This window comes from Cucumis melo, chromosome 1 (genome assembly GCF_025177605.1).
Source record: "Cucumis melo cultivar AY chromosome 1, USDA_Cmelo_AY_1.0, whole genome shotgun sequence".
NCBI lineage: Eukaryota > Viridiplantae > Streptophyta > Magnoliopsida > Cucurbitales > Cucurbitaceae > Cucumis > Cucumis melo.
This window is the reverse complement of record NC_066857.1, coordinates 33,274,742-33,389,677: the sequence shown is the minus strand read 5'-3', so window position 1 is coordinate 33,389,677 and position 114,936 is coordinate 33,274,742. Positions and strand designations below refer to the sequence as shown.

Here is a 114,936-nt window from a genome sequence, read left to right as displayed (position 1 = left end):
CTCTGCCCAACTCATCAACAGCCCCTTTATCTTTCTTTTTTTTTTTTTTTTTCCCATGTGCCCTTCACTCATCATCATCGTCTTTGGAAGAGCTTCCATGTGCATCCCATTACTTATATTTCAAAAACAAACATCATATTTATTATCAACTCTTTGTTTGTGTATGTATGTTTTTCTCTTTACCATTTTTGTTCTTTATATGGATGTGATCAATGTGGATGTGGCTCTAATTCTTTAACGGTTCGATATTTTTGATACTCGTTATACTTTTGTGCTTGTGTGGATGAAACGTAAGCTCGTTCAGTTTAAGATGAAAATGAAAAGTATGGAAAAATGGAGGCAAAATAGGTCTAGTACTACCAACCAGAGACCTAAAAACAATTCTCATGTGAAGTATAAAATCTATAATGATCTCCTAGATCCAAATTGTGAGCCTGAGGATGAAGAAAAGTGTGACAAAGGCTCAAAAGCCCATCAAGTAGAGTCAGGGTAGTTGAGGTTGAGGTTGAGGTGTGACTTTCATCTAAAGAGGCGTTTGTCGTATAATCTCACATGTCTCTAACTCAAAAAGCTCTTAGTTTAGCTTGATTCAACCTCTTCGAACTTTATACAAGAAGAGAAAAAATCCGGGGTTTAGAATAAATATGTTATTTTGACATATTGATTGAATGTCACTTCATCTAGGTTAAGAAACCAACTATAAAAAAATAAACAAAAAACGTAATCACCCAAAAATTCATGCGATTAACTAACAATGTATTGGATCCATATTTATTAGTAGAGGTAGAATAGATTCAAACGTGTTGGAAGAGTTAGAAAAGTCAAGGCAAAGCCATCTAAAATCCTTTGAGAACTAAAATCATAAATAACTTAAACTCGAACACAAAACTCATATTTGGTCTTTTCGACGAAGCACTAAATACAATAATTTAAAGCATTCCAACGTGCATTATCAAAAACCCTAAACCTTCCTGCAATATTAATCATCGGAAACAATGAGTCGACAAACACCACATAAATATATAAATCTTCTCTTTTAACCTCCTAACTCTTTTATTTCTTAACCAAGAAATTCACCTCATTAAACCACATATATATAATAAGCAAAATGCAATCTCCCTCGTCCAATTTATAGATCAAACAAAGAGGTGTACGATGAAAACAATTTTCTCTCTTTCCTTTTTATCACTTATAATTAATTACATTCATCATTAAATTCAAAACAACAATAATCTAAATACATATTTTACGTTTTAATTAAACTTTCCCCCCACGTTGAAAAGAGCTCTAAAACAACCAAATATATATATATGTATATATATTTCTTTAATGGCATGAAAGGCCACGTTGCATGCGGGTATTGGTGGAGAAAACTTTGCTTGGAAGCAAAGGAGTTGACGAAAAAGCAATTAACAGTTACCCATACCTTTCGGGGGCTTAAAATTAATATTAAACAATTTAATTAATTAAGAATTACATTTTAATTCTCCAAAATAATAATTTATTTTTAATTTTAGAAAATGCATGCCTTTCTTTCGCAATAAGGCTGACTTAGAGGGGTGGGCTCGAAAAAAATTCTCAACAAATTCAAAATTAAAAATAAAAATACAAATTAAGGAAATAAAATAAACAACAAATATGATCCCATCAGAGCAAGCAGCCATATATAATCACACGTTTTTCTTTTTTTCTTTTTTTTTTTTTTTTTTAATTCTATTTTCCCTCCCTCCTTCCCCTTAACTTTTTAGCTAATTACGTTTGGGGTGGAATTCTCTACTCTCCAGTTTTATTGTACCCAACAGTCTGAAATGGGATCGGAAGGTCCAAAACAGCGGTTTAGATCTTAAAATTTCGAGTTTTGACTTTCCAGTAATGATTGGATGTGGTCAAAGATTGAGTTCTTTCTTTGCTGGAGTAGGCCGTATAAATTTAATACCATTTTCTACCAAAAAATAAAATAAAATTTATATTTTGCTAAAGAAATAATAACCAAGTACAGTTGAAAAAAAATGGAAATTAGATTTTAATTCTAAGAAGGAAAAATAAGTATTTGAATAAAATAAACTCGATGTGTGAGTTTAATTGAACTAGCATATGTATATATCCGTGAAGAATAGGTTTTAATTCAAATATTAGACCTTACGAGAAAAGGTGGATAAAAAAAAAGAAAATACATCTCCCCAAATAAAATTAATATATATCTATAAGTTTATTTTTTTTTCAAAATATTAATTAATACTAATGATTCCATGGTGGGCAGACATGAGACACAGGTAGTAATAGTACATGAATCCTTAACCAATTTTCTTAATTTAGACTTATTAATATTAGTTTTTTTTTTTTTCCATTCAAATGCTTAAATCTTAATTAATCTTATAACTTATTACTGATGAAGCAGCATTTTCAAGAGGATTACAGGTTACTAAATTTATTAAAAGTAAAATCTTGAAGGAGATTAGGTTTCAAGAAGTTGTTATCTTTTCCCCATCATTAAATACACAAAATAAGTTTAGAACTTTATATAATTAATCATGATTAATTAATTAAGTTAATTAAGACATTGGATTAAGCTACATTAAGGTGTGTGATTTCTCTCTCATCAACCATGTTTTGGCCGAGAGACAGAAATTTAATATTTTATCTCTCTTATTTTTTTTAATACACAATTTGGACATTTTAACTATATGATTCATGAATCACACCATTTCTTTAAATTTTATATTTATTGTAGATTAATAATCGAACTAACGGTATTAATTTGTTAACGTGTGTTATACATCAAATCATTATTTATCATATGTGTCATTTCGTTACGGACAATTTTTTAATACATATGTAGACTCAACCTAACATTCTAGTGTAGTTTTTTTAAAAAAAAAATTAATGAAAGTATCAAAATAACCATGAAAATATAATATGAAAATAAAGGGAATGCAATTCAACAATTTCAACTTCTTTATTTATTGATTGATTTATTTTTCTAATGTCCATTTCGATCTTTTCAATGTATATTATATGTGTATACTATATGATCATAGAATGGGTATCTTAATGTTTTATTTATTCATTGGCAAGAACCACACCTTTCATTTTGGTAGAGTGCTATTTTCATATCTTTCGAGGTGACAATTAAATTTGGCCACTTCCTTTAAATGAATGGTTAGTTTTCTTTCTTTCTTTTTTTGGGTGAATAAATGGTTCATTATTTACAATATAGTTTTTTTTTTTTTTTTTTTTAAAATAACCTCAATTAGTTGGGGTGCATTTTTATATACTTTTTTCTCTCTCTCTCTCTCATTCTTAGGTCATTTTTACATCAAACTCTTTTTTCCCGCTCTAAATTTCCTCAAATAATTAACTAACATATTAGCATTAATTGCACAATCATATGGGTAGCATTTTTAACCCCCAATTGCCCCAATTTAATGAATATAATAATTATCTTAATATAGGAAAAATAGAGTGTAAGTTGGACATACAAATTCGCTATCATATTCTAGGATCACATTTTTGTTTTGCCTACGATCTTTACGTAGTATTTCAATACCTGTCTAGTTTTCAATAAATGGATTACACTCTGAAGAATATATAATTATAGTAAAGTGAGGAGAAAGGGTGGAAGGAAAAGCAAAGGAGGGGAGGGGAAAAGAGGGAAGAGGGAAAGCAATAAGCACATGGGAAATGGAAAAGGAAAAAAAATGACATAGGGGCACGTGAAGGGGGCATCGGAGAGCACGTGGGAAAGGAGCAGAAAATCCTCACAGATCAGAGTTATTTGAATATATCCACAGTGCAATACAATGAAAAAGGAAGAACAGCCATTGGAGGCCAATGAAAGGTTTTTAGTTATGAGAGCTTCGTGATCATTATATAATTTGGATTATTAGTGACGTAGAAATGAAATTAGGATGAAAAGAGAATGAGAGAGAAAAAGAGAGAGAGAGGTTTTGGGGGTTTAGGGTATAATTTAGGGCATCGTGCAGAGTGAAGGATAGAGAGAGGGGTTATTTATATTATAAATGTGGAATTGGTAAGGCCAATAAACACCTTATCCAAAATAAGGGGAATCTTTAGGACTTGTTGATATGCCTTCCTTATTGCCCCCTTCCTTACAAACATATCTAGTTTTCAAGTTTTGAGAGAGAGAGAGAGAGAGACTGTAATATTTTCTCTTGTTTATACAAACTTTTGTTACATTTTCAACAATAATAGTAATAACTTAGTTTATATCTATATAATGTTGAATTATTGACACTACTATATTCTTGCTAAATTGGCATATCTTCAATTCAACTCATCAAGTTCTTCTTTGCATGGTTAATTAATCTTACTTCACACTAGTGTAACTCTTGATAAAGACAATATAATCGAAGCAACCTATCTTTACTAAAGCATGAGACATATTGGCCGGATGAAATAATCAAAGGTAAAAACATGAAGGTTTATGCGCAAACTTTTATCGAAAGTTCTATTGAAGATAAATTCTAAATTTACAAGATATTTTTTTATGTATTATAATATTAGTATGGTTATGTAATACTCAATAATGATTTCATTTTAAATTTGACATGTAATGTAAATTTTTTAACATGTCAAATTTTTTACTATGACTGTGATAATTAGGAGTATGTTCTATAGAACATCTAGCACTGTAAGAAAATGTGCATCTTTTGTCGAGAGATACTCTTTTCTCTTAACCATATTTTTTTCTAACGGTCATTTTGTGTATCGGAAAATAATTTTTTTTTTCCTGTAGCATAGAAATTAATTCTTCTGTACCTTCAAATAATAGTCATAATAATAATAATTGGAAAGTTCATTTGTTTAGGGAAATTTTGGATATGTCCAGTCATGTGCTTACAACCAATTAAAAATGCTTTTTAAAACTTGTTAAAAGTAGTTTTTAAAATTTTCTAATTACAAATTAAAAAAATGAAATGTATAATGATTTTAGATAAAGCAGATCTGTCCTTTAAACCTATAGTAAATGTTTAACTTAAATAAAGCACTTCGTTAAACTCACTCAATTATGTATATGATGAACAAAATTGTGAATTTTAAGCTATCATTTGTTTAATGCTGTTTTCTTTTAACATATTCTTTGTCAGAATAATAAGCAGAAAATCAAATTATAAAAGCAAAAAACTTGATAAGTTGAGATAAAGTAACAAAATGAACTTATACATAAAAGACAAGAACAAAAGATATAATTATTAATTAAACTAAATTTTGTGTTTAAAAAAGACTCTAAAATAGAAACATTAAAAAAAAATTAAAAGTGAAAAAATGCAAACATGAATTTCATAAACCATTTATCTGTTTTCTTTTTTTCAATTATTTGTGTTTTAAAACAATTTAATTCTTTTTAGTTCAAATCATTGAGCCAATAATTTGTCTATAATCTCTCAAGTCCTCAATATCCAATTGTAGAATTTCCTTACAATCTTCTAACATAAGCTTGACTCATGTGGGGTTTTTTTGCATTACAAACTTTGAAGAAGTTTTCCACTAAAAAGTCAAACCATAAAATAAATAAATTTTAAAATATTAAATCTTGAAAAGAAAAGAAAAAAAAAAAAAGAACACATATATCAATTCAACATGACACATGTTTTGGCCACCAATAATTTCTAGCAAAAATAGTTGTCTCAAATGGCTTCCCTTCATTATTATACCATCTACTCCTTCAATGCATGAATATGGAGTAAAAAGATAGAGAGAGAGAAGGATCAAGAAACTCACATCACAAACAAAAAAATGGAAATGACAAGAGGGGAAAAAAATGAGTTATATGAAAACAATTTAATTGAAAAGCAAATGCCAATGTCCCCATTTATGAAAATATACTCATATGTTTATTTTTCTCCTCATTGAGACAACACCATGTGTGTTTATAAATATATGTATTAAAGAAGGTTTATAATTAGATAAGGTTTATATATAACACACACAAATATTGAGAAAACCATAATCACATAGGTCAATAAATTAAGCTAGAAAATTGCAAAATAGGAAAAAAAAAAAAAAAAAGTTTTCCATCTTCATCAACACTAGGATATATGAGCAACCCTATTGCAAAATTACAAAAAAGAAAGTCTTAGAACATTCAATAACTAGGAAAAGAGGATAAGAATTTCCTCCCCAAAGTTCGTCGAGGAGTTTAATGATTTCTAGAGAATTGGATTCTACTTCTATAGGTGGTAGAGAGCTATCAAATTTATCTTTTATTCATTAATTTCTTTTCAACAAATTCAAAATTAGGGCAAGGGGGTTTTTCCTTTTTCCTACTTCTTTTGATTAAAATTAGGCTTCTTGTCTTAAAGTCTAATAATAGTACTATATAGGGCCAATTTCATATGCAAAACAAAGACTTACTTTCTAAGAAGGACAATTTCTTCTATATAGTACAAAAATGAGTGTGTGTGTGTGTGTGTATATATATATATACACACTTTGAGGGGGGAAAAAGTCTCTTTACATATATATAATTTATCAAATGGGGTTGATTGATTTATTTATTTATTTATTTATGTATGTATTGTCTTTGGGCTATATATCTATATTATATATAGATTGAAGGAGAAGATTCATTGACATATTGTTTAATAGAGATAGAGAGATACCAAAGGGGGAAAATGGAGGACCCTATAAGTTTGAAATTGAGCCAAAATGAGTGGCCCCTAAAGCCAACATAAGAGGAAATTATTTGAGGCAATAACCAACAAGGCTCATGTCGTAATTAGATGCCGCATGTCGCGCGTGTATATTCCATAATTGTTCGTTTTTCCGTTTTCCCTCTCATCCAATTTCTTACACACACTTTGGTCCCAACCCTAACACTACTTTACCACTTCATATTTAGGGTTACCATGAAAAACCCATAAATTTTTGTTCTAAGACCCTACCAAAAAAAAAAAAAAAAGAAAGAAAGAAAAGAAAAGAGAGAGATAAGATAATGTCGTTTGTTCTAAATTTTAAAATAAAATGAAAAACGACTCTATGATATTACAAGAACATATTTACAGTGTGTTAAATTGTTTATATAGTTCCTCACAATTTTATGTTCTTAGTGTATTAACAATAATAGGAGGTTCAAAATAAGGTAAATGTTATCGATTTGAAGTTTAGTAGATCCTTATTTAAAAAAAAAAAAAAAACTATATATTAAAGTATTAAGTTTTAGGCCAAACTCGACAATAATTATTTTATACCTATAATTTATAGTTTTAATATAGATCGAGATGAATTTATAACAAACTTTGAAGTATATAATTACGAAGATTTAAGGTATATTTAACTTTTTTTTCTTTAAATCTTCCTATTAATCCAAAAACCTAAACTTAAGTAACAAAACAATAAACTATCTATCTACATAAAATCTTCTTGTACATATTCCTAACATGTATAGATCTAAACAAATCATGATTATGAACAACAATACCAAGGACTCAAAAGTTCCAAATATGAACATAAGAATTGACCTAGAAGGATAAAACCATATATATAATAATAATGCATAAAATAATGCGATGGGTACGTATAATAAATTAATAACAATAATAATAAGTAATGATGTGTATATGTGCATTGGGGATCAAAAGATCAAAAAATAATAAGAATAATAATAAGAGAGAGAGTGCGATGTATACGTGGATGACAGCAAGGATGAGATGAGCTGTGACAGAGAAGCCATGTCTGTGAAAGGGAGTTTTTATTGGAGGGTTAGTGACCTTAGCCAATTTCTTTGACCCAATATGTGGAGTTTTGGTCCTTAATATTAAGCCCCACTGGTCCCTAAATGCCTTACCCCTCTTTTCAAGGACATAACCCCAATGGAATCCCCTTTTGTAGGGTCCTCTGTCTTATATCATCATCATCATTCCCATACCCATTTCTCTACTCATATACACAAACACAAACACACACACACCAATCATTTCATTTTGTATAAGTTTGGATAATTACTTCCCACTTCATTATTGTCTTCTTTAATATAATAGTATATGTGTGTGTATGTATTTTTTTTTTCATATATTGATTATTGTAAAATGATTTGTAATTGTGTTATTATATGTGTATGAGTCATGTATGTATCGAGAGAAAAGTACAGTTTTTATCATTATGCGAAAATAATTACCCTTTTGTGGCAAAAATATACAAAATCTTGATGAGTTATCGAGATGTCAAAGAAAATATAAAATGACTCGATTGATATCTTTTATGTTAATTATTATTTTCATGGTTTTTAAAGTTGAAGTATATTTTTTGTCATGGAACTTACATAAAAATATTTAAGGATAAAATAATATTTTAGTTCGTAAACTTTGAAATTTGTTTAATGCTAGCTTGATGGTGTTGGTTTTTTAAAAATACGTTTATTGTTTAATTAATAACATTTTTACTTCATAATTTGAAAACATATTCACATTGTATGAAAATTATAACAACTATTTAATCAACTTTAACGGAAATTTATTTTGAGGGACTAAAACTAAGACTTGTTATAAATATAGAGGCAAAATTTGAACAATTGAAGATTCGGAGTCTAAAATTAAACAAACTCTAAAGTATATATATCAATATCTTATTTTAATCAAATAATAATTTAGTTTGTAATAATCTTTAATAACCAACCATTTAATTCATGCCCTTTACAATTTGTAACGATGTAGTATATTTAGCTATAAATTCATGATTTTTTTTTTTTTATCAAAATACATGTGTTAGAAATTTCATTAAATCATAGCGATATTTTTATAATAGAAAAGTAAACTATTACAAGTCGTAAAATACGGAGACTAAATTGTGATGAATTTAAATGAGTTGTAACAATATTGTTAGTTTTATTATTTATTTTCTTAATATTCATAATTTGTGTAAAAGAAAAATAATACGTCATAATTAAGTTGACTAACTTCCATTAATTTGATAATTTAAGATCATTGATTGGAAGTACTTAACGCCTTTCAATTAATTGCATTAATCTACATTTGAAAAAAAAGGAAAAAACAGCTATTAAATAATTAATTATAAAAGAAAACTGATTAGTTTTCTTTTCCCCTCCTACTAATATTTTCCCTAACTTCCATCACAAAGAATGAATTGGTAGAACCCAAAACGTTGTCGTTTTATTTCCATAGTTGTGTATTTCAAATCATTGTTCCTATAATAGCCAACAATGCAATAATGAAAACCAAGACAAAAACTATATATATATATATATATATATATATATATATGTAAGTAAAATAAAATTGATGCTGAGCTGGCATTACACAGTCGTCCGTTTAATGATTCCAAATCATGATTCGACACGTGGAGGCATTATGTTGAAGTTATTGTTGGAACCGATTTTAGGTATTGCCATTATTTATGCCTCACGTTAAGCGCTATTTTAATTTATTTTCCCAACAAATAAAAAAAGAAATTAAAGCAATATTTCATATAATTTGTTTTATTATATGAGTTTTATATGTATTATCTATAAAATATTAACAATTATTATTTACAAATTATTTATATGAATTATATGATCTAAATCATTCCAATCAAAAAAGAAAAAAAAAAAAACTCTACATTATTGTTTTTTTTTTTTTCAAGTTACAGTTTGTTGATATATAAATATTTAGAAAAAAAAAACATATTAATTTATCCTGAGTTAAAAAAAGAGATTGATTTCTTCGGGAGCAAGTTTTTTTTTTTTTTTTTGAAATAATTAATCAAGAATGTGACATTAATTTTGAAACTCAAAGGTTTGATTGTTGGTATTAAATCAAAGGTTTGATTGTTGGTATTATGTAAAAAAAAATTCTAAAAACCAAACAAATAAATCACTTGAAATTCAATAAATAAAATGCCCAAAATCAAAAATTTAAAAAAAAAAAATTGATAGTACCACTCGTATGTTCACATAACAAAGATGGTAATATAAACCAAATGGTTTCATTCGATCATAAAAACAATGATCAAATAAAAAATTTGAAAGAAATATATTAGGTCAATTGAGCAAAAAGTCCAGAACTAAACTTAAAGTTTTAGAAAGAATAATGTTTTACAGAATAAAAGTTTTAGAAAGAAGAAGAAGGAGAAGAAGAAAGAAGAATCTCATCCATCTATTGTTTCTTTTTTTTTTTTTTTCAATTACTAGAAATTCATAATCCACTGTATTCTTTACTATTGAAGTAGAAAAGAAATCAATTATTTGTGATACAAATTAAAATGTAAAATAAACCCAAGTAGACAATTATAGATGACATGGCAAAGGTGAGGTGAGGTGGCAGAAGAAGAAAGAGGCCAGAGAGATGGCATAACAGAAAACAGCAGAAAGCAAAGCCAAAAATGAAAAGAAATAGAAGAAATGGGTAATGCAGGGTTTGGGGGGAACGAGGACAAAATGGGAATTTTTGGAAATTATTATATTATTGTGTTTTGAAGACAAAGGCCATATGGGATAGGTAGATATGGCTATCTAAATACATGTGCATTCATTAAAATGAAAGAAAATGAAATCAAAAGCAAACTCCCAAAAGGAAAAGCTAGCCATGATTCTTGTGCTCTTCCTTTTTCCATATGCTGCTATATTTCTCTCCTTCTCATTTTATATATCTCTTTTCTCAATTCTATCATCTTTTAACTTAATCTCTCAACATATTATCTAATTATGATCATATATTTGTTTTCTTTCACTTAATATATATATCTTTCTTAATTAAACTCAAGCTAAGTGCCCTAAAACAATACCCTTTTCAGTGGCTACCTAGCCATATCACATCTTCCTTTTATGTATCTCCGTCTTTATTTGAAAGAGGAAAAACATAGTTAAATGGTTAAATCTAACTTTTAACGACAAAAGATATGCAACGAATAACATGTACTGTCTGATTTTACGAGAGGTATATGAATAAACTGAGACCAATATGAATGAGAAGATTACGAGGATATTAAAGTATATATGATTTAAAAAAAAAAACTTAAAAGAATTGTTCGTTACTACCAAGTAGGAGGTGAATCTTCCTTTTTTCAATAGCTCTTAGTTTTGAGTAATTTTATTTTAGATAACTTAAAAAAAAATCTAATAAACAATATAAATGAGGATAAAACACGTCGAAATAACTCAAGTTTGTTTGTGGGATAGTTTTTCATGATAAGAAGTAACTCAAAATAAGTAAATAACGTGACCAAGACCCATAAATCTTGAAGTCGTTAGGTCTCATGTGCTAATCCAAACCCTAAGTCTAAGATGGTACGATTACAACATCAATCACAAGTAAAATTTAAGTAGTAGATGTGTCAAACATCCAATAAAAAAAATGTTTGTATGTAGCTATACAAAACAGGTTTGGTAGAAGTGCATCCCTTTGATGGATTGTGAGTTAATATAATATTTCAAAATAAAGAAGAAAAAGAGGGTTAGTTGGTTATCAAAAAAATTAAGCAGTAAACTTTGTCATATAATCTAGGCCAAAACAATACCAATAATCTAACAAAAATAAATATCTATATATATCTAACTACATAATTAACATTTAATCCTAAGTACATGATTAGATAGTCCAAAAAAAATGTCTAATCCAATATAAAATGTACTGATAATCAATCAACATAAACATAATCCAAGAGAGGTACAAAACTACTATTTTTCTAGATTTAGTGTTGTTGTTGTACCCAAAAAAAAAAAGTCAATTTTACAAATCTCCTTGAAAAAATGAGATAGAACAACTTATAATAAAATTTGATTTGACTTAACTTAGTTGTAAAGGTAAATTTGACTTTAGAGTAAAAAGGCTCTTGTTGATAATTTTTTTAACAAAAAAATTAATCAAAAAAGTTTGATTTATTTGTGAATAATAATCCAATTTGTAATAATTGTAACATGGGCATCAACCCTTTTGGCAACATAGTCCCTATTGCAATAAAAGAGTTGTTCAGATTAATGATGTAGGGAAAGATTATTATTGGTTAAAGAAAGGAAAATCATTGAGAGTTCTTTTATTTTAGTGTTTTCTTTTTAATAAAGAAAAAAAAATACATCAAAATGATGAATTTAATAATTATTAGGTTATTCATTTATTTTATTTTTTCATATAATTTTTATTTTAATATTTGGTTATATTTTAATTTTAAAAAAAAGTACATCTTGAAAATAAACACAAAGTCAAAAACACATGATAGTGATTAGGTTAAAACATAATTTTTATATTTTTGGATGAAGAATTAAAAGTCTAAATAGATAAAAAGAAAATGAAAATAAGAGAAGGATATTAACGTAATTATGATTAAATATGAAAGTGATGATTAAAAGGGGTAAATTAAGGTGGTAATAAGAAGATAATAAGGGGGAGATATTTGCCACATGTCCTTTGCTTACTTTTAAGGCAATTTGATGGCGTTGTTTTTATATCTTTTTGAAACCGGTAGTTGAAACCATAGAACCCGTGATTAGGCAATTACCTCCAGTATCCGGTCACTTCCCATCCCTTCACTGCCTATACCCGGTCACTTCTCAAATCTTCTCGTTTTTTTAGGATCGACCTTTCCTTCCTTCCCACGAAAGATTATTCTTTTCTTTTTTTTTTTCTTTTTACTTTTTTAAATACATTTTAACTAATAAGTTTTACAAACATAAAATTTCATGATTGATCGCGAACAAATTTCAAATAACACTTTGAAAAAAAAAAACAATATAAGATTTATGGTTGATTGATAACAAATTTCATGATTTCAATAAATATAAAAACAATTGCAGAAGAAAAATAAATAAAATATTGAAAGGAAAAGAAAATTTGCATAAGAAGAGAAGAAGAAAAAAAATGGAAAGTGAGAGCAAACCTGAAATATTTTAAAAAAATGGTCGGTTTCGTGGGATTTTCTATTTTGTTAAATATTTTTGTGTTTTATTATATTTATGAAAATTAACCTTAAGTTTATTATATTTTTAACCTATAAAAATTTAAATAATTTTGTATGTACTTGTTTTATCAAAGTTTTTAATAACGGTCAATTTTATCATTTCAAATTTGAAATTAGATTATGAAGAAGATGTAAAAACGTAGCTTTTGGAAGTTTTCTTATTTAGAATCATAAAAAATCCGAAAACAATTATGTCAACTAAATATTCAATGAACCGGTTTGAACACTTTAGAAATATCTCATTTAGATTACATACCAAACTGGCTTAAAGAGACTTTATGAAAAATTCTCGTTCACGTCATTAATTTTTCTTCGTTAATCAATGTGACAATATCGTCGTTAAACCTCACATCAATTCTAAATAATACTAAAATGACTTATACTTAATGAAAGTAGCATTCGTAGTACCTATTACATTAACTTGTTCAAGTTTGTTTGAAAAAGCTTCATATTCACGATGATTTGAGAAGTTGATATACTTTATTGCAAAGTTTTAAAAAATTGTAGAGGTAGAAGGTGAGACATATCGACTTTCAAACTAGTTAATGATTTATTAACTAAACCTCACTTTGGTAATTATTTATAAATTTATTTTGTTGTTTAAAGAAAAAATCTAAAAACACCATTTTCATAATTGATTTCTATCTTTTCTGATATACATTTTATGAACATTTTCAAAACGAAGTCGAGTTTTGAAAGCTAAAATACTTTTTTTCATAAACTTATTTTTATTTTTTAAGATTGATCCAAAAAAATCAAATAAACCAAAACCAAATAATCATACGAGACATAAACTTTCAAAATTTTAAAAACATAGTGCAATTATCCGATACAAACTCTACCATGCACAAGTTCCACATTTATATTTAACACATCAATCACTTTTCAAAATTAGTTTAAATTTATCAATCAACAATTAAACACTTGTTTTGAATATTTGAAAAAATGAAATAAATAGATAAATGTAATTTGAAAGTAATAAGTAATAAACAAAAATAATTGTCTAAAACATACTTACTTTAATCCTTTGAAGACCAAATTGAATGAAATGAAAAAATAGGATGGAAAGCATAAAATGATAAAATAAAGAAAAAAGAAAGGGGTATATAGTTAAAATGTGACATGGAAGGTGTGGGGATGTGGAGCCCAGTTAAGGGGTATAGAGTTATAGGACACCTAGCCCTTTCCCCTGCCATTAGAGAGAAAGAGAGAATCTATTGTGTGTTGCCAGCTCATTCAATCCTTTCTCTTTCCCCCCCCTTCCCCTTCAGGTCAAAGCTGGCATTTTTTTCTTTCTTTTCTCTCTCTCTCTCTCTCTCTCTCTCACTCCTCCTCCTCCTCCTCCTCTTCCTCTTTCTTCTTCTTCTTCTTCTTCTTCCCCTTATTTACTCTCTCTCTCTCCCCCATTTCTTCTTCACATTTCAAATCTCTCTCTCTCTCTCTCTCTCTCTCTCTCTCTCTCTCTCTCTCTCTCACCATTTCTTTCTTTCTTCCTCCATTTATAAACAGACCACATTTTCTGAGAGAGAGAGAGGGAAAAACAGACTCCCCCCCCCCCCCCCCACCCCACCCTCAAAGGCTTTCTTTTTATGTTGGCTTGGCTCACTGATTCCTTCAATGGCTGTTTCTTCCCAATCTTCCATTGACAAGAAAAACTGGTGGCTCACCAACCGTAAGGTAAATTATATTTTCTTAACCCGCCACTCTCTTTTTTTGTTTGGTGTTTTTTCTCATCTTCAATCCTCCTCATTTCATTTCAGATTGTTGACAAATACGTTAAAGATGCAAGAACCCTCATTGCTACTCAAGAACACAGAGAAGTTTCCGCTGCTCTTAATCTTATTGATGCAGCTTTAGCTCTTTCTCCTCGTCTTGAGCAAGCCCTTGAGCTTAAAGCTCGGGCTCTTCTCTGTCTTCGTCGATTTAAAGATGTTGCTGATATGCTTCAGGATTATATTCCTAGTTTTAAGATCGCTGGTGAGGATTCCACTGGCTCCGATGGGTCCTCGCAGCAACTCTCTAAAGATAGAGTTAAGCTTCTTGGTTCGTCTGAATCGCCGGGTTGTGACTCGTCGTTTAAATGTTTCTCTGTTTCTGATTTGAAGAAGAAGGTTATGGCTGGACTTTGTAAAAACTGCAACAAGGAAGGGCAATGGAGGTAAAAAGAAAGAAAATGGCAAATGCTCTGTTTCATTGATTTTCCTTTTCTTTCTTTCTTTTTTTCTTTTGTTTTTTGGGTAATGGTTTGTTTTTGAGTTGGGTGTATTAAATGTTTCATGGGTTCGACTTTTTATGTGGTGTTATTATTGTTATTTATTGTTATGATTCAGTCGACATGGTTTCTGTTGGTTTTTGAGTAAATGCTCAGCAAATTTTAAACCTCATTATTCAATATCTTTTTTTCTCCTTTTAACCTTTTTGTATTTTGAGTTTCTATTTGATTTTCTTTTTGTGCAAGGCTCCTCTGTTTCTCTATGATTTCTTTTTACCTGTTTCTTGTGGTAACTTTCTCATTTTGATTTTGTATTTGTCTTTCACTTTTGTGTTTGTGTTTTACAGTTTCTCAATGAATATGATGAATCTTTTCTGATCTCTTTTGCGAACACTCTGTTTTTCTCTGCTGTAGATATTTGATCTTGGGTCAAGCTTGTTGTCATTTGGGGTTGATGGAAGATGCCATGGTTCTTCTTCAGACCGGAAAACGTCTCGCAACGGCGGCATTTCGTCGTGAGAGTATATGCAGGTCTGAAGATAGCTTCTCGCTGTCTGATTTCCCTTTCTCCAGTGAGATTTCAACGACAAATCCTCCTAATACACCACCTCGAGCCTTGTCCGATTCCGAAACAATTACCAATCTCCTTAGCCACATTAAGCTTCTGATTCGCCGTAGGACGGCTGCTCTTGCTGCCCTTGATGCCGGCCTCTATGCTGAGGCTATTCGTCATTTCAGCAAAATTGTTGATGGTCGCCGAGGAGCACCTCAAGGCTTCCTTGCTGAATGTTATATGTACCGAGCCTCAGCTTATCGATCGGCTGGTCGAATTGCCGAGTCGATTGCTGATTGCAATCGAACATTAGCACTTAATCCAAGCTGCATTCAAGCTTTAGAAACCCGAGCATTACTGTTCGAGTCGATTAGATGCTTACCAGATTGTTTGCACGATCTAGAGCATTTAAAGCTTCTGTATAATACCATATTGAGGGACCGAAAGCTTCCTGGTCCAGCTTGGAAGAGACAGAACATGAGATATAGAGAGATTCCTGGGAAGCTATGTGCATTAACAGTGAAAATTCAAGAACTAAAACAAAGGGTAGCTTCAGGAGAAACTGGGAATGTGGATTACTATTCATTAATTGGGCTGCGACGTGGTTGTTCGAGGTCCGAATTGGAGAGAGCTCATTTGCTACTATGTTTACGACACAAACCCGATAAAGCTACAAACTTTATCGAGCGGTGTGAGCTTGCAGATGACCGTGATCTCGATTCAGTTCGAGACAAGGCGAAAATGTCAGCATTGTTACTGTATAGAATGCTACAGAAGGGCTATTCGAGCATAATGGCGACAATCGCGGACGAGGAAGCTGCGGAGAAACAAAGGAAGAAAGCTGCAGCCGCATTACAAGCAGCACAAGCTGCTGCTATTCAAGTACAGCAGCAGCAGCAGCAGCAACAGCAACAAGCTCAAGAATGCCTATTAGAAATGGAACTCATCAAAGCAGCCACAAAAACACAATCCAAACCATTGAAAACCGAACGAATCACCGCATCAGACACCAAATCTTCAAACGACAAATCAACCTACCAAGGAGTATTCTGCCGTGATCTCGCCGCAGTTGGAAATTTGCTATCACAAGTCGGATTAAACCGTCCCCTACCTGTTAAGTACGAAGCATTGAGCTGCTGAAAAATCACTTGTAAAACATGGGATTTGAAAATCATGAGGTTTTTTGTTGATACGGCAGGGAAATCTCAAGTTCAACTTCTCTCATATTCTTGTACAAAAACCAAACAATGTCTGAAAAAAAAAACAACTTTGAAAATTACTGCCGGAAAAAATTTTGGTCACTGTTGTTCATTTTGTTCTTTCTCATTACTACTGTTCTTTTTTATTTTTAAGAAGTTCATGTACAGAATTCCATTATGATCATCATCAGTTCAGCTTCTCAATTATCTAAATTTTTGGAATTGGAATTTGTCACTGAAGTCTCTTTCAATATTGTAAATTGTAAAAAGGAGTTTAGTGGCATTAAATTGTTGGCAATGTACAATAGTAAATCTTCAACAAAACTGGCATCATGACAGCAGAACCCATGTTTGGACCGTTTCATTCGTCTGATATTTCTTCTTGGGGTTGCCTTTTATCAACATGACAACTTAGATAGGTCCTTTAAATTTCATATATTTGAGAAATTCACCAGGGTCATGGGTCGGGTGAAAAATGCAATTTTTTTTGTTGAGTCAGCCTTGAAGTAAAAGGGTGGGGGAGGTGGCAGAAGAAAGCTGGTGAGTTCAAGAGTTTGGTAGGGTCTAATCCAAACACTCAATACGAGAAAACCCAATGAGGGATTTTTAAAAATAATTACTTTTTGTTTTGTTTTTGTAAAAAGGAATTGTCATTTCATTCGGCTTTTTTTTTTTTTTTCTTTTTCTCTTTAGGAGTTTGTTTGTATCTTTCTTTATAATCCATTCATTTACTGTTGTTTGCTTTTGTTATGTTATGTCAATTTTTCATCTTCTACTTCTTTTAGATCTAAAATTATTGCAACCAACCTTAACTTTTTAACATGGGAATTTGATTCCTTTCTCTCATTGTTTTTTCACACACATTCTTTCTTTCTTAACAATCTTACTTCTTAGATTCTACTTTCCAAAGGCACGACCTAAATCAACTAATATATAATGTCTTAACGACTAAAAGTTTCTATTGAGAATCCTCTAATTTCTTACTATAAACTCAAAAAAAAAAAAAAATGCTTCCAACGAGCGGTATTTATAAAAATAATAATTAAGTGTACAGCAACAATTTTAAAAAAATTACAAATATAATAAATTCTACTAACGATAAAATGATAGCCTTTATCGATTATAGACTCTTATAAGCAATACAGTATTATATCACTAGTAAATGATATAAGTCTTCGAAAGTTGAAACTAAAAATTGTTATTCAATAAAATTCATTTGCATTATGTGATATCTGCTAATACGTTGAGTCTTATTTAAAGAGAAAAAAACATAAAACGAAACGTAATTTTCTTATTTTGAATTTTATATTTTTGGTAAGTTCAATATATATATATATATATATATATTTGTCTTTCAAAAGGGCAGATTAGGAAGGTAATTAAGAAGAGTGATTTAAAGGTATAACTCACATGAGAAAGCACTAATAATGTTTGACCACTTAATTATGCTAATTATATAGTTTTGAAATTTCTTATACTCAACTACAAATTAAATTAAAATTACTAAATATATATATATATATATGTATTCTTCTAATCCTTTTATAACCTAAAACAGAGAGATAAGGGTAAATAAAGTGGTTTTGCATTTTTGGAATAAAAGAATCATCCAAATGCAATTAAAGAGGGTTGTTGGGCAATCAATTACTTTTTCACCTTTTTAACCTCAAAATGCTCAGTAATTTCAATGATTTTAAGTAGTGGGTATGGTTATAATTTTACTATATATATATATATATGAAAAAAAAAAAAGAAAAAGAAAAAAAGGTAGAGCATCATTATATGGAATTGATTCTAAGGTTTAGTCACCTTTAACACAAGCATTGGATCAATTGATTGCCTTCACCCCAAGGACATCTTTAATTTCTTTTTCTTTACCTTTTTTGTTGTTGTTATTATTATTATTTTTAAATGTGTGTGAATTCTCTTGAGATTCTTTATGAAAACCTACACAAGTTCTTTTAAATGCAACATTTATTGCTAATGCTCTTCCTCTTAATTTGAAAATAAATAAATAAAAAAAAAAAGAAAGAAAAGAAACTCATCGACACAATGAGCTTTGGCCCTTTTTTCATGATGTAAAACAACCACCCTTTGTGTAGGGTTTGAAATATTAATTTGATTCACGAAATTCAAACCAATGAACCATTAATGATATCAATGGCAAATGATTCGAAGCGTGTGTTTTAATGTTCAACGGTTGAAATAGATCGAAAACAAATGAGTCAAAGAAGTTTTAATTGTTGATGTTAAACTCGAAAGAAAAAGGATAACAAAACCGTATAGATATTATTTTGGATTGTATTTAAGTGAAATCTTTTTTATCTTTACTTGGAAGAGATGTAAAGAGCTTTTTAAGATTGGTTTTTGAATTTGATTTGATAATCCTTTAAATTGACTCCAAATGCACATGTCTCCTTATCCATCTCTCTTCACTTTAAGCAAAGTTTTTGCACAACCAAATTCCCCTTTAGAATAACTTGAGAGAATAGCAAATGGGGAAGGGATTTTTCTTTTTCTTCTTTTTCTTTTCTTTTTCTTTTTCATCTTTATTTTTAAATCAAATATTATTTATAATGTAAAATCAAATCAATAATACACACAAATACATAACATAACATAACATGTTGTATTTTTCTTTTCTTTTCTTTTTTTTTTTTTTTGGTTATATATGTAGTAGATGTGCTTTGCTTATTATTGCATTGCTGCCACATTATTGGACTGTTTCTTTCTGCCAATTCCCACTTCCATTAAATTTTCTTCTTCCCAAAAAATAAAAACATTAAATTATGGGATCTGTTTTTGGATGGAAAATATAACTTCTTTTTTTTCTTTTTTTTTTTTCTTTTCAATTTAATCCATTTTTGTATGGAAATGGGTTCAAAGGATTATTGGGCACAGCTAATCTGATAAATGCTGCCAAAATGTTTGTCATAAAATGTCAAACTTTGTGTTATAGAGAGAGAGAGAGAGAGAGAGAGTATATAGATATAGATATAAATAAAGAAATAAATAATCCATGGGGTTGAACATTTCAATCACACACTTCAAAGTTTTTTGAACTCATCTAATAAAAAAGCCACTTGTACTATTTTTTTCTTTTTTTTGTAATTATCAATCCACTTCTCTGACATTTTTTTTTCTCTTTCATGTGTTCTTTTTTTAATTTTTAATCACCATTTTGTATGTTTGATGCATTAATTTGTTTAAACATTTCTTACAACTTTTTGAGATGTATATGTTTAGTTAGTGGATAGAGTTTTCTTTTACTATTTATTTGTAGTAGTAAATTCTAAACTTTGAATGTTGTTTTTAAATTTCTCATCTTCCCAATCAATCATAATATCTAAATACATTTAAAATGTTATTTTAAAAAAAAAATAAACCCACAAAGTAAAGGTTTTGTAAACTCATCTAATTTTGGAAAAACACATTCTCTCTAATTTTTTTTTTCTTTTTTTCTCTTTTTATTTCTAAAGCAAATTGTATTTTTCTTGTGGTGAAAGAAAAGTTAGGGTTTGAGTTTTTGCATTGTTTCTCACGAGAGGGAATACCTTTAAAAGAAGAGAGAAAATGGGTTTATAAAACAAAATTAATCTATAATATATATATATATATATATATATATATATATATATATATATATATATATTGTTGAAAAGATGAAATAATTAATAATTTTTTCTAAAGTATATATGAAATGGAACTTCATATGTATCTTAGGATAAAAAAAAAAAAGCTATAGTTTTAAGGTCTCCAATTTTTGAAAAATAGATGGATGTGATTTCTTGATTTTGAAAAATATTGCAACTTTTTTTAGTTTGGAATTTTTAAGAATATATGTGTGTGCTTTGATGTTTAAAGTTCCAAATTTTACTTTTTTATTTTCTCTTTACTTCTTAAATCTATCAAAGTAGGTATCAAAGATTGATGGACCAACTTTTTCTTTAATTAATTGTTTAAAAAATTATTTTTTTTATAAAAATTAACTTCACGAACATTCGAAATTTTAAAAACCATATTCATTTTCTCCTAAAAACTCTGACTTTAAAATACATTTTAGAATGAATAAGAGTTTAGCTCATTTGATATCTATATATACCAAGAACAAGGATCTGTAATTCAAATTCCTCGATCACCGATTTGTACTAAAAAATATATTTTAAAAACTTAAACCTGAACATATATATTCTTCAAAATTTATGGATTAAAAATGTAATTTTTCGATTGTTTAATAATCACATATTCCACCAAATGCAAATAAGAACAAGAATATGGGTAACAACAAAATATGTATATTTACAAAATCACTCATAAAGTATAGATTTGTAGTTATAATTACACATTTGAACTTTCAATAGTAACAATTGATCTTCTAAAGCTTACAAAGATCATAATAATCGAACCCACTAAACGATGAAAAATAAATTATCAAACTTATACAACCAATATAGTTTACATAAGTTTGAGGGTTCAACTTGTAAATTTGAATAAATTTAAGAGTATAATTGCAACTATTATCGTAATTTAAGAATGATTTTTACGAATTGAAATAACCAAAAACCATAGATTTCATTTTTAAAATGTAGGATGAAATTAATTTGTAGAAAGACACATTTAAAATTATAGAACCAAACACATGTATCTAAGAGGTGGTAAAATGTTGGATAATGTAGTGATCATATATATTAGAGAAAAAGGAAATAAGGGAAAGAGAAGGGGTGTTTTTATAAATAAGTGAAAGAATGGGGGAAGGGGAATTAGGGGAAAAGAAAGAAACACGTGATGTTTGAATGTTATGAAAAATGGAGGTCGTGGCCAGTTATGATGATGTCAGTTACACCATGTGATGCTATCATGTCATGTGCCTCTCTTCTTCTCTTTTTCTCTCTTTTTTTTTTTTTTTTTTTTTTTTTTAATTTTCTTCTCAATATTATTCTAAATTAAACTAATAATAATAATAAATATAAATATAAATATTTATTTTTAAAATGGGGTTTATGGGTTTTGGTCAAAAACAGAGCTGGTTTGGTGTAATGGGAAGATCTGACAAATTCTTTTCACATTACACAAATTCAAATCATTCCAAATAATATAAACTTTCCATTCAAACTATATAGAATGTGTGTGTGGGTGTGTGACAAAAGGGATTTTTTTTTTTAATTCACTTCTTTGGGTATTTTTTTAAGGTTGTTTGAATTGTATGAGATCTGAAAACAGGTCTTTATATATATATATATATATATATATATATATATATATATATATATATATATATATATATATAATTAATCGAAAAGAGTTTGTTTTGAAATAATTGTAAATGTTAAGAAAGTGGTTTCATTTAGGTAAATTATCTCTTTAGAAGAGATGATATAAACATGGCCTTTTGAGGTAAATGATTACCTCCCATCTCATATGGTAATTCCCTTTTTTTTTATTATTGGGTATAAATTGGATTTTGTTTACTCAAAGAGAATTTTCTTTTTAGTATGCTTACATTCTCATTTTATTCTTGAGTTAATATTTACAAAATCAGTCCTAATTAGGTGTCATATTATATTACATTAGTATTTAAGTAACAAAGTGAATGATTGAGGAAATCAAAATCAAAATAAATAGCCTATCATATACATTGGCTTGCATAGCTAAATAACTGAGGTTTTTTCTTTACACAACAGATGAAGGTGAGATTTGTAAACCAACGGCCTAAGAATAAGAAGAAGTATTTTAATTATTATTAAACGATTCTCACTTTAATGTGATATTATATTTTAATAATACGAATATATTAAAAAATATGGGAACTCAAAGTAAATAATGGGAAGGAGTAATTTTTGGTGGGTGAAAACTTTTGACTCTCTTTTCCCTTCCCTTCACAGGTACACTTGTTTTTTTATAATTACTTTTTACCATCCTTTTTCTCAGCTTTAAACAGCGGAAAAGATTGGTAAATTTCTTTTCTTTATTTATTTTTTTTTTTTTTGTTCAAAAGGTGCATTTATTTTTTTTCTCTTTTGTTAAGATTTTGGATGGCAAGTAGATAAAGGGAAAGGTCAAAGGATATCTTGAGCTAATATAGTAATTAATCAAAGATTATGCAATGTATTTTGAGATGTTGAAATAGTAATACAATTGTTGAGTAGTTTGTTTGAAATAACATTTAAATAATTGGTTAAATTAGATGATAATTTTTTTTAATCATTAGAAAAATTACTGTTTAATCTGACAATTATACTATGTTTGATACTTGGGTAAAATATGTTTGCTACTAAATTTATAGATCATAAAATTAAATATTGGTTAACAATAAACCATCGTTAATTTGTTTGTGAATATATTTTATGTAAAAATTACATTATTATTATTCTTCTGTAATATTTATATATTTTATAACACTTTAGACAGTACATATTTCAATATTATAAAGGCGAATATCTTCTCAAACGGTTTTATCCTCATTTAATATATTTCTTCACTTTAAAATTCCAATTCAAATTCAAAATCGTTACAATAGAAATATATAATTCAATTTGCATTAGATCCAAAGAAAATATTATCAGAAACGGATTTGTCAATGAATTAAAAAAAACATAAACCAAATTCCAAATTCTCATCCATCCAACCCAAACACACCCATAGATAATTCAAGAGTCGAATAAATTGATGCAAATAAGCATGTGGAGATCTCATGAGGAGAACTCTTTCATTTCTCCCCCTCAACTGGTGACTGACATACACCACATACTATAAGGTAAGAAAGAATAAACCATGAGAGAAAAATGAAACAATACCCACAATTTTTTTTAATTAGAATAACAACCATGGTAAATAGAAATCCACATGAAAAGAAGCTACTCTTTTTTTTTTTCTTTTTTTGTACAATCAATAAAAATCAAAGATTTAATTCTTCCACCTCAAAATAATTATGTGATGATGATGATGCATGTCAAAGACTATTAGAAAAAAGAGATGCTAATTGTAATGAAATTCAAAGTGAGTAGTAGAGACAAGCTACCCTACTACTACCCCTTTAGGAATAGGTTGAACACTTCACTATTAACACATCAACTTTTCATTTTAAAATAATATTTGCATAGCAAAAGTTACCAAATTTGAGTGAAAAAAAATACATAGAAATGGGGAAATACAATCAGGTTGTGTACATCCAAGTCATAGAACCTAATATATCTTTAGGAAGTCTGCAGATATGATAGGAAGAGTTGGTTGTTTTATGGTAAAAAGCTGATGGGACCCAAGAAGTTTCCACAAACCCAAGAAAAAAAAAAAATAGCCTACTTTTTCTATACTTTCCCATTTGAAGAAACTGCCACCATATATTACAAAAGTGAAAGAAATTTCACTATTCACAACACCTCTTTTACTTGCATATGAACCCTAAACTTCAATTCTCAAATAACCCAAAAGCAATTTAAAAACACCGTCAAGTTATTTCAAAATAATAATAATTTCAATTCACATATAAGTCAAATCTTTCTTTAATCCCTAAACTTCAATTCTTAAATCAAAAATTATTTCAGTATTTTACTTCAATATATTTTGTTCCAATTCTCACTCTTTCATAATACTTTATTTAGTTTTTAGGAAGTCATTTAGTATATGTAATACTGATTTTAAGTCACTTATTATCAATTTCAAACTTCATACATGTGTACAGATTGCACAAGATTTCTGATCTACTAAATTATGCAAATATCACGCAAGATTCTACTAATCCAACACAGCATAGCATAATTACAATTAAAAGAAAATTACAAACCCTAAAGTTAGGTTCAAATTCTCACCTACATGGTGCATAATTCAACTTGCTAAACCATATATCTTCAACCTATGACTCAGAAAGTTGAAATCTCCAACCTTACATGTTTTCTAACTCAACATTTTACAAAAGAACGTGGATGCGTAAACTTAAATCATTCATAAATTCATGCAAATATCAAGGCAAGGTTAACATTAAAACAAACGTGTAAACTTATTAGACGAGAGAGAGAGGCCAACTCAAATCATAAGCCAAGAGGATTTTAAGGATGGCAAAGCTGAACCTACGTAAAACCCTGGGATGATGAATCATTACCGTTACCACCAAGCATGCAAAGTAAAGAGCTTGCAAACCTGAGTGAGTGGAGAAAATGATTCAAACCGCAGCAGATCATCAATTGAGGAAATTCCCCGAGCCATCTAAAAGACCTGGAATAATACAATCAACTTCATTTGTTTAAGCAAGACGAAAATGTACAAGATTTAAACTAAAATAACTTTCCTGATCATTAAAACTATTGTGCAAAATCAAATATCACTTTCTCTTGACTGAGACTCCCTTTTTCCTTTTATTCGAAGAATTGCTGTTTCTACTGTTAATACAGTCTGAACAAAACCAATCACCCTCTGGAATATCCAGTAATGGAGGATTGCAGCAATCTGTATGCATGCCTATTCCACAACCACTAGAACCATCTTCATTACCGCAAATGAGCATAACTTCACCTCTATCGCGGGATCCGCACTCTTGGCAGGCTATATCATTATCAGAACAATCATCCTGTGAGCTAGCGTCTTCAGCAACTTCTTCTGCTTTACTCCGAAGATTGCTAAAAGATCTTTCCGCCCATGCATGAGTATTGTACAAAACATGTTTATCGAGAGAATAACCAGGTTTGCACACATACTCAACCAAGTAATCAGCCGCTACACAGGGTATTTCATTGTTTAAGAACTCTTGTACCCATGTATCAGCACGTGGCATGCCAGGACCAACGACAGCAAAATCAACTCCAGACTCGAGGAATTTAGTATAAGGTGGAGATGTGGCTAGTATTGTTCCATCTCCAGCCTTCACAGCACGCTTGAGAGTATCCTGTTTCATGGTTAACGGATAACGTGTATATCAAAATAACAAATATCGTAATGATTGAAAGGAGCATTACAGTTACAACTTGAGTGGCTGTATTGTAGGATAGCAAACGTACCAGAGGTGGAGCAATGCATTCCCCATATATGATAATACGCAATCCATAGAACGCACCATGACCTGTTTTCTCCCTTAAGAGCCGCCATTTCCTAGGAGCTTCCAAGTTGATTGCACCGTCTTCAGTGAGGCCTTTTTTGTACCATTCATAAGGCTCCTCATTCAAGAGTTTTCCAGCTTGACTACTATCTGTTAGATAATCAGATTTGAGAATCCACCTGCAAGAGAAGACCCTGTACTTCAGATCTTTTACGTAAACTAAGTATTTAACAAGTAACATACGACAATTCACTTCCAAGTTTCTTACATGAAAAGACTAAAAATAATACCTCCATCACTTACTTGATCGCTAAATTTCATAAAATCTTAAAGAAAACAATTGATGGAAGAAACTTACCTTCCAGATGCTGCAGCCGAAAAAAACTTTTCAGTTCTACGGACTGGATCGGGGGCTATGAAATGTGTAGCCTGATATGACCATTGATGAGAGTCTCTGCAAACCCTTCCCTTCAAATGCTTGATTACTTTCTGAAACTCCTTCCTTTCAAGACGATGTCCACTCAAGATAAAACACACGGGTTCAGGTTTTACTTCTCTCAAAACTTCCTCAATTTCCATGGAAGAATTGGCACTGATCTCAGAAGATTTTTTAGTGACCTTTCTTTGCTTTGTATTAGACTCGACTGTAATTTTGTCACAATGCTCGACAATATGACTAGTTTTGTCACCAACATCACATGGTACGTTCTCCTTCTCTGACTTATAATCGGGTATTGTATGGACTTCAGTATTAAGCCCTGCAGCAACCAACTGAGGTTTCTTCCCAGTCTTCTCATTTTTCTTACGGGAAGGAGCTTTAGAAACTTTACCTTGTTTAGGTTTTGCTTTAGAGGAGTTTTTCAACATCTTTTCCTCCGTTGGACCTCTATCCCCCACATTCAATTTTGATTTCTCATATTCCAGACTTAATTCATCCAGCTGCACATTTTCGATGGAAACTGTTGCTTTGGGTTCAAGCACTTCTTCCAGTGTACCTGAAGGAATTGTATCATCAAGCACTCTAGTGCTATTGTTACATTTCACTCCAGATGCAATTTCTTTTGCTAGCTTATGATCATCACTTATCAGCGGAACTTCATTTAATTTGTCTGTATCTATCATTTGCTGCTCAAAATCTGCTTCTTTATTTTCTAGATCAGAAGTTTTGTCATCTTCATCCATGGCTTCACATGGTACATTTACCTTCTCTGAAATATTATCGGGTATTGTATGGACTTCAGTATTAAGCCCTGCAGCAACCAATTGAGGTCTCTTCCCAGTCTTCCCATTTTTCTTACGCGGAGGTGCCTTACATACCTTGCCTTGTTTAGATTTTGCTTTAGAAGAGTTTATCAACATTTTGTCCTCTGTTGGACCTCTATCCCCCACATTCATTTTTGATTTCTCATCTTCTAGTCTTAATTCATCCAGCTGTGCATTTCCGATGGAAAGGGGTGCTTTGCGTTCAATCATTTCTTGTAGTGGACCTGAAGGAATCGTATCCTCAAGCATACTAGCACTATTGTTACATTTCACTCCAGCTGAAATCTGCTTTGCTACCTTATCATCATCACTTATATGTGGAACTTCCATGAAATTTTCCGTATCAATCATTTGATGCTCAAAATCAGCTTCTTTATTTTCTGGATCAGAAGTTTTGTCATCTTCATCCATGACTTCATATTTATGAGATAAGTCCCCCTTATCTGCAGTCTCCACAACCTTTTTCACTCCAATACTGACATCCTGAGGTGATGAGCTGAAGAGGTTTTCACCATTCCCGCAAGATGAAGAAACCGAATCGTTCAAGGAAGTGGTTTTATTCAAGAGAATAGAACCCCTATGACTGCCACTGCCCAACTTTGGTCTCGAACCCAAGCTCTTTTTGGCAAACATCTTGATTCTTCGTGGTTTGGAATGCAAGTCATTATTTTGAATAACAGAAGAACTCAAACTACTTGGCGAGGCTGATTTCGTTTTTGTAGCCTTGGTACCACTATCACTTTCAGATGCAGCCAAAACACCATTCTGCTGCCTGTTTGTTTCTTTAGTTTTTCCAACCAAATCTCCAGAAATTCCACAATCATGACTTAACTCGTTGGGCTTGTCAGGTGACAGGTCTTTTCCTGATATCTGGAAGGGGGTTCGAGGAGTCTTCAAGCTGCCTTCAGCAACATATTCAGTTGGAGAGCGAACACTGTTGCTGAAAGGTAGGTCACATGTAAATGGTTTCTTAATAGGACTAGAGATGTCAGTACTAGCCCTACTATGCTGCAAGATCTTAGCACAACGCTTACCAGAATCATCATGGTTTAAAGAAACACGACTCATTTCCAATCCTAAAAATTTTTCATCTGCAGAGGGGTTATTCAAGGTGCAAGATTTTGTGTTCTCACTCATCGAATGAGATCGAGGGACGTCATAAGATACATCTGAAATGCTTTTCAGTGGCAATCTAGCATTTGAATCTCCTTTACCAAATAAACCAGTTCCCCTCGAAGAATTTTGTTCATGGCCAGAGAAAGTAGCATAAGTTACTTGCTCCATCTTTTCTAAAGATACATCAACACCACTAGTATCTTTTATTTCACCTGTTGCAATTTTACAAGAGGCATCAGCTCTTTCCAATCTTTCTCCAGAAAACAGTGGAAGTGGCGACTTCAATGAGGTTCTCCTAGAGTAACTGGTAGCACACAGTTGCGGGGACCTCGCTGCATTTGATGGACTTGTCACTACCTCATTTTTCACCTCCTGCTTCAAAGATTCAGAAGTTGTCGCATGCATGTCAAAAGACATGGAATCCCAAGGAGTACTAAAAACATCAACTTCCTGACAAATAGGTTCTCTGACCGCATCGTGCTTATCAAACTTTCCAGAAGGAATAAATTCAGTGTTGGTAGTGGGAACTGTCAACATGCTCTTAGTATCAGCAAAGTTTGTCCGCCCATCCAATGTCTTTGAAGCTGGCACTGTATTAGATATTTCACTGGTTGAATGTAAACCAAATTTTATGTTGTCAGGACTCTTGGTGTTTCTCCTTGCAAAATGTTTTTGTTTGGTGATGCCGCTGTTAGATTCCTCTTCAGAATCCTTAGCCTCAGCTTCAAGCATCTCCATGTCATATCCACTGTGGAGAAACGCAAGAGAATTGAGAACATGAATGGATACATTCAGAAAACATTAATTTAATCTCAGCAGGCTAACATGCAGAAGAAAATATTACAGATATTTGGAGAGACACCCAGCATTGATTATTCAAAAAGGCAATGCCATAAACAAATGGACGCATACATCAGTTAGCAGCCCGATAAGCTACACCTAGCAATATATTCTGCAATTTGCAAACAAAGGGTGGTATCCCCTATTGTACGAAGGCATTAATGAAACCCAAATAATATCCCTCATAACAAAGAGTACGAAATGACATCACAGAATTCAGATCCTTGGCCATTTTAATAGAGGTAATAAAACTCCACAAATTAAATGGGTCAAGCAAACGAAACAAATAATCGCGTCAATGCGGGACTGTTATGTGTTGTGACCAAGACAATGTGCCCACGTACCTCATGTTGTAATTAGATTCTGGAAGTAGCATCCATTCTCTCAAGCTGAGGAGAAATGAGTTACAAGTCAAACAAATAAACAAAAACCTATATTTTTTTTTTTTTACAGAACACGTGAAAATGAGTTGATATTATAGGAATTGACACGGGAACACAAATAAAAAGCACCAGTCTTCCAGCCAACGATGATTGACAAGCTTGATGGTCCTTAGTCTTTTAGCAAGCTCATATTTGTCCCCTGTACATGAAATTACAATGATTCACTCTCTTTGATAAATTGAATATCAAATCAACATAAAAATAAAATAAAAACAAAAGAACTTAATAGGTGACTTGCTCACAAATTAGATACCCCAGGTCCCCATTTCAAACTTGACACAAATCAAATACCCCATTGAACTTATGTAAATCTAATGTTAGGAAGTTGAGTGTAAATCGCTATATTACATTTGCTCATGAACAATAATAAATTTCACATCTCCCCATTTATAAACTGTTAAAAATTTCATAATATTAATCTTTTTAGCATAAGTTTTATAACTCATCCACAGATCCCTTGAGATTTTGGAACAAACAAATATGAGCAATTGCTCATTGTCTGACGAGATAATCTAGCAAACTATTTGTTTAATGCATAAAACATGCCTAATTCCGAAAGAAACTAACATGAACTGATAAATCACAAGTATAAACAGGACATTTATATGTTTGACTTGGAATAAAATTCATAGATAGACAAGAAACCTTATACAGCATCCCACATTGCCCAATTTATCAAATAATTCAACCTTTTAACCACGTATTTTAGAAGCCAGAAATATTAGATCCACTTATATTAATAGGTTGGATCAAAAGAATCAATAGCTAAAGAAGCAAGAACGTCACTTGTTGAATGGAAAGTTCTTAATACTAAAAATCCTGAAAATATTCATTATAATCTTTGCTCGAGACAGTCAAGAGGGAAAAGTAACTAAGGACAATATAAACTATAGGAAAGGATGTGTATCAAGATAGACGTACCTTCAAATTTGTAACATATGAGGTGGGTAACCTTGTTTGCCACCAATGGCTTAGAGAATTGAGCACCTATCAAGCCAACCATTGTCTGCGAGGTACATGAAAAACAATTGTAAAATTCAAACAAAAATAGCCAATAATTAGTCACTGGTCAAGCAAAAGAAAATAGAGCAGTGATATAGTCCATACCATAACATCATCTCTATCCTGTCGCTGGTACCCAGTCAAGCACATGATCAAACTTTTAGCCCCTGGGATACCATTCAGTTCCCTTAACGGTCGGTACAATACCTGTTAAAAGGCTAACAAGATAGACCTGTAAATATGCTGATAATAAAGATTAAAGATATAGAATAGAGATTAAAGAAACTCGAGAATTCTCAAAATTCCAATTTACGAAAGAAACTTCTCACCCCGTGAACGTAATTGTATTGAGCGGAACCATAATCAAAAAATAAATGACACAGAAATTTAATCATACCGCATTCAAATAATAACAGTGTCTTTTGGAGTTCACAGTCAAATGTATTTCCATATTAAAAGCTTAAATCCAACAACATTGGCATGAGAAATTTATGAAACACTTGCTTATGTTATATGCAATAATGTGACCCGTATTCGAGAACCATGTAAGCAGAGTACTTCAATAAAAAGACAATCAATCCAATTTAAACGCAAAACAATGTGAAAAAACAATGTGTAAAATAATAATTGAGTTAAGAACCCACCGAAGTAGCATCAGCAAGCAACCCAGAATCATATCTATGATCAACCCATAGCCCCGTGACAAGCAACTTGCCATCATTTCGAGCAGCAACACAAACCGGATCGTCCTATAAATCATACAGAAACAGTGAAACTAAATACGCAAGGCAGCATTGCACTGCAACATCACAACTAGTTACATAATAACCGTGAAAACTAAAAAACCAATTGAAAATTTGACTAGGAAACGAAGTAGGATTTACATAAACAATCTTATTCTTGTCCACGATCACATGAGAGCAGCTCGGGCCATACTGACCAACATCAACCCCTCCGCCATCAATTAGCTTAGACCGAACCTAAAAAAGAGATAAAAACAATAAAATAAAGCTCGAAACAAAATCTTCAACTAAGAAAACAAGAAACCAACAGAGAGTGAAGAAAGACGACGAAGCGAAATACCTGTTTCTCATCAACGCTATTGAATCCAAAGAGAACGAAGTGAACACCTGAGAACGGTTGGCAGGAATAATCAATTTCCATCGGCAACTCAAATACGATTGGAGAAACAATGCCCTAGGAAGCTAGAGAGGGGAGGAAAAACATCAGTATGCAGAACTTGAATTGGCGGCGGTAGATAGAGAGTGGGAATCTGGGGAAGATCTTTGGAAGCGTGGATATGGAGGAGAATCAGTGAGCGGCTTTTGTTGATTGAGAGATGAATCTTGCAGTGGAAGTTTGAATAATGGCGATAAAGAGATGGAGAAAGATAGAAGGGAGGGAGAAAAGTGCAGTGGAAAAGGGAGGGAATTGGGGACATATTTTTGCTTTTTGATTTTTGTGCCAATGGCGGGAGGGTTAAAATTTGTGATTCCTTGAGATTGTGCCACGTCTCTATTGTACGGTTTCGACACGTGTCTCCTGTTGAACCGCTGAGGTGGAAATTTGGGTTATAAGATCATCGATACATGTACATATACTTGAATTAAATTTTGGTTAATATTATTGTCACTATAATATAATTATATTCGAATATACCTTCTTATTATATATGTACTATTTAAATTTCAAATTTTATTGTTTGATAGTTTCTTTTGAGAAAAATCCTATTGTTTAATAGTTTGTATTAATAATTTGATAGATAATTATTCCTCCACAACTTATATTTAAGTTCGTATTCTCTACGTGAAATTGTTCATTTAAATGATTTTCATGCTAAAGAAAAAACACTGACTATATGATTAAAACTTTTCATAAGATTTCTTTTATTTGGAAAAAACTAAATATGTTAACATAAATTTTATGACGTTAGAGTGTTATGTTGAAATTTACATATAGACACTTTAAAATGCTGAAATCAATTATGTCAATTTTCTGTGTTGAATAAATAAGTCTACATCAAAATTTTGTTTAATAGTAATCTAAATGTAACAAGATATACAATGCATGTATAATGGATATATAAAGTTGGATTCGTTCAACTAATCTACAACAAATTCAAATTGATTGTACGTTGGATTAACCGAATAAATGGTACTTTTAATACATCAAACTCTGATGAATTCAAGTATACTTTCTTATTTTTCAATAATAATAAAAGATAAATACGAAGAAAAAACATTTTTGATAACTCGTACAATATATTTTGAAGGGTGAAAAAAGTTAGCACGTTAGAAAAACTATGGGGTAGTTGTTTCAAATGACAAGTTTGTTAAAAATAACTAGAAATGTATAGCAAAATATTGTTGTTGGATACTAATAGAATACTGTCATGTATCGTTGGTAGACAAGATTTTTTGGAATTTATCAATTTGAAACATTCTCAAACCGATACTGACCATCAGTTGAGTTGAGTTGAGTTCTTATTGGCATAAATATTTTTGTTTAGTTTGCTAGATTTGAAAACATGTTTTTAATGAACTATGAATTGTGCAGGTTATCCTAGTTTGTTTGTGAATTAGTTGACTATTTCACGTGATTAACAGTTTTGTGTACTTTGCGTATAACTATTTAGTTGAAGTTATAAGTTATAGTTATCTCATTTCCACAACGAACTTGCGTGTACAAAAAAACAAGGATGAGCTAATGATATACATGGTTTGATTCTTAATAGGTTATCTTTGTTTTTCTTTATACTATTCATCATAGTACAATTTAACTAATTTTTTCAAAGTAGAAAATTGATGGGAGAGGAAGTCAAACTTTTGATTTTAAGAAGTAGTATATGTCAATTATCGTTGAGTTATGTTGATTAATTATATTTCTCGACTAATATATTAAAATTGAAATTGTAAATGCACCTACTATTTAGGTGTTTTCAACCCTGCAATATGCACGACTTTGTTGGAGGAAAATATTTCATTTATACGATAGAAATAAGAAGAAAATCCATTAGGAAATTAAAAGAAAACAATGATAACAGGAATGCAATAATTAACGTGAAAAAACTATAAATCAAAGAAGAAACACGAACTAGAAAACTTCCACTGTGTGAAAAACTATTACAATCACACATTTACTTCAACAACATTGTATTCTTACAAGTACTATATATAGGGTAAACAAATAACAATCCATGTAAACAATAAACAATAGTTGCAATATGTTATACTAACCACTAAAAATTAAAATTAGAAAATTATTCAAAATATTTAAAAAATAAGTAATGGTTCAGGTAGTTTTCAAACTAATTAAATGGAACACATTTTTGAAATTATCGATTATTTTTCTTGAAAAAAATATATCATGGATAGATACAGATAGAACAGTAATTGGTAATATTTTTGAGCATCTATTACTTTTTATCTAACATATGGTAAAATTTTAGGAAAATAGTAACAACGAAAGAAAAGAAAATAAATATTGCGTTGGCTTGCCAACTAACTACTAGTATACATTACCTTATTCTTCTTCTCGCCCATCGGCTCAGTTCTTCTTCAATTTCAATTTCCTTCTATACACAAATCGACTGAAGAGACCGAGAGAGAAATGGCGTGGTTGACCCGGTTCCTAACGGCGGTGGTTTTTCTCGCCATGGGAGTAGTATTTTCGCCGGAGACCTTCGGATCCAACTCCAAAACCTTCAATGCGCCCAAGCTTTCCATGTATCTCAAATTAGCTCATCTTCTCAGCTACTCCACCGCTTGGGGCGCCTCTCTATGGGTCACCTTCATCGGCGGCATCATCATGTTCAAGTAAGCCCCTTTCTCTCACTTCTCAGTAGAAGGAGAACTGATTATTTGCTCTGATGACAAGCGAAGAGGAATTTACACTTTTAGAAAACGCGAATTGAGTTACTGTTTGCGCGTCAATTCAACTGAGTGGAGTTTTTTTTTTTTTTTTTTTTTTTTTTTTTTTTTTTTATATGTCTCAGATAATTGTTAGAGGCAGTGTTCAATGGTTGTTATGATTTTGAGTTATTTAATTGGAGTTTACATCAGTTTTGAAAACTTTACTTCAATTGGATTGACGAGATTTAGGGTGATTGAAATGGGTATTTTGAGATTGAATTTCCATGAAAATAAAGTTCATGATTTAACGTTTATTTTTGTTCTGACTGAAATATCTTCGAGTGGTGTGTAATATTTCATTTTGGGTAGTAATTGCTTTAACCCTATATCAATTTTAGGAATCTGCCGAGGCACCAATTTGGTAATCTTCAAAGCAAGATGTTCCCTGCCTACTTCTCGATGGTTGGGATTTGCTGTGCCACATCCGTTGCAGCTTTTGCCTATCTTCATCCATGGAAGTCTGCAGAAACTTCTGAGAGGTACCAGCTTGGGTTTTTGATATCGGCGTTTGCTTTTAATTTGGCCAACCTGTTTGTCTTCACACCTATGACAATTGAGGTAATTTCTCATATTTCTGGAATTTTCCCCCTGAAAACTTATGCATGATTACTATTCTGATGTGAAATTGTCTGTTGTGATATTTTGTCTGTGTGCTCTTCTCAACATATTTCTCATTAAATAAAAAAATAATTAAGAAAAAAAATCTCACCCTCTGGATACAACGTGTATCACGTGGTTTATTTTATGTTTTAATGGAAAGTTCATACCATGAACACGACCTTATGACCCTGCCTTATCAAAACAGCCTAAAGTTGTGACTATAGTTTCAAAAGACTCGGCGCTTATGATTTAATCCTAACTTTATATCTGGATAGGGGTCAAAAAGCTTTCATTTATTTGCTGTAACTTCGTTTCTCAACCTCTTCTGAAGTAAATGAAAATATTTTTTTACGAATAGAATGAGTATAAGATGGCACAATTTTACAATGGTCTAGGGAATTAAACTCTCGTTAAGTACTACTCATTCTTTGTTTGTTTGGGTTTAATTTGATGTCCTATAAATTCTAACCTGAAAATCTCTAAATCATCATGGATTCCCGCTTTTATGAAATTCTCTGAATCCAATATGCTTTGTAATCTTATGATGTCCAAATTTTAGATTGAAGTAATCAAATTACCTTCGGATGGTGGTAAATGTTAATCTTGGATTATCATGACAAGACGTCCAGAGATTGACGATTATTTACTTTTTAGGGTTCAATAACAAATTTGTTAATAAGTGCAATTTTCCATGCCAATATTATGTTGCCATCTGTTGATATTTTCGCCCTTTGGTCGTAGCAAGTAGAAGGGGAAAATGAAAACAGTTGACTATCACATATTCAACAAGTGGACTAAAACATTAGCTTTGCAAGGGGCCTAGTTTAAACGTGTATATGTTTATTTGATATTTCACATAACACAGAATTATGACTATTTACTCTGTCAAGTGAAAATAATTGGTATATTATTTTAGCGAACTTGCTTGTTAACTGCTATGCAAGTTTTTGTAGGTTGGAAAAGTACTAAAAAAAAATTAGACAAATTTTTTTATAATTTTATTTTCATGTACAATTCTAATTGAAAGAAAACAGTTTTTGCACACAACATTATCATGTCAAAGTAGTACAGTAGTCCAAGATTTCCAGAAAGTTTAGGTACCAGACTCCTAGGTTTCAAAATTGTTCAATTACATCTTAGGTGACATTCTAGCAAACTAGGACTAAGGAAATAGAATATACGTAGCATAGCTACACTTAGGTGAGGCATAGAGAAACAATACCATTAGAAGCATACCCCTCCCAATCATCCACAATAACAGATAAAGGTTGATCCTTAATGATGGGATATGTGAAAGTAGTATAACATAATAGAAATATTCTTAGAAAGATTTAGATCTGTGGGCCACAACATCAGGGTGCAGCCAACCTATACAGTCTCTGAATTTGGACATGTTCTTGCTTGCTGAAAAAAGGAACAAAAAATGTAAGCACTGGTGAAGATCATAAATGATGGCCTTCCAAGGGTTATGATAAGAGGCTAAAGAAACTTGGTTTGAGTCTCATCCATCAGAACAGAACATACCCAAAGCTATTGGTTATTATCTTCTATCATCGAGTTGTACTCTTCCCAATTAACTACCGTACTTATTCCTGAAGGCTAAGAATCCAGGCTAGGAGATGGAAAAGGTGCACTACTCCATCATTCTAAAAGGCCTACTTAAGTTATTTATTTATTTTCTCGTTCTTGGATCAAGAGAGAGGACCACCCCATCTTATCCCTCTACCTAGGCTCGGATTCTTTTCTTTTAGCTTGTGAATGAAGAAAATGGAGTAGTTAGAGGACTGAATATGGAAAGCTATCCAACTTCCCCCCCGTCTGTTTCAAAGTCTCAACCATAAAGTTTTTTCTTTCTTTTAAACTTAAAAAAGAAAAGAGAGAAAGAAAAAGAAGAAATAAGGGGAACCCCAAAGCACCTAAAGGTGATTACAGTAAAGATTTTCAATTAGAAATAAGATAAGAAGAACTGAAAAGCAGGGTGCTTGGTTTTGCACCCATACAAAGTTGTAGAGATAACCAAATTCATAAAATTATCAAAATCTGAAAAAGAATCTCTGGAAGACATTTATTGCGCTTGCCCCATAGAGTCTAAAGGAAAGCTCTAAACCCAATCAAGCCATCTTCTTTGTATCATTCAGAGGACGCCCCACCCAAATAGATGCAAGTATTCGAACATATTATCAAATTCAAAGCAAGCCAACGACTAGTCAAAAGCATCTAATACCACAATTTGTCAGAAATGAGACGCATAGGTACAATGGAAAAAAAGCTGAGCAGGGAATTCAGAATTCATTTGATTCATGAGACAACGAGATGGAGAGATAGACTTGTATGGCATACGACATTGAAGCCAGATCCATAAATAAGTCAACCATCGAACTTGTAGTCCACGTGGTTGTAGGCCTTGTTACTGACAAATTTACTGTCAACCATAAGTTAGGCCTTCTCGATTGCTTTATTTAATCTTGTTTTGCTTTTGATTAACGTAGTGATTGTTATTCATATTTCCTGAACTACATTATATTCTTGAGCCAGGAAATCATTATTAAGTAAGAGATGAAAAGTTATTAATCAAATTCATTAAAAAAAAATGCCACCATCCCAGACCCCAACCGCAGTGCTTCATATGCTTGATAGTCTCGCACTTCTCTCTGTTCATCCTAATTTTACCTGCTTTGAACTTTTTATATCTCAATATATTACAATAAAACAATTCAACTCCATTTCTTCTGTTCTTTCCATTCTTGTTCTTCAGCTGATGAAACAAAGACACAAAGTGGAGAGGGAAAGTAACATTGGCGAGGAAGTTGGATGGTCCAAAAATGTAGAAGTTGCAAAAGTGAACCCAAAGCTTGCAGCAATGAACAAGAAATTTGGGATGATTCATGGCTTGTCTTCTCTTGCTAATATCCTAGCATTTGGTAGTCTTGCAATGCACTCCTGGTATCTGGCAGGTAAACTTAATCTGTAACTCAAAATGTTCTCCTTCCCCTTTTAAGTGTATGACTGTAGTTTTACATCCATTAAGCAATTGCTCAAGTGCTCTTTCTCTGCTAGACTAAACATATATCGTTGGATGGTTTGATGAAGAAAAAAGTGGGAAATAAAGGTGTTGTATTGATATCACTGTCCACGCTTGGTGTCTGTCAGAGGAATGTTGCTCGTTTTTTGTTCAGTGCTGCAAAGGGATGTTGTTATATTTCTACTAGTTCGAGCTATACTAAGTTTCTATACTATGTGAAATCCTTTTATTTAGGAATCAAATAAGTAAAGAGGAAGATGACTACATAGACCACCACCAATCATATCTAAGATTTTCATTTTTCATTTTGACATTTTCCATGTTTTTAAATTTTTCTTGCTTGCTCCTAATCTCAAACCCCACTCTATTCCCTCTTGGCCTTCACCACGAATTTGTAATTTCTTGCTCCTTTCTGCCATTAAAACTCATGGTTCTAGAAATCTGATTGCTTTAATCACACTTGGAACTAAAGTATCGCTTCTTTCAAATAAATAGATAATAAAATATTGCTTCTAACTTGAAATATTATACAACAATGGACGAAATCGAGAGTTCTTTTATCCATTGCAATATGCAGCTTGAAAATTTGTATGGTATAAGGTTGTTTTCCCCTCAAAGAAAGAACCCTATGCAAACGACCAATGGAAAATCTTAAAAAGGAAACGATCTTTTCTTTTAATTATTTGGTTTCTTAAGCAGATTTGTTAAAACTTTTATTATGTTTCAGTTCAGTTCAAAATATTGATGTTGTTGGAAATATGACGGTTTCAATTTTGTGGAAATGATGATGGAAATTTTTGAAAAAGTTATGGAAATTGATTGAGATTATTATATTTAGTAAATAAAATTCTCATTGTGGTAGGATTAGACTATATGGATCATTCTTAATCACAATATTTTTATGAAGCAAGACAACATAAGAAAAAATGGAAAAGAATAATTACAAAATAATATAAAGTTTAGGAATATTTTGACATAAAATATATGAATGTTTTGGATAGTGAGAGAAAAAAAAAACTCATATCAATTCGATTTTGAGGTAAATGAAAAAGGTTCGAATGAGGTTAAAATAGATAATAGATTATTATTCGTGGTGTTTTCAAATTCCATTTCCAAATTAAGAGAAGTTGGAGATTAGAAAAATTAGTACATACAAAGGCTTAGTCTTTTATCGAAAATAAGACTAGTATATGAAATCATGGAATTGTGTTCATCAAATTGAAAAACTTAATTGCGCTAAGGTAGTTAAATAAAAAAAAAAAAATGATAGTTGCAAATGTAGCAATTATAGTCAAAATAAACAAGTATATAGCAATATTTTAAAAAAATTGTAAATATAGCAAAATCTATCAATGATAGGAGTCTATTACTGATAGACCATAAGAATCCATCAATGATAGAAGTCTATCACTGATAGACTTTTCTATATTTGCAATTTTTTTAAAATATTGCTACATACTTAATAATTATTCTAAAACTTGTTATCCATTATAATTACTCTAAAAAAATCAAAATTTCAAGATTAAAAAAATATAAAAATTCCTCAAAATCTTCAAATTCTAAAATTTTGAAATTTCTCTAAATTTTTTCAATCAAAATTTTCATCCTTTTGAAATCTTAGAATTTCAAGATTTTGAAAATTTAATGATGGGACTTCGTTTTGCTTTTCACATGTCGAATTTTAAAAAATGTGAAATAAAAACACTTGAACCTTGTAGAAGACAATCAAGTTAGGTAAACTACTCCCCCACTATAAAATTATACGAAATAGAACGCGAAGAACCAAACCTGAAAACAAACATTGTTTCTATCGCATCGAATAATAATTCGAAGACAAAGCTTGAGCAAAATAGTTTCTTCGAAACAAAATAGAATGAATTATTCTATGGAAGCTAACTTAAGGGCAATAAAATAAAGAGGTCTTATTATTTAACATTGAGAAAAATGCAATTACGAAAGTGTGAGCTCCACAAGAATTTCCATTTATAAGACAGGAAATTAAAACTCCTACTAGGAAAAGAAATGTATACACTCTACATTTTTTTCAAAACGATTAATCACTGATTGTTCAAAATTTAATTACAAAATTTGTCTAATTTGGATTCAAACACACAAGTTAACGTTGTTTGGAGAATAAATGGCTTCACAAAGGTTCAAACACATGATTTCTTGCTCTTATGTCATATAAAATAACCAATTCACAAGATAGTTTTAATATTATATCGAATAGCCAAACATATATTTCCATTATTGTTCTTCAACTAACGAAACACTGACACAAAGTGGACAGGAAAATAAACATTGGGGATGAAGTTATGTGGTAAAGAAAAGTAGAAGAAACTGCAAAAGTGAATCTAAAATTTAGATCAAATAAACAAGAAATTTTGGGATGATTCATGTTCATCGTTTCTTGTTGTATTTAGAGGTTGGTTTGGTAATGAATTCATTTATTGTCTCTCGTTTTAAAGATATATAAAAGAGTTAGATCTAACCTAACACTATTGATTAATACCGAATGAATATCAAATTTTGGATAAGATTCAAAGGAAAAGAAACAATTGTATTAAGACTTATTTTTACTAGATATTTTGTATTAGATAATTTAAACATATGTTAATTAATTGTCGTTTATAAATTTGAACCATATGACAATTGTTAGATTAAAAAGGAACATGTGAATTAAAACAGTAGAAAATATGTGAATTAAATAGACAACAAATACAAATAGAGAGTTTGATAGCATAAACTAGTGGTTATGTCATTAAACACTTCCCTTTAAAATTCTCACCTTCATCTTGCTATAATAAAATAAGAATGAAAATATTGTCGATTGAGCTATTGTTTATGGATCCATTGACATCAATATTGATCTGCTGCCTTTAAAGTTAGATATTTAGTGCTTTCCACTGAATCCAATTTAATCTATGAATTATGATGTGTCAAATTTAGAACTAAAAATATATCAATTCCATTTTCTGACCTTTTTTACATTTTGGTCTTCTGAAGATTGTTTATATGATTCTATCTATCGCTGTCAGTCGACGGACTTTTCACTTTGTCGCCTCCGACATTACCGGTTCGGGGCTAATTTTGAAGATTGGCCCGCCGTCAAGGAGCGAATGACAACCATTCGAAGCTTAATTCCTTTTAAGTTTCTCCGCGAATGGGCCATGTGATTGATGGGACAAGTCGCTCTTTGTTAAACTTTCATCGGTAGTTTCTTACTAATGGATTCTGTCCATCAAATTAATATCAATTTATATTTTTAAAGTTTCGTTAAAATGAAAATAAAAATGCTTCCCTACTATGAATATTGATGAAGATCGTAGGTTTGACTTCCCCTATCCTTGCATTGGTACACTATCTTAAATTTGAGGGATCGTTTGAGGGAATGATTGGTTAGGGTTGGTTTATGAAGGATTAGTGTTATGATAAATCTAGTTTTATCCTAACATGTGTTTGGGAATAAGTTTAAAAATATAGTTTTATGATATATATTTTAGGGAATGGTTTAAAAATGTAGTTTTATGAAATAATTGAAGAGATAGAGTTATGAGAAGTTGAAAAAGGTAATTTAAGAAGACGGAGAGAGGGGGAAGATGCGATATGATAACCCTTCCCCCAAACAACAATCCAATAGTGATAATTCTTGGGCCAAACGACACCCGAAATTTCAGGAGTTATCAAGGCATATCAATTTAAACTTTAAATTATTAATTGTATTTAATTGAAAATGGACGTCCATTAAACTGCCATGTGAACTTAACATACCAACTAAAGTTCAATGATAAGATTGTTACTTTTTACAACAATTGTGTGAACCGTTTTATATCAGGTACTCTCTTAAAGTTAACACAATATTCACTCCAAACCAGGGCTTGCTAGAGACAACCGCACTAATACTAATATCGTAAAGTCAAAATCATGTGTCAAGTGAGAGATATAGGCCTCTTGGTAAATAATTTGAAAACAAAAGATTAAACAAAAACATACATTATGTTCTTATAGATATATGTTTTAGCGAACATATTGTTTGATTTAAATCATTAAATCATATTATATATTTATAAATTATAAAATTAGTTTTACTTATCTATTAAGATTTACGATTATACTATAACTTTGGCCTAGTAAATTAAATTCTTTTGACTTTTCGAGGGTATTCGATTTTATATTTATTTAATATATTGTAAATTTATTGTTTTGAATTTTAACGATAGATTGATATTTGATTAAATTATAATTTTATTTTCATTTGAAAGAAAACCATAAACGAATTTAATTACAAAATTTTGAACAACAATATATATTGAAATCTATAAACTAAGAAGAAACTCCTTAGAATCCAAATAAATAAGTAAATAAGAAGTTGAGCAAAAGTGTATTAATAATAATAATAATAATGGAACAAGTAGACACGCTCTCCACGCGCCTTGGAAGTGGGAGTAGGATAATGGTTTTCCCAGAGCTGCAGTTATTGACTTGAGGGACCCAACGGATTCAGTGACGCTTTTCCTTCAAAACCAATTCTTATTTCGCAATTTCTAGATACTTCAATTTTCTATTTTTCACTTTTTCAATCATATGCTTTCTTTCTTCTCCCAACATTCCAATTTTGGTTTTAAAAATGCATCTTTTTAATATATATATATTAAATTTGAAAAAATATTTTTATAAAGTCTTAAAACTAATTTTGTTTGATTTTTTATAAAAAATAACTGCAACCATAAATTTGAGAGAATATGAGTTATAGAAGTTGTTTTTATTTTTTAAAATGATATATAATTATTTAAAATAAAAATATAAAGTTATTCGAGAGACCTCTTAAAACTATTTTAAATGCTCAGGAATTTAAAAGATACGATGGGAAAACCTAAGGACTAAATGAGTCTATTATTCCTAAAACTTATGGATCAAAGGGTAATTTTAATCCAAACCTAGGGATTATAGAGATAACTTTTTTTTTTTTGTTGTTATCTTTTTTTTTTAAATCAACCCCATTGTAAAGAAAATAGTTATTAAAATTGTACGTGAACTAAAATTAGAAATTTAAAATAATATGAATTAAAATTGTACAAACTTTTAGAATATAGAAAAATAATTTATTAAGCAATGATTATGAAATTAGGACTTTGTTATATTTTAACAACAAACAAAATATCACTTCAATCATCATCTCGAATAAATAGTTAATTTCTCTAAGTTTGGAGAGGTAAAGTACGTCACTTTTTAAAACTCTCTATTATTAGAGCACATGGCCTACTTGAAAGCCCTAACTACTAAAAATCTACTAACAATAATTGATTAATCACGATCGTACCGTTGCGGTTCATCAATTTTTTTGGATACTTCACATTAATGTGAAAACAATCATCTAATTATCTTCACAATGATGTAGTACGTCGTTTATAAACTTAATTTTTTGAAGTTCATCTAAAATAATATAAATTTTACAAATAAATAAGTTTGTAAATATGAAATAAAAATTGAGAACTTCCTTGTTGGATGGATAGGAACGAAAAGGAAAAGAAAATGAGCTTTTTTTTTTTTTTTTTTTTTTTTTTGTCTGGAAATGAAATTTTCATAATTGAAGACAAGAAAATAAAAGGGAAAAAGAAAAAAAAGAAGTGAATATTGTTTTCCGACACGTCGGATTCAGATAACTTGGACTGACTTCTACATGTCGTTAGCCACGTGCTGAACACGTAGACTTTGTAACATAAAAACGTGTAGACAGATTGTTTTTTGAAGGATGGTTGGTCGGCGGCCTTCCAAAATAATTAAACAAATACATATGTTCTCTTTTTCTTTTTATCATTTGTTCACTCCATATTGGAAGTTAATTTTTCTGAGATGTATTGTTAATTTTAGTTGATTTTTGTAAGGTATAAAAAATGTTAATCACGAGATACTAAAGCTGCTGCCCATAGAGTAAGACGAAAATGTCTTTTCTTAGTTGATCTTTGTATAATTATCAAATTTGATCCACAATTTCTTATTGACAAATACAGAAACTAGAATCCAATTGAAGAATACAAAAGCGTGTAGTAATTGTTCAAATGATCGTTATCAATGAAGATTTAGAAGGAAACAAAAGACAATAGTAGTGTACAAGCAACTGTTTCTTGAAGGCAGAGAAGAACTTCCAACAACACCTTGACAATGTATAAGAACTTTACATTTCTTTATATAACATTTGACTTTGACAAATGATGTTTGCTTCATTTCATTAAATTAGCAACATATAAGTTAATGTTGCTATGTTTTGGAACCAATGAATAAAGAATCTTCTAAAGTGTTTGGCCAACCAATTGAACCCTCCATTTGTACAAATAGGCCATTCATCCAGCTCCACCAAAAAAAAATGACAAGAAACTAGATGAAGAAACAAGAACATAATCTTTTGATTTGTAAGTCTTAACCAACCACCCTGTTGACTTCAAAGAATAGCAATCTGGCAGGGAGTAACAGCACCACAAGCAGATTCATATGTTGTGAAGCAACGAGTCGGCTGAACCGTCTCAACGACTCTCTTCCTGTTTGAAGGATCCCAGAGAAGTTGAACTGGTCCTGCCCGAGATTGATTGAAATGGAGGGTCGTCCGACTACGATTCCTAAATCAACTTTTCCTGGAGCCACGAGAGCCCACCAGACCTTTCGTCGATGTTGTCTCCTTGCTTTCCTTATACGGTTTAGTTCTTGACGAATCACTCCTCGGACTGATTTCAGGTATGAATTCATGTCGTGATCTCTTTGGATTGTTCCACCTGAACCATAAGCGGAACGATCGCTAAGCGTCTCGAGCGGATGAGGCGTGTTTAAGAATACCATCTGTGCTGCTCGGAGTTCCTTCTCTGCATCATTGGCATCAGATTGTGGACAGTTTAGTAGGTATAGGCCACTACCTGAAGGAAGGAGATCATGGCTTGGAGAGAATTTCTCATCGGGCTGAAGAATTAGAAGCTCGCCCATAGGAGCATACAACAATTTCTGCAGTTAATATAGTTCATAATAGTTAGAATATGACACTTAAACATGCATTTGTCACATAGAAAAATCTGTTTGATCGTTATAAGATTTGAAGCTCACCTGGTTCCTTAAACATGGATGATTCCTGAAGTTCCCATTGACCGCTTTAAGAAGTTCTGCTACGTGGTTCGGATACTGGCACGAGAAGGCTCGTGGAACTATGTCTCTATGTAATGTAACAGCTTGAAGATGGTTCCGAGGTAAACCAAGTTTACGAAGTAAGCGGTCGCCTCCACACATTATGGATGGTGCACCAAATGTAATGACAGGAAGCAAGGAAGAAACCGGAACCTCATTTCTTATCAAGAGCATGAGATTTACAAGCAGTGCCAAACTTCCCCCGAGAGAATGTCCAGTAAATCGAAAGGTTGCACGGTCACCGTGGGATTTTAGGTGTTCAAGGACATCGGGCAACATCTGTTCATACATTCCTTTAGCAGCCTCGTAGATTCCTCTGTGGACAAGGACTCCTAGTCCCTGTATAACAAGACATTTATACACATACATCAGTTTGTTGCATATTTAAAGATTCATCATTTCTAAAACGTTTATGGCAACTTGTAAGCGAACTAAAGCAATTGATTTAAAAAAGTTTGAAGAAAGAAGTTGTACCTCGAAATCGATTGGTTCAAAAAGCAAATTTGCTTGCCAAGATGCCAGTGATTCAGATCCCTGCAACAATGAGAGAGTTCATTAAATTAGGCCAAGTACAAACAAATGGTCAAACAGGTGTTAGTTATAGTATTTCTATACTGTTTTAGCATCAGATTAACATTCCAAAGGACCGATCCAAATAGAACAAAAGATCTTTAAAATCGATCAAATGCAAGCAAGCATCACGTAATCTCAACCTAAGCTACTCTTCAATTTATTCTTTTTCTGGCAAGAGGGAAGGGAAATGTACCTGAATAACAAAGAATCTTGTGCTGCTCTCAACATCATCACAAACATACCATTCGCACGGTGAGGACCGAGTTGAATTCAAATTGTCTGCAACAGCCTGCTTTACTTCCTCCTTTGCAGCAACAACAGCGGTAACCGAATCTGTGGTTGCCATCAAAGAAACCATGTCTGAGTTCATCATATCGCCATTGTTCTGACCTGCTTCAAGTGAATCCTCAGTTTTAGAAGATCTGAACGGTAGTATTTTTACGGTACGAGAATGCAAATAAGAAGCAGCAGAGGCAGCAATCTCATAAGCAGTAGATGCACTTATTCCATCCTTTTTCTGCCCTTCTTCACAATCAACATCATTGTCTATTTCCTTTTCAGCCTCTCTAGATTCATCTGGCTCTTGGGTTTTCTCAGTTTTCAAAGCTAATTCCCTCTTTTCTATTGAAGATGTTATATAACGTAGACCATAATATCTCAGCAGATTCTTTGGCTGAATTAACCAAAAAAAAAAAAAAAATCAGATTAATAAGAATCTTCAACAAAAGAACCAAAACTTCAGTTTATCAAGCTATAGCTCAAGCTCAAGAACATGTAATTAAATGAAGCTAAAACAAGCAAAGCAACAGAGCAGGAGCATTCCAGATCGTTTCTTAATTCTTACAATTATAAATTTTCACTGGAGAATGAAGCAATCTATTGTCGAGAGCCACCCAGATTTTCTTGATTAGCATACAGATCTTAACATGGGGTTCTCTAATTTATGAAACAAATTACAAAATTGTCGTCGTTGAATCAAAATTTGTACCTTAATTTCGGAAATGGAGTATGCAAGACATCCTAAATACGACATTTGAGCATATAACCTCGCTTCAGCCAAGGAAACCCGTCGAAGCAATCTTGAAAACGAATGTTTATCAAATTCAATCTCCTTTTCATCTTCTTCCTCAACGATTTTACAAGCATCACAAAACTCTTCGTCCTCACAACAAGTTTCTCGATCTTCCACTACACGGTCTTCTTCCCTCTCATTTCCAAGCTCATCTTCACCAATTCCCTGCTTCTCCTCCTCTTTCCATAGAGATCTAACCCGCAAAATCTTCATCACCCAGTTTCCACTTCTCCACTCCGATCCCGTAGCTACATTTTCACTTTCCTCCTCACGAACAACTCTCCGATCATCCTCTCTCTCCACCAAAACGGCGTCGTCAAGCGCCAAACCACCACGCCTGGAATTCCCATTTTCACCACCCCGACTCCACAGAGATTGCAATGGATACTTCAAAGAAAACTTCAGAAACGATGAAGACGAAGAAGACGAAGAAGACGACGGAGACGGAGTTATCGTTTTCGAGGATTTCTCAACCACCGACGACGACGAAGACCGAACGGCTGTAGTAACTTGAGACGGATTTACGCGAACATCAAGAGCTGCATTCAGTGATAAAGAAGAAGTAATCCCATGGATTCCAGGATTCAAACAAAAACTATCAATCATTCTCACTTCTTCCTCTAATTCCAATAGAAATACTCTGTTTCCAACAATTAATCAATCGATGACAAATCAGAATCAGATTCCGATACTTTATAAAAACGAGATTCACGCGAGAATTAGCCTATAAAAAAGACACCGACGATGACCACGATCTTTGAATTTGGGTTGTCTTGTTGAAGTCCGACGAGAAATACGTAAACAGAAATTTAGAGAGAGAGAGAGGTTGAGAGAGAAATCAGGGAACTGTGCTCTTATAGACTTCGCCAAGACGAGGTTCATCCTATTTCCGTATCCAAACAGGTCACCTACCTTCCCCGATTTTTCGTTTTCCCTTTCCTATTCCTCTTAAGAAACCCAAAAACGACGCCGTTTTCAATAAGCGCGTGGGCGAACATGGCATCTGTTTGCTTTCAAAAGTTTCCGGAAAGCTATCCTGATTCAGCCACGTCAGCAGACGCGTGAGTATCACATGCCACATAAGAACATAGATCCCTGACGTGTCCGCAAAATCTACGTTCCTATCTTACGGAATTACACGACTTTTCATGATGATCGTCCTCCTACCCGTCTGCGAGTACCGACAAATTTGTACTCGCCCGTTTTGTTTGACGCGTACACCGTCTGATTTCCCACGTGCCATGCTTAACAGCCGTCAGATTTTTAGTTAGACGGGAGGATTTCTCTCTTTTTCTTTTCAAAATAGGGTTTTGCTTCAATTTTTTGAATGGATAATGTATTGTCGTTATTTTAGTTTCTACTTTATTCAATTTTTGGTCATTGTTTCTAAGTTATTTTTTTAGAAATTTAGAAATGGTCTGCTTTGAATTTTAATAGATGATGATGAGATTAGAATCTTAGTTCATTTTGAATTTTGAAAAAAATTCATTCTTCCTTACTCGACGAAAATCTTACCTACGACTTTATCAAATATTTTAGAAAGTATTTATCTACATCTTTACTAATTATTATTATATAATATATTTACAACTAAATAGTTTTTTTTCTAATTACAATAAACTATGATTATTACTATTTATTTTTTAAAATCTTCGTCTATTTTCTTTTAAGGATTCCTTGCCATCTTAAAAGTCTTCAAATATATATATCTATATACAAAAATAAAAAATATAAAAAGGTCCGTAAACGTATGCTTACATTAAAAATGAAAATGAAACAAAACACATGTTGAAAACATTTGAGCACAAGATGATTGATTTATTCGTTATTTGTTTTGATCGAAAATTACAAAAATATACAATTGAAGTATTAATTTTTGTGATGATGTTCAAATTTAATACGCTTGATTTATAGTTGTTAGGTAAATACAACTGGTTAGCATATTTATTTTGTATAGTAATATTTAATAAGCAATAATAAATGCTACATAAATAGTAAATTGTAAATCTCTACTCAAATAGAGAAATAACTAACTGCCAATGTTTAGGTTAGATTGTTATCCATTTTTTTTTATATATATAGAGAAAAATGTTTAGGTTAGATTTAGTTAGCTGCCCCTTAGTCTTTCCTTTTATTTTAAATATCTAAATATCATTTATTGATGAACTATAGTTGAAGTTGAAGCTAATGGGTTAACTAATTTAATTAATTGTCAACATTAGGTTTCATTTAGTTAGAATTTCTTTCACAAAATATATTTGCATGCTAATTGTTAATACGCAATCCCTAATAATTAACATATTAATTACGAGTCATTTTATTTCATAATTCTAAATTCAAGATCATTCCAAATTTGCTTATAGATTAATATATATATAATATGAAAATTTTGAAAAAATTGAAATTAGAGATTTTTAAATTTTTAAATTGAATTTAACACAATTTACAATTAATCGTCGCTAAGTTTCGCTACTAAAAGCTAAATTTTGTTGTTGCGTATCAATGCAAAGGTAAGTTTTCAAAATTTTAATAAATCTTAATTTTTGTTTTATCTATTTGCATTAAGATTATTATTATTATTGCAAACTAAAATATACATTAACCATGATTAAATAAACTATAAACTATTGATTAAAATGATATTTTAATCCAATAATACTTGAGGTGACTTTCATAAATATTTTATCAACCAAATTGGTTGGTTTATTAATATATTATTTTCCTTTTCAATGTTTTTGGGCTATTAAAGTGTTAAACACATCATTAGAAAAAGATTGATGGCGATATGTAAAGTGATTTAAGTAAAATCGAAGTTTGAAGAAATAAGAAATTTAAGTCAAAGTTAGTGATTAATGTATTAATTAGTGATTAATTCACGTTTCTGCATGAGAGGGTCCAATGACATTTTTTTAAAATTAAAGTGTATTTAATCTATTGAATTATTTTATAAAAATGATGTCAAAATCAATAATTAATTGATACAAAATAAAAAATGACTTTACTCACGAAAATTCCCTCTCTCGACTGCCGAACCAAACCCTCGCCCCTCTCACGATCGACGACGCCATACCTTCCCTCTCTCGGCTGCCGTTCAACCGACGACGACGTCACTTCAACATCTAAGGAGAAGCTACTGCTGACTCTTTCGTAGTCACTCCCGGCCGCCGGTAAGTAACTTTTCTCTATTTCTCTATTTCTCTATTTTTCGGCTTCATCTCTCAGACTTGTTCAGTTGTATGTGTACAGTTGTTTATTTCAGACGGCTTTCTCTCGGCTTCATTTGAGCTCTCATCGTCGTCATTTCCGGTAAGTAACATAAAGAACAAAGAATTAATTAGTTGAAGTTTATTCTTTGACAGTATATTGAATTTACTGTCTACAATGTTTGTGTATTGGCCTCCCAAGCGTTTGGAGCTATTTTTTCTGTTTGAAATATATCTCATTTACTTTGTTCTGTTTTGCCATCGATTAGTCATAGAAATTTATGTGATAATATGCATTTATATGAAGAGGAAAACGTTGTCCTAATTTTGCCAGGTATATTATTAAAACTAAGGCTACTCTTCTGAAACTTGGTGCGTTTCAATCGTATATTGCTTTTAGGAATATCTATTACCTTGTTTCTAGAGTATTAGATGATGTTGGTTTCAGTGGTTGTCTAGCGTCATGGCTACCCATTAAGATTAGTTCAACAAACTACCAATGGCTACCTGCATCGCCACAATAATATTCAAATTGAAGTTACTCAGTTTAGTGATGTCTAGATTCAGTAATAAAATCGTATTCCTCTGCACTAAAATTCTGCCTTGATAAAAACTAGAAACATCATCATTGAGTGAAAGACATGGACGAAAACAGAGCAGTTTGGAGCTTCTACATTAAGGAAAGTCAAAAGACCAACATAACAAATGATCATCATCTTTTATCTTTTTACACATTCTTCTATTCTCTCTCTTGCATGCATATATATAACATCCCTTCTTCATTTTCAACCTCGATCTTCTGTCTCGCATCTTATTCCTAAATGGATCTATTATATGGATGACCCAAAATTTAGGGAGAAAATGAAATGTGTTGTGACCCACTCTTTTTGGAATTTAGATTTTCTTTTTTCTTTTTACTTACACTGTCCGCATAAAATTATCACTTTCTTGATCTCCTCTCTCAAACTCACTCTCGGTTTTTTCTCTTTCTCACTCTTTGTAATATGTGAGGGTGCTCACATTGAGTATAATAAAGTTAATTAAAAGAGTAACTTGGCTGAGTATAATCATCCTACTATTTTCATGGAATAAGTTTTCTATTCTTATAGGTACTAAAAAGACGTATTAATTTTATATGTGTTTAACTTGTGATAAAAACTAATCATATATAACCTAAGAAAGCAAATAAATGACAACAAACAAGGCAACACTAGAGATAATAGAAACTCATCATAGGGGTAATGACTTTGTTAATCGATATGGATTCCTACATCCCACATCTCGCCAAACCATAAAAACCCCATTTTTCTTTGAAGGGCGGATGGAGAAGGAACTCCTAACACATTTAAATTGTTTATATAGTCATGGTTGTTCCGATTTATATATAGGCTTTTTGTCTATAGAAAAGTCCCCCCATGAAATAGGAGATTTATATATAATATTACTAAGTTGGGTACCTGATATGAATTGTTTATATACTCATGGTTGTTCTGATTATGATGTTTCCATTCCTCTCACTGCTGTTGTTAGAAGAATCTTCAGCTTTTTTCACTTGAGTTGTTGTCGTTGAAGCCAATTTCTTTAATCTAGATATTGCAAAAAGCCATGTTGCCTGATATGGAATCTTGATTCTCTTATTTGCACCCTCATCCATCTTCATTCTACCATTCACAAACATTATGCAATCCATCAGGCACTCTTTTGCCAATCCTTTAACGACTTTCTGTTACCCTCTTCTTCTCCTTACTTCTGATCTTCGCTTGTTGGTTATTAGGAGAATTTGTTTGTTTGAGTTTGTTATTTGCTATCAAGGAAGTCGTTTATATTCATTCTAGTAGATGTTTATGATAATAGTAGGAGTCGGACCATTTACGTTTTAACCTTGGCAAGTGGTTATGTTCTATTTTTGCTTGTTTTGAATAAAGTACCTTTGAATACAACTTCCTTTGGTGGTATTAATTTTTTAGTTGTCGGCAGGTTTTAATGTTTAGAGACTTGAGTCAAGCATGATTCTTTAATCTGGATGCTTAGTCAACTAGTTAGTTACTCTTTTTTTAACGACTTACTGTTACCATGATTGGAGCCGGATTCTTGATTGCACGAAGTCATAAATCCTAGTCTGTAATTGAGTTGCTTGGTAACCTTGTTGCTTCCTAGTTACTGTATTCTGAAATTGGAATGGCAAGTGGTTATGTTCTATTTTTGCTTTTTTTTTTTAATAAAGTACCTTTGGATACAACTTCTAATTCTTTTTTCTTTTGTTCTCTTTTTGGGCCTTGCTTTTGATTCAGAAGTTCTCTAGAACTTTTTTTTCTATTTTGTAGATTTCTTCATACTTGTTCTTTCCATTGTCTTCTTGCTTACTGCTCCAATTCTCCATCTCCGGTGAGAATCATGCCCCCTTGCTTAGCTGTTTTAAACTACTCCCTTTCTTTTCTCTTTTTTGGCCTGTTTTTTGTCCATAGATTATACGATTAGTTGGACTTGATTATCTCAATTTTATTTCACTTTCCCTAGGCTCCATGTTTGGAATTCCCCCTTTCTGTTTCAATGTTTGCTTGATATTGTCATTAGGGTTATCTTCTTTCCATCAGAGTTTTACTGATAGAGTTCCCATTTGAGAATTTCAATTTTGTGGTTCGATGATTCTAGATGTTTGATATTGTTTAATTTGATTATTTTACCTTCACATTTAGATTATTTTCGTTTTCATTATTGTGGGAAGATAGTAAAGATGAATAATTCATCTGCTGGGTCGTCCTCAAAGCAAAGAACTGGATCGTCTCAGCCCTCTGAAACCTCTTTTAAGCGCAAAAGAGGGGTTTTTCAGAAAGAATGTAACTGATTTCCCTTTTCTTCCGTTTTTTTTCTTATTCTTCTTCTTCTTCATCTCAAGTACATGTTGAAATACAATTATGTGATCCTTCCTCTTTTCAGTGCAGCACATGATGTATGGTTTTGGAGATGACCCTAATGTAAGTGAAATTATCTTATATTACTTTTGTTCTAATTTGTATAGAAAGGATTCTTATGTATGTTTCCATGGAAATTCAAACATGAAAATTTCTTTTTGATGCTTTTCTGGGTTTTTCTGATCTTCCTCTTCCATGGCTTTGTATGTTTTGTCGAGAGAGCTTTGAGAGTGAATATCGTTTAGTAGATGAAATTTTGATTGTTTAGCTTTTCTTTGAAGATATTTGCAATAATCAGTTGCTCATAAACTCATCATAGGATCAGACATCTCCATGATTTCTGATACGTTAAATTTTAATTTAAGCTGCCACCCCATCCCTTAAGTAAAATGTTGTCCGCCTGAAGAAGATTGAAAAGAAGTAATCAATATTCCTTGTATTTTCTAAAATTGAGCTCAAATTTCCATCCCGTGAATGACAGAATAGAATAATGGTTTTGAAATCCTGAAGGTCTGTATAATGGCTGGGTTTTACGAGTGTTAATGTTAAGTAAGAGCCATGTCAAGAATTTTATTGGCTGCCTCTCTCTTTACTCATATGTTCTCAGCAGCTCAGAAGTACAATGCAAGCGTGGAAAAATTCTAGTCTTTGTGTTCTTGTTCTCATTTATAAATAAAAAATATCTATTAATGAGTTTTTGTTTGCTGCACTGCAGCCCCTTCCAGAATCCGTAGCACTTATGGAGGACATAGTTGTGGAGTACATCACTGAACTGGTAAGAATTTCTGTGTAATTATCATAAGCATCCCTTGCTAAATCAATGTCGTATGGTTAGGATTATCTGAAATATATATTCTTTTTAGGTGTATAAAGCCCAGGAAATTGGATCAAAGAGAGGAAAGCTATCAGTGGAAGACTTTTTGTATTTAATGCGAAAGGTATATTACTGTATGACATAGTTTCTGTCTGTATGTTTCCTTATCAATGAATGAACTTAAGTTCTCTCGTTATTTGGCTATGAAACAACTACAAGGCATCCTTAATCTTTAGAAATTGACATATTAAATTTTTCTTACAGCATTTTGTAAGCATAAATTTCTTCTATATCAGCTTTTGTTATAATCTTCCTTCCAAATGTGATTTTGGGGATTTACTGATTGCATAAACAGATCAGCTCCATTATTTTGAACTAACATTAGGTTGCCTAAAGCGCCCTGCTACAATCATTTAACTAAAGATTTGATGTCAAAACTTCTAAACCTATATGATTTTCCACATTTTAGGACCCACGCAAACTGAACCGTTCAACTGAACTGTTGTCGATGAACGAAGAGCTGAAACAGGCAAGGAGAGCTTTTGAGATAGATGAAGATAAGCTGAAAAAGGCTTTTGAAGAGGAAGACAAGATGGATTAGTAATCATTGGAAGATATTTTGGAGGTCATATGTCATTGTTGCTGTACAGACAAAGTATGTCTCATTATGGTTCCTTGCGATATTAAAAGTCACGCGACGGGTCTTAGAACTCTCTGTCTTTGTCATCCTTTTTAGACAGGGCAAAGCAAAGCAATTAGCGTTAACAAGGTATATTTTGTTTTTTTCTGCTTAATGGCAATTAATGTACCTGCTTAATGGCAACTTATACGTATAAAGGGTGGGGGCTCCCTATTGTACACGCACCCCTTTTGGAATTAATGAAATGAACGCCTCTTTTAAACGTTTGTAGCCTTAGTATATTGCTTCATTCAATATGTTAAGAGTTTTCGTACTGGGGCCTATCTTGGAGCAAACAACTTATGTGGCTATCTAATTGAGATCAAATCTGATTGTTTCTTAGAATGTCTTTTCAAATAGTATAAGTTACTCTTGTGTACATGGTGTCCGTAAATTGTTAAAAGTATTTAGTAAGTTTTTGAACTTTTGAGTTTGTGTAAATAGGTTTGTTATAACTCTGAAATCTTTAAAAATCTGAAGATCGTATCATTTTAAATTTGGTGAATTAAATTCACACATTTTTTTGGCATTGAAACCTGATCTATTTTTATTATTCGAGGTATATTGTTTTTGACATTGTAATCTTAAAAAGCTATTAAAATGTTCATCATTTTTACGTGGGCTTGGCATCCATGGAACTATTTTGTTACACTACAACAATCATGGAGATGGGCAACCTCTTTTACCTCTATGATGGAAGACCCTGTAAAACTATATTAAAGAGAAGTTATAATGTAAAAAAATTGTCATATTAACTGCCAAAAATACCACATAACTAACCTATGTAATTGAATTTGAGGTCTGTCTTTTCCAGAACGTTTCAAAGTTTGGGCATAAATTTAATTGAGGCTGTTCCCACAATTCGATAGTTTTTTTTTTTTTTTTTTTTTTTTTGATAATTCCACATTCTTTTAAAAGATTGAAAATAATAGTTTAAGAAATTAAAGATAATTTCAATTAAAAATAATAATAATAGTAATAAAGATTAATTTTTTTTTAATAGGAAGACAATTTAGTATTGAAATTGTTGACATCAAACTTTCATTTGTTGTGCTCAGTACCAAACTATATTGAAAATCTATGGAAATAAGTTCAATCAAAATTATAATTAGATTGTTTTTATCTTATATCCTTACGATTATGAATTTTGTAAAAAGTTATTGTCATTGTTACCAATATCTCTACCTCTGAGAGTCAAAACAATATCGACAATAATAGTAATTGAATTGAACACCTTCAATTCATCGGTATAATTGCATAATACAAGTAAATAATCTCAAAAGTAATCCATAGAAGCTACTTTGTTATTTTCACTAATCTATTACCTTTTGACCTAAAATCTGGCAAACGAAAAAGTACAATTTATTTAGAATTTTAAATATTAGCTTTTTCAAAAAAAAAAAAAAAACCCCAAATGTAGGTATAAAGATATAGTCCTTACTTTTTCAAAGAAAGTTTTATTTTCCAAAGAAAAAAAAAGAACTTTGATTACCAAATTGTTATTATTGAGAATATAAAAAAAAAAATCCTTATTCTTGGCCTATTTTGATCACCTCCACAAGATAAGGAAAACACTATGCAACCACATCAACTTTTAGCTAACAGTGTTAAGAATTATTAAAGTATCAGATAATAATTTGTTTTCACGAAAGGAAGATGTGACAGATCAATCTCAAATCCTCTACCAGAGGAAAAAATTTCTTAATCTTAAAATCTACCTAAAATAGGCATATCAACATTTAACAATATCTAACAATATTGAAGATCAATATCATTTAGATAACACTGTTAAACAAATCAATCAAAACTTCTGCAGAGCTCAGAGATACCAAATTTTTGTAACCATCCTTTCACATGCTACAGCCTCTACTACAACGGAGTATACATCTTTGAGCACAACAAAAAGAAAAAGATGCAAAATCTATATGAACCTATTAATAACTAACCCAGAATTTTCTGGATGCTTGCCTTCTGGTCCTCTGTTAGCGACGTGGGAAATAGGACCTCATATGTGACATAAAGATCTCCTTTCTTTGTGCTGAAATGCAATGGCATTCCTTCTCCTTTGAACTTCCTTACTTCCTTGGGTTTTGTAATTCCCTAATATTAAACAATAATCAGAGCCACATAAGTTATTTTAAGGTGTACAAGTGTATTGATCTATAATGCTATAAATGGTATGAATTCTCTGGCTCACCTTTGTTCCGATTTCTACTAAATGTTCGTCGAGGTGTTTGAGACTTTTCTCGAAACCAACAAGGGCTTGTACCTAATAGATTGAAATGGTTCGATACATTAACTTTGAAATTCAAGAAGATGCTAATGAAAGATCTAACTAGTCTGATTGATGGGATAAAAAATGAGATAAAGATTCAGCAAAGTCGGGCATCCTAAATAGAGTTTATCTTAACCATATTAAAAAGATTGACACTTTTTATTTGTAAGAAGGATGCGTATCCAGGTCTCGAAAACCATACTCAGTAGCAAGCGTCCAGATAATATAAAGTTTAATAGCAACAGGGCGGTTAAGTGCTATAAAATTATTATAAGTTAAAACCAAAATTAAACCGCCAAACATAAATTTCACCCATGAAAAAAGGGCTGTGCATTTACAAGGTACAAAAACTGACGTGCATAATCAACAGCTCAAAGCAGTTCACAAAGGCAAATAATCCCATTGGTTAGTCGTTAAAAATAAAGTATTGCACGGGGACACTATTAACAACAGTAAATTGAGTTACCAGGGTAATGGTGATGGTAGCATGCAAGTCGTTGCCATCCCTTCTGAAAACGTCATGTGGTGCAGTGTGGATGCGGAACTGTTAAACATAAAGTAAGGATTTTCAGAACTTTTAGCAAAAACAATCACAAAAGGACAAGTTAAATAATAGGAAAAACACTAACTCTAAGATCTCCAGCTTCTCCATCTATCATTGGTTCACCATCTTCATAGAAAGTGACCTCCTGCAAATACCAAAAATCTTTGTTAAAAAAAAGGTGATAATCACATATATAAATCACTTGACCAACTACGATTGTCACTACAGATGTCTCAAATTTAAGAATTCAATGTCATAGAATCACTTCTTTAGAAAACACTATAACTTCCAATAACTTATTTGTAGCATTCTGCCTCTAGTACGAAATCATTAGCACACTCCATTGAACGATCTAGATGAAGATTGGAATTTCTTACTTGGCCATCTTGCATGCCTTTCTCAATATCAACAGTAACAAAATATCCTTCTCTTTCAAATTTAACATTGGGGCATTGCTCACACACCTGAAAGAGAACAAATAAAACATTCAGTAACTTCAAAAACCACCACTCACATAAGAGGAAATGTCTGAGTGTAAGAAAAGGTTGAATCTGTAAATAAGCGTCGTTGTCTTTATAACAAATGTAATTAAACAAGTACACATACTTGTTCTGTCATCTGTTGGAACATTCCAGGACCAATCTGCTTGTGGTAGACTTCATTTCTACAATTACACCGCCTCTTACCAGGTGCTGGCTTTAATATGTTTTTCTCCCTCCATACCTGAAATCCAATGTTGATAACAGCTATTAGAAAATTTGACATTCTGGAAACTTGATGAAGCAGAAATTTAGGGAAAAAAACGCAGTCTCTACCAGGAGAAAGATCTAAACAGTTATGAAATAAAAAAGTTAAAAAAAATGAGATGCCGCCACTAAAATGGTAGAATGAAGATGCAGAAGACTGTTGGTCAATAATTTTCAAAGTTGAAATTAAAAAACAAGAAACAGTTTCGGTGGATCAAATCTGTTCTGAGGAATAAGAAAGAGAACAAAAGCCACATTGGGATATTGATAACTTTGGTTTAAATGGTCAACGGAGGAAACAAATACTTCAACTAAAGTACAGACTTCAAGTTCAATAATACAAACTTTATCCTAGTTGAGCTGAATTATGAAAACAGTTCTCTAAAATAAGTCAACTCTTCAACAGGAAACAATTTCTTAATCAAATGAAAATACAAGGCAAAAAGTTCAAGCGTAAGGAATGACAAAAGTCCTCTCCGATAGATACAAAACAAGGAAAGACAATTGCAAACGGCCCAAAGAATAAGAAAACACAATTCTTATCATATAATTCCTACATCTTTTTCCTCTCCTAAGAGGCCCTGATATTTTTCATCTCCAACCATGCTTCCAAAAAATGGCTCTCAAGGCATTAAGCACGGTCTTCGATTTATCCATCAAGTAATGACTACATGGACAAAACAAGGAGAAATGCAAGTCCTTCAAGGCATTTTAACCCAACCCATTCATGAAACATGCCAATAATTATACTCCAATACTTTTAAAGTGAAATGACAACTTAGGAAAAGGAGATCCATCGTATCAACTTCAGGTTAACAAATACACACTTGTGGGAAGAAAGGCGTGGATACCAGTAAGGGATGTGAAGCCTTCTAACAGAAGAGTCCATGGAACAGATTTGAACTTCCTCAGGATAAGGACTCCTTTGACATTGTAGCCACTAGGATAGTTATTGTAACTTCTTGTAACTCACAGTGGCTAGATTTTGAGGTTATCTGCCTCCCCATTACACCATTCTTCTTTCTCGTTGATTAGACACCAAAGTTTTACGAAAAAATACAACTAAACCAAACTCGTACCCCGGGAAATAGCAAACAACTATGACAAATAAAATGCAATAGAAAAGCGTCTTACCCTCAGTGAACCACCCATGTAGAGATCTTCTAATGACGCATCCAATTCCACGATTACATCGTCACCTTTTGGAATTTTTTCTTCCTCTTCCATACCACCTCCTCCGCCAAAAAACCTTCAGTAGAGCAGTCACACAAATTCTCAAATTCATATTCAAACTTTTAGACGACTCCCAATGTTCTAAACAAAAAATGGGAGTGCATATCTAAACTAACTTGGATAAATTATAGATGGGAAGATCATAACTAAATCAACAGTAGGTATCCTTGTTAATAAATACAGCTTATACCAATTACCAACTACCGAGTAACAACAATGCGCTTCATTAATAATATAAAGACTAAAATCTGTAACGATTATATCCTGAATATTGCAAGAAGAAATTAACTTACTGGCTAAAAATATCCTGAATGTTCATCCCTCCACCTCTACCTCCACTTGCAGCATGCTGTTTCAGACCCTCCTCTCCGTACCTATCATAAATGTTTCTCTTCTCCCCGTCCGATAGAACCTCATAAGCTAAATCATACAACGAAATTAATAAATCCAGAAGCTGAAAAATAATGTCGCAATCTCGAAAATCAATGAACAAAATTACCATTGCTAATCTCCGCAAATCTTCTATTGGCTTCCTCGTTTCCCTGATTCTTATCAGGATGATACTTCAAAGCAAGCTTCCTATAAGCCCTTTTGATCTGGTCTTCCGACGCACCCTTCTGCACTTGCAGTATATCGTAATAGCTCTTCCTGATTACCAAGAACAAAGAAAAGGGTGAGATGAAATGGCCATTGCAGTGAAGCTACAAAGAGAATGTAGGGTAATTCAAGAATAATACCCCGCAATGGCGGAAATAACGTAGCAGAGGGCACAAACAACGAAGAGGAGCTTCGTTCTTCGGTGCGCCATCTGGGAAAGTGAGAAATGGTGGACGAAACACAAACGGGGGAATCGGATTGGATCTCTCAGAAAATAAATGGTTGGATTCGATCACAGATCAATGAAGCACGTTACTCGGTTTTTCAAGAAGATTACAAGAACTTGCTTCTTGAAACCTCTCTTCTTCTGTTTGAAATTTTTGGGCGTAGAATTGAGGACCGGAGCAGTCGCCTGAATTTGGTCGTCGAATCGATTCCACGGGAACAAAAATATGAAGAAACCAAATGAATGACTTAGCCCACTCACTACGCTTGGCGACGTGTTCTTCTTACGAACGGACCAATCAAATGCGAGCCTGATGAATATGGGCCAATCATATTATGCCACGTAAAACTTTACTTTTGCCCCTGACCTATGGGAAGAATATTGTGGTCTTTTCTTATGTCAATAGAAGAAAAATAAAATTATATGAAAGTCTAAAAAGGAAAAAAAACAAACCATGTTAATATTACTGTTTAAAACCATAACACAAAATCAATTATTGTTTATGTTTTGAGACTCCCTTATGGTGTTTGCTAGATAGTGTGGATTTTGTTTTTGAAAATTGTTTTTGAATTTTGTTATTCTTAAGTTTTTTTATCCGAAAAATTCATTCTAGAAAACAAAATTATATAAAACCATTTTAAAACATAATATATCGTGTTATAGTTTTTTTAATGTAATGTGGATTACACGGCTTATTATCAATTATATAATAAGATAGATTAAATAAACAAAGTGATTTATATGGTTTTTTTTTAAATAAATTTTAATCTCTACCGCTTATAACTATAATTAAGTCATTTTGGTTTGATAAAATCATGTTATATAGTCTCACTCGTATGTATTATTTATAAAGGATGTCAACTTTTTATCAAATTATAGACTAAACTATAATTTTCTTCAAGGCTAAAATTATAAATTAACCAAATTTATAAATGTAAAATGTATTTATAAATAAACGAATAATAGCTTGTCGTCAACTATATTTTAGTGGATAAGTAAGATTAGTTTTATGATTTATAAATATATAGTATAAAACACATTTAAACATGTTTTGTTCATTGCGTTCGATTGATATTTAAACCCAGTAACAAAAAAGTATTGGGTATTACATTAAATTAGCATCCACCTACAATGTTAAATTTTTAAGTCAGTTAATAATTTAAGAGACTCTCTTCAACGTCTGACTTCATGCAACATAAAATGCTAGAAATCTTCACACCATGTGTCTTTACATCCCTTATCAAAACGAAAACCTAATTCTAACCAAATCAAACCAACCCGGGATGTTGGGTTATTCTTACAAGCCATTTGTTGGATTAAAAAACCAAAATAGAGGATGTTCGGTTCAAGCATTTTAAAGTTTTGGGCTATTTAGTTCGACCACTGGTTTGTTCAAAGTCGGGTCGGACCAAACCGTGAGCGATGTAAACAACAAAGGTCTAAATTGGGCCGGGATCAGATGGGCTGAAGGTCCACGATTCTGGTTTCCAACCCAAGGCCCAATGAATTACAACAAAAAAGCGTACTCAGGAAATCCGAATCTGGATCTCAACGTACTCTAACCTCTCACAGTTCGCCACGTCAAGAAAACACGTCAATACTTTAGGCGAAAATCAAGTGAAGAATTCCCCACAATAAGGAATCGTATATCCACGAAACTATCCAATCAGCTTACGCCATCGGAAGATTCGGAACAAAGCAACAGTTCAATGGTATATCATAGGGTGAGAATAAGTCGGTTCCGCAGACTAGTATTTCTTAGTCAAACTTTACCTGCTTCAATCGGCCGCCGATTTCCCGATATTTACAACATTTAGTTCCGATTTTTCCCTCGAAGCTCTGAAGTATCGTAAAAATGGCGAAGCATCAGATCTGGTTCGCTGTCGCCGCATTGGCCTTGTTTCTGTCTTCGGCAGTGGCCGACGATGTCGTAGTGTTGACGGAGGAGAATTTCGAGAAAGAAGTTGGCCAAGATAAAGGAGCTCTCGTTGAGTTCTACGCTCCATGGTGATCCGTCTTCTTGTGATTTGAAATTGTAGAGTTTGTGAAATCTATCGATTCTAAGTTGTGTTTTTACGTGCGATTGCTTGGTTTGGATCCGTATGTTTCTGTTAGAAATTTGTAGTCAATCTATCTACTTGCCTTAAGTGGAGGAGAATACAAAGTGGAATCGTGAATGATCGATACTGGAAATGTTCTTGTCTTATTTAGGGGATATTTTTTAAATGTATATTGAGAGGTTTTTCATATGTCTTGTCGGTCATTTGTATTTTAGCTACTCACTGTTGACTCTGTTGAGTACGTAGTTTTAGTCATCATGGACTAGGAATAGATCTGTATGCTGTGAGGAGTCTGGGGATTGATCCGCCAATTTTATTGATTTACTTTTGCTGTAGTTTTTATTAAAAGAGATTAGTTTTGATTGGAATGATCGTGTTGGTGAAAATATTTCCTGCTTGGGGAATATCTGTAGTCATCTGGGGATATTTCCAATTGTTTGCTGTTTATTCCCGAACCATATGAATACTGAATCTTTACCCTGTAATGATAATAGGTGTGGACACTGTAAGAAGCTTGCACCAGAGTATGAAAAGCTTGGAGGCAGCTTTAAGAAGGCAAAATCTGTTTTGATCGGAAAGGTCAGTTCTTCACCGTGGTTCTATATCGATTATATCAATATTCGTTGGATTATATACATTATCACTGACATTTTTATTTATTTATTTATTTTTAATGGATTTCTATTGCTGATATTTAATATGGAAATTCTTAATCATATTGTTTAGGTCGACTGTGATGAGCACAAGGGCGTATGTAGCAAATATGGGGTCTCTGGGTACCCGACAATTCAATGGTTTCCTAAGGGATCACTTGAACCGAAAAAGTAAAGAAAAGCTATTTGATAAATGATAATGAGGAGGCTTATTGCATCACGTTATTTTTTTAGCAGAATACTGGCTGTTTAATATACTGATAAACTTCGGTTTGCAATCTCTAATATAGATATGAAGGTCAGCGTACAGCAGAAGCTCTTGCCGAGTTTGTGAACAGTGAAGGAGGTAGTTGTTAATACCTGTAAACTCATTTTATTTTAACGTGCTAAATTTTTTTAAATACAACTTGCTTGGTTTGAATTAGACGAAATTCTCCATGTCAATGCTGTTGAGTCATTCTTCTCGCCTGTCACTCTTTGCCATATAGGGTGAAGTGTGAACAATGCCCCTTAATATTCTGAGATCGTATATGGTTACTCTCTTTGTATCCCTTTTCTTAATCTATCACTTGTGCATGTCTTGCATGCCATAAAGTTATTTAGAGGCACTTAAAGCATTAGCACAATAACTTTGCTCCCAGATGTAACTCTCTGAACTATAATTGCCAATTGAAGTTGCAAGAAGCGGTATCTAGGAAGTCCCACCTTTTGATACCGAAGAAGCACGAACACTTTAGTTTGATTAGTGTGTCTGTATTTGACACTTGTTAGATGCTTGGACACATCGACACTTATTGAACACCTACCGGAGACCTGTTAGTGCAAGAAATATATTAGACACTAGTTGTACAAAGTCTAAACAGAGGACCAGCATTTGTAGACGTGCATCAAACACTTGTTACAAACTCGGCACATATTGACCATACTAATAAATTTTGAGAGCAAAATACATCAAACTAATTTTTTAAGCATATAAATAAAGAAGTTTCGTGGTTCCTTCTTGTTTAAAAATGATACATATTTTAATTAATATATGTTGTAATTCTAATAAATGTGTCCTATCCTTAAATTTTTAAAAATGATGCGTTGCTGTGGTCATCTGTATCCGTATCCTTGCTGATGGGCTTTCGGATTTACTTGTCTACTGTTCTTCTAGGAACAAATGTGAAGATAGCATCAATTCCATCCAGCGTGGTAGTGCTTTCTGCTGATAATTTTAACGAGGTCGTTCTAGATTCAAGCAAGGATGTGCTGGTTGAGTTTTATGCACCCTGGTATTTTACTTTCTTTGTCCTTTTCTCATGTAATTTCAGTATTGATTTCGAAGTATCTGATTAAACTCTATATTCCAGGTGTGGCCACTGCAAGAACCTTGCTCCTGTAAGTAGCTTTCTTCTTATGCTTTTGCAGGTAAATTATCATGAATAACAAACAATTTAATATCATTCTATATTTTTCCCTGTATAGATTTATGAAAAGGTGGCTACAGCATTTAAATTGGAAGAAGATGTAGTAATTGCTAACTTAGATGCTGACAAATACAGGGATCTAGCTGAAAAGTAAGTTTACAAGCATATAATTTTGCAGTTGGGTTGATCCTTTTAGTGTTTTCTCCAAAGTTAATGTTAAAGGGCCGTATCCTATTATATTACAGGTATGGCATAAGTGGCTTCCCTACGTTAAAATTCTTCCCAAAAGGCAACAAAGATGGTGAAGACTATGACGGTGGCAGAGATGTTGATGACTTTGTTAGTTTCATTAACGAAAAAAGTGGGACCAATCGTGACGCAAAGGGACAGCTTACAGTAAAAGTTAGCAACCAACAATGTTCTGATTTTATATTCTACTCTTCTTTTATGGTCTGTTCAATTTTGTGTTCTCTTGTAGGCTGGTTTAGTTGCTAGTTTAGAATCATTGGTGAAAGAGTTTGTAGCTGCTACCAATGAAGAGAAAAAGAATATTTTTGCCAAGATAGAAGAAGAAGCTGGAAAGCTCAGTGGATCAGCTGCAAGGTACAGAATTCTTTATTTGATTTTGTCATTCAGTTTCTTAAGAACAACTTTTGTAGTGATTCAAGATGCTTCACATTGTTTGTAGTTTGCCTGACAACGTCTTATGAAAAAAAACTATATTTAATGCATATCCAGGAATTAATTGCAGGATTATGTAGAAAATATTGTCATAGTTATTAATTACTTTTCTGCAGGCACGGAAAGATATACGTGAAATCTGCTAAAAAATGTATGGAGAAAGGTGGTGATTATGCCAAGTCTGAGATTGAGAGGATCAAGCGTATACTCGAGAAGGTTAGTCTAAGTTTTACTTTTTGCCGATCTTTTGATGTTTTTTTCTTCTTGCATGAAATAACAATGCCCTGTTCGGAGTTTTTGTTTCAGAAACTATCATGTCATGTTTTACTTATAGTAACCGGTAATTAATTGGGATTAATTAATAATGAGAAGTTTATATTTGCTATCATGTCATGTTTATATTTGCTATCATGGGATTAATTAATAATTAATTGGGTTTTGTTGCTTAGATTTGAAAAACATATAATGAGAAGTTTATATGGTTGTGGGGGTGTATGTTTTCTTTCGTATGGGTTTTGTGGGTGAAAGGAATAGTAGGGTTTTTTCGAGGCGATGGAAAGGGATTCGAATGAGACTTGATCCCTCCTGTTATGTGGTTTTTCTTTTAGTACACTTTTGCAGGGAACTTGTGTAAGCATTTAGAAAATTTTTTGTAAACAAGTTTATATGCATTAATATCATTCATATATCTTAATTCTCTTAATAAGATAATAAAATGAAAGCTGACAACTTCATTTATTTCTTATTTTATCATTTTTTTCATCGAATGCAGTCCGTGAGCCCAGCAAAAGCAGACGAATTCAACCTAAAGAAAAACATTCTGTCAAGTTTTGTTCAATCTTCTTAATTTGGAGGCAATTGGTGGGGTGGTGGTTCTTGGCCAAACCTTTTCTTTTTCTTCCATTTACGGCTAGTAGGCATAGGTACATTATGATCTTCATCTTATATTGTTCGAGTTTTATTTACAAAGGAACTCACTCTCACGTGGCTTATTAATATTTTGTAGTTTTTTTTCTTGGTCCCAGTTTATTGAATAGTCTCCTCTTTTGTTTTCCTTCGCATATCACTTCTTTTCCCTTTCATAGTGGCCGGCACAGTTTTAAATTTTCATTCACACATCACTTTTCTTACAAATCTTCCTGGATTCAATGTTGACATGAGTGTGAATCGAAAATGACGATGTATAAAAAAAATTAGCTACAAAGTCACTAATGTGTGTACGATGGTAAAATATTCTGAATCGAAAATGAAGTTACTAAGGTGGGTATTTTGATGTAAACTATGGACGGTAAAATATTCAGAAAAATGAATCGAAAATGATGTTATATAAACAAACAATCAGCAAGAAAGTTGCAAATATGAGTACAAATGATATTATATATTTCGTTGGACGTTGTCACGAGGCTGAATCGAAAATGATGTTATACAAAAAATTTAGCAACAAAGTTGTCAATGTAGATACATATGGTTGATGTTTATTTGTTGCATTATAACGTGAAACAATGGTATGTTGATTAAACCATTTTCCCCCTATTTTGAGTACCACAAATGTGGTGATAAAGAATTGAATCTCTCACTTTACATAAAGATCATCCATATCATCCCAATTATGGTTAGAGGTAAGCTCTCTTGTTTGATGTACATGTTGATCTTGTGTTTTAATCATATCGTTTTAACTTTCCTTAGATTAATTTTGTAATTGATTTTTGAAGCAACTAAATACAATTAACACATCATCAAAATAATCAACATTCACATTAGTATTTAATATTCTAGTTAACCCTTCGTTGATTTCAAGTTAAAGCGAGATCCATAATTAAAAAAAATCTTCGATGATTATGTAGACATCAACCTTAAATCTCAAATACTAAATTTATATTTTATCGTGTATATAAAAAACATCATAATTTGAATAAATATTCATGAACATCAACATCCAATACACTATAAAATTAGTCCCTCACTGCAAAAGTGTCATTGATATTTTAAATCTTATTTTCTTTTTGTTCTTAATGACCATATCAAATGTAATTATTATCAACTTTTGAGGTTAAATATTCGATTATGTATATATATGTCTATATACATATATGTATGTATTTCAATAATTGCCCTTAATCAGAATAAATATTAGGAATATTGCAGCACACAACACTACTGTGAAGGACTTAAAAGAAGATGAATAAATATATAGAACCGAAAGATACTGTCAAAGTCTACCAAATAAAATAAGTGTCATTGTCTTAACTTTATTCATTGTGATAGAATAATCTCAATAATAGAAATATTATTTGGTATTTAGAGGTATATTGCAAAGTCACCACACCAATAAGCTTTGGACTATTGTGGTTTGATCCACATCCAAAACCAACCTTTTCAATGAAGGATTGATTAAGTTGTCTTTGTTTCAAATGGTTTTTTATTATCTTTAATTTAATTATGTTTACTATTGATTAATCTAAACTACTCTCTCTATGAAACTTTAATAAAATGGAAAATTATGATTGACTTCTCAAGTTTAATATTTTGATATTTATATATATTTTTTAAATTCAACCCTTCGAAAATCAATCTAAATTTGGTCATGATTTTTTTTAGAAGAAAAATATTCTGTATAATATTAATATTTTTCTACTTGTAATAATTTGATACGATAAAATGATAGTCAATTTACAACTTATAAGATTAATTTTTCAACTTATAAATCCGTGCTTGTCTCTTTTGAGTGAGAACTTTTTTGATCAAAATATGTCATGTCATAACGACAAATGTCGAATTTTATTAAATAGGATTAATTAAAAATGATTGTTGTCAGGATGTCAAAATTTGAAGATAAATTAATCGGTAAACTAATCACATGCCTACTTTTTGGCAATTTAATTACTTGGCCAATCAAATTAAATGATCATTAAGCTTGGGCTGCGATGGATAAATTTGACTAGATATCTAATTGAGTTTGAAATTATATATATTGAATTGGGTCGAGTAATTAAAGTCGTTCGAGTCCAAAGTCCAACCTACTTCTTTTGTCCAAAGAAAAGACTCGGCCACACTCAATTTTAATCAAGACTAAGACCCGACTCATGAAAAACCTCTTTAATTAGATGCATTGCCTTTTTGTATTGGGGAGGTTGAAGCCTTGAAGCTCAAAAAATTCGAAGCTTCAAATATTACAACTTGGAAAATATAACTCTCCTAAAGCTTCAAACACTCAAAAATTAAAGTTACGAAGCTTTGAAGATCTGAAATACATAACTCTTCTAAAATCTTGAAAATCATATAACTTATGAACTTAAAAACTATAGATTTGAAAACAAATTGAAAACCTTTTGAGTCAAATCTACCTTCAAGAGTAAGGTGCCTACAAGTTTGTTTTCAAGGAAAAAGCATTAGTTGTTTACTAGAAATTACTCATTATACTATACCATAATCAATACAAATAGAAAGTAAGTTCATTCAATGACTTAATTTTCTTCAAAAATCTCATCGAACCATCTATAAATTTTAAAAATGTCTACTAGGTTCCAAACCGCCAACTTAAGAGATCTTTGATATACTAAAAGAACAAATTTTAAAATTAATCAATCCACTAAACACAAGTTTGAATTGTATGTCCAATGAAATTCTAAGCTTCCAATTTTTTTTCTAACATATTCACACAATTTTAAAAAATATCGAACACGTCAAATAAATATATTAAACACAAAATTCAAAACGATACGGAGAGAAATTATTAGACAACTTTTAAAGTTTAGGAACCTATTAGACACACAATTGAAAGTTAACACACCCCAAGTTTATAGATGAATATAAAAGCATATTTGGTTTAATTTTTTTGGTGTTTAATTTTGAAAAATAATCATTTTGCAAAAATTAAAATGTTCAATAGTTTAAATAAAAATGATTTTTTTAGAAAACATTTTTTTCCTAATCAATTAAAGCATGTGATGTCCTAATCTTGTAATAGAAGAAGTTGGTAAAGCCAAATATATGCCTAATTACTACTATCATTCAAGCATTTATATATTCTTTAATTAATCTATAGATTCCTTAATTAAGGGCAGTTTGTTATTATATTGTTATTTTTTATTGTTTTTTTTACTTTTAATAAAAGAACTTTCACATTAATTAAATTCAAGCATATCTAATCTACCTTTCATATGTTCAAAGTTGCTTTATATAAAAGGCTTCTTGTTGACTTAACACTTAAACCACAAATACAATATCCTTCAATTCTTTAATGTTTTTTCAATCACACCAATTAGTTTTTTTTAAATACAACCATTCAAGTGAAGTCTATTCTCACCCAATATTTTGCTTACATTTCTATATTTAATTGTTGCTTTATAAAATATATGACTTCTTCTCATCAATACTATATATATTATTGTAAAATCATTAAGTTAAGGGTATGAATCATTGTGTGTGTGAATTTAACTATGTTTCAAATTCTACGATAGATAGGAGCTATAATCGATCTAAATTAGATTTTTTCTTTTATGTTACGATTTAATGATGAAGATATGTTTGAATGGTTAATCATGTTCTTTTGTCTTAGTGTAAGTATTTGAGTCAAAATAATTACTTGATAAAGTGATATATTCTTTCGTATGTGGTTGTGATCTAGACCACATACATAAAACATGACACACAATTTAATAAAAGATATATGTTTGAATGGAAATTACATTATTTGTCTTTTAAAAATATAAAAGATTCGTGTTTTGTCTTTTTCTTAAATGATTATAAACTATTCAACTCTTTCTTTTACAAAAACAACTATTCGAATTAGGAAATGTGTCACGAGTGAAAAAGTATATTTATTTGGAATATGAGTGTTGAAGTTCGATTCTGTTTAGCCCCAAGTTTATTTGGCTAAGAACGGAGACCAACCCGTAGGGTCAACCATATACTCTAAGTACTATAGTGGTAGAAGATCATGAGTTTAGGGAGGGCTGACCATATGAAGGTAAAATTTAGGTAGATCACTGATGAATTTACACCGAGTGGTAACACCTTATTACTGACTTGAACAGTTACTTAGCGATAACGGTTATGAAACTCATTTTTTACATAAACGAGAGAGCTCATGACATTTGAGGTATATCTGAAATACATCATAAACTCTTTATGGTATACTCTCTAAAGAGATAACTAACTTGATCGTTGGTGTGTAGGCAACTAAGCACCACATCAGTGCGAGTTTTCTTCTATTTTGTAGGGTGGTTGTTCAATTTCTTTCGAGAATTATAGATTCATAGTTAAGATTAAATTTTGTTATCAACACAATGTAAAAGACTATTTTTTTAAAAAAAAAGGATTGTAATTTAAACGAGTGGAGGAATTAAATCTCTAACTTCGACATTGATAGTACAAACAAAATACCGGTAGAAAACTATGTTCATGTCTGACTTTAAAAACTATTTTATAAATTATAATATAATTTTGCATATATATACTAAAATGAAAATATTAAAATGAGTTATGGGTTGTGGTTACAAAAGGTCAAACCTAATATGCTAAAGTATTTATTCTCTTTGAAGGGGTGCCTTTCATTTTCAAAGCTTATGGATTTTTCTTTTAGTACCAAAAGCTTCCCCACGTAAGTTTGTGTATTTGTTTTTCTTTTTGGGAACTTCACTAATATAGCAATAAAGGAATATTACAAAGTATAAAAGTTTCATATTCTTCTACCAATATAATTCATAACAATAAGAGCAACATAGTTCTACGTGAATGCATTTTCGACTACAACAATTTCTATGCATTATTTTTAATCATATAAAGAAATAAACATATTTTTAAAAATAATTTATTGTGTAACAACTTGTGATTAGATACTTGAATGAGAAATACACTTTTCATTTCGGTAAGATATCAGGAAATACATTTCTCACAATTTAGCATTGTTGTAAGTTTTAACATAGTAAAAAAAAACGAAAGAAATTAATTAAGAAAAGAAAGCAAGCCACTTTTGTTAATAAAAAAATCATTACTCAACAATATGAACGTAGCTATAGCTAGCTATGTGCATTAATTCTAAACGTGGATGATATAAAGGAAGACATCTTATTGATCATATGTGTTGAATATTACACAATAAAACAAAGTTGAACGAATTGAATAAAGTCAAATGTATCTCAAACCGCATAGGAGATTATAAAGACATTTTATTTGTGTTGTAGGCTACCTTTGTATAATAACTTATTGTGGTTATAAACTTGAGAGGACGTTATAACTCTAGAAATTCCTTATAGAAGCTAATTATTCAAGCTTGATCAATTGATCAATATATTTTCTTTGTGAGTACGATAAATGAGTTCGAACCATAAATTTCTTTGTTGTTAATATATATCTTTATGCTAGTTGAATTGTATGAAGTTCAAGAGTCGATGGGAGCCAAAATCTTTGTTCGATATGTGATTTATTTGAATATTTAAGTAGTTTGTAATCTAGTCTATATTGGGAGTTGATTCTCTATTGTTTTGGGATATTTTTTTTAGTATAAAATCTAAAAAAATTTAGTTCTTCTTCAACAAATGTTGTCATATAGAACCAATTGCTAGGCTTTGTTTTGACCCTTGGCTTTGGCCTTAGGCTGTAAGGTCCCCTTGTTGTTGTATAATAAAATTACATTTTCAAAATAAAAAATAGTTATAACATTCTTTCTCACTAACTACAAAATCTGATTGTATTTATTTAACTGACAACATTTTCTTGTATGACCTTACTCTTTTTTTTTCTTTCTAGTTTTCTTTTAGCACAACAATGATAGAAATGAAGAATCAAACTTTCCACCATAAGAATAAAATGTCATGTCAATTACCGTTGAAATAAGTTCAATTTGTCAATTACACTCTTCTAATTGTCTCATAATAGGTTCTTGTATGTAAGAGAATTTTTGGTTGATGAGGTAGGTATATTATTTCATTTCATGTCTATATGAATTATATCATATACAAGTAAAATGCTTCTATTTATAGAGTATAATTAAGAAAAATATAGTTTTTTTTTTTTTTTTCCAAATATTAGTAAGAGGTTGATTTTACTACTTTTAAAAGTTCATCTTATGGCTTGTTATTAGGAATTATATAGTATGGATGATTGACCAAACTTTTAACACTTAAAATAAAGAATGCATGTGAACTAGTACTACTCATTTTGGCATTTAGAATCAATTTCTTAAACATTCAAGGAAGGTCAATTTATCCCCCCAAATTTAGTCAATTGAATCAATTAATACTCCATACCTAAACGGTTTCTTAACCTTTTTTTTTCCTTAGGAAGATACCATCAGTTTTACTAATTGTCTTTAGTCATTTTTTAGAGAACATATTGAGTCACAGTTAAAACAATAAACTAATATGGGTAAAAAAATATGACTAAGTAAATAGTTTTAAGACCACGATATAATCATTATAAGAGAAACGAGTCATTTGGTTAAAGATGGAAGTTGACTCATAGACTCAACAAAAACCATGGAGGTCAAGTTGGCCATAGAAGTTATCAAGTCGACCAACCCAAATAGTTGATCATTGAGGGACAAGTAATGCCTACATGTTCACCTTATAGACTAAATATATGTCGGGATTTGTCACTAATATAATCTCAACAATTAATAGTAATCAAATTAAATTAGTCACACCAGTTAATGACTTTAGGGATTAATGAGTCGAGCAACAGATAAAAAGCTAATCTCTAGGTAAAAAAAACAATATATTTTAAGTATACTAAAATTACTCCATTTTCTCTATTTTCTAGCTAGCTTTCTACCAATCATTACTAACTTGATTGTCGGGGACAACTGGTGTCTAAGTACCAACCACACTAATGTAAAAAGTTCTCTCTCTTTTACTTAACGATCATTCAATTATTTAAAATCTTACAATTTTTCCATCTCTATCAAAATATTTTATAATAATACTCGTTGTTTGTTTCAATTTGATTTTTTTTTTTTTTTATCGAACTCTATTTGGAGGACATTGTTGTTGTTTTTCTTTTTAACTTGTTTGCAAATGGGGACAAACATGTGAAAGGCTTATCCATTTTATATTCTATGATTAAAAAGTATAATGAGATGCACATAACAATGAGTATCCACTAATCATATAAAAAGCAATGAGGTCTTACATCGAACAAATAACAACAAAAACACACTTATCAAATGTGATCCACCAAAACGAAACACTAGTAAACCACAGAGCTCACTAAACTAAATGACATCATTCTCTTACAATACACACACATCATCATCAACTAAAACCACAGTCCCATATTACTTAAATAATATTTAGTGATATGCTATAGGATACATAACAAATGCCTTAGTTATGTGAATACGGCAAACGATGAAAAATTGAACGTAACTACCAATGTTGTTAGTTAAAAGTTAAAAGTTAACTTACGTTTATAGATTTCGTTATTCACTCTTGAAATTCGATATCACAGATGTATCATATATCTTAGACACTTTTCTTAGTGTCCAACAACAAGAAGAGACTCTTTGTAAAATCTCTAAACATTTGAAAGTGTTTTTTGAAACTAATTTAATATTATTTGTGATGTGCATGACTTGTAATGTTGAAAATATTAAATAATTGCTAAAGTTTAAAAAGAAAAATACAAAGTTTAGTAGTTGAAAGATAGAGATTTTGCTTTTTGAATAACTTCTTGAAATAAATACATGCAAAGTTGGTTGAATTTCAATTACAGGAGAATAAAATCAGTAATGCGTAAAAACAAACAGTTGCATTTACCTAAAAAAATAAATTTAACTTAACAATAGTAACATAACTCTCAGATCATAAGTTTAATCACACTTGCTATAGAATTTTTATTCAGATGGAATTAAAAAATTGTGATATATATATATATATATATGAATATTTTAAAAATGGAGTGTATAAAGTTATAATTAGAAAAAAAGAGATGGGTAGGAAGGAGATTATATTGGTTTTAGTTTGAGAGAGAGTCCAGTCCAGACTAATAGTCAAAACCCCTTTTTACTTCGGTCTCTCTTTCTAGGTTTAGTATAAAAGCTGGTAACAAACAAAGCCGAACCTCCCACCATCTTCCTCTTCCTCTTCCTCTTCTTCTTCTTCTTCTTCAACCTTTCCCGCTTTACACATAAGCGCCAACTCTTTTTCTTCTTCTTCTTCTTCTTCTTCTTCTTCTTCTTCTTCTTCTTCTTCTTCTTCTACACAATGAAGTACGTTTTAGTCACCGGCGGCGTCGTCAGTGGACTCGGCAAAGGCGTTACCGCCAGCAGTATTGGCCTTGTACTCAAAGCCTGTGGTTTACGAGTCACCTCCATCAAAATAGGTTCTCTTCTCTTCTTTTCACTTCTTCTTTTGCTTCTTTTTTCGTTTTACTGCGATATATCTCATCCTCTGTTCTTTTGTTCTTCGCCTGCTGTTTTTGATTCCTGCTGCATTTTCTTCCTCCAACTCTGTAATGTTGTTGCTTTTTTTATGAGTTTTCTTTCCTCTGTAAACTTGTTTGGTTTTTCTGCATGTTTTCGATTCTATTTATTTGATTTTCAGCAGTTTTCTTTTTCGGATTTTTGAAAATTTTCATATGCTTGTGTTCTTTTATCTATGATTAGTTAGTTCTTCATGTTGGCGTGCTGATAACGAGTATTTTTTACCTACTTTATTTTTTATTCTTAGAAAGCGTAGTTTCTTCTTGTTTTTCCGTTTGTTTCTCAGTGGTCTGGTGATGGTATGCATGTCTGGTTAAGTTTAATAGTTGATAGGAAAAGCTATAATGGAACGGTTTCTTGCATTTTCTGAGTTGGTTCTTAATGCTCTGTTGTGTTTGAATTTTCAGATCCGTACTTGAATATGGATGCTGGTACCATGTCTCCTTTTGAACACGGGGAAGTTTTTGTTCTTGATGATGGCGGTGAGGTATCTTCCATTCCAGCCATACAAAAATGACACTGTATTTTCCTTTAAGACATGGTGGTAAATTGATTGATTAAATTTTACCTTTCGGTTTAAGTTGAGGTGTGATTGGCTTTATATTTCTCGTTTCAGGTTGATTTAGACTTGGGTAACTATGAACGATTCCTGGATTTAACGTTGACAAGAGAGAACAATATTACTACAGGAAAAATTTATCAGGTTATTGAATTAATTTTTGTTTCTAGTGCATATTTACGTTTGATAAGTTCTAGTTTGCCCATTGATTCAATCTATGCAATTTTTATCAGTCTGTTCTTGAGAAGGAACGAAGGGGTGATTACCTTGGGAAGACCGTTCAGGTGATGCTTCCTATGTATCTCTATCTTGCTGCCAGTTTTCCATGCACTGATGCGACTCCTGACCTTTCATTTTTTGTAATTTTGTTGAACTCAGGTGGTTCCACACATCACAGATGCCATTAAAAATCATATTGAGTCAGTCGCCACCATTCCTGTGGATGGCCAAGAGGGCCCTGCAGATGTTTGCGTGATAGAATTAGGAGGGACTGTAGGTAACTTTGTCAGAAACTTTTCCCTAGTATTATTTTGATAATGTACGTTCCATGAAATAATATTTCAGCTGTCTTTTTTAGGTGACATAGAATCAATGCCGTTCATTGAAGCTTTGCGACAACTTTCCTTTTCAGTTGGTAAGCTTTTTCTCTATGTTTGATAAGCTCTTGAATCTAGTTGTCCATAATTCTATGCACTGGTTCTTGATAAAGCTCATATGAACAATAGCTATCAACTGTTTCACTTTTTACCTCTTAGGTCCAGACAACTTCTGCCTTATCCATGTGAGCTTAGTGCCAGTATTGGGAGTCGTTGGAGAGCAAGTAAGAGTCTGCCTCTTATTTATTTATTTTTTATGTATATATAGTTTGTATGAAGCATATGCCCTGTGCTCGGATCTCAAGGCTGGTTATAAATTTTCTGTCTCTTTTTATGACGAATGTAATTCTCACTGTCTGTATATTAAAACACAGAAAACAAAGCCTACACAACACAGTGTTCGAGAACTTAGAGCTTTAGGCTTAACTCCACATCTGCTGGCGTGTCGATCTGCTCAGGTACATTTTGCTACCAAAAAATACAAATAATAATTTTGTTATATTTTTGAGGTGTTTGGCTTTCAGTTTGGCCTTCATAGACTTCAAATTAGATGATTGAGGAGTTCCTTCCCCATCCTCCATCTCAGGGTAGGGGTTGGTTTTTATGGCAAGTTGGGTTGTGTGCATTGTTGTGGGGTATTTGAGAGAGAGAAGGAATAGGACCTTTAGAGGAGTGGAGAGGGACAATATTGATGTTTGGTTCCTTGTCATGTTCTATGTTTCTTTGGGTGCCACTGTCAAATTCTTTTTGTAATTATTCCTCATGGCTTATTTTGTTTGTTTGGAGTCTCTTTCTTTGGTGGGATTCTTTTTTGTGGGCTTGGCTTTTTGGATGCTCTTTCATTCTTTAACTTTGCTTGATTGTATTCTTCTCCCCATGTAAAAAAAAATACAAATTACAAGAGGCTTTAAAATGCACTAGACTGTTCATTTAATTACGACTTTTCTTTTTGTCCAGAATGAACTTTGGTTCCTTTTTCTCTTTTTCGCTTTTTGCCCTCTTGTACTGCAATATATGCTGCTTTGGTTATACTTATATGTACCGTTGTTGTATTCAGCAGTTATTTTGTGTATGTTTACTGTGATTTGTCGGACCATGCCCCAATTGCACTTTATTTTTATACAATGATAACTAAAAGTTTGGCCTTCACATTCATTACAATGGTTTTGATATTTCAAGGTGTAGTAATGTCTTTTTCGGATTCTTTGTAGCCTATACTGGACAATACAAAGGAGAAGCTTTCACAGTTTTGTCATGTTCCAGTGAGTTATCAATTGAGATTTATTTCTGGATGGAATTGCCTTTTCATGATTGATTACTAACTACCCTACTTTTCTTGAATTTTTTTCAGGCTGGTAACATTCTCAATGTCCATGATGTTCCAAACATCTGGCACGTTCCACTCTTGCTTAGGGTAGGTGTTAACCATATATGCATACATACACAGTTGCATTTCCACACATGCATGCATATATATATGTATGTATGTATTACGCATCGATGCATGTCAGGTATAGGCATATGCATCTATGGATCTGGCACATACACACACTCAGACATACATATGTATGTATGGTATGCATCTATGGATATGCGTATTTATATTATGTGATCACGTCTTTTGTCTGTTTTTGGCTTAGTTACATCTTGTTGGAAATTGCACTTACGGTTTCTTGGGTTTGTGTTTGCCACAGAACCAGAATGCTCATCTTTCAATTCTTAAACAACTCAACTTGCTCAGGTAGATTCTTCATCTCTTTTTCATAAAGCTGTCGTTACATTTTCAGATAGAGACTTGAGGGAACAAATCAACTCAAGGAGTTTATTCTTCCCAAGAATGCTATTGGTCACTTTTAGAAGCCGACCATTAAATTATATTTTTTCCCTTTTAATTAAGATATTATTGTGTTAAGTAGCACAGGAAAAAAAATAGAAACGCTCAAGAAAGTTTTAGTATTTGTCTAGGATATGAGCAGCCTAAAGTGTAACTTGACTATGCATGCTAACTTTGCACATAAATGCTTATGTTCCATCCCAGAATTGCTGCAGCTCCTGATTTGCGTGACTGGACAAATTTGGCTGCAACTCATGATAATCTCACAAATTCAGTAAGTTTTAATTATGCTGTAGTTTATGTGTGCCTCATCTAATATTGTGTACAGATAATTAATATTTTGGTCTTTTTTAGGTGAAAATTGCGATGGTGGGAAAGTACGTTGGTTTGACGGATTCATACCTCTCTGTTGTGAAGGTGCTATTTTAGTAATTTAAGAAAGAAACTTTTCTTATTTCTACAAGCGTGATTGTTGGCCACTGTTTGAGTTTTCAAAATTTATTGGCTTATTATATATATGAGCGTGTATTTTCAATCTTGCTTATTTTAACTGCAAAATGATTATTGTTTCATTTATTTGGGGGTTCCGTTAATTTCTAGCTACAAGTAATAAGTCATTAAATATTTTTGCTTTTGTATTACCTGTTGTGATCTATATCTATTTTGCAGGCCCTTCTTCATGCATGCATTGCATGTTCTTTGAAGCCATCAATTGATTGGATTGCTGCTTCTGATCTTGAGGACGAAAGTTCCAAATCGGTATTTTTTTTACCTGGCATCACTAATGCTTTTTATTAGTCTAGAATTCCGTCATTAAGTAATCTACTGTTCTTTTGTAGACACCGGAAGCACATGCTGCTGCATGGGAGGCTCTGAGGGTATGCTTTCCCTGTATTTTTTTGTGCGTTAAAATATGTTTGTATTGCCTTTTTGTTTTTTGTTTTACTTGGCACACACCCATTGGTTTTCTTAATATTAACTCTTGAGACGTTATCGTGTTTTATATATTCTTCGTGGTTTTGCCTATGTAATCTCATGTATGTTGCTTCTTGCTAGCATATATGTCAATATGATTAGTAATTAAATATTATAGCTTCTTTGGTGGTGGTGGGATATACTTTTTATTTTTATTGCTTTCAAATCTCTTGAGCAGTCTATTCAGTCAAGGGAATGATTAAAAAAATATATCTGAAGTTACATGGAAAGTACATTTTTAAGCAGGTGGTTCCTTTTCTATTTAATACACTATATATGCTTATGGGTGTCCTTTTATTTTCTGCTTTTCGATAGCTCTGGTTTTTATAATGAAATGTTGAAAGTCATAATTTATGTTGGTATATTTAAGAGATGGACAAAAGGGGAGGGAACTTGTTATCGTTTTCGGCTTTAAGCTTTTCTGATTCTTTCTTGAAAATCTATATTTTCAGAAAGCATCTTGTGTCTTGGTTCCTGGAGGATTTGGAGATCGGGGAGTGAAAGGCATGATATTGGCTGCAAAGTATGCCAGAGAAAACAAAGTTCCATATTTTGGGATATGCTTGGGCATGCAGATATCTGTAATTGAGTTTGCTAGAAGTGTAAGTGTTTTCTCCCCTCTCAATAACAATCAAACTTCCGTTTTTTATTTTGTATTTGTTTTATTTCAGTTGTGGGTTGGGAAAAGGCAAACAGTACAGAGTTTGATGATGTGTTTGCTTTCTCTTAGGTTTTGGGTTGGGAAAAGGCAAACAGTACAGAGTTTGATGATGCGACACCAAACCCTGTTGTTATTTTCATGCCTGAGGTGCTGAGTTCTTAAAGACAATTTGTATGTTGCTTACTGTTAAGTTTCTTCTAAAATGTAATCTGTTAGAACTTGTTTTTCTTCACATTCATGTGTAGGGATCGAAGACCCATATGGGAAGCACTATGAGATTAGGATCTCGAAGAACCCTATTCCAGACTGCTGATTGTATTACTTCAAGGATGTATGTGGTTTCTTATTTATTTTACCACGTATAAATGCTTAAGAGTTCAGTTCTCCCTGTTATTACTTGTTGGACGAATTATATTGGAAGATTCTGTAGGGGTAGTATCAGTTAGCTCTCTTGGATGTGTATATACCCCTGCATTATGTTGTCGTTGGAAATCTAGGACGGTATAATCCAACTGGTTTGCCCATGGATTTCATGAGAAATTATTGCTCTGATAAATGCCATTTAATATTTTACTGTACTCGTGCCTCTTTGCACTTGGCAGTATTACCCTGTAGCATTCATCCTGCTCTTTTTAATTCCTCCTGGATTGACAGGTATCATAACTCAGCACACGTGGATGAACGGCATCGACATAGATATGAGGTAGGCTTTTAAAAGTATATCTGGTTGGAAAGTTTGGTGCTTGGGGAAATGGAAAGGATTGACACAAGTAAAAATCATTACGTTGCAGGTAAACCCAGAGTTCATCGGGGCTTTTGAAGAAGCTGGCCTTAAATTTGTTGGAAAGGATGAGACAGGAAATAGAATGGAGGTAGGTTGTCCTCATTTGTGAGACGTGCTAGTTTTCACTAATCTTAAGGTGTCAAAACTAAATTGTTTTTTGCATCAGCGGGTTAAGTGCGTTCATGCCATTCCTGCATTGGCGATTTCAAGTCATTAAGTGCTATAGGCCATTCCTGTTTTGATTCAATTGTATATATCTTAATTTTCAAGATTTTGTGCTATTTTGATCAGATTTTAGAGCTTCCAAGCCATCCCTTCTATGTTGGTGTACAATTTCATCCAGAATTTAAATCACGGCCTAGGAGGCCATCGCCCGTCTTTCTAGGTAAAATTCATTTCAAAAGTGCTTCTCTGTCAGCTTATCCAGTTCAGTTACTTTCCAATTACCAATTACCATTTAAAAGGAGGATCATCACTATCACTATACCTAAATAACATATTTTCAATGCTTTAATTTTAAGCATAGCATATTTCTCGAGTGTTATTTTTGTAAGTGATTGGCCAATGAATATGAAGATAATTGGGTTCAGGGTAGTGCAAAACAACATTTTCGCTCTGTTATCTGTGTATAGTTTACAACATATTTATCCTTACGACCAAAAGATTTATCAACTTTTAACTCTACTTTTTCAGGTTTTATACTGGCGGCAACGGGGCAGTTAAACTTGTATCTTGAAAAGCAACAAAATGGAAGTTGATGTATAATTAATCACTAGTAGTAGTTACTCCTACAACATTCTTTCAAGGTAAAAAACCAACTTTCTGGAGAAACAAAAAACTGATACATTAAAATCAAATTACTTAATTAATTTTGAAAATTAAACGGGGATACATCTATGAATGATCTTGCAGAAAAGGAACTTGATTCTTTTTGCTGGGTCAAATGTGTACTATTGAGGATGAACTTCCAATACGAGGTATTTATGCGGTTAGACTGTACGTTTTTTAAATTTAAGGCAGTCGTATCAAAGACCATACCAAGTAATTGTAGTGGGATACAGAAGATTGTGTTCTTTGCAATTATCGCGTTTTGACATCCATCCTCTGAGTTAGCTGTTGGCACGGAGCTTAATTTACCGGTGAAGTTTTGCTTTTATTTTTTCACTCCCTTCTCCCTATACAATTTAGCTCTCTTAGCATACAAGAATCTTGGTTTCAGTTGTATTATGGATTGAGACAAAAGAAAAAGTGGAAAACTGAAAAAAAAAAAAAGGATTGTATTTTATAATACTATCTATCTAGTAGAACTCCCCTTGAATTTTGCCCTTTTTGTATCGTAATCTTTCCTCTCTTGATTGCCATTCTAAATTATTAGTGCATTTATTAAATTTATTCTTGCTCAGTACTTGTGATTTATGTTTTTGGGTAATTCTTTCATTCGTTCAAGTATGTTTTTGATTATTGATCTTATTCGTTCAAGTAGTTAGGAGACTTGTTTCTTGATATTTGGTTTTAGGGTTTTTGATCTATTCACATATCTATATGTGTATAAGTATGTATGTGTTTTTGTAAATTTTTGTACTTCTAAAACTTGTTTTGTTTTTCACATGTAAAATCTAAGTCATTGTTATTAGATGGAGTATGGATGGGCTAATGTTAATCATCGTTTTAATGGCTGATGTAATGTGCATAATGATGATCATGCTGGGAGATCACACATTGTAAATGTTAATTGTTACGGAAACGAAGTATGAGATAGAATCAAAGTTAAAAAATGTCATAGTTAGAAATATTAGTTGACTATTTTTCTCATTTAGTAATTAAAACAAAACATTTTTAAGTGGTAGGTTGAATGACGGAATAAGATTTAGGCAAAATTTCAATCTACTCCCCAAACCAAATATGTTTATTTAAATCTCGCACTGGTAGTGGTATTTATTTCAACTCTGAAAATTATCACTACATTAGTTCCTAATTCAAAATATTGATGCAAGTCTCAAGGTTTAATTAATCATTTTCCGATGGGTGTTCGATTAATGTTGATTTGAGTTGGTGATTATTATAGGGGAGAGTAATTAGAGGAGTTGCGTGTAAGTTAATTAATACAAATATTGAAGTGAGAAATATGAGTAACACTCCTTAAATTGTTGGTATCTATGGGTGAGTATTTTTTACCTTAATTGTTGGTCACCAAATGCCAACGAAAGCATAAGAGAGGTAGGTTCACAACTAAACTTTAGGAATTGCAAATGTAAATTACGTTGAAGGTTTAAACTTTATTTTGGTCCATAAATTTTGTATTTTGTTTTATTTTGGTCCATAAACTTTTAAAAACATTTATTTTAGTTCATGAATTTTGAAGAAATGTGACTTTTATACTTATATGACTAAGCTGTTGAATAATATAATCACTTTTAGTAATTTAGAGTTTTGATTTTTAGTTAAAGATCTGATCGTAAATTGATGTTTTATAGGAAAATTAAAAAGTTATTGTTTTCAAGATTTTGATCGTCACCATTTTAGTGTTTTGTCATTCTATTTGACTTTTTCAACTCATATGCTAGATGTTATCCACATAAAATTTTTATTTGTGATTTATTGAGGTGTTTTTTTCTCTTTCGCCTAATTTTTTCCTTTTCCCTTTTTTAGGTTTTGTGATTCAGTGTGAGAATATTTACTTGCAATTTTATTTATTTTACTTGCGATGACCGTTAACACCAATGTCAGTTTTATTTATTTTTATTTATTCGACCCAATGTATTCTTCTAATTTGTTTCATGATTTAAATTTAAAAAAAAAAGTAAGTAAAGTATGAAGAGTCGAGAGGATGTAAGAGATTTAAATTTTTTTAAAAAGGAACAAAATTAGTTTTTAATTTAGGTTTATTTGATTCAACTTTGTTGATTATGTATCTATAATATAAAAAATTTATAGAAAAATTAACAAGATTTTTTGGTTATTTATTAATTTAATTAATATGACGAATAATTTAAACCCCTAAATCATCCAATATAGAAACCACATCATTATTTTGTTAGAAATTTAACGGAACTCTAACGACAAGGACCAAATAAAGCTATTTTAAAAAAAAATGAAAACCAAAACAAACATTTATAATAAGGGAGCATTTGCGAAAATAACAAAAAAATTTATGATAATAGGATTTGTGTCACTAGATTTTTTAAATTGCAAAAGTAGCAAATTTAAAAGCAGATAACCCTCTAATAGTCATCTAGCCATTCGATAACCGTCTTATAATAAAAAAGAGATGCTATAAGTTATTTTTTTTTAATTATTTTGTCATCTGATGCAATTTCCCTTTATAAAATTTTTGATATCAAAATAAAAAAATATACAAAATTTAGGAACCACACCCTAGCATTCTAACCCATATTTAAATGTAACACTTTGGATGTGCAATTGATCAAAATAGTGGCCGTCAAAACTATATAATATATAATACTTAATTGAGTGTAGATTTGAATTTCCTGTTTTTCTGCGAAATTAAGGGTAAGGAAATGTGAATCAACAAATTCTTTTTATTCAAGGAATGGTAATTGAACTCTTCAACTCGAAACTTCCTCTATTTACAAAACCAAAAAAAAGAAGAAAAAGACCCAAAAACTTTATCAAACGAATCTTATCGTATACATATTTATGAAACAAAACTCTCAAAACTCATAATCAAAACTCTTTTTTTTTTTTTTTTTTTTTTATTATTTTTTATTCAAAGTCGATTTTTGTCATATTGCGAAAATGAAATCTGTCTTTGCATTTTCATTTGTTCATAAAACTCAGCTATAAACTTCTCAGCTCTCAAATCAATCCCATTTTCTTCATCATCATCCTCTCGTTCCTCTCCACCGTCATATCCCGAACTCCTCCGCTCGTCATCAGAACTACAAACTTCACTAACATCATCATCGTCGTCGTCATCATCAGCATTGGCGTCAAACTCATATTTGAAGTCAACCGCTTGGGGAGTAATGCAGGGGAAGTGAAAGCGCAGTGAGGCAGGACGATGCATCTTGACATGAAAAACAGGGGTTTCATCGAAGGAAAGCTCATGATCGCCATAATGTAGGTGGCGACCACGAGGGGTGGAGTGACCGAGACTCTTAATGAACTTAGGGACAAGGCGGAGATCCATGAGAAACCTTCGCTTGAAAACTCCACCTTTTCTTGCCCAGATCATTGCTAAACGTAGAAGATTCCATGCTCTACGACCCACATTGGTGTGTCGTTTGTTTTGCATTTTGAAGAGAGCTGAAAAATGATTAATTTTGATGTGTGAAGAAGGGAGGTGGGGAAGTAAAAGTAGAGAGTTTGGAGTTTTAATTTTGGTGGAAAATGAAGGAGAAAGGAAATGATTTATATAAAGTAATGGAAGTTTACGAACGCGTAGATGTGTGATATTTTAGTGGGCGGGGGTGGCGTCTGATGGGGGGACACGGTTGTACGCGTTCTAAACCAACCAACCTGGACATACTTTTTTATTTTATTTTATTTGTTTTTCTATTTTTCTTTTGTTTTTAGCCTCAATTACTATTTTACCCCCACCCCACCCCACCCCATCTTTTCTTTTTTCTTTGAATTTATATTTACTATTTATTAGCATAGCAAAGCAAAGGGTAATTAATTCTACTAATTAACTCACTCGTATTTTTATCCACCTAAAATCTAATAAATCAGAGACCTAATATCAAAACTCGGTTCCGTTACATCACATTACGTTAAGTACCGATGCTCTTTTCGGCCTATTTCTAATTCTGTAATCACCTACATTTTGATTTGACAATATATGATTGTTTTAGTTGATTGCAGTTGAAAATTAACGTACAAGAAAATATCGTTACAACTATTATCTTCACTGTTACCAATATTGTTGCCGTTACAATGAAAAAGAAATTATGAAAAATCTAGCTAGTTTTGAATTGTGAAAATACTGTCACAATTAAAATGAAAAAAAATATCGTTATAGTTAGCGGCAAGGTAAAAAACTATATTACGTTTGTGATATTTATTGAGAGCTTATTAGGATTGATCCATCGATGAAATCTCATTACAACTATACACACTTTTCTATATATTTTTAAATATTTGTAAATATAGTAAAAACTACATGCGGTAGATTATATTGTAGAAGTTGAATTGAAATTTTTCTATATATTTGTAAATTTTTTGCATTTTGCTATATTTAGTGATATTTTAAACAATTGGTCTGATTAACCCAATGAACATATGTTGTTTCTCTCATGATATATAAGGGAACTTACTAATTATATGTGAATGCATCCAATGTTTCAACCACATGAATCAATTTTGAGTAATTGTACATAAAAGAAAGAATTTGATGAACACAATCTTTTTTTAATATTAAAATTGATAAGAAAATAACATATTTATAAGAATAGTGGTAAATATAGCAAATTAAATTGTATAATAATATTTAAAAAATTTATAAATATAACAAAATCCGTCAAAACTTATCCATCCTAGGAGTCTATTATTATAGACCATGTAGTAAATATTGAAATATCAAATATAAACCATAAGAGTCTATCAGCAATAGACGATACATATTTCTATATTTACAATTTTTTTTTAAAAAAACATTGCTATGTTATTAATAATTATTAGTCCATTCACATATTCATTTTCTTTTTCATTTTGTTCTGTATACTCTTTTAACGTACGAACAAACATCTCCAAATATATATATAGAATAGTGATTTTAAGGAGTTTAAAATGCGAATTAATTTTTCTTCATATTTTGATTGAACCAAACATGGGCAACTTTTTTTCAAAACAAAAATGGTTTGAGAAATTCTAAAGTAGTACTTAGCCAAGTGGTTTTAAAGCTAAGTATTTAGCTATTCTTTTAAATTAGATATGCTAGCCAATAAATTATTGTCTTGTGATTGTCTAATGAAGATATATATGCATGTTAGAAGACAATTATATTTGAATTTGGTCATTTCTTAAAAATTTGGAAATCAATACCAACAATATAAGAACACATAATAATTAAGACCCAACAATTTTGACGAATTATAAATGTAAGGAAAAACTTACATTCCCTCTAATTATATATAATAACACATCATATATTACTCTCCAAACTTTGTTGGAAAGCTATTCTCAAACAAAATTAATTTATGTGTATATGTAATATAATATATGGTTTTTGTTCTTTAAAGATTTGAGCTTTCGGTTTGCTTGAAGTTTTTGGTCACAGGCTGTGTTTGGCGGCAACGGAAAATATTTTTGGCTTTTTCGTCTTCTGTTTTTCTTTTTATGCAATAATTTAACACAAAAAAAGTTAAAGAAAGAAAGAAAGATGAGTGATTGATTGAGAAAATGATTGAGAAAAATTGATTGTTTCTTTCTTGCTTCTTTCATTTTGATTAAATTATTTAAGGGTGGTGGGGCTCATGTATTAATTAATAACAATCTATTTATGATTAAGAGTTATATAAAAATCATCAATCAATTAAATATTGTTTAGTTTATTAGATGTTTGAAAAGTATAAATTTGTATGGAATATATATATATATATATATATATATATATAGCTGTTGGGAGTTTATGTAACTTCTTGGTATATGGGCAATGAATTTAAGAAATCTACAATAATATTAATTAACGTGTAAGTTTATGATTTAGGATCTTAGTGGGAGGTTAAGCAAGTCTATTTAATTTGGATTTGATAATTACATTCTTAAAATAGATGTAACACGATCAAAATTATTTTTCATTTTTAAATATAACAAAATGAATTAAAATATTTATAAAATATAATTTTTTTCTTCGTATTATAGCAATTAACAATAATGTTTGAATAAGGCAGAATGTTAGGTTGGTATTTAACTTATATTAATTGAAAATTCATATGATTTACATTATTGAATAATGCATCATTTCCAAATTTCTTCTTATTTTAGAATTAACTCAATGTACTAAATATTATATTCTCTTGGAAGTTAAGTTTTGTTGGTTTATTTTCCTCTTTCATCTTTTCAACAATGTGTAAGGTTAATTAACCTTCAAAAAAAAAAAAAAAAAAAATAAATAAATAAAAAACCCTTATTCTAAACTATTATTTTTTAATTTTAAATCAATAATATTTAAAGAGAGAAGTAAGTCGTCATTATTATTATTTAAGTTAACCACTTTGTGTAAGAAGAATACATGAACAAATTGAGATTACATCTTATTTTTCAAATGAATAATAGAAGTTAATTAGAATAATATAATTAAAAATAAAAGAGAAACAATGTATGATTAGAAAGCCAAGTGTTGCCACCAGCTGTGGTTGAGTTAAATCCAATTCAAATTGAAATTAGAGCCATATATTTGAACCTTATAACCATTCTTCTTACCAAACAAATACTTCTTACTAATATCATGTCAACATTTTAGCTCTTTCTTTCTTTCAGGTCAATATAAACACACTCAAGTTGAACAAGACAGACTTAAATCTTGGATTAAAAGGGCTACAAATTAGATAATAATCTTTCATTTTCGAATTTAACTCAATTAGATATACTTTGATGCCTATTCGAGACAAAATTTTTTAAAACAAGCAAAGCCAATTATCCGAACATAGAAACAACTTCACCCCTAACCTCTTCATCCAAGATGATGGGAACAATCTTGTTTGAAAAATAGTTTTCTAGATAAAAATACTCATTAAGAAAGGAAGCCAAAAAATTCAACACGAGTAAAATTTATTGTCGAATATTAATATTGATAATTTTGAACAACATTCTCAAAATCAATTTAATAGAAATTTTTTTCAATGCTTATTTATTTAATTCGACGTGTATTTCAAATGTAATTTGTAAAGAACATATTAATTTTTAATTATTTTCTCGTGCATTAAATATATGTTTAATTAAGTAACAAATGAAGAAAAAAGAATTTAGGGTTAGAAGAAGATAGTACTAATGTTGGACTAACTAAACTATCAAATTCTTTCGAGTTAATATTCAAACAATCAATTATTAATATTCATAGTCTTGGACGTATTACGATTCGTATATGAAAATGAAAAATTAACGTTAGAACAAGTTTCACAAGCAAATGAGAGAGGATAATGGGTATAAAAATGGATGAGAAATTTTTGAAGAGTAACACATAATGAAGGGATTAAGTAATACAAATTAAGAGTATTTGTAGAAATATTTATATGGTTCAATGTTTGTTTAATTAAAAGAGGTAAAAGAAAAAGAAAAGAAAAGAGAAAACGGTGTGTACGGAATCGATTCTCACTCTCAATAATTGGGATTCAAATCTGTGTTTTATTTTTTTAAAATTTAAATATAAATTTCTCAATTTCCAATGATTACGGATTTTAATTAGGAGAAAATATTTGGTTTTTGAAATTGAAAGTTTTTTTTTTCTCTTTAAAAAGAAAAAAAAAAAAAGAAATTGAAGAGTTGACTAAATGAGGTCAAATGAAAGAAAACAGCCGATTTGTTTTGTTCATTACCAACACGACTTGGCTGCCACTCACCAACATTATTAAAGTTTTGTTTTCATAATTAATGTTAAAGTTTTCTCCTCCTTCTTTCAAAAATATATACAAAAAGTTTCGCATAACTAAAACTCAACATTATAATTGAAAGCTCTTATTTATATTTATATAATATGATTTATTTACATACAAGAAAACATAGGATAGTTATTGTAAATAAAATATAGATAAATATTTACAAAATATATAGTAAAGTTTCAAATTTTATACAACGATAGATTATTTGATATAATTGATTATGTTAAATTTCAAAATGATAAAAAAAAAATGTCTTCTCCTCTTTTAAATTTGGGGATTAAACTTTTTTTATTATTTAATTAGGATGGTTTAATTTGTTAAAGTGTTGATATAATATTGAATATATCTTTATTTATCAACTTAAGTTTTTGGGTTGATTAGTAATTGAACTTAGTATTATAGTAGGAAAAGGAGATTCGGAAATATCGTGTTCAAATTTCCGCAACATAGGAGGAGCGTTAGTTAGAGAGTTTGATTTAACATGCATTAGATTGATATATGATTTCACCTTTAATTCTCTTTTTCAATTACTTGCTTTTATCAAGAGAATATATAATTAAGCTGAAAAGTATATATGTTATATATGTAATAAACTATGACAGACTTTAGAGTAGGAATGAAAGTAGTTTTAAAAATAAGGGTTTTTTTTGTTTTTTTTTTTTTTTTTTTGTTTTAAACACACACATGCAGATTAGTTTTATTATTATTATATATTATATAATTGATGCAATTGAACAATAATTTGTGAGGTTAACTTCCAAGAAAAATTAAATGTTTGGTGATCTACCTTTTTATAAAGTCAAGGATATATATCATATGATAGGAACTAATTGGTTTAATTTGAAATCGAAAACTTGAGAATTTAATATTAGTAAGTTTTCGATATTTTAAAGATATACGTCTAATAATTTATAATGATATAGGAGGGAGATTGAACCATCGATTTTGAATTTAATACTTTTTATACGGATTTCATTATTACAACCGTTTGTATTCTTTGTTAACTACAATTGTTTAACCCTTTCTTTTATTACTCGCACACACTTGTTATTTTAGTTTTAATATGTGAAGGGTTTACAGGTTTATATTTAAGTGTTAATTTCAATTATGATGAATAAGATCATATTTCTATTTTCTCACTTTAATTATCTGTAAAATAACTTCGGAGTCCCATCTCAAACTTAGTTGTGTCGGTATATTTAATTAATAACGGACATGTTTTGTTATAATCATCAACAGTTGGGTTAATCTAATAGGAAATGAGCTCCTATGTATGAAGGGGTGTCGTTGGCCTACTCAAAAGCGATCATTGAAGAAGTGAATTATAGAAGTGTGACTATGTTGTCATAACCTGAAAATGATGTGGAGCAGTCGACGTTCCTCTTTTAAGAGTCACTTAAAATAAATAATTTTGGAGTCACCATTGAAGACATTTTTTGTATTCCTTTTTGCTTGAGGGGACGATTGTTTGAGTTGATCAACCAAAAACTCATATTATTGTCTAGTTAGGAAGTAGAAGATATTACAACATATTAGCGATCGATCAAGATAATTATATTCAATGATAAGGTCTCTTTTGCGCCCGTAATAATTTAAAAAACAAATAAAAAAGTAGACAATATCATATATCATTATAGAAATAGCAATCCAAACAAATTATATATACACAATCAATTTGTTCAATGGGGCCCTATATCCTTATAAAAGGCTGGCATACACTTTGGCCAAACTGTGAATGACATCCCAAAACAAACAAATTGGGTTTGAAAAATTCATATTATAAGATGAAAGCACTAGAAAAAACACTTCAAAACCCCAAGGTTTCATTCTTTTTTTGAGTACAAAACAAACAAAATTAAATGCTAACATGAAATGCCAGAAGACTAACTTTATTAGGTTAAAAGCCATAAACCAGACCCTACCTAACATTGATTTATCCATTAATTTCTCTACAAATCACAATAGCTTATCATTATAAATGTGTATACATATATATATCACTTTGTTCATAATTTTATGTCAAATCAAGATTAACTACTAATTGAATTAATATTGGATCACTTGGAAATACATTAATGCATGGCCATGCTCTCTATTAACGTTCTGTCATTGTTCATAATAAAAATTACTTTAACAAATTTCCCTTCAGCTTAACTAAAGTTTTAACCCAACTTAACTTTAAAATGTTGCGAGTGCTAAGAAGGTCTCATATTAACATGGAAGGGAGGAGAGACATCTACGTACATTGGCACGGGGGGTTTTGTTTTGTATGTTTGTTTTCTGTGTTAAAACAAAAAAAATTAAAGTCTCGGCTTATATGTCCAATATGAACAAAATCGCATTATTTTGAATATCCGTGTGAAAGGTCATATTATTCTTAACAAGTTGTGTAAGGGTCAACTTAAAAGCAAATTTTTGAGAGAGGTTGTCCAAAGTGGTTATAATTACTATACTTGTATTGTGAAGATTTGTAGTTGTGAATTGTTCCCTAATTACAAGTAATTAAGATTCACGCCTCTAACTTAAAAGGTCTCGATATATAAAATCTCGAAGGTGCCATTAAAAAAATTGTTGTCTCAAAAGACAGGACCATGTTTAATAAGACTCTGTCCACCCTATCCCACTTTTGTTAAATTCCTTGGAAAGCTCTCATATTTATACCATCTTTTTTTCCCTTAAACTTCTAATATGTGTAAGAAGGAATCCTCTCAAGGTAATTATGAGTAGCGATTTTAGGGATAATAATAATCAAGTGCACAAGCAACACTTATTAAAAAAATGCAAATACAGAAAAATTTATCATCAGTAGGCTGACAAAATACTCTTGTGACTGTACGTTTATCATTGATTTATTAGTGGTAGATTCTACCATTGATAGACTCTAACAAACATTTTGCTACATTTATAATTTTTTTTATAAAAATGTTGCTATATATGCATATAGTTTAAATGTAATTGTGTTATTGTATTTGTAATTGTGCAAATATGAACTTTGCTGTAATTAATGAACGGGCTTTGTGGTAGCTAGTTGCGGGTCATTCTCAGTAGTGACTATATTTAAGTTGATATAGGACCTAGGTGCTTGTGACACATTAGCATACTCGTCCGAATTGAATGAGAAAAATACCATATGTAGTAAACATAAATCCCCTTCATAATATTTCTAAGGTGTACAAACTGATCTCAACTAATTATAGAAGAATTAAGAGGGTATAAATGTAAGGTTAATTATGAGAACTTCATATAGTAAAATAATTTGCAAGAAATGAATTTTGATTTATAAAAGTTTGTAATGAATTAATTGAGAAAAGAAAGTAAAAAAGGCCAAACTCTATGAGAGGGTTGACCTGATCCTATGGGTGGGGGGAGGTCAGTTATGATTATTGTAAGCCGTTTGATTTATGGATATGCCTGCCCGAAATCCCTCCTCCCTCTGCCCGGTGGATTAAGGAAAATATATATATATATATATATATATATATATACTTCTTGTCACCATTATATATTGTAAATCTGGAAATGCAAGCCTAATTAGTTTTGGTTGAATTTTGAAGCCCCATGTGATTAATGTACTCATTGTTTCTTTAATTACATTTATAATTTGCTTCTTAATTACTTTTTAATATACCAAGGATAACACATTAATTACATCTCAACAATACTAGGATGCGAGGTGATGATCCTTGACTTATTTATACAAGACTCATCGACTAGCAACGTCGTTGGTAGTGATAGTGTGAAGAATTCATTCACCTATTTATATCTCTTGTGAAACTTGGGATCTCCAATTTTACAATTCAGATTTAACTTTTCTTAGTTAAGCGTAACACGTGGATGATATTTGGGGTGCAATAGACTTTACCCTTTACCATAGACCCGTTATAACAATATTAATAATGATGCACATAATTAAGAACTAAACTACAATTGGATCCTCATTGTATTTTTAAAAGTAACTAAAATATTAAAATTTTAATAACGTCGTCGTATACTTTCGATACATAACCAATATGGCTAGCTATTTCAAAGAAAACTTCTTATAACTAAAATTTTGTAAGAAATTGTGGATTTTGATAGAATTATTTAGTGGTTAATTTGTATATTAATCAAACTTATGTTTAGTAACGATCTTGATATTTTAAAAATTATTGAATGAATAAATATTTTGGCTATTTACTTTTTAGCTAGAGCAAATTATTAGCAAATTTCTAAGTTAAAATTTATTAAAATTAGAAGTTTATGGTCAAGATTGATACAACTCGTAATGAAAATCAGGTATCATTTTTGGTCAACTTTCGATTATATTTAAGATTGATCGATAAAGATCAAAAGAAATGTAATAAGGAAAGAAAGAAAGAAAGAGGCATGCAATAAAGTATTTTCATTTCATTTACCAAACCTTAATTATAACTACAAGAGAAGGCTTAACCACCAAATTTGTATATTCCAAAACTTTTAATTTCCCAATTTGGGTTCCTTCCATTTTCTTCCCTTTCACGAGGGCAAAAAAACCTACCCTCCGTTGAAACTTTGCATCCCCTAAATATAAGCCTTACCAAATTTACACATAAAAGGTGGCCGCCCGCCACCTTTCTTTATAAAAACGAACCATTCCCCTCTTTCTTCTCTTAACTTTTTAACTTCTTCTTTGCCTTTGCTCCGGGAGAGGCCTCCGACCACCTTGGCAACCCGAGCATACCTTTCTCGCTCTCTCGCTCCTCTCACTTGCAAACAAAGCTTATATGGACACGAAATCACAACCAGTACTCAAACCCACCTCCACCTCCGGCAATACAAAGACGACAAGCGGCCAAGCAGCCGTGCAAATTTTCAAGGTTGCGCTCTTCATGATCCGTCGTCGTCAGTCCAAGAAACAAAAAGCGTCCGTCGACATGGGCGCTGATCATAAGGGCTTGTGGCGGCGGCTGTTGGGTTCAGTGCGCCCTCTCCACATCCATGGCAACGTATCACCACCAACTGCTGCTAGAGATACGTCGTTGCCTCCATTGAAACGGAAGGAAGATTTCGAGGAGGCACTAGCAACGCCATTGCCGTCACATTCCACTTCACCATCATCGTCGTCAGTTTCTCGTACGTCGAGGTGTTCTTCTTTTGGCACAAGCCAATACGCCTCTGCCACCAACCTTGAAGAACTTGACGACAATACGGATGGAGATGATGATGAAAATGGAGGGGACGAGATGATTGATGCAAAAGCAGAAGAGTTTATCGCACAATTTTACGAGCAAATGAGGCGTCAACGTTACGATAACTATTAAGATGGAAATGAAAAAGAAATGATGTGTTAATCAAATATCTCTACAAGAGGAACACGTAGAGATGAAGTACGCATGAATCCTATTATGGATTCAATTATTGTCTTGTTTTTATTTTCTTATTTGTTTTGAGTCAAAAGAGACTTAGAGTTTAAGATAGAATACTTCATTCATCATTCCTCAAAAACTTGATGACAAATAAAGGAAAAAAAAAAAAAAAGAAACACAAACTTTTTTTGTTAAATTTATTTTTCAAGTTTTGATATGACTCAATGTAATTTTGAGGCTTGTTGTAATGGCTTATCACTTTTATATTGTATTTTAAACTAATCTTAATTATTTTTCTCCTTATCAATTTCTTTTAACCCATAGTTTTATATCTTAAAATTAATTCTTTTTCTCTTCTAACTTTTATTAAAGACGACGAAAGAACGTTTAGAGAAAAGAAGAAGATAACGAGAAAAAAAGGCTATATTATCTTCTAATTCTATGACATAAAAACCTTTTCATTTAGTTTATGCGATTTATACATAGTTTCGAGATAATGAAATTATTATTTTCTATTTTTATTTTAGGAAATGTATGGTTTTAATAAAAAAAAAACACACACACACACACCAATGGCAAGGCCCAATTAGTATCATTGGGCCAATACTCAATTATGTTGGTTGTATATACAGTATATTATGTTCAAAGATTTGTTTAGATGGTTGGAACTTATTGAAATAGTTGCTCTTGTAAATATGACTTACAATAGCTTTTCAGTGGTATTAACTTCGCCTGTCCATGGATTAAAATAAAACAATTTGACTCTTTGTTGATGCAATTCGAGCTATGTATAAGATGTTCTTTATGTTCCTCAAACTTTGCAATGTATCATGCAAGGATAACATGTATTGTTGGCGTTTTGATTGAATAAGGAACACTCATATCATTAAATGGGTGCATGAAAAGCAGTTTCAAGGGTTTTTTTTTCTTCTTTAAAAGCTCTAAGCTTTTGATGGTGTATAAATCAATTTTACTTTAAATTTGTAATTAATTTCATTCTTTAGAATAGTGTTACGATGTTCTAAATTGATCGCTCGATGCCTTTTAAAAATATTCATATATAAACTCATCAAATTTCAATAATATCAAGTTTTTGCACAAGTTAGCAACTGAATTACATTGTCAATACTCATAAAAATTTAACAAAATTTAGCTCTCTTTTCAAAAGAAAAAAAGAAAAAAAAAAGCTCTAATATGTAGTTAAGCTGACTTAAAGTGCATTCCATAGTTAATTTAGGCATCCAGTCTTAGAACAGAACTTCAAATCTCCATCAACAAAGGAAAAAAGAAAACACTTTATTAATTTGCTCTTTTTCTTTGAAAACTAAAAAACAAATTTTTCTTTAGTTAAATTTTCTAAAAAAAGGTTGAGTTAAAAATGATCAAAGTTTAACAAATTTTGGCCATAATTGGTTAAGAAAACAAAAGTGAATCATCATACATAAAACTTTTCAAGTTAATTTTGAAGGAAGAAGAAGAAGAATAATAATAATAATAAAAGAAAACAGAAATTTGAAACAAAATTGAAGATATAATTAATTAATTAAGTCGAGGAATTAGAAGGAGAAAGTTTAAGATGAAGATCAACACATAATCCCTTTTCACCTCCCAATTTACATCCCGAATTTTCCATTTTTCCTTCACTCGAATTCCCAAACATCCACCGCCCTGATGATGCCGATACGCCCCCGTACGCCGCCGTCTCCGCAAAGTACCCGTTACCATTCCGAGGCAGAATTCTAGAACCACCACCACCACCATCACCGCCAAAGTTGGAGGGGAAAACGCTGGAATAAAGCGACGGTGGTCGGAGTGCGGCGGCGTGGAAATAAAGGGCGCGCTTGGCCCTTTGGCGCTCTCTCTTGTGGGCATTCTGGTGGCCACCGAGAGCTTGGGAGTTGGCGAAAACTCGGCGGCAGAACTGGCAGCGAAACTTTCTATCGTCGTCGGAATTAATAGTAGTGTCAGCGCCGCCACCGACGCCGTCAGGTGTCTCCGGGGGATTGTCGTCGTGTTCGACCAATGGGAAGCCAAAAAGCTTTAGAATGGAGGAGGGGTTGTGATTGGACATTTTATTGGACGGAGCTTAATTTGTTTTTGTATGGTTCTTTCTCTTATTGATGATGATGATGATGTAGGCTACATTTATAGCCATTTTCTTTCTTTCTTTCTTTCTTTCTTTCTTTCCTTTCTCTTTGGTGATGTGAATTTTGAGAGCATGCATGTACATTGTACAATTTTATTTCAACTTTGTACAAGTACCAAACTTAATTTAAACCCCCTTTTTTTAAACCTATGTTAATATTTATCTTCTTCGTCTTTTCTATCATTTCAACCTTTTATTTTCTCGACTCTAATGAGATTAACGACATTTTTCTTCTTCTCTCTCACCTCTATCTTCTTCTCTCTCTTTTTTTTTCACCACTATCTTCTCTTTCTCTCTCATCCTACACCCATGTCTTGAACACCACACAACTCAAAGCAAAAGGTTGAGAGAACATTATTGTAGAAAGCAATTGTGCATATAGCAGTGTAAATTGAAGGACACCAAAAACGTTGGAATATATTGTTCGAACATAAAGTTATAAACTCTAAACGTAATTTAAACTTTAGATTATTTTGGAATTTAGAGGCATTAAAAATCAAGTTTCTATCAAATTATTTTCTAAATGTTTATATAAGTGTGGATGAAAGGAACAAGAAGAATGCATGAGAACAACTAATGATCATTTTATTAAAATAAACTTGCATCGAGAAAGACAAAAGAAAAGTTCTAAATGTACCTAATAAGTTGTTGCATTTGCACCCTATGATCCTAAATTGTACTATATGAAAACGAGTATCATATTGTAAAAAGGTTAAAAACTAATTTTTAAATTTTAGCTTGGTTATTAAACAATTGTTGATAAAAAAAAAAATAGATGAAGAAATAAAATCGAGATAAAAATAGTATCTATAAACTTAATTACCAAATAAGTATCTTAGGATATCTAAGAAATTGTCTTTCTTAGATATTTTAAAACAAAACAGGAAGAGTTTTAAATAAATAATTTAATGAAAATTGAATTGTATTTCATATTTTCAAACCATCGAAACTAAATAGAGTTACTCAACATATTAATACAAACTATTACCAATACATTTTTATGTTTACCATGTCTTAAAAAATCAAACTAAAAATTTAAAACCAAAAAATAATAGTTTTTGGGAACTATTTTTCTACTCTAAAATTTAACAAAAAATCTAGTGTTTTTTAAAAGAAAATTAAAGTAAAAAACCTCATAAAAAGTGGAAGAAAACAAACCCAAATTTAAAAAAACATAGAATAAAAAAGAAAAATAGTTTTAAAATTGCAATATAACACACACATATATTCTAGGAAATTTTTTAAAAATTAAAAAATTATCAAGTTATTTACGTTTCCTACGACAAAACCATTAAAAGATGAAATTTATTACACAAGTTCATTATATAATTAATAAGAAGTAAAGCTTTTTTTTTTAATGGATAACTTATTTATTAATTTATATTTTTTTTAACAAATTGATGATATTTTTTTATAAAATTAAGAATTTATTTATATCATAATATGATATAAACAATTTTTTATTTTTTAAATTCACATGAGATCATTTGTAACTAAAAAGTCAATCCAAATAATAATAATAGATAAAAAAATTTCCATAAATAAAAGTAACATTATCATCAAATCATCTTTCTTTTTACAATGAAGGACGGTAAAAAGTGTAAAAAACAAAAAGTAAAAGTAAAAAAAAGTAAAAAGTAGTTGAGTTGGTCATTGAATCCAATTCTTTTTTAACTAGACGTTTGTCATCTTGTGTTGTTTAATACGACAACCTATTAACCTTAGTGTACAATAAATGGGGCCATAACCTATACACCATTTATGATTAAAGTTATGAATTCTTCAATTCTTACTCCCCATACAATGTATGTACTTTGGACTATATAATTAAAGAATTCAAACCATCCAGTTTTACACGATATGCTTTTCAATTTAAAACACCAATCTATGCTACTAGGCTTCTAAACCCTTTGTTTACAGGACACCGTTGTATTGTTTATGAGAGATATAGGTAGTCCAAACTTAATTACATAGGTCCTTGATTCGATCTCTTAATGAAAATTGAGGCCGTCCTTGCACATGTCGTCCTGATCTCGTCCTAAGAATTAATGTAAATATTAAGAAAAATGAATGCAAATTGAATAGAAAATAAAGGCATAGAAAGGAAAGAATTAATTAAAACATTTTTCATGATGAATCACCAACTATGTGTTGTTGTATTGTTGTCTTCCTCAATATATAGTCAATCATAATCTTTTTTGTATGATAAGATAGTTTCACAATCGATGTGACCTTTTGTGGACTATAAATTGTATAAAGAATCTATGCATACCTATGAGGTCGTCCACTCTATAATTAATACTTTCATTTAATTTATTAATACTCACTGCATAGCCTTCACTATCATTTCAATATATATATATATATATATATATATATATATATATATTGAAATTAAATTACATTTATATTGTGATAAAATTTTAAATTAGTAGGTAGTTATAACATAATTTAGTATATAAAGCGTAATTACTATTATAAATATTATTGTTCAACCATCGTAGCTATCTTGGCTTATAATTATTGAACTAAAACAAAAGTTAATTTAACTAAAATTTAACCTAATTCAATTATTGATTTGAATATTCTAATTAAAAGTTTCAATTAAAGCATATTAAGTTTTGATGAAGAAAATTATAGTGGAAGAAGATGTGAATTTTCCCAATAAATGTGCATATCAAATAGGAAGATTGACAAAAAGATCTAAGAATATCTTTGAGATATGTTTCCATCAAAGTTTGAGGTTATTAAACGATGATGGATTGGATCCACTCTTATTCCACCATCCTTTGAATGACATTTTGTTTTGTTTGTATTCAAATTAAAATATTTTCCTTTCTTTTTTTTTTTTCATATAACTAATACTGTTATCGTTATGAATGATTTTGAAACGTATATTATAAATAAATCTAACAAGAATAAAAGCGTTAGGGTTAATAAAGTAACAAAATTTAGAGCTAGCTACATGTAGTATTCCAAAGGCCAAAATGTTCATTGCCAAAACAATTCCATGACATCATCATTCTAAAACCAAAATTAAATGAGTAGAAAGAAAAGGCGACGTTTAACTTGAACTTTGGCTCAAGCCATTGTGCATGGCTTTGGGCCATAAAGAACATCGTTCTAAGACCAACATGGATCTCAAATAAGTTGTTCTTTAGCCTTGGCTTTGGCTAACGTCAAGCCTAGCAACATCATCAATGAGGTATGCCCGGCCCTCATGTGCTTCGACTTGAGGAGATAAAAGGGGTTCTATTGTAACTTTAAAATTCTATGGAGAATAACCTAGGTTCATGTACTCACATATATATATATATATATATATATATATATATATATATATATATATATATATATCATTATAACTTGAAGAAAAGCAAACCTCAAAATTGTTATACTATCCATTTCTGACGAACAATTGGAGTTGTGTGTGAAGCATTACATCAACACAAGACCTTTTATTTTGCATCCCAACTGATTTTCTCCTGTATCATATAAATTTTGTCATTGCCACATGAAAGTTAGATAATTTTTTTTTTTTTTTTGTCCAAAATTTTAACATCAACTATTCTTCTTAAATAATCTATTAAGTATTATAATTAATTTATAAGAATTGGAATATGAAGTTGGAGGATTGATATAATTAAACAAGCAAAGTATCCTTTTTCTCTAATTCAAAAAATCTATAGAAATTACAGCAAGAATTATTTTGTTTATATGTATGTGCACACACACACATTAAAATTTTGATTTAATATTATTGGCTCTTCTATAAGTATTTAGTTTGATTATTATTGTTAAATTAATTTGTATGATTATTTAGGATTATATTAATTAGGAACTACCTTATCAAAACCAACTCTCTTATCTACTTTTATATATATATATAAATAAATGGACCTTGTCAATTTGTCACTTCGGTCAAGTTCTCACTTTGTTTAAAAAAAGAAGTCATAGGATATAACTATATCAATATATAGATTGTATATAGATTAGGGTCTAGCTATATCTAATTCGGTCAATATATATATATATATATATACAAAAATACTACTCATTCTAATTCTAATTAGCCAAGATTCCAATGAGAAATAACTCTAATTATATTTCAATAACTTAATTAATCAAACTCAAATAGGGACAACATAATAAGTATATCTAATTAAAAGCAACAATATGAAAGATTGGATGTGGGTAGTGTTTAAAATGAATGTTAAAAAGGGAAGGAAAGTGGGAAGAACATGGGATGAGGAGAGGTAAAAGTACATATAGAGCTACATTATTATATTATATATGATGAGATTTTAATAATGTTTGGTAGCTATATGGTAGAGTTTGAAGATTTTGGATTAGACTGAATGATAAGATTACGTCATGCATACAAGTGCATGAGACGACATGTGTTTGAGTGTCGTTTTGTAATTGGGTTAGGTTTATCAGTTGAGATGTCGGCCACCTTTTGGGTTTTCGATTTAATTTGTTTTGGTGGATTTTTGATTTAGGGTTTCGCAATTTGGAGTATGTGTGCACAATATTATTAATGTGTCTCCCATAACACATTATTACATTTAATTTGTTTCAACTATATGCTCTCTTTATCTAAGTAGACTCAACTGAAACTGTGTCTTACATCTCCACTTATAGCTTAGTGATAAACAAACTAGTTGTCTATACATTTTTTCTTCTAATTCTTTTTTACTTAACGAGTATATGCTAATGTACATTAAATCATGATTTTGGTTCGATATACGTGGTTTATTAAAAATGTATTAGCTATGTTCGTGAAACATAGGAACAACAATATTATTACACTAGAATGTTTTTAGAGTATAGACGATGAAACTAAACTATAGAGTTTATATATATATATATGTCACGTATCTAAACCCCGTAAAAAACAGTACATGACATTCCAACAACATATGAATCATTGTTATTTTCGTCATCTTTGTTTGATGGATGAATTATATAGCATGTCAAATTAAGAATAACACAAAAATTTACGTGGTTGACTAACTATATGTGTCAGGTATAGGCAGGGATAAATTTTATTTTATTATTTTGAAAAGCAATATATAGTAGAGTAAATGAGCGATTTAAGATTCATTAAGGTTGAATACACAAAAAACCAACATCAAGAAGCTTTTAAGACCTATAACTATGCATATGAAATTAAAGTTTAGATATCAAATCCAACCTAAACTTTTCTTCAAGATAAAAAACTTATTTAATAAACATTTCTTTTAACTTTTTTTTAGAATAAATAATTAAAGGATTACATTAAAAGATATCTCAATTGATGAGTGATACATCGTAATAATTCTTTTTTTAGAAAGAAACTGATGTTGATTTTTAGAGCTCCCCTTGCAGTAAGCAGAGGAAGCACTAAGAAACAACATCAAGCTCAAGTTTTATTCATATAAAGTAGGGGCATACGTATAAAATACAGAGCAACTGGAAGCTTAAGATAAGCCTTTTTAAGAATTATAGAGAGTATGTAGATTTAAAGCTATCAATCTTAAGGGGTATCTCCGAAACTTCTTTTCTTTTGTGATCCAAATAGCTGCTTGGTTACAGATAGAGTCCCATAAAGTTTCCATCTAGGTTACAGATACACCGTAATAATTAATGTCGTTCGTTTAGGATATGCAAAGTTGAATAAAGAAAAAAATAACTAAAAGTCTAACGAATTAGGATGCTCATCGAACTAATTTCATTTAACAATTAAATGAATAACAACTTTGTAAATACATCTCGTCTTTTTTCCTATAGTCGTAGGTTATAATTTTGTCTCCTATCCCTTCATTTTTTCTTTTGCGTAATAGTCACCCGCACTCAAACAATATTACTATTTATAGGAAATACATTATGGAACTTGAAAATGAAGCAAAAATATGATTGTAAGAGCTTTGAAATAATTGCACGAAATTAGGTCACTTCAAGATAGAAAGAAAAAGAAAAGAAAGGAAAGAATTGAAGTAGCTAAAGAGCAAAATGAGAGGGAGGGAGGGAAGGAGGGAGGGAGGGAGACAAGGAAGCAAGGAGTTCATCCCTTTGCCAATGTCATGATGGTGTCAAATCCATCATTCTCTCTTCCACATTCATTAGAATAATTTTTGCTGTGTGAGGACAAATTATTTTAGTGGGTTGCCTTCTTGGCCCTGCCCCATTATCACTTACTATGACTGTAACCAAAAAAAAAAAAGAAAAGCAAACTATGACGATGCCTAAGACCGACAAAGAATCGAACAATTTAAAAAAAAAATCGAATTGGACTCAAAATCGAAGACCAAACTAACATAAACCTAAACCGATAAAGAATCAAACCCTTGATATTATCTTTCTATTGGACTTCGATTTGGTTTTCAGTTGACCACCATATAAAAGAAATTCAAACGATGGTCATCCTTTTACTATGCCCAATTTTTCTCTCTCTAAACAAAAAAAGTTGGATGGATGGATGGAATAAGAGATTGATATCAAATTGGTAGAGATCAGAGATGGATTGTGTGTTTGAAATGCTTTGGTACAATAATCTTATTCTTTTAAAATTATAATATTATTTGTATTGAGGTGTCAATTGCTCAAAGTTATTATTTCTGTTTTCTTGAGTAGTTTTGATGTAGTTTTATTGTTTTCAATTTTATCCTTTCCAAAATATGTTATATAAAGGATATTTTTGTTATGTTCCTATTGGTTTAACCAAATGATTCCTAATTCTCAAATTTCTAATTAAAGTTTCCATATCAATAATCAATAATCTTTCATCATAACATATATATAATTTATTAGAATTTTGGTTGAAAATAAAATTAAATTAATTATCAAGAATAACAAAACATAGAAGTTAACCTACAAGATGGTGTCCTAGCATCAACTTTATTTCAGGTCACTGTAACACACGACATTTCAAGCTTTCTAGATTTGTATTTTAACGACAATTAATTAACTTTTGAAATGTTTTACAAATAATCAAATAATATCTTGTAAACCATATATTTATATAAATGAAACAACAAAGTTAAGTAGTAGCTTTTGTAATGGTAAGGTGTACGTTGCAAAATGCAACCAATGATTTTGCAACAAATAACTATGTGACCATACACAATATTTTGGTACCAAAGATTTATGTGCCCCTTTTTAATGGACAATCTAACAATGTCATGCGGTGGATGCATTATTTATCTTAAGCCTTTCCTTTCACTAACCTATGATATGACTAATTGTGGGGGACACCCCCATCCCCTACCTTTTCTTAAAATCATTCCTCCCTTTCTTGTGAAAATTATTTAACCAATGATTTTTAACACATATAATATAACCCACATGTAAACTTTTTAGTTAGTTTAGAAATAATAATTCTTTACCTTGTTCGACTTGAATAATCGATAAAAAATTAAAATTTATGAAATTTAAAAGTTTAAATGTATCGATATTTCTCCACCGTCGGATATTGATGTTTTGATCAATTTGGTTAAGCTAAATGATTAATTATGATCCAAATGGAGTGAAAGATGATTAAACTTTAGTTGTTTGATAAAAACAACATTGAAACTGAACCTAGGATGTATTAAAAGGAGAGAATTAACCAAGAAAAAGAGAAGTTTATAATAATTAATGTTAGAAAGATGAAGAAGACAATATAAGAAAAGAGGATGGGTAATTAAATTGTGTCTAAGGATATGGCCCTAAGTAATTAGTTGGCCACAAATGAATGAATGAAATGAAAAAATGGGTTGTTGGTATATGTTAAAGGTCAACCATTGTAAGGGCTTTCAACTTCATGTCTTTTCTTTCATTCCTTTGCTTTAATTTTATGTGACAAATGTTACTGTTTGTTCTTTTTCTTTTTCACAATCTATATTTTTCTTTTATATATCTTTTTATTTTCTTGTTCTGTTCTTTTTAGAGATTATTTTAAATATTCTTGGATTTTCTTTTAGTTGTATTCCAGTAATATTTTAAATTCCAAATAATTGATGGAGAGTCCAAACAAATCAAATCAAACTGAAATGATTCTGTTTCATATAGTTTTTCTTTTCCTCTTAATTTCTTTGTTGGTTTTCTTGGTTTAGCTCAATGTATACTTTGTTATTTGTTTAAAGAAACTATTCATTTCAATAAAAATGGAAGGTGACAGTGATTTAGAACATAGTTTTGGATTTAAATGTTATTACAAGATTTTAAATTATCTCAGATTAGTTCAAAAGTTCAACTATTTGCAAACCATTTTATTTTTTCTTTTAAATTAAACTTTCTTTCTTTCTTATTTATATACTAATTATAAAAACTTAAAAAGCGTAGTTTTTCAAAATTTTCTTAAAATATTTTTAGAAAGATGCAAATTATTGTAAAACATAAAATAGACTTAACTTTAGAGAAACAAAAACAAAAGTAAAAAACGGAATTGTTACCAAAAGGAATCTAAATTTTTAACAAATTTCTATGTGACATAAAATGTTAACAATAATAAGGTAGGTATAAAGTCTCATATTAATTTAAAAATTTTATGATAGATATGTAAGAACGTTTATCTCTATTGATATGACTAAAAAAGTCATTTGGTGGTTAAAAACAAACGTTTTTTTTTATTTGTTTTTCTGAAAGATATAGAAAACAAGAATGAGTTAGAGAGATTATGGTTAATGTGGACAAATGTAGATTTTTTAGAGCAAACAATATAATGTTGCAGAGGGGATATGTATGAGAAAGTAGTTGAGGTAGAAAAAAGTATTAGCATAGGTTAAAAAGGACATATTTGTCACATCCATTTGTTTAAGAAAAATAAAACCATATGGGTATGGTATGAAACCCTACTTTCTGACACAAACTTGTTTCTACAAGCTTTGTTCATGTGGGAAGGTCTGACATATGTCAATTCATTTTCATAAAGAGGAAAATAAGAATATGGATGCAGATTCATGTGCTCCACGAAGTTCTTTTCCTGTGTTTAAGTTTATCATACCGACATCAAAGACTTGAATATTTGACCTCTTATTTGATAAGATCATATTTCGTGTCGGTAAAACTATATATGTCTAAGTCAACTTAAATTATAGTATTTTGTTGACAATATTAACCTATTAATCAACTCAAAAGCATAAAAGGGATGAAATGTATATATAAGTTTAATTACATCAATAATTCAGTACCTTTCATCTGTGGAATTCAAATTTATATAGATAGCTATTGTAAATTGAAAAAAATATATTACATATAAGGTTTAAAATATTTATGTTTATAAAAGTATCGACATAAATCGATAGAAATTATTATAGTTAGTTAAAAAAATTATAACGATGGTTAAATTAGACTATTGTTGAGCAATTTTAATAATCATTTTTATAAAATAAGACAAGATTCAAATAAAAGTTTTTTCAAATTAAATTAGCTTGGAAATGAAATATTTGGATCGAGAACGAAGCATGTTAGAAAGAAATTCGTCTTTCATAAAAAATGACATTGGCGTTCGATACTATACAACTACATGTAAGCATGACCATAAAATTAAAGAAAAACTTAGAACTAAACTAACTACTCATTATTAAAGTTCTCTCCAAATTTCAGCCCAATAGACAAAATTCTCCCTACTGAAAATTCGATTACAATTTTCCAGCATAATTACCAGAGTTCAAATGATCTTATGCTAAGATACAACATTCAAATCATCAATTAGAAATACACCATTTTTTTTTCTCTTTACAACATAGATAATAAAAAGAGAGACCATCTTGACAAACAATGATGAAAAAGACCAAATGATCATTATCAAATGAAATCATAAAAGATTTATCCATTAAACATATTTTAAAATTCAGAAACTTCTCAACCACAAATTTGAAAATAAGCATGTAATTTAAACAAATTAATTTTTTGGTTATTTAGAAAAGAAGGAAAAGAAAGTGCTAGGTAACAGTGTAACACTATAAAAAAACATTTCAAAGTATGTGAAGAGAGTGAAGTGAAGTGAAGAAAGAAACTGTTGTTAAACAATCCCTAATCATCATAAATATATGCCTTATAGGCTCACAATCTTTGCAACATGTTCTTGGGCTACTTATACAAGCCCATTTGCTTTCCTAAAGAATTGGGAAAACAAACTCTCTTCCCTAGAAAATGGATAGAATATCTTAAGTTTTTTAATTCACATCCCATCATTATTACGAGACAGCCACGTTGAAACGGCCTTATTCATTCCAATGTTCTATTTCATGCAAACTAACAACCACCTTGCTCACTGGAATCAATCAATGCATCTTGAGAAACTCAAAATTTGCTTCATTGAGTTTTTGTGCAGCAGAAGTCAAAGTGGCATGACTTTTACAGAAAGCAAACCTGATATATCTATTTTGATAGCTATAATCTTTGTCGACGCCCTTCTCTCTCGATGAATCCGTTTGAAAGAATCCACATCCCGGCACCGCCACCACTCCGACTTGTTTTATCATTTCTTCAACACAATCAACCTGTAAGTAATCAATCATAAAACAAAGTCATTTCACTTAAATACAATGGCCAGTCAAACTTTATTCTCAGCAGAGTAAGTTGAGACATGTACATCAGTGAGTGTGCAACTTTTGGGGAGTTCTACAAATAAAAAAAAAGAGCCTTGAGGCTCAAATTGGACTTGAAATCCAATATCAACAAGCAACTTAACGATAAAGTCTCTTTTCGATTCGTAGTCCTGCATGCCAAAAAACGTAATCCATGAATTGAACAGAGAAAACAGAAGATGGTTTCTGAGATTTCAGTTCAATTGAATTGAGTTTATAGCAATCAATTTCACAAAACAAAAGGAAAGATTCTTGGCTTTGATAACTATATCCTACTCGTCGTAGTGACTCGAAATATTCTGGAGGACTTCGCAATGCAATCAAGGCAGCTTCCTGGAAAGGAGCAGGAGCACTGTCTGTAATTCTAACATGAATGTTTCTTATTGCAGAGGCAATAAAAGCAGGAGCAATTGCCCAACCAACTCTCCAACCTAAATTATAGGAAACAGCAAGGCGAAACAATGGCTACATATCAGTTAAACAATACCTGGTCACTTTATTGGGCAGAAAGAGTTTTCTGGTTCTAAATTTGACATGAAAACTTCTAAATTGCAAAATGAGCTTCTTAGCTCAGGAGTTATTAGTATGAGCTTCCTTCTTAATGGTCGAAGGTTCGACTCCATCTCCACAGTTTTTATGCTAAATAAAACTACTAAATTCATTGACTGCACAGGTTTTAAGTACGAAATCTAGAAGTAACCTGTAACAGAAAATGTTTTAGACAGTGAAGATGTGATGATTGTCCTCTCCTGCATTCCTGGAAGTGAGGCAAGAGATACATGTTTTGCATCGCCAAATGTTATATACTCATAAACCTGTCAAACGACATATTGGAAAAGAAAAGTGTTTCAAGATAAGCAAGAAAAGTCTCTGGCTCAGTGAGATGGTATTCAATGAATAATTAATGAAACACAAGGTTGTCATACTTCATCTGTTATGGCTAAGCAATCATTGGCACAGCATGCTCCCGCAATTGCATCAAGTTCATCTTTGGAGAAAACTTTTCCTGTTGGATTGTGAGGACTGAAAACCCACGAGTGCAAATTGTTAATCATCATATTAAATAACTCACCAGAAGTTTCAGGAAGAAAAGAACCAACCACCTCATTCATCTTTCATTTGATACAAACAGAAATTCCTTGCTTAGTATCTTATTGTTGATGAATATTGACATGATTGTCCAATCATCATCTATCTCACACAAGAAATTGAAATGATATCAAGACATGCACATGAAAGTCTTACCTGTTCAATACTATAGCCTTTGTTCTATCCGTAAAGGACTTCAAAAATTTATTTGTGTCAAGAGTCCACTTAGGTGGATCGAGTGATACATATACCTGTTCGTTTTGAATTCAAAATCAGTTGGAGAATCAGAAGAATCAATTTTCAAACATTTGTTAACGAGAAAGACAGTAACATACAGGAATTCCTCCAGCAATGGATACAACATTTGCATATGTGTCGAACGATGGATCGAAAATTACAACTTCATCACCAGGGTTTATCACTATCAAATTTTCAAATCAGAAGATATTAAAATTATAAAACTATCGAATGTTTGAAGACAATGGAATTGAATAAGAATGAAGAAATGTACCAGAAAATACAGCAGCAGCAAATGCCTCAGTTTGACCACAGCAAATAGAAAAATCAGTAAGAGGGTTAACATTCAACCCATGAGTTTTCTTAACTACCTTGGCCAGTTCGTCACATACCCCCTGAACATGCCTTGTGTTCCAAAACTAGGTTTAGTACATTGATTAAGAAGACAAATTGCAGTAACAAACATACAAATTTGCAGGTATTGAAACTAGAAATTGGATAAACATGAAGAAAGGTAATGGGTGAGTAAAGAAGTTACTGAGCATGAAGGTAACCTCACCTGTACTGGTTGAAATCGGAATTAATGGCGGAAACGGCAGCGTTTTTCAGGGCGAGGGGAGCTGGAAAATCTGGAAATCCTTCAGCGAGATTTATAGCGTTGCATTGTTGAGCAAGAAGAGAGAGTTGCTGAATTGGTGAAGGGAGGAATCTCTTAGCTACACACGACAGTTTCTTATCTTCTTCCATTGCCCAATCCTCTGCAATATATCATCACACTTCAAACCGACCCATTTTAACGGTTATATCCTTATCAGAAACTTTGATACAAACTACCATTTCAATCGTTAAAAACAAAATTTCCTAAACAACTCTATCCTCAACCCATAGAATTGTGTTTGTGTTTGTTGGTTGTGAAGAAAATTAGACAGAATCTGAAGAAAACTCACCAAAAAACTGACCTTTTTGTTGTCAAATTAGTGCGCCTCAAAGGGGATTTTGACTATTGAGACATCCCTTCTTCATTAAAACATTTTGGAGGAAATTCAACCCATAACACTGCATTTGCCTCCCACTTCCAAATCCACCATTTTCTTTCCGTCTTACCGTCTTAGAATTTGTTATTTGGTATTATAAGGTTTTAATTATGTATCTTCAGATACCATTCCATCGGTGTCTCTATTAATACTTTTGTCTCTAACAATAAATTTCACTCTTCTTCGATTAGCAAATGTTGCAAGCACACTATTAATGAATCTTTTTTTTTTTTTATCGATTTTTATTGTTTATATTCTTCACGTTTTCTTTATTTGTCGATTTTGTTTCTCTCGCAATATAGATTGCTACCTCTATCTAAATATCCATTTAAATTCACTTTTCTTTTAAAGAAAAAAGGATAATGTAGCATAGAGTGCAAAGTCTAGCTAGCAACAAAGATATGTAATAACCACTAGGTCAATCTATCATTATTAATGTTATTTTGATAGTTAACATATAAGTTTTGTTGAAACTTGCTTAGAGATATTGATGGACTGATTTTCAAATAAACAAATATAGTATCAATCATGAAAATGACACTTGAAGTGAGTCAGCCAATAGTCCTTATTAAATCTTGGTACCCTCAACAAGATAAGGTACACTAAATTAAACCTACCAATATAGGTGCCATTTCAAATAGATAAGTACACCAAATAATCCAAACAAACAAACTAGATTAAAGTTTCCTCATTTTTATAGAGTAGTAGTGACCCAAATGCTTAGCCAGTATTTTATAATTCAAAAATTATATTTCCTATCCTCTAAACTTGTAACAAATTTGTTCTTTTAATCTTATGTCTAACAAGTATCTAACATATTAATCAATCATTTCTATTTTTTTTTTTTTTTTTTTTAAGATTGAGAGTACAACCAAATCTATTACTTTAAACATTTTATTATGTAATTTGATTATATTTGGAACAAAAAGAAGTGATTTATGAATATACTAATAACTAATAAGGCAAGCACATTAAAGAAACCAACTTCCCAATTGTGGTTAGAAGCATAAAGGGCATAACCGTCACTACACCTTTCGTCCTCCTCCTCCTCCACCTCCTCATTTCATATAAACACAGCACTTCAGAAGATTCTGTTTTGATGCTCAAAGGTGAAGTAATTGGTGATTCTTTGATCATGGCCTTCCTCATGAACCGCGCCGCCGATCACTCTCCTTCCACCTTCAACCCATCTCTAATGACCGCCGTTTCGGAACAGGGTCTGTTCGAATTGGAGGCGGAGAAACAGAGAGCTTGCGTTCATTGTCGTGCCACCAGAACCCCTCTCTGGAGAGCCGGTCCGGCGGGGCCAAGGGTAATTAAACGTTCTTCTCTTTTCAAATTTCTATATTTTCGATATTTATTTTCGTTTTAGAACTAATTATAGTGAGTCACTGAATTGGTTGAATACAAACTATTACTCATTAGTTAATTGATGAACTCGTTTCATTTTATAATTTTTGTACCATATTTATTTTGTAATATTTGATATATATTACAGAACTATGCTAATTTTTGACAATGTTCATATTTACTACTGTTATTACCTCTAAAATCGAAACTAATATCAATAACAATTATACATCTTTTATATATTTTATAAATATTTTAATTTAGTTCATTTTGCTCTATTTGCAAATCCTCCATTAATTTTTTAAGTTTGGTTGTTTGACAGTCGTTGTGCAATGCATGTGGGATTCGATACAGGAAGATGAAGATGAATAGCAATAATGATGGGGAAGTGAATAACAACAACAACAACAACAACAACAACAATAATAAGATGGGAAAAGGGAAGAAAATGGGAGGAGGAGGATCATTGAAATTAAGAGTAGTGAGATTAGGGAGAGAGATAATGGTTCACAGACGACCCACGACGGCGATGGAGGATAATGGAGTTGCAGAGTCAATCGGAGAAGAAGAACAAACGGCCGCGATGCTTCTTATGGCTTTATCTTCCGGCTACGTATCATAGGCTCATATAGCTACCACTTTCGGGAAATTTACACATTTTGTCTCCCCTTCATTTTGTTTGAAAACAGATTTTCGAGGTGGTCTAAAATAATTTTGAAAAAAAGTATATACTTTTATTCTTAGTCGTATAGTCTTCTACAGAAAAGGTCAAAGTGAATTTTATTAGTATACTGTTTTTGTTTATTTATCTTGTCCATTTGAGAGAAATTCAATTCCCCATTGTTGTTCCCACTTAGTACAAATCTCTTCTTTCACTCTTTGACTCTCACTTCATGTTATTATTATACTAAAATTAGAATCACATAAAATGTCCTAAAAATTTATATATTAGTGACTCGTAAAACTTATAGAAGTAGCTCTCTCACCAACCTCGACAAAGATAAAACTCAAAGTCGAATTACAATATTACTACTCATAAGGTTAAAGGAACAAAAAGGCAAAAAAGAAAGTAAGCGCTTTTCAAGGTATGAAGGGATGGGAGTTTGTTGAGTTGTGAAGATCGTTCCCCATCGTTCTAGGCGCATCTCGACAACACAAAAACAAAGATAACATTGAAAACAAAATTAGAATAAACGAGAACTTACCACTCACAACTACACGTGTCTGCTGTTCTGTACATGCCACGTAACCCGAAATGCCCACGTGTTATCTTCTCAGTCTCATCTCTAGAAACTCCTTGTATTTTTCCTTTTTAAGACATCGCCGCCGGATACCAACATTTGGAAACGAAGTGGAAGGATGCAATCGAGACTGAGAGCGATCGCACCGAGATCCAATTGGGCCTTGTGGGTGACCCAATTCCAAGGTCTCCGCCGTGGTGGTCTGACAACAGGTCGTACTGCTGACCCTTCCGTTCACGCCAACGACGACGACGAGAACGACCCCTCCGTTTTATCCGGTGAACCGGAGGTATATTGCTTCTCTCTCTCTCTCTCTCTCTCTCTTAGCATATATCTTTTGGCCGGTAACGCTTTGAGGGAACTGCTATAATATTAACTTCGATTACCAATTTGATTTTGTAGAGATCACAAGACAATTTAGAACCAGATAATGCGAAAGCCAATTACGAAGGGAGGGACGACCCCAAACAAGGAGATTCAAATGGACCATTTGGGCCATCCAAAGCCCAACACGCCTCCTCCCCTCGTTTAGAGACCACAGTAGTGGGCCAGGCCTCGAAGCCCATTACTCAACAAAAGAGAGCCCACAGTGTAGCGATCGACGACGTGAGCTGTATCGGCGTCTACGGCGGGCCTCTGGAGGAGGGGAAAGAAAGCAGAACGACTGAAATGAAAGATAAAGAAGAAGAAGAAGAAGAAATAGAAGAAATAGAAGACAACAGAGATTATTACAAGCACCACAAGGCGTCTCCGTTGGCAGAGATCGAGTTCGTGGATACTCGTAAGCCGATAACCAGAGCGACGGACGGGACGGCGGACTATGGGGACGGAAAGACTGTGATTGGGTGGTTGCCAGAGCAGGTGGATACGGTGGACGATTCGCTCCGAAGAGCAACGGAGATATGGAAACAAAATGCAATGCGTGGAGATCCTGATGCTCCACAGTCGAGAGTTCTTAGGGCATTGCGTGGTGAAGACTTCTAAATGTAGAGTGGGTTTAAAATTAATAAATGGTTGCAACATGCGGTGAAGTATTGATCTAAGAAGTTGGGTTTACAAGTATATGAGTGAACTTAGCAAAAAAAAAAAAAAAAAAAAAAAAAAAAAAAAAAAAAAACTATGAAAAATTGAAATTTTTGTATATACATATATATATGTATACATTTAGAAAGACTCTCTCCCCTAAAAATACAGGTATTTATGTTGGTGACCCTACTAGGAATCGAACCTCCATAATTTGTTGTTGTTGATAGCTGGAAAGCCGGAAAAGGGTGGAGTTAATGGGAATAGGTGGCACGGTGCCTTTATACCCAACGTCTTAAACCTGATTCCGATTCTCAACCGATGTCCGACAACAAGTTGATTCCCCAACAGCAAATTAAGGACATAATGGTGGATTGAGACCTTAGATTTGGGTCTATTATGGAATTTACGCTTCAAATTCGTGTAGTTAGTTAAAAAGGAAAATTTTGGAAGTTAATACCCATATAATAGCAATTCTACTACTTAGTTTGCGAAGTGAATGGAAAATCAGTTATGTCATGTGAATTCAACGTCATTAGTGGAAAAAAAAAAGTTAGTAACTAGGAAATGAGTTATTATTGTAGGCTACTTCAATGATTTTAATAATATTAATGATCCATTCACTAGGTTGTAGCGGGTGGTGCACCAAACAATGTCCTAATTTCATACTTGAAATATTTGGCTTTCCCATGTTTTGATGATGATGAATGAATGGTTGCGTAGAAGGTAGATCACTTGCCAAACTCCATGCATGGTGCACTCGCCCATGCACATGCTCTCCCCCCTCAATTTCAACTTTGCATCTAAGTTTAATTACCCTTTCCGTACTTCTAGTTAAGTAAAATTCCCTACTCAATATTCAATCTATGGAAACTTATCTCATGCTTATATCATCTTAAACTAAAAAAATTAGTTAATTAAAACGTTTTGATCTTTTTTAATTGGTAGGAATTTGGGTAACATTTTGAAACTCTCAAGTTTTTTTTATAAAATCTTTTAATTTTATATTTTATTTTGTAATCGATAGGAGATTCAAAAGTTTAATTAACATATGAAAAGGCATATGAGATATTATTTGATCCAACATATATTAATATAAGGGGGAGGTATATTAGTATAAACACACATGATTAAACAAAGACTTAAAATGGAGAGAGCTAACATGAGCATTCCCCTAAATTCTCTACCTTTATATTCCAATTTCCTCCACCATTTGATCGTCTAGCTTCCAGTTCACATCAATGGCGAATTTCATCTCCATTTTCCTCACTTTCTTCCTCTTCTCACTTCCCAAATTTTCCCTCCTTTCTTCCGCCTCCGCCGTGGCCAAGGATCAGGTCGGCTGTTCCATGTGCTCAGCTTGTGACAACCCATGTCAACTCCCGCCGCCGCCGCCTCCTCCGCCGGTCGTGGAATGCCCTCCCCCGCCCTCTCCGCCTCCGCCTCCATCTCCCCCACCGCCACTCCCTACTTCTCAATGCCCTCCTCCTCCCTCGCCTCCCTCCTGCGATGCATGCGTCTACCCTTCTCCGCCGCCGCCGTCCTCTGTCCAGCCGTACCCTCCGTCCGACGGTGGCCAATTTCCAGGCATTGCTCCGCCGCCACCGAATCCAATTTTACCGTATTTTCCTTACTATTATTACTCTCCCCCCTCTGCTTCTCCCAAATCCATTCCCTTTTCATGGAAACTTTTGCCTCTGCCTTTCTTAATAATCATCCTCTGCTTTTGAAAAATAAGGTGAATTCTCCATTGTCGACAGAGATTTGAGAAATGGGTTTGAATTATTTTTAAATTTTTCTTCGATCCATTGAATAAAGAAGAAAGAGGATGAAGGGGAGATCAGATGAAGAAGAAGAAGAAGGGCGTAGTCAAATTGAGAAAATTAGTTTGTAGACTAATTATGTATTTACAAATTAAGACGTATTACTGATGATTCTTTATTTTAATTTCTTTGAATATTTTCTTGGGAGCTTAGATATTTTAATTCAATTAGCAATGTATTCTATGGAAAGAAAAAAGCTAATGTATTTTGAATTCCTCTTGAGATATCTCAAATCTATCTAATAATATCCATTAATTTCTTTTTCATAAACAGCTTAATAATTTTGTCTTTTTTACAACAATTGGGTGGAGATCAATCGATCTCTAAAGTTGAAATAGATAATACAAACATATCGTATCAATCGAGTTATATTCATCTAACATGTCTTGTATGAACCTATTGATTTAGTTTCTAGATTCAGTTATTTCTTCAAACCACAGCAAATATGAAAGTAAAATTGAAGAACAAGAAGTAACATATCAATTACATATCATTAATATTCATCAATCTGATTTTGAAGAGGAAGATGAAAAATGTTTGCATATCGAGTAAATTTTCTTCTTGTAAGTATAGTTAACAAAACTCACCCATCTAAACGACAACAACAAATGTGGGAGAAAAATTGTAATAATGTACTTTAAGCACTTTTGCAAGTTACTTAGAAAGCTTTGCTATTTCTACCATTTTTTTAGTCCTTAAACTTTTGATCTACACAAGAGAAGAAACTCACTTTCAAGTGTGAATTTTCTATAGATCATGGGTCTAAGTAGTTGTGGGAATCACAAGTTG

At 31.5% G+C, this 114,936-nt stretch overlaps 14 protein-coding genes across 36 annotated transcripts; 8 read left to right on the top strand and 6 right to left on the bottom strand.

Moving 5' to 3' along the window:
• The first annotated feature begins 14,120 nt into the window (after positions 1-14,120).
• On the top strand, positions 14,121-17,095 carry LOC103492765 (uncharacterized). Its single transcript, XM_008453269.2, has 3 exons — positions 14,121-14,586; positions 14,670-15,067; positions 15,536-17,095. The coding sequence occupies exons 1-3, from the start codon at positions 14,527-14,529 to the stop codon at positions 16,812-16,814; spliced, it is 1,737 nt and encodes a 578-aa protein (XP_008451491.1). The 5' UTR covers positions 14,121-14,526; the 3' UTR covers positions 16,815-17,095.
• A 7,842-nt stretch (positions 17,096-24,937) lies between these two features.
• LOC103492766 (BRCT domain-containing protein At4g02110) lies at positions 24,938-31,997 on the bottom strand. 2 transcript variants are annotated; one of them, XM_008453270.3, is made up of 10 exons: positions 31,646-31,997; positions 31,447-31,542; positions 31,207-31,311; positions 30,668-30,769; positions 30,482-30,566; positions 29,630-29,699; positions 29,462-29,506; positions 26,257-29,025; positions 25,861-26,077; positions 24,938-25,748 (listed from the first exon to the last, which is right to left on the bottom strand). In XM_008453270.3, exons 1-10 carry the CDS (start codon positions 31,724-31,726, stop codon positions 25,188-25,190), a joined length of 4,131 nt encoding a protein of 1,376 aa, XP_008451492.1. In that variant the 5' UTR covers positions 31,727-31,997; the 3' UTR covers positions 24,938-25,187. The 2 variants fall into 2 exon arrangements, with proteins under 2 accessions (XP_008451492.1, XP_008451493.1); XM_008453271.2 differs by lacking the exon at positions 31,646-31,997 and having other exon boundaries at positions 30,668-30,780; positions 31,447-31,470.
• A 2,021-nt stretch (positions 31,998-34,018) lies between these two features.
• On the top strand, positions 34,019-38,408 carry LOC103492767 (uncharacterized). 2 transcript variants are annotated; one of them, XM_051087603.1, is made up of 4 exons: positions 34,074-34,377; positions 34,812-35,031; positions 37,829-38,027; positions 38,131-38,408. In XM_051087603.1, exons 1-4 carry the CDS (start codon positions 34,172-34,174, stop codon positions 38,133-38,135), a joined length of 630 nt encoding a protein of 209 aa, XP_050943560.1. In that variant the 5' UTR covers positions 34,074-34,171; the 3' UTR covers positions 38,136-38,408. The 2 variants fall into 2 exon arrangements, with proteins under 2 accessions (XP_008451494.1, XP_050943560.1); XM_008453272.3 differs by having other exon boundaries at positions 34,019-34,377; positions 37,829-38,408.
• Positions 38,409-44,251: 5,843 nt separating this feature from the next.
• On the bottom strand, positions 44,252-47,810 carry LOC103492768 (phospholipase A1 PLIP2, chloroplastic). The gene is made up of 5 exons (XM_008453274.3): positions 46,824-47,810; positions 46,029-46,508; positions 45,737-45,796; positions 45,185-45,601; positions 44,252-45,085 (listed from the first exon to the last, which is right to left on the bottom strand). Exons 1-5 carry the CDS (start codon positions 47,511-47,513, stop codon positions 44,513-44,515), a joined length of 2,220 nt encoding a protein of 739 aa, XP_008451496.2. The 5' UTR covers positions 47,514-47,810; the 3' UTR covers positions 44,252-44,512.
• Positions 47,811-49,889: 2,079 nt separating this feature from the next.
• LOC103492769 (transcription initiation factor TFIID subunit 13) lies at positions 49,890-54,738 on the top strand. 16 transcript variants are annotated; one of them, XM_051087570.1, is made up of 8 exons: positions 49,890-50,074; positions 50,154-50,213; positions 52,413-52,495; positions 52,836-52,947; positions 53,048-53,085; positions 53,738-53,797; positions 53,886-53,960; positions 54,306-54,738. In XM_051087570.1, the coding sequence occupies exons 4-8, from the start codon at positions 52,845-52,847 to the stop codon at positions 54,435-54,437; spliced, it is 408 nt and encodes a 135-aa protein (XP_050943527.1). In that variant the 5' UTR covers positions 49,890-50,074; positions 50,154-50,213; positions 52,413-52,495; positions 52,836-52,844; the 3' UTR covers positions 54,438-54,738. The 16 variants fall into 16 exon arrangements, with proteins under 16 accessions (XP_050943527.1, XP_008451498.1, XP_016901115.1 ...); XM_017045626.2 differs by having other exon boundaries at positions 49,895-50,074; positions 52,435-52,495; positions 52,840-52,947; XM_008453279.3 differs by having other exon boundaries at positions 49,895-50,074; positions 52,435-52,495.
• Positions 54,739-56,253: 1,515 nt separating this feature from the next.
• On the bottom strand, positions 56,254-60,390 carry LOC103492771 (dnaJ protein ERDJ3B). The gene is made up of 10 exons (XM_008453283.2): positions 60,051-60,390; positions 59,813-59,961; positions 59,607-59,733; positions 59,215-59,329; positions 57,941-58,057; positions 57,712-57,798; positions 57,420-57,479; positions 57,257-57,334; positions 56,713-56,784; positions 56,254-56,615 (listed from the first exon to the last, which is right to left on the bottom strand). Exons 1-10 carry the CDS (start codon positions 60,119-60,121, stop codon positions 56,457-56,459), a joined length of 1,035 nt encoding a protein of 344 aa, XP_008451505.1. The 5' UTR covers positions 60,122-60,390; the 3' UTR covers positions 56,254-56,456.
• A 1,413-nt stretch (positions 60,391-61,803) lies between these two features.
• On the top strand, positions 61,804-66,000 carry LOC103492772 (probable protein disulfide-isomerase A6). Its single transcript, XM_008453284.3, has 11 exons — positions 61,804-62,143; positions 62,691-62,775; positions 62,923-63,020; positions 63,140-63,195; positions 64,006-64,123; positions 64,202-64,229; positions 64,317-64,408; positions 64,504-64,660; positions 64,737-64,861; positions 65,056-65,155; positions 65,712-66,000. The coding sequence occupies exons 1-11, from the start codon at positions 61,992-61,994 to the stop codon at positions 65,784-65,786; spliced, it is 1,086 nt and encodes a 361-aa protein (XP_008451506.2). The 5' UTR covers positions 61,804-61,991; the 3' UTR covers positions 65,787-66,000.
• A 7,955-nt stretch (positions 66,001-73,955) lies between these two features.
• LOC103492773 (uncharacterized) lies at positions 73,956-81,171 on the top strand. Of its 2 annotated transcripts, none has more exons than XM_008453288.3 (23): positions 73,956-74,260; positions 74,768-74,847; positions 74,977-75,063; positions 75,153-75,203; positions 75,298-75,415; positions 75,497-75,553; positions 75,675-75,739; positions 75,890-75,973; positions 76,727-76,777; positions 76,867-76,929; positions 77,210-77,256; positions 77,554-77,623; positions 77,704-77,766; positions 78,019-78,108; positions 78,189-78,227; positions 78,777-78,926; positions 79,055-79,132; positions 79,231-79,316; positions 79,640-79,688; positions 79,777-79,857; positions 80,061-80,154; positions 80,463-80,575; positions 80,682-81,171. In XM_008453288.3, the coding sequence occupies exons 1-22, from the start codon at positions 74,143-74,145 to the stop codon at positions 80,525-80,527; spliced, it is 1,686 nt and encodes a 561-aa protein (XP_008451510.2). In that variant the 5' UTR covers positions 73,956-74,142; the 3' UTR covers positions 80,528-80,575; positions 80,682-81,171. The 2 variants fall into 2 exon arrangements, with proteins under 2 accessions (XP_008451510.2, XP_016901117.2); XM_017045628.2 differs by having other exon boundaries at positions 74,186-74,260; positions 74,768-74,842.
• Positions 81,172-83,496: 2,325 nt separating this feature from the next.
• Positions 83,497-83,964, bottom strand: LOC103492886 (uncharacterized). The gene has a single exon (XM_008453432.3). The coding sequence runs from the start codon at positions 83,962-83,964 to the stop codon at positions 83,497-83,499; it is 468 nt and encodes a 155-aa protein (XP_008451654.2).
• Positions 83,965-92,941: 8,977 nt separating this feature from the next.
• LOC103492774 (uncharacterized) lies at positions 92,942-93,948 on the top strand. Its single transcript, XM_008453290.3, has one exon. The coding sequence runs from the start codon at positions 93,070-93,072 to the stop codon at positions 93,604-93,606; it is 537 nt and encodes a 178-aa protein (XP_008451512.1). The 5' UTR covers positions 92,942-93,069; the 3' UTR covers positions 93,607-93,948.
• A 1,246-nt stretch (positions 93,949-95,194) lies between these two features.
• Positions 95,195-95,722, bottom strand: LOC103492887 (zinc finger protein 6-like). The gene has a single exon (XM_008453433.1). The coding sequence runs from the start codon at positions 95,720-95,722 to the stop codon at positions 95,195-95,197; it is 528 nt and encodes a 175-aa protein (XP_008451655.1).
• Positions 95,723-105,759: 10,037 nt separating this feature from the next.
• Positions 105,760-111,412, bottom strand: LOC103492776 (uncharacterized). Of its 5 annotated transcripts, none has more exons than XM_017045633.2 (10): positions 111,266-111,412; positions 108,236-108,434; positions 107,951-108,081; positions 107,775-107,860; positions 107,596-107,690; positions 107,277-107,373; positions 107,051-107,165; positions 106,627-106,781; positions 106,356-106,481; positions 105,760-106,263 (listed from the first exon to the last, which is right to left on the bottom strand). In XM_017045633.2, the coding sequence occupies exons 2-10, from the start codon at positions 108,421-108,423 to the stop codon at positions 106,045-106,047; spliced, it is 1,212 nt and encodes a 403-aa protein (XP_016901122.2). In that variant the 5' UTR covers positions 108,424-108,434; positions 111,266-111,412; the 3' UTR covers positions 105,760-106,044. The 5 variants fall into 5 exon arrangements, with proteins under 5 accessions (XP_016901122.2, XP_050943474.1, XP_050943487.1 ...); XM_051087517.1 differs by lacking the exon at positions 111,266-111,412 and adding an exon at positions 109,742-109,889; XM_051087530.1 differs by lacking the exon at positions 111,266-111,412 and adding an exon at positions 108,624-109,247.
• Positions 111,413-111,419: 7 nt separating this feature from the next.
• On the top strand, positions 111,420-112,363 carry LOC103492778 (uncharacterized). Its single transcript, XM_008453294.3, has 2 exons — positions 111,420-111,590; positions 111,704-112,363. The coding sequence occupies exons 1-2, from the start codon at positions 111,420-111,422 to the stop codon at positions 112,283-112,285; spliced, it is 753 nt and encodes a 250-aa protein (XP_008451516.1). The 3' UTR covers positions 112,286-112,363.
• A 1,202-nt stretch (positions 112,364-113,565) lies between these two features.
• LOC127148616 (vegetative cell wall protein gp1-like) lies at positions 113,566-114,054 on the top strand. The gene has a single exon (XM_051082726.1). It carries the CDS (start codon positions 113,566-113,568, stop codon positions 114,052-114,054), a length of 489 nt encoding a protein of 162 aa, XP_050938683.1.
• Positions 114,055-114,936: the final 882 nt, after the last annotated feature.

Bases quoted from the DNA above. Each gene is read 5' to 3' on its own strand.
- LOC103492774 (XM_008453290.3), top strand. From the start codon at position 93,070: ATGGACACGAAATCACAACCAGTACTCAAACCCACCTCCACCTCCGGC.
- LOC103492766 (XM_008453270.3), bottom strand. From the start codon at position 31,726: ATGGAAATTGATTATTCCTGCCAACCGTTCTCAGGTGTTCACTTCGTT. The intron at 29,700-30,481 runs GTACGTCTATCT...TTTCATGTACAG, and splicing joins CATATGTTACAAATTTGAAG to GGGACAAATATGAGCTTGCT. The intron at 26,078-26,256 runs GTAAGTTTCTTC...CTTCTCTTGCAG, and splicing joins TCGGCTGCAGCATCTGGAAG to GTGGATTCTCAAATCTGATT.
- LOC103492767 (XM_008453272.3), top strand. From the start codon at position 34,172: ATGGCGTGGTTGACCCGGTTCCTAACGGCGGTGGTTTTTCTCGCCATG. The intron at 34,378-34,811 runs GTAAGCCCCTTT...TATCAATTTTAG, and splicing joins GGCGGCATCATCATGTTCAA to GAATCTGCCGAGGCACCAAT. The intron at 35,032-37,828 runs GTAATTTCTCAT...CTTGTTCTTCAG, and splicing joins TCACACCTATGACAATTGAG to CTGATGAAACAAAGACACAA.
- LOC103492769 (XM_008453276.3), top strand. From the start codon at position 52,845: ATGAATAATTCATCTGCTGGGTCGTCCTCAAAGCAAAGAACTGGATCG. The intron at 52,948-53,047 runs GTAACTGATTTC...TCCTCTTTTCAG, and splicing joins AGGGGTTTTTCAGAAAGAAT to TGCAGCACATGATGTATGGT. The intron at 53,961-54,305 runs GTATATTACTGT...TCCACATTTTAG, and splicing joins TTTTGTATTTAATGCGAAAG to GACCCACGCAAACTGAACCG.
- LOC103492778 (XM_008453294.3), top strand. From the start codon at position 111,420: ATGCAATCGAGACTGAGAGCGATCGCACCGAGATCCAATTGGGCCTTG. The intron at 111,591-111,703 runs GTATATTGCTTC...TTGATTTTGTAG, and splicing joins TTTTATCCGGTGAACCGGAG to AGATCACAAGACAATTTAGA.
- LOC103492773 (XM_008453288.3), top strand. From the start codon at position 74,143: ATGAAGTACGTTTTAGTCACCGGCGGCGTCGTCAGTGGACTCGGCAAA. The intron at 74,848-74,976 runs GTATCTTCCATT...TTCTCGTTTCAG, and splicing joins TTCTTGATGATGGCGGTGAG to GTTGATTTAGACTTGGGTAA. The intron at 79,858-80,060 runs GTAGGTTGTCCT...TATTTTGATCAG, and splicing joins AGACAGGAAATAGAATGGAG to ATTTTAGAGCTTCCAAGCCA.
- LOC103492772 (XM_008453284.3), top strand. From the start codon at position 61,992: ATGGCGAAGCATCAGATCTGGTTCGCTGTCGCCGCATTGGCCTTGTTT. The intron at 63,196-64,005 runs GTAGTTGTTAAT...CTGTTCTTCTAG, and splicing joins GTTTGTGAACAGTGAAGGAG to GAACAAATGTGAAGATAGCA. The intron at 64,124-64,201 runs GTATTTTACTTT...TCTATATTCCAG, and splicing joins GTTGAGTTTTATGCACCCTG to GTGTGGCCACTGCAAGAACC.
- LOC103492768 (XM_008453274.3), bottom strand. From the start codon at position 47,513: ATGATTGATAGTTTTTGTTTGAATCCTGGAATCCATGGGATTACTTCT. The intron at 45,602-45,736 runs GTACAACTTCTT...CTTGTTATACAG, and splicing joins TTGAACCAATCGATTTCGAG to GGACTAGGAGTCCTTGTCCA. The intron at 45,086-45,184 runs GTGAGCTTCAAA...TATTAACTGCAG, and splicing joins ATCCATGTTTAAGGAACCAG to AAATTGTTGTATGCTCCTAT.
- LOC103492771 (XM_008453283.2), bottom strand. From the start codon at position 60,121: ATGGCGCACCGAAGAACGAAGCTCCTCTTCGTTGTTTGTGCCCTCTGC. The intron at 59,734-59,812 runs GTAATTTTGTTC...TGTATGATTTAG, and splicing joins ATTTGCGGAGATTAGCAATG to CTTATGAGGTTCTATCGGAC. The intron at 57,480-57,711 runs GTAAGAAATTCC...TGGTATTTGCAG, and splicing joins AAGGCATGCAAGATGGCCAA to GAGGTCACTTTCTATGAAGA.
- LOC103492886 (XM_008453432.3), bottom strand. From the start codon at position 83,964: ATGATCTGGGCAAGAAAAGGTGGAGTTTTCAAGCGAAGGTTTCTCATG.
- LOC103492887 (XM_008453433.1), bottom strand. From the start codon at position 95,722: ATGTCCAATCACAACCCCTCCTCCATTCTAAAGCTTTTTGGCTTCCCA.
- LOC103492776 (XM_051087517.1), bottom strand. From the start codon at position 109,859: ATGAGGAAGGCCATGATCAAAGAATCACCAATTACTTCACCTTTGAGC. The intron at 107,374-107,595 runs GTAAGACTTTCA...GTGGGTTTTCAG, and splicing joins AAGGCTATAGTATTGAACAG to TCCTCACAATCCAACAGGAA. The intron at 106,782-107,050 runs GTTACTTCTAGA...CCTATAATTTAG, and splicing joins TAAAACATTTTCTGTTACAG to GTTGGAGAGTTGGTTGGGCA.
- LOC127148616 (XM_051082726.1), top strand. From the start codon at position 113,566: ATGGCGAATTTCATCTCCATTTTCCTCACTTTCTTCCTCTTCTCACTT.
- LOC103492765 (XM_008453269.2), top strand. From the start codon at position 14,527: ATGGCTGTTTCTTCCCAATCTTCCATTGACAAGAAAAACTGGTGGCTC. The intron at 14,587-14,669 runs GTAAATTATATT...ATTTCATTTCAG, and splicing joins GGTGGCTCACCAACCGTAAG to ATTGTTGACAAATACGTTAA. The intron at 15,068-15,535 runs GTAAAAAGAAAG...TCTCTGCTGTAG, and splicing joins AACAAGGAAGGGCAATGGAG to ATATTTGATCTTGGGTCAAG.